Source organism: Lichenostomus cassidix, chromosome 2 (assembly GCF_008360975.1).
Source record: "Lichenostomus cassidix isolate B80296 chromosome 2, HeHo_3.0, whole genome shotgun sequence".
Taxonomy (NCBI): domain Eukaryota; kingdom Metazoa; phylum Chordata; class Aves; order Passeriformes; family Meliphagidae; genus Lichenostomus; species Lichenostomus cassidix.
This window is the reverse complement of record NC_139482.1, coordinates 66,784,899-66,921,074: the sequence shown is the minus strand read 5'-3', so window position 1 is coordinate 66,921,074 and position 136,176 is coordinate 66,784,899. Positions and strand designations below refer to the sequence as shown.

The 136,176-nt window shown below is 42.1% G+C and overlaps 1 protein-coding gene and 1 long non-coding RNA gene across 2 annotated transcripts; one reads left to right on the top strand and one right to left on the bottom strand.

The window, feature by feature from the left end:
• Nucleotides 1-53,905: 53,905 nt before the first annotated feature.
• Nucleotides 53,906-128,857, bottom strand: LOC146441551 (uncharacterized). Its single transcript, XR_014849958.1, has 4 exons — nucleotides 128,684-128,857; nucleotides 115,099-115,170; nucleotides 55,068-55,206; nucleotides 53,906-54,077 (listed from the first exon to the last, which is right to left on the bottom strand). It is a non-coding gene; the product is annotated as an uncharacterized LOC146441551 (long non-coding RNA).
• On the top strand, nucleotides 87,759-113,990 carry LY86 (lymphocyte antigen 86). Its single transcript, XM_085051965.1, has 5 exons — nucleotides 87,759-88,041; nucleotides 101,660-101,746; nucleotides 103,174-103,302; nucleotides 110,289-110,341; nucleotides 113,248-113,990. The coding sequence occupies exons 1-5, from the start codon at nucleotides 87,921-87,923 to the stop codon at nucleotides 113,341-113,343; spliced, it is 486 nt and encodes a 161-aa protein (XP_084908091.1). The 5' UTR covers nucleotides 87,759-87,920; the 3' UTR covers nucleotides 113,344-113,990.
• Nucleotides 128,858-136,176: the final 7,319 nt, after the last annotated feature.

Sequence of the window (136,176 nt, the reverse complement as noted above, 5' to 3'; positions counted from 1 at the left end):
ACCAGACCACAGATCTTTTCTGTATCCAGGGGGTGGTGATACACAACCCAGGCAATCCCGGCATGCTTAGTTAACAGTTGCTTCTAATTAATTTAGTAACATATGTGGACATGCAATATTTCAATCTTAATGTCTTAAATCGTTTCAACATTACTGACACACAATGTTTCAAGTATGCTCAATTACAAGATTTCTGGAATTAAAGATTTCCTAAATCTCATTAAAAGATAAAACTTCCTGTTCCAGTCCAGAACAAAAATACATTTAAAAATGCCTGAATGTCTTGGAGAACAGCTTTTCTTCTTAATACAAACACAGATGTAGTGTGTAGGCCCATTCACAACAAAACACTTAAGCACATCTTAACTTCAGTCATGTAATTCCATCTTCAGTCATGTGCCTAGACCCTATAATGGTCTCAACCAAACCAAGGCTGCAAAATATCTGCTTGTACAGAAACACTTAAGTTGCACTTCTGCAACATGAAGCTGCAGTTTAACGCATTTCTAGTGCAATTTCCTCTTGACCATTTCAAAGATGACCATTTCAAAGAGAGGGTTCTTGATTCATTTTTTGGTCCCAACACTGACTTTATCTCTGTGCAAATGAGCTGAGTAATTGTTTAAGGAAATGTGCAATCTTTTGAGAAATAGGTTCAAATGTGGATTGTAAAATGGGGCAACTGGTTGGTTTGTTAATGGCGGATGTTCTGGAGGGAAAAGGGAAATCCAAAGGATGAATCATTATCCAGATGAAGTTCAAAAGCAATTCAAAGCTCATTTCATAATCACAGATGTGTGCCAAATAAACCCATCCAGCAAAAGCTGTAGGCTTTGATTGTTGTGAAATCTGCAAGTTCTTTCCTTTGCTATTCCCACTATAACCTTTGCAGAGTGGCTAAAAAGAAAAAAAAGGAAAAGGTGAGAAGAAATGATTGCCTTCTAAATGCTCCATATACCTATCTCTTTCTACAGTGTTGTTTCTACAGTGTTGTTTCTACAGTGTTCTACATGAATAGTATTTCTCTTACATGTCCAGACTCTCTGAAAACCCTGTCAGGGCTGTACAAAATCCAAGGTATTATCCACGATCAACACGGTGCTCTCTCCATTTGAGGCTTATCCACCTCTGGAGGCTTATCTCACACAATTCCACCTCTGGGTGTGTGCCCCTAACGGATCAACCCTACAAAATTTTAATTGTGCTATTTAGTTTGTGAGCCTGCAAGAAGACAGGTTAGGACAAAACTCTGCAGGCAGATATCTTGTCCTTAATCCCTTGGTCTCTCTCTGTCTCTGTCCCATCTCTCTTTCTCAGCTGTAATCTTCACAAACTTTTGCAGCTACTATAAGAGTGGTATGATCTTTCACTCTTTTCCTTTCAAGCCCTTTTCTTCAACAGTCTTACACTGCTTTTGATTTGCTTTAAAAACATCAATGATTGGTTGCCAGGAGAGCATTTACTGCTTCACTAATAGATTGGAAACCCATCCAGAAAGCAGCCCTGCAAACAAAACAGGAATTGATCTATCTTTTACATTAAGTGATCATTTTTTTCAGAAAGGCCCTTAAATTCTTAATCTTCAGATTAAGAATGTAAAATATTATAGTTTGTTCAACTCATACAAAAAGAAAGGGCTCACTGGCTGTGGTTGAGATGTCTTGGCACAAGTGTATTGTTTGCCTGGGATTCCTCCTGAGACTCTGTAGTTCCTGTAACCAATACAAGTAATTCCTTGGAGATGTGCATGAAACAAGGTATAAACAGCATGTTAGGAAACTAAAAAAAAAAAAAAAAAGTGGTGGCAAAGTTAGTTTGAAGAAGTAGCCAATGGATTTTCCAGTAAGAGCGTAAACATACTTCAAAGGCATCCATTGGAATACACAGGTGGAAATGGGTTCTTTTAAAGTCCTGTCCCTTAAAACGGTCATGCCACCATCTTGCAGTCTGATTTCCCTCCTCTCCCTTGCAATTTAGACAGATAATCAATGAACAGAAAGAATATTATAACACCATAGGAGTTTCTAGTTAAGGATAATGAGAATCAAGTAACCTGGAAAAATGGCTTCAGAATGACCAATAAGCTGAATTTCCTTGCATTATACTACAGTAAATTGTAACCAAGAACATGCATTCACTAAAAGCAAAGTTGATTTGTGGACCTCTGAAGGAAAAAGTTGGGGCAAGTAAGCAATTGGAATGACCTACTTGTTCAACTTTTCCCATTGGTAGGGACAATGTCTTGCTAATACTTCTGTATCTGCTGACAGTCAGCATTCAAATGTTGAGTCTCTAGCTCACTGACACTACTGTCACCAACATTTTCTGTCGCATTCAATGGCAAATATAATTTTTGTGCCTATTACTTGAAAAACTGATTGCACCTCTTTAAGAACTGTGGCTCAAAATAAAATACTTGATTTGTGGATATAAAAATTATGAAAACCCTTAGAATATGTAGAGAGGCCAGTGTTGCAAGTATTATCTAATGAACATGACTTTAAGGTTGTGTTTATTCTCACAAATACGACAGCTTTTCACAAAGGCAACTGAAATATGCATGCAAAGCTTCAGGACTAACGCAAATTATATCTAAACTCACTGTAGCCATGATATCTTTTAGAATGAACTCCTATCAGAGCTCCTCATCTTCACAGCTCTGAAGACTGAAAATATTACACCTTTTCAAGACTTTAACCATACCAAAAAAAGAAGTGCCATCTCACTGTAATAATGCTGTCTTAATTATGTACAATACTTAGCACTAGTTTTACACCAGATGAGTCATAGTAGAAGCTTGTACTTTACTGTTTGACTAAATCCCACAGCACTCAGAACTCCCTGCAGTGAGCGCTTACCAGCTTGTGTTCAGCTCTTTTCTCAGACCATATCTGCTGGAACCTTTGGAGAAGGTTGGTTTGAAAGGTGCTGCAATAGGGTGAGCAGACGCTGTGTCTGGAAATAAGGTCTCAGAGTCAGTAAGAACATGCCAGAGAAATGTCTTGAAAGCTGCTCAGGTGTCTATGCTTCTCCAGTCATGTCCATTTTAATTAACTGGGATTTTAGAAATCATAAAGCTGGGTTTCACTCCTTTCTTTTTTAAAGACAGTTTATCTTCTGAGTACAAAGGTGTTCATTTTTTGTCATCTTGTGCTGTTTGTTGTAACAACTAAGATGATGCCAAACAGGTAACTGAAACACTTGCAGTTATCTACAGAATCCCTCTTCCCTTGCCTTACGCAATCTACTCTTTTACTGCTCAAAAGAACCCCACAGAAGCAGATACTTATTTTATGAAAAATTTTTACCACTGGGGTTTTCAACAAGATAGCATGGTGTGCAGGGCACTTCTTCATTTGTACAGATTTTTTCTCCTTCCTGTGTTTTGGGTCTTGATGAGATCAGTGAAATTTCCTGGTAAGCACAGGATTTTTTCCCAGGTCCTTCTAAATGATGATGCCTTGGAGAATACTGTCTATTCTCAAGTCAGTTGTTACTTTGACAGTTCAGCTTTCTTCATCTGAATCATATAAATAATACCCCTTTTTAGCCTTCATAAATGGTACTGGAAACTTCAAAGGAAAAACACTCTTAGAATGATTTTTTAAATAAAATTTTGTAAAGTTATAGAGCAGATGGACTTGTAGCAGAGTATACTGCAGTCTTCATTCACAGTCAGCAGGAGAGGTAGGTTCCAGCCTCTTTGAATCTCTGTCTGGAAGACCACATGGGAAATTTAATGTTAGACATTGAGAAAAATTGGTCCCATCTGCCTCTCCTCCCTCACGCAATAGATACACAAAGCCACAAAGTGCCTAAGTACCTGGCTATCACAGATCACCAGGATCACTGCTGAAGCCTCTCTCTATGCAAATGACAAATATTCTACTCATTAAACATCCCTGTAATGAATGCCCTGCTATGGCAACTTCCAAGAGACTCTTGATTAATTGAAAGAAACAAAACACTTCATGTTGAAGTAACAGCTGGTTATGGTACTTACCAGTATCAGCTGATGGTCTAAAGACATACACTTCACCAGGAAGCTTTCACTCCTACATATTATTTAAATAGAAGTTGTTTTTTTGCAAACTTGGTACCTCTAAACTGAAGCCTATTACATTTGGCTAGTAGGGTCCTTCTAGTAAACAGACAATGTTTTTTCAAAGTCTTACCAAAAACTTTACCCAGACGGAGTGGTGTGCACACTGCACTATTGAGTGATGCAAAAAGGATGCATCCAAGTGAAAGGACAAACAAATCTTTCTGCTCATGAAAACATTTCATTTTCATTTTAGCCAGGAATGCACTAAATAATGCATCATTCCTCTGCTACTCAAAAGGTCACCTTTTGGTCTATGAGCAACTGCAGCAGCTGTGTTCCCTTGAGACCCTGCTCTGAGCACAGAACAAAGCGTGAGAGCTGTCAACAAGCTTGGGGGAGGCAGGTATAGGACAGGCTTCTGGGGGCCTCCCAGCAGCTACAGTTGAAAGCCACTGCCAAATTCTCTTTCTCTCATTTTTTAATTCAATCTCAAATAACCTCATTCCTTCCCCTCCCTTCCTAAGTAAATTAGTCATATGTAAAATATGAGAGAATTAACAGCCAACTCAGATTTTGACACCATGCAGAGACAAGTATCCATGGAGATTAGGGACCTCCTGTTCATCACTGATTTCCCATCAAATTTGACAGGAAGGTACAACAAACAGAATAAACTAGTCCCCCAGAAAGGCTCTCTGTGAGGCCGAGTTCAACTTAGAGGCTGCCAAGTCTGTTATTCCCAAACTATAATGGAGCAAGCCAATTCCCAAATGATAATGCAGGCAAGACCCACAGCTGCTTTAAATATATCCCTCATATTTGAGGCTTTCATCCAGTAAATATGGATGAAAGGAATTGGTGGCATCTCACATATTTTCTCATTATCAGGAACTCAGATATGAGTTTTGCAACTGGGAATCACTTCAGCTTTCTAGACTAGGGTGTTGGTTATAATACACAGACATTAGTTTGGAGAGAATGATTTTGAAGGGGAAAGAAAATTGGTGGCCATTATCATCCAGTTCAGAATCTCTCCTCCTAACAGGTAGGTCAGGGTGGCACATAAGAGATATCCTGATGAGACCTGACTTTGACAGGATGGTGGGGGAAGCAACATTTTCTTGCAGGATTTTCACAGTTATATTTTCCACAGATCTAATCCAGTTCCATTTCCTGAAGGCTAGATGAAAACTGCCTACGACCAGAATAGTTTTTGTTTCAAATTAAATTAAACAAGCAAGGAGAGAAATAACAGCTACATGGGAAACAAACAAGAGTGTAACTCACAGTGAGGGCTATCTTGCATTGATGCATAGCATTCACTTCTAGATTTCAGCCTGGCGAGCACTTTATTTTTGAAGGGCCCACACACAATAACAGAATCATACCAGACATACATCTAACCATATGTACCACTCATCTTTCCTTACTCAAAAAACCAAGCAAATCTTAAAAAGAAATGGGGGGAAAAAAACCCAAAACAAAACAAACCAATTAATGCACAAGCACTGAATTAAGTATTAGAATTCCAGTGCTTATGTATTCCTTAGCCCATCCAGATGTGCTTTCATCTCCTCCACTCACTCACACATCAAGATTACAGCAGAGGTCCATGAAAACCCTCTGAGCTCTGGGATTCCTGTCCTTGATCCTGGGTGATGTAGGATTCATTGACTCCAGCTGCCGCTGTTAGCTTTTCCCCACTGCAAGGGCTCAGTGTCACCACCAACCAGCACAAAATTCATGCCATGTGCCAAGGCTCTGTAGTTAAGCAGGTTGCCAGCCTTGGAGGCACAGTGGGTACAGCAAGGTGGCAGCTATCAAAAGACAGAAAAGAGAGCAAGGTGGATGGGCCCATAGGGCTCTTCAAACGAGTTGGCAAGAAAATTATAAAATTTGTACTTTAGAAATCAAAAAAGCAGAACACTGCAGAGCAACCGAAATTGCCATAAACTGCTCTTTGCAAGCTGGAAGTAACAGCAGGAGTTTTCAGCCAGCCTGATCAAACTGAAACCTCCTGCTTGTCCATGTGCCTCTCCGGCACTGGCACACGAGGATCCTGAACAGCATAGACTGCAAGTCAGGAGAGAGCCCCATATGCTTCTGACAGCAGCCATCACAACCATTTTCCAGCCATGTTACCATCAGGTAGGGGTCATTACTGGAATTTAGTCTGCATCAACAGACAATACATATACAATACATACTGGACCCATAGATACTTCAAATAGGGCCAGGATACCACTGGCATCACTTACATCATCTGGCCAAGCCCAAGCCTTCACTGGCCTGCATTAAAAAAAAAAAAAAAAGAAAAGCACTGTTATTAGTAGGTTTAAATTTGTTCAGCAGGAGCACACATCTCCTTTGCAAAACATCTGTGAATCTGGAAAGTAGAAAAGGCTAAAGACACAGACCAGTCAAGCACCATTTATTTAAAATGTGTGATCCCAAAAATAACTGAGGATCCTTTCTAGCTAGAAATCCAAGCCAGAAAGCAAAAGCAGTCCCCTGTTCAGACAACAACCTAGGGCTTAATCCTGGACCTACAAACAAGTGTTCATCCTTATGGCAAGAGAATGGGAATACACAGCCTTTTGCACTCTGTGCCTTGCTTTCCAGTGCTCAAAAGCCATCTGCTTCAGGTTTCCATAATATGATTTTAGGGTCTTTAATGCATTATGAATTCACCAAAGAGCTTGACATTATTGCAACTATTCTAAGTCACGTCCTTGGGCCGCCTCTGAAAAAGCCATCCTGTCTTCACTGACAGTGTGGGCAGCCTGGTAAGAGGAGGTTTCCAGCTCAGACTCCTGAATAATGTGCTTCAAGTCAAGCAGTGACAATATTGCTCCTGCCCCCTCACCCTTCCACCCCTGCCCTTCCTGCCCCTGGCTAATGAGATGATTCCCTTTGGCAGAGCAAACTACACCAAATATGTACAAACAACTATGAGACTGGAGTGCATCTGTGTGAGCAAAGCAGCCATTTCTCAGTTTCAACGCTGGCGCAAAACCAAGTTAGCATCAGTGTCCTTCATCTCATCTCCAGGCCACCATGAGCAGGAGAGCTCAGCCCAGCAGCTGGACTGGAGTCCCCCACTGTTGCAGTAAGCACTACCCTTCACATGGTGTCTGCTGGCCAATTAAGGCACAACCACAGTAATCTTTTGTCTCTTGAGCATATTTTCAGAGTTGTCCCCTCTAACTTAAGTATTTAATGGGTTGCAACCCAGTTAGCACCTTTGCACACACTCCCAGACACACACACAGAGTTGCTTACATATGGCACTCCCTACAGTTCTGATAATCTGGCTAATTTATTCAGGTTGGCAAAGTTTGGGTGTTTTTCCATTTCTTCTGCAGAAGGGGAGCAATGTGATTGTTGCTGTGGTGATCCTTCCCTTAATATTTTTAGCCATAATCTGACTTAAAGTCATGACTGGCAGTGGAAAGTGTCATTTTTTTAAGGCACAATACCAAAACATTGATGAACAGCCTTTTATTTTTCACACTGAATATTGTATATATGTATATATATATATATATGTGTGTCTGTGTATATATATATATATATATTCCTTGAAATTCACATTGACAAATGTAAACATGTAGATGTTCCTTAATCATAAACAGGCCTAAGTCTGGCCATTCTTTTGTAAGCCCTGTTCTCCTCCATCCACTTAGGCTAAAGCTGCAGTCATAATATCTGCTCACCTGGGTTATGTTTTCAGGAGGGGACTAACTTACTCAGACATATCAATGCTGACACTAAGAGCAGTTGCATGTGTAATTCCCCAGGCATGGGTTTTAAAAAGCTACCCCCTTCCCTGTTAGTGAGGTTAATGACTTTGCTGCAGAAGGTGAGCAAAGAGATTTCACTTTTTTCCTTCATTCAGGAGGCTGCAGAGCCAGCATTCCTCTCTGTGCTGAGAGGACAGCAAATGTCAGCACCCCACCTTCATTTATGCCTTGATCAATGAAACTGTTGGCAGAGAAAACTGTTACACACAGTGAAGGAGCACAAACCTGATGGAAACAGTGATGCTATTCCCATTTGTAGCCTGAACTGCAGGCATATCCCTGCAGGGCTCCACAAAAGCAAGTGTGGTAGCACCAACCCACCAAACCTAGAGCTCTGCTTTGCATGGCAGTGGTGCAGAGCACACGAGGAGGTGAGGTGGAGGTCCAGCCCTCACGTGTTGTATGTGTTGTATGCTTGTCTCCTTCCCTTCATTCCAAATAGGAAACCCGAGAGGCCTGGGAATGGATGTATTCTTAATGTTGCAAAACTACTTTCATTAGACTGCTTTTCCATGGCCTGTTTCATGGTGAGCAAACTACTTAACATTGAGTTATCCCATGGGACTGACCATGGAAAAGGATGCCATGAAGTACAGATGAAAATAAACTCAACTGGGGCAATGGAAAGCTGTCCTCCCATTTAGTCGCGGCTTCCTGAAAATTATCATTTGAGATGAAAATTCGTCATTTAAATCCAGGGTTAATCATTTGGGAAGGCTGACAATTCTGTTTCTCCATTTTGCACCTCCTGTGAGTGTTTTCCAGCATTTAAAACAATTTCCAGATTATTATTTTTATGAGGAGGGGAAAAAGAAGGGGCTGTTTATTTTCCACTCAGGCAAATAAAGAGTGACATTCCAAAAGATTGTATAATTTTCATCATTGCAACTAAATGTGTTCGGTGTATCTGAATAAACCAGATTCAGATATTTCTTCCTGAAATGGACCAACAGAAACTACCACAACACTTTTCTTCTACAATGGGATTGTAAATATAGATGATATGAAACCACATATTGTCTTAATTGTAATATGAAGAACTCCTAGAATCATAAGTAAACTATTTAATAAACAGATGAATATGTACTTATTTACACACACACACACACGCACGCACATTAACTATGAGCTGCATTAAAGACGATGACAGAATACCACAGCATGAATATGCCCTCGTCTTTTGTTGCTCCTGCTCAATCAATTTTGAGATTTTCAGGATTTCATCTGCACGTTTTCAGTAAGTGCTAGAGACTTGTGCCTTCCAAAAGAGCAATTCAATCCTCTGTGATCTTAACACTCCCTGGATAGACTCTGGTAGATTCACCAGCCTGTTGATGCAGCAGATTACATCAGAGGTGCAAAAAACAACCAGTGCCACACTGGTGGAATTAGGACACAGCTTTCTACCAGTCCTTCAGTATTCCCCCACTATCACCAGCCTGCTGAAAGCACTTGGATTCTGCCTTCCCACTGATCTCCCAAGGCAATGCATAGGACACAAGTAACATGCATGTGGCCAGGCTGCACCCTGCACGATATTTTGGGGACACCTTGATCCTCTGCAGTGGCTGAACAGTGATGATGTGCTTGTGCTCATCCAGGTGATGCCAGCAGACCTTCCATAGCTGCAGGCAGCATGACACTGCTCCTCAAAATTCCCTCATCAGGGAAGGATATGCTACACCTTGGGATATTAATCATGTGCTGGCAAGGGAAGGGCAGGAATTGAGAGCCGATTTGCCTTCACCTTGGCCCATTTAATGCCCTGTCCTACACTGTGATGTCACCAGCACCAGAGTAATCTGAAGGCATGCACATTGTGTACGTGTGTGTTCTTGCCAATGCTATGCCTTAGGAATGAAAAAATTCTGCAAAGAAAGGAAGGGACAGTTCTGGGAGCTGGCAATAAGCATGCAGGGTCAGCTGAACAGCTTTTCTAGCTAATTTTAAGATATTTCACTACAGAGACCCACTGCAATTTAAACCCAGTCCCACTGTAAGAGAAAAAAAATCACAAAGTAAAGCAGAGTGTTGGATGGAGCTCAGCCTGCTTAGAACTACTTTGAAACGTTTCATTAGCCATAAATGCCAGGTCTTGCTTTCCATACTGATCCAAAGGTGCTAGGTCTTGGCTCACTTCCCTTTAGTGTGCACCAAGCCTGACCTAACTGCAGCTTTGTGGGACCAGACTGAACCTCTAAAGTCCTGCTCAGCCACACTCAGCTTCATTTCCAGGCAAAGTCTTGGAATTAAGGCAACTTTCCACCACATCCTCCAAGCAATTAGAAGATTTCCAACCTGCTGTAAGGCAGCCTTGTTGTGAGTGTATACCACAACATAGCTTTTTACGTGTTATTCCACACTAGGATTGCTGCCTTTGTTTCCGGGGGCTGAGCTGCAGCCCCTGCAGAAGCGCTGAACGGTGCTTTTGCAAGCAGAATGTAGGTTTCTTTGCTATTTCTGAAGCTCTGCAATTCACTTCCTGCCGTGCACATGGACCAGCATTTTGCTTAGATGCAAAGCTGAGACTGAGCTGTCAGTCACAATATACTTCTCCTTTTCCCATTTTAGAGAATGGATTCATATCCCTAAAGGATGCACTCAGCTCAAAACACTGCAGCCTTAACTATGTTGGCTCTGGAGCAAAGTATCAAAGAGAGATGAAGGTATGTGCCAGAATCAAGTCTGTGCTATAAAACAAGCCCAACTAATGTCTAAGTTCCAGCCTTGCTAAAGTACAAACAGCACTCTCCTTTGCTGTGCAGGTAAAACCAAGCTAACTTTTTAACAGTGTATTTCCTAGCAATTTCAATGATTCTTGCTGACAGTTTAGTTTTAAGGACCAAATTCACAGACAATAACTCATGACCTAATTCTGAAGTCAAGACTACAGTTCACAGACAATTTTCCCTGTACATCCCTCAGCAATTTTTGAGAGAAAGGAATCTAAAAGAAGGCCACAGTAAGCACAAAAGAGACAAAAGCAGTTATCCAGACATTTAAACCAGATAAACTCAAGTTAGTACTAAATACAGATTTTCAGCAGCAGTTTTTGCAAAGCCCTAAAGGGGGACTTAGCAGCTCCAAAGTCAAGGCAGGTAAGAAGTTGGAAAGTCTTAACTGGTTACTGCCTTGCCACCCACCACCTGCTCACTGACACCCCATATGAAATGAAGGCAGAAAGTAATTCTCAATTAAAACCAATGTGTTCCTCCCTCCTCCTCCCTACCAAAAGATATTAAGGTATTTATGTACCTTTAGTCAAATCTGCATTATAAAAGACAGAGAAAGCACTCAATTTTTAAATAAAGGAAAAAAATTAAAACAAACTGGGAAAGGTAGCTAGACCAGGATATTTACTGTCTCACCTGTCTTCAGAGCTTAATTTTGAATTAACTTTGTGGCTTGGCTACTTAACCTACACACTCAGATTTTGAAATGATGATTGATTTTTCCAACTCCTTAGAATATAAGCTTAATTCTAGCAATCACAGCTGCTCATTGTTATAGCTTGCTAAATCTTACTTAATTTTCGAGGCAACAACTTCAAGCCTCCATCCCTGGGTATCTTAAAGGAGAAGTTAGACACACATCTGTTAGGGATGATGTTGATAAAGTTGCACTTGCATTCAGAAGAAAATATGGTTTAATGATCTCTTAAGGTCATCTTTGGAGCTAATTTTCCATGACAAAATCTGATCATAACACAACCTAATTGAACTAATTCAAGAGAAGGTTAACCCATCACAATGGCTCTCAGCTTCTCCCTCCAATTTCTCTTCTGTTTTTATTTTAATAAATCTTTTCTCTGAAGTGTAGTTAGGTCATAAGAAAAGTAGGAAGTATATTATCTGGGCCAGATAGACAACTATCTGATGACAGATAGAGAAGCATCAGCTTTGTCTTTCTATTGTACCATCAGTTGTATGTGACATAAAAACTAGGAAATTCAATAGTGTGAGGAGAGAGGTAAGAGTCTCTCACCACAGTTTCACTGTCAGACTCTGGGTTTCTCCACCAGCAGACTGCTTGGCAGGACAAGTTTGATCTGGGCAGAAGACTTCATTTCCATCAAGTTAGTTGCAGTGCCTGAGATAAAGGCAAGATTTGCTACAGCAAAAAATTTGTCATTGCTGTTTCCAACCTCAGAGAGTCTCCGGGCCTATGGACATCTGAGCCATTCCTGGAGACATGTGAGTCATATATCTATGTTGTCGATATCTGTGATATTAGTGCTCCACAAGCTGTGCCCATGTGTCTACAAAAGGCTCCTGAGGACCTTCCTGTTGGGTTTGCTCTGCTGGCAGAGCCTAGCATAAATGAATGAGAGCCTTGGCTCCCTGACATTTCTGACAGACTTTTTGGGGCAGATACCATAAAAATTACGGAGCAGTTCGCACCCCACATGTGCATATTTTTGAAGGCTAAAATGTTCCAGACATTCCTGGTGTATTCTCCACAATTTCTACCTTCTATCCTGTTTTCCTCCTTTTTTTTCATATTTCCATTCACTCACCCCTTCAATAAAGATCAAAAGTCAGTATATTGTTCTGTTGTATGGATCAAATCCCTCTAGACTAATCTCTGCAATGTCATACAGATCTGCAGATGCATTTTTGTGGAAAAAGTTAAAAAGCATTTGAATATTGTTCAGTATATTATAATATTTTGTCTGTTCATTTTTAATTGCCTCTAGAGTGAAGCTTTATGGTTTTCATTTGAACACAAAGATTTCTTTTATGCCTGAGATTTAAATTAGCAGTGGGCAAAGCAATTCCATAAAGAGGAAAGGAGAGGGGATCAACATTTCACCTTCCATCAGAAAATAATACACCCAAAGTGAGCTACAGAGGGTGTATGCCCTGAACTGGGACCCCCCCCATCTTCCCACCACTCACTCCTGTGATTTGGTGCAGACCCAAATACACCCACCCCACATAAAACTCCTGTTCAACTGCTGCCAGAGAGACTTTGGAGACCAGCACGGAAGCTTTAAACCTCCCACGCTCAAACTGAGTCCTCCTCTTTGCTTCTTTGCCAAAAAACATCTGAGAGGACTTCAGCAGCACTCTTTTACAGGTCCTGTTTCCTAAACAGGGCTGTGCAGTGTGGCAAGCCAAGGCAGCCGCTAACTGATGCCCTTCAAGTGCCAGTGTTTGTCCCCAGAAAGGAGTACAGGCATGAGAGGGGGCGGAGAGCACCTGGCCTGAGTGGAGCTACCAGAGCTTCAACAAACACAGGCTGGAGAGGAGACACTTGGTTTGTAGCCTCTTGGCCAGTAGTGGGAGAAGGAACAGAAGAGTAATTCTCAGCTACAGCAGAAGAAGACCATTGGGTTATCAAAACCATGTGGATATCTGGGAACCACCTAGACATCTTTCTGTGTTTTGCAGCTGATCTTCCAAATACTTCGTGGAATGCTGCTTCCTGTGGTTTGCTGATCCTTACAGGGGAAAATGTAACTCACAATTACAAGTACACTTCATAATATTGTCTTATTTACAAACACGCTGACTTGAAAAGGATGAAAGTTGGTGCTGGTTTTAAGTGGTTTTGGTTTATATTTTAGTTCTCTAAAATTAATTATGGTAAACCTGACTGCTTCTGATGGTGAGATACAACAGATTCAAAACCTCAATGTCTGCCTCCAAAATAAAACAAAACAAAAGTAGTAATCTGATTTCAGTTCCCTTCTTTAAAATCCTTCAGTTGCCTTAGACTTCTTAGAAAAAATGAAGGGTTTGATCCCCTCCCCTTTGCCTGTACACAGTCCAAGGGACAGTACTGAGGACTATGGCATTTCTCCAAATGCATATGACCAGCAACAAAATTTGATCAGGTGGCTTCAGAAAGAGCTTTTCTAGTGGTACGTGTGTGCTGTAACTTGCTGGGGGAACGGCCAATCCCTCTGCACTCTTCTGGTGCAGCACATCCATTACACAGCCAGACACATGTGATAGCACAGTGCCAAAACGATGAACTACAGACAAGGTGTCAGAGATGGAAGAGAGGTAACAGAGAGTAACAACTTCCACTGTCTGATCCTCTAGAAGATATACTGTCAACACTGAGCTTTCTTTAGCCAAGAGGGCATCGACCAACAATACATTGCTTCCCTTCTACACACCTGTCCTTTGGTGCAGAGGAGCATGGTGGGAGCCAGCCCATGCCCAACGCTTCTGCCACTCTCCTGCCAGCATAGTCTTTAAAACTTGTACAGTCTTACTGTGCTTTGTGCCCAGTCTCCCTTGCAAAGGCTCATTGCTGTTTAAAAGAATAATTTGATCAAGGATTTGTCCACCTATACTGAGAAAACAAATGCTACAATCCCTCAAGGCATTCATTTTGATCAGATGAGATATACCAATGATACTGCACTAATTTACAGTCCTCACAGACTATTGTCAGACCCTTGGTGTTGCCAACACCATTGCCTGGTCTACACTAAGCCAACAATCTCTTCATTCAGTTCTTAGGTACCACATAATTTCTCTGTTTGAAAATATTCTGTGATTTGTCTGGGTAGGCTTTTTTATGCCCTTTTCTATTGGTTTTGTTCCAGCATATGGTGTTAGTTTTTCCTAGCATAGCATTGGTCACACTACAAAATAACCTCACATATCCCATCCTAAGGGCTGCAGTATTTTCATGCTTTTTGAAGTCATTGTGTCTGTAATGCCATCCCTCCAAGGATCTGCTAATGGGTACTAGCTTATGCATAATTTTCTAAACTGTACACCACAGTTAGGAAAAAACCCAGACACTACACGTGAAGTGTCATTGTTGTGAATTGGATTTATAATACCTAAAGAACCAACAAGTGGACAGGCAATGTGATGTACTTGGATTCAGATGCTAACCTCTCATGAGAATACTTTCATTGGGTGCTGAAAGCTGAACCTGTTCACAGAAGAGCTCCTAATTGTATTCCAGTCTGACCAAATATAAATGTTTTCCAAACAAGGGGTTACTGGATTTGTCAAAGATATAAAGAAAGCCTGTATTATCCTAGAACCTGCAACAAGGAGCCTAATGGAGTGTTTCAGCCTAACACCTAATGGAGAATCTGGCCTCTGGTATAAAGACAAGAGAAGGCTATAGCCCCACAGCAGAGCCTGCCATTTAACAATACAGTTCTGGGAATTGCAGTCACATTCCCTGCCTTGGCATGCCCAAGTAGATTGGCTTCTGACTCCCCCTAAGTATTAAAAAAACCTGGGGGATCTCAATTACAACTGTCTACAATACAATGAAAAAAAAAAAAAAGAAAGAAAAAGGTACATCAAGTACATTTGGCCTGAGACGAAATTTGTTTTGATAGGGAACACAGTATAGTATGGTTCAGCTGCAAATAAAACCTAACTGCTCTTAACAGCATCCTGCAAAGTTGCTAAGGACCTATACACAGACAGCAGGATCAATATAAGCTAAACTTGCATTTCATAGCTGAAATCAGAGCCACTTCACAGTGACAAAATAATAAAACAGCACAAGAACAATGAGACACTCTGGCACATGTGTACATTTTCTAAAACCACACATAATGAAGCTTTAGCAATGCAGAACTCAACCTCCTAGCTCAAAGTTTTATTGGCCATTATCTCACTGGATTTGGAACAGCAGCTCTGAATGCAGTAAAAGACATTCATTTTTCACAATGTTTCCCCACATAACTGACAAATTTATTATTGTTATAAAAAAGGACACTATTTTGAAATCCTCAGGGTGCTTGACTTGTAATGGTGCCAAACATGTTTCTCTTTTCATTTGCATTCAGGGAACACTGAATATGCCCAAACCAACCTCATCTACTTTTCCCACTCACGTCGATGCAGCTGATGTATCTCCAGCCATCTCAGTTCTGGTCCAAGGTAATAGCTTAGGACTGGAGTGATCAGATATACTGAGAGGCTGTTTCCAAATTACACTGGAGACTGCTAGGCATCCCCAGCATATGGGGCCTATTTTAATATGGTTTGAACTCTGAAAATCTTGTGGCTACCTCACCTCACAGAATGGGTAATGTTAGAAGAGACCACAGTGGGCCGCCTGGTTCAAAGCTCTCCTGGACTGAGAAATACAGACACTTGTCTCAGTTTGTAGGATGGTTACAAAAGTAGATATATTCAGAAATACAGCTGATAAAAAAACCTCACAGGTGTTATGCAAACCTCTGGAATACATTAATCTGGAATGAACAGGCTTGGCACATCTTCCACCTCCACAGGAAAAAAGTGAATAAAATGGCAACACAACATGTTTTAGGTGTTGTCTGAAGAGATCACAGGCAAAAAAAGGACAGAAATTAATTTAGCATCAAGATACTTGCTTAGCCAAATTTTGCAAAAACCTCCTTTCATATTTCAACGTTTGTGAAGAAAGCAGGAACTCAAAGCCCGGTGACCTCCTGCTTTCTACCAAGACTGTTCAGCTCTTTGGTCCTCAGCCTAATGACCCAGGTTATTTTGTCCGCAAAACGACCACAATCATTCTGAAAGTAACTTTGATACCTTGTCTCTCTCATTCATGCAGTCACTTTGGGGACCTTATATAACATAAAATTTGCTCCCCTCAACTGGACATGCCTAAATTTCCCTACTGGAAGAAGGCTTCTTCAGAAAGGCTGGACTCTTTGTTCCATGCCTTCGTCACTCTGCCGTCTGTCCATCCTCCTGGTCAGCACAGACCTCTGTCTCCTCTTTGCCCACAACTCTCCTTTCTCTCAGAAACCCATCCTGGAGCTCACTACATCCAATGATACCAGGGTGGTGGCCTTTCACATAATCCCCTGCTAGCCCTTTGCACCATTTGGATCTCTGTCCTCTAGGATAGCAAGGCTTCAGCAGTCCATGGTATCACAGTAATGGTAACCCAGTCACACCCACAGATCACATTTTACAGTTCAGAGCCTGAAGTAAGGATTTGTCATCTTGTTTTCCACTTGGCTTCTTCTCACCCACCTTCACTGTAGTCCTCAGTCTGGTTTTGCTTTCTTTGGCATATTCAGACCTATCTCCAGTAAGCTCAGGTTGGATTCTTCTCCTCTCACCATTGATAGTCAGGAGTTTGATACAGCCTAAATGAACTCAGTTGTTTGTGCTTTCTCTGCAGTAAATGGACAGAGACAGCTCCAGAGGGCTTTTCATCCCACTGTATCCAGGTACATCAGAGGGGTGGGGAATGCATCACCTTACACAGAGAAGGAGATCAGACAGCAAGCTCAACATTCACATGGCTACAGTTCAGCATGGTAAACCTTAGAGCACAAACAATAGAAACCTGAAAACCACAGACTGACTGATTGAGAGCGTCACTCCCATGGAGGCCCAGATGTCCCCTCTGTCCCATTATCACTTCCAAGTTGAGGGGTGGGAATGGTGATTTCTGGTATTCCCAGGAAGTTGTGAAGATCTTAAGGGCATAATCAACACTGTTCCGTGGGGCTGACATCAGTTCTCTGCAACACCATGCTCAGTGTTAGATTATCATTTGGGTCAACAGCCACAAATGTTTCTTTCAAATGTCTTTTCAGACTCTGCATCAAGGATAAGCCCAGTTCTCCAGGATCCACATCAACCTCCATTTAAGGCAAGGAAAACAAAGGAAACTGCTCCTTTGAAACTACTAATGATTGAAGCCTTTTAATTCTTTTCCTGTTTGCCATTAATTTCTGCCCCTGTGAGTCTCAGAGCTTGCTGCTTTATCTTCTAAGCCTTAGAAGCCTTGTTTTCCTCAAGGACACATTGGATTTATGAACATTTCTTTCTTTGTTCACCATGCCCTTCCTATTTTTTTCAGAATCAGGAACTCATTACAGCACCAGCTCATTCTCTCTCCTTGCCAAGTGAACCTTGAGTATGAAAATTAAGTGTTTTCTCTATGCAGGGAATCCTTTCTTGATAATTTTCCAAGTAATACAGAATGCCTATTGTAAGAAAGAAATCTCTGCATTTTCTTAGAAAAACATACCACTGATAAAAAGAGATAACTCTAGACTGATCCTCAATTTCTGTATCTCAATCTTCAAAACAACTAAAGAAAATTATATAGTATCTTCATTCGGTCAAAAGATTCTCTCCTTTGTAAATCAACAAATTCATTTTTTCTCAAGTCTGCTTCTCCTTAGCAGTCTCATATATTTCCCTCCTAGTCTTGATTTTTCTCTCTGTGTTTATTATTAGGAGTCCTATTCTTACCAGGCATGAACTAGAAATATTGAAGTCTTTACTGGCCACATCTCTGGTCTCATTTTTCCTTTATGACCTTCCTTCTGAGTCCAACATAAGCAACACACAGTCAAATCAGAGGCTGTGTATTGTTACTGACAGTGAATTCTACTTACAAACACAAAATAATTCAATCTTGTCTCTAGTTTCATGAGTCTATCAGAATGGACAGTTGCTCATTCTAGGTTATATCCTCATAACAGACTTAAAAGTTATTTCAGGTCTCTTAATTCCCTTTGCCAATTTACACAGGCAAACATCATCCAAAATACTTTTAAAATAATAATCCCCCAAACAAATGAACAAATGCCATCCCACTGGGCAAACATGAAAAAGAGTCTGTATGTCAGACCACCAAAATGTGTTGTCAAACCATCCATGCTGTCAGGGAAAGTACTGAAATAATGAACCGATGCCAGGCTGAGTTACTATACGTGTTTGTCACCAAAATCACGTCTAAAGTGAACAACAGAAAGGCACCTTGTGCACCTCACTGATGTGCTGTGGAAGGCAACAGCAAAGAAAAGGGCAGAGCCTGGCCACATGGATGGGAATGATGGGATCCCACTTGACTGGGAAGACTGAGGTATTTCCTGCTGGAGTGCTGTCTGTGATCCACTGGGAGGGAAAGACAGGGAAGAGGATTTCCAGTCAGCAACCCCTGTGTTTACTAGAAGACACCAAGGAGTCTTCTAGTAAAGGAACAGCCCTTAGTGAGTTCCTAATGTTCCCAGAGGTGGGAGGCAGAGCCAATCCGTGGAGAGGAAAAAAAAAAAAAAGAGAAACTAAGAAATCGATACATTTGCAATTTATCCCTCAATCATAAGCTTAAACCTGTTTCAAGGTGAGTCAGTGACAATCAAGGATCAGGGTCCATTACAGTTTATATCTTTTCAAGGGATATTTGAAACATCAGCAAATATGTAAGTTTCCAATTCCTTTTAGATCACAAATTCTTGTGCTCTTTTATAATATAAATATTTTAGAACTGTTGACTCCTGCATCTTGCCCTTATATTTATGGTCCTCAGAAGCTGTGATATGACAATTGTAACCCATACATAGTTCTTTTATTTTAAATCTCTTCATCTTGTCTGTACAACACAGGTTCTCATATGGATGAAGCCACAGACATTCTCTGGGCATATGTGGGCTGCTCCTCAGAGCTGGAAGGAGAGCAAGGCACAACACGAGCCGCAGCCTACATCTGATAGCTGTCTTTGTCTTCCTGCTACACCAAGGTGCAGCAAAGCACATAATTTATGTGAAAGATCCTCGTATGACAAAGCCAGAAAAAAACCATAAAAATCAGAAAGAGAAGTAGAGTTCAAAATTTTCTTACTCTGTTTCCCTGTTTGCGTCTCCTCCTCCGGAGTAATCTCGGACATGATGAGGAGGTGCAGGGAGGTTACAGCTTTCCTGACAAGCTGGACTCAAGCCTGAGTCCACATAATTCACAAGAGCTGGTATGGTCCAAAAAATGCTGCAGAATGAACAAAGTTTGGACACCTCATCTTGCCCCCTCTTCTTGGAAGGAGCTCTCCTTCCAAGTCACAACATCAATATTAAATCAAAAGGTGTGAGAGAAAAGTTTACGTGAGTTTAAAAGACCTGTACACAGAAAAGTTGTGGAGGAAGTTATCAACCCTGGAAAAGAGGCAGCCTATATGAAATTAAATTTAAAAAAGAGAGCACAAAGTATTGATCTGATCTTTGCCAGAATAAAATATTAATCATAAGACCCTTCCCTTACACCAACCACAACCATTATAATGATAAAATACTCAGGAAAATACTCAGGAAGATAAAAAGTCATGTCACAAAAGAAGAAAGAAAATAACCCAGGGAAATATAGAACACCATTAGTCCCAAACATGTTTTCTTAAAATATTCTAGCACAAATAAAAGCCTTAAGAGAGCTTTATTTTTTTTTCCACTTACTGAAGTTTTAGTTCATTTTCTTGGGCAAATGTTTGTAAATCAGAGACAAAAATGGCCAGTAACACTTCCTTGCAGATTTGCAGGAACCTTTTTGTTGCATATTGCAGGACCCTAGCTACTATGTGAAAGTGAGGTCCGTTGGGATGGCTGGGATCACGACACAATAAATCACAGAGAATTTTACCAAATGAATCTCTCCTGCATGTTCCCCTGTCCTCTGTCTAGGCATTTGTCTCTCTGCGATTTACAGGATAACACATCCCAATTCTACTGGTAACTCCAATTAGCAGCAGGTCATGAATCAACCTCTTCTTGTTGCTCTGAATTGCCTGCTCTACAACCCAGGAGTCATGACCTTTTCATAGTTTCTTCATCTTCTGCAAACATTGAAATAAGAGCTCTCAGTAAAAGGATATGGGGAATTTTCAGTTTTTCTGGGAAGCAGAAAGAACTTAGTCAAAGCCCTGGAAAGTCATGAGGCTCCCATTTAGAGTCATGAGGTTATTTAAATTTTTCTAGGATTTTGTGGTTGCTTTATAATTCTAAGTGTTAGAACTTCTAACTAAAGCATTTGTCTTTTTGAGCAAATGAAAACAGCTCCAACATATTTTCCAGATCTGTCTAAAATAGTTCTCAATGACTACTACTCTAATTCTGCTAAAGTAAAATGAGCTCAATGAGTTCTGCTCTAGTAAAATCCACATAGCTTGTAAATGGTATAAGTGGTACAGCCCAAAAAATGTGTATAATCCTACTGCAAGCACAGCCCATGCAGTCCCTGAGTGACCGTGCCTGTTTGCTTGCACACATGGCCACACGACAAAAGTACTCCAGCATCAATACTCTTCCTGTAAGGATGACATAAAAAAGCACAGCTGGTCACTAAAACTCAGTGGCCACATGCTGGTTTCTCTTTCAAGAACTCTCCTGAGAAATACCCATGTGGCAGTGCTCAGGGTGCCTTAACAGCCCAGGGAATTTGGAGTGGAGCACCCAAACAGAAGCAGACACTTTCTTATCCTGATGGACGTCACCTATTTCACAAGTCCATTCTGCACATGTGAAAAAAACAGCTGTCGCATACCTTAATTGGAGCCATGGAGGAAAAAATAGAGGACTCAAAAGTTACAAGGTCATGGAGAGACACTTTTCAGTGGCTTCTCACACGGCTGGCCCTTCAATAGGACTGTAATGCCCAGGAGAGACCTACAAATACAGCATCCGAAAGAGGATGGAAATGCTGCAGAGTATTCAGTGAGACACAAGGTCAGTAATGTCAGCAGTTTTGAAGTAAAGCGCATTGAATGGGAGAACTTTCACCTTATTACTCAGCCTATGATGGAATTCAGGGTAGGATGGCAGAGCTTAAACAGCTAATATTAAAAAAAACCCTCAACACTTGCTGTTCGGAGAAACCAGTGGTAGCACAGGCATGGGACAACTGAGAGATGCAGTTTTCTATAGCTCTTAAAGTAGATCAAATATTTTGGCTTATATTTTTCCCGAGTCTTCACTTATACAAGTTATCAGAAGCATTTCTGTGACTTTTTTTCTCCCAAAAGAAAGCTGAGTAAGAATTTGGACTAGGTGAATTTGCAATAAAAGAAACCACAGAAGGAGAGACTGCTTTTGGAAGGATTGTCAAGGACCATCGACACTGTTGCCAAGGTAAGAAAGATCATTCAAATATACTTGATGAAAATCAAATACATTTCCAGCTGTTGCTGTTTCAGTGTGATGTCGTCCAGTACTCCCAGAAGAGAAAAATCCATGTGTATTCATCCAGATCTGCTTATCATGCTCCAAGGCTGGGAGCTGGGCCAAATGTGTCTCATAAGCAACACACCTTCTCTGACAATCTCTGAGCTAGAAACACAAATTGCTTTATATTTAAAAGAAGTTTAATAAATATGAGCCTGCCTTTAACTCAAACTAGATGTTAACTATTTGTCAGACAGATAGATCTTGTTTATATAGGGCTAAGGGAAACTTTATGATAAAAGGGCATTTTCCTTACTGCCAAATTATTTAGGAGTTCTTGCTGCTTTTCCCTGGGTCCTTTGAGACACCATGACAGCCCTAATATGTCAGGGGCAGGCAGAGGTTAGCACCAGAGCTCAATTCTTTCTTCTGGAAAGAGCTGAGTCATTTTGCTCAGAGCAATTACATTGCTTCACTAACACCAGACCATTATCAATAACAAGAATATTGAAATATCTTCATTTGGATCACTAGTTTTTAAGGGATGACTTTTGCCTCTGAGTTACAGGACTGCTTCTATAGGAAAATTTTGCCAGATGTTGTATCCTTCTGATGTGAAGAAATCTGTGACTCTCTGACCATGCAAATTGCTTGGTGCCATCAAATATGATGGAAGAAATCAGGGAGTAGTCTGTTTGAAAGATCAGGTTCTCCGTAGCTGAACTTGCCTCAAATGAAACTTTGTAGGTGGAAATTCCATTAGAAACCTGCTTTCTGCTTCTTTCTACTGCAAGATTTATTGCTCAAGGGATCAACAAAATCCAGTCAGCAGACCCACTCCAAACCAGGTTAGCCACAGCAGTAACTATTACAAAGTAGCTGAAATTTTCAGTGGAAATTTCTATCTAATTTCCAAAATTTGTAGAAGAAGCTACTGGCACATATTTACAATGTTGCCTTCAAATGATCCAGTTTCAGCTTTGAGAATTTTCTGCTTATGTCTTCAGATCCGGAATTCTCACCGATCACCTTTGTTAAAGGTAGCCAGCCTGCCAGAACCAGAATTGAGAGCAGGCTTCAACAATGACACAACACAACTGAATCTTGACCTCAGGGCACGAAATTTTTATGGTACAGCTGAAGATCTGTGAAATGAGCAATTATGCAAGAGCTCTCAGAAGTCAGGGGAGGTTGAAGGAAAAAAACCCAAAAATTATCAATCCTCTACCCTTGTTGGGATGCAGAACAAGAATTTTGACATCAGATAACATCTCCTTATACGGCAATTTCTTCACCACCCATTGAGGACATTCTCGTTTAGGATTTGGGGGAAGGAAATTGCAGCTATGTGTGAGTGTGCATTTCTGATGAAAGTAATGAAAAGACAAAGGGAATAATAGCCAAGAAATATCCAAGAAAGTGAAAGAAACTTTTTTTTTTTACTCACACTTAATTTTCTCTTCCAATAGCTACAATTCTCTCTGCTTGTTTTTATGATCAGAAGAGCTCTGAAATATCACCATTCTCTGAATATCATCATTCTCTTCAGAATGAAGAGGTGATGGTGAACATATAGCTCGTGATTTCAGTTCACCCTTTTGAATGCTTGTTATTCCAATCTCCATTATCCATTTAGTTTTGAATATGTCTGCTTCCTGCATCTCCTCCTCACTGATTTTATAAATGTGTGCAAAAGAAGTATTCACATCTGTGTCTGAGATATGTCAAGAAAGCAATGTATAAAGCATAGGAGGTTTTCTCAGGTTTTCGGGTAGCTAAATGTTGACTAAGAATAATAACAAAATTGGAAGTCACCTTCAAGTCACCAAGCAGTTTAGACTGATGACGTTATGTCTCTGTCATGACACTCCATCACTGACAGGATGAAGAGTCCAACTCTATTTAGCTGCTGCTTTCATACCTTTGAACATCTTGGTCTCCCTCTCCATAATTTTTCTATCCCTCCCCAAGGACTCCCTCCATGAACTCTATAATTTGTTGCATGAATGTTTCTCTCATCAGTTCCAGTGGGTTTTTTAGGGTAGTTTTCTGAGTCCTACATCAGTGCCTAGCAAGCTCTAGCAGCTGCCATTCAGGAAAGGATACCTTTGAAGACTGTATCCCTTCAATTACACTATTTCAGAGCAGACAGAGACAGTGCCTGATCATAAATCCCCCACATGCAACGTGGTAGATTGACTGACCTGAGCTGGTCTTTTTCCTGACTTCTAGTCAAACTCTGGCTCTTCTCATTTCAACTCTCTTTTGAGCTGCAACCACCTCAAAGGATGTCTTTCTGGCAGCAAAGTTCTCTCCGGTTTACACCTGAAGTCTGGTTCTCTGTTTTCCATCACAGTCTGAGGGCCTTTGAATCACTGTGTCTCCTCTGGAGGGTTGCAGACAGGCCTGTGATTTTCCAACCGCAGGATGTTCTGAACCGAGAAACTTCAAAAGACACATGGAAATAAGAAAGAGCTGATTCACAGGTACTCTATGGCAGAAACAGTGGGCGTATTTCTTCAGCATACTACTGAAAAGACTCTCTTTTACTTCAGAATGAACATGTAATTTTAAATACCATGCTATGAGTCCATGTTTAGGTCATAAATTCCTTACTGACTGTGGCTATCTGATCGCCACCCTGCTACAAGCCACAGATTTTTCCCTGATGTCATTAGTCTGTGGAAGATCCTTTTTCCGTCCCTGATTCCTGTGAGATCAAGTCCCAAACCAGGTTGTTTCAATAGACTCTCATCCTGAAAAGAAGTGCACTGGGGAAGTGGGCACACAGTTTCCATTTTAAAGAGCCTAATTCAGGACATTCCATTACCATACATCTAATGTTATTGATATCTTGCTCTAATTTTGAAGTAAATGCATACAGAATGAATAAAAGCACTGTAAAAAAATGTGTGTTTGGCACTATCATACGTAAACACCTCCATTCCCTTTACTTGAAAAGCAGTTTTTGTTTTTACAATAAATAAAAAATATTTGGTTTCTCTTTTGAAATTCAAACAAATGTATTAGACAGAATGGAATTCCCTGTTGGATTGATGTTTCAGTTCCTAAGAAACCTGAGGTTAAAGTTTTAGTTTTCTGTTTTGCTTTGTTTTCTAATAAGATCAGGTACTATATAGATAAGATTTGGGATAATAAGTAACTTTTTCCAAAATAAATAGTTACAACAACAAGAGTTGAGCAATTTATAATGATTGTGAAGTCTTCTGAAGGCAACTGAATTTTGTATATTAATCTCTTAAGCAAAGTAACAGTAAAAATCCAAAGATAACATAAATCCATTTTTATCCCTTCCACTGTTCAATTTCCCAGAAATATTGCCAAATTAGTGCTTCCCAGCTCTTTAGAACTAGTAAAAACAAGCTTTCACAAAAATCTCAAGTTTATAAAAATACTTCCTTTCACATTCTCACAAGCAGAACTTGAATTAATAAAGTGAAATAGTCCTTTTTAACAGCTCCTATTTTAATAAAGATCCTTTCAATGGGCATCATTCCTTTCAATTGAAAAACAAATGGTTCAAGCTTATTTTTCCATTTCTCATTTTCATACATATATCTCTGTATGAAGATAAGTGAGCAGGGAAAAAAAGCAAGGGAAAATGGTGTTTAAAAGAGTTGTTTTGTTTTAAGGGAGAGGCAATTTTTGAACTGATTCTGCATACAAATACCTGAGGATATAGAAAGGATAAAAGCTATAATCCAACACATTGCACAAAAGAGCATGAAATATTTTCACTTCACCCTGTCAAATGCTTTTTTAAATTCTCTGTAAGATTCCCAAGGTAGGCCATTACTGGAAATGGCTCTTTAATGTAAGGTGGGCTATGCCAAGCAAAAATTCTACCCTGTATAAGCAAGAATATCAAAGGCTATGGCACACACACTGCTCAGCTTCAACTGCAGGAGAGAGGTAAAGAAGGCTCTGGCATGTGGCACTTCAGAGCTGAGAGTATGGATTGACATGAGGCAAAAGCGTACTTTTTGGTGTTTCCAAATGACCCTGTATATGCTATTTTATCATTTAAAATTCTGTATGGCTGCAAAATAAATTTTTTCAATGCATTGAGGATTTAAATTGGAAATTTAATTTTCAAATATGTAAATACTTTTCTTCTTTTGATTTCACATTTGTTCCACATTATCTTCCACATTTTTTCCTGCAGCTTATTCTGATTCTAAAAATTGCCATGAGTTCACAGCTTGCTATCAAACAGCCCCCTACAACAGTTCCCATGACACTTCTGAGGAAATATTTCTCCCGATACAAAGGAAAATAATTTCTGAACTTTGTGAGTGACCACTAATTAAATCAACTTACCATCATGTAAAAATGCAGAGAGGAGGTCTACAGAATTTTACATTTTCAGGTAAAAATCTCCCTTGCTTTAAAAGCACAATAGGAATTTTTATATTTAACAGTATTTACTGCTTACATGCAGAAAGTATGGTAAGGGTTTAATGATGAAGTTTCTTGATTGTAAAAGTGCTTCCAAGTATTGAATGTGAAAGTCATGCCAATAGCAAAAGGAGAGTTGGTCTACTCAAAAGTGCATATTTGACATTTCAAATAGCTTTAGAACACTTTATAGCTGTGGATAGATCAAGATGTTTTTAATTTTGTATCATAAACCATTGTAACGTCCCTTGTTGCACAGTAACATAGGAAAGTGATACAGTGCATTCTTTAATTGCCCCCATAACCTTCATCCAGCCACCTACAACAGATGAATAAATCACTCAAGGATGTGCCTTAGTCTTTATAAATATCTTCCAAATGAGAGACTAAGGCTGGATGTTTGATTTTCAAGAACTGAAGTTGAATGAGATGAACATAAAATCTTTTCCTTCTTTAAGTGGCCACAGTAAAAGAGAGAGATTCCATAATTTTCCATTTCTTCAAAACAAAAGGAGCCTAAAGGAGACTTGGGTAAAACTGAGTTGCCAGAAAAATTGAGTTGCCTTGATTTATAGTAAGCGATTAGGTGTCCTGGGAAGTTGTCACCAAATTACAGGATATTTAAGGATTCTTACTGAGTGTGATTGTATATTGTAATAATTATAAAACTTTATATCCAAAATCCAGATATTTAGGTGTTTGTATATAAATGAGTTCATACATAAACTAGTTATGTTTATGTTAGTGTCTTAGTTACTCATCCTCCTTTGATAAAATTATTAAAAATACATTTTTGCTTCAACACTAATTTGTTTTCAGAAAATATTTCCATTACCAGCTTTTCACTAAAGGCATTAAGTGTGAAAGTCAGAAATCTCAATGTCATATCAATCCAAAAGAGATTTTTCTTTTCTGAGATTTGTTCTTAAAACCTTCGTTCCAAACGCTGGAGCCACATGAAAAAAGGTCTCATTTATGCTGTGTGTTTTGAAGGAGCCTATAAAAGAGTCCCAATATATGATCAGTTCACTTAAAGTGCTTTGTTATTAAAAGAGAAGTCCAAACCCCAAAGAGGTGCTACTTACAACTGTTGAGCTGAATGTACATAAAAACATCAGCAGTATTTTCTTGGACTAACTAGTTATTTCAGTTCTAAAAAGGCCATTGTTTCCATATGTTGTATTAGATTAGTCACTATGTATCAAGACATACAATTTGAAAAGATCCCTTTCTAAACAAAGTATATCAATTATGCTTATTTTTTTTTCTTTTTTTGCATAAAAGCAATGACTTCTTTAGTCAGTTGTGTTTCTCTGAAAACTCTGTTCAAAGTGAATGGCACTGATGTACCCGAAAAGTCTCATTCCTCTCATGTGTATTTAGCTAAGGTTAATTCTAAGGTTATTATGCCTACATAAATGAGATTTAGTCAATGGACAGGTTTTGTAGAATATTGGAACATTATGCATTAGTTTGAAAACAAACCAGTGGGAGATCACAAGTCAAGATTAAAATTAATAGGAAAAATTAAAAATAAGTGAAATAATACAAGGAAAAGCCCTGACAAAGTCAGATACAACCTGACACCCTGTTAGGGTGGTAGTAGCAGTCCAGCTGAAGTAGTCCAGTTGAAGCGGTGATCCTGTGAAGGTCTAGTCTCCAGCTGAAGATCCAGTGGTAGCTCTTGACCTCTGGGAACCCAGCAGACAGGGCTAGCTCAGGCAGTTCCAAGGCCAAGTTAGATCCAGGTGGGAATGCTTGGCTCCTCCCTCCTGAGCAGAGCATCCCACAATGGGATGAGATAAGTCTATGAGTCATGCAGTGGGTCCTTCTTGGCCCATTGTCTGTTATCCGGAGTGGGTCATTAGCAGGTGATAACAGCTAATGGCCCACAGCTGGTGGTAATAGAATACTTAAATGCATCTATATTGTAACCTAGGACAACACTATATTAAGAAAAGCATTTCAGGATAATGCCTGGAATATGCCAAAACTGAAGAGTATAATTTAAGAAAACAGAAGCACTGGGAAATATAGCTGGTCAGGAGCCAGGTAGTGTGAGAGGTTAAGAGGAGGGATGTGAAAAGGCATGAGAGTTTTCCCCTGTGCTAGCTCCAGAAGCTCTCACACCTGACCTGGCTGAGATCAACCTCCAAGATAAGATTTGCATTTGCTCTTGTCAGTAGAGTGACTTCTGGGAAAAAGAGCAATGCACCTCTTGAACTGCATGGTGTTAAGGGTAACAGGAAGCCTCTCGAGGCTGCAGCTGTAGTTGGTGTTGCATAGTCACCACTCAAAACAGATCTGAAGAGTGCAAAGGTGCCTTTGCTTTGGAAGGGCACAACACCACCACTAGTACATTTATTGAGCCAGTAATGGGGTGCTGCCCAAGGACACTTGACAATTGCTGCTTAAAAATTAGCACTTGAGATATAAGTGTTTCCAAAGAATTCCAGAAAATCTAAGCCTCCACATTTCAAACACCGATTTATTTTCTTTCAGCTTTTAGAGTCAAACAACTTTTCTGCCTATCTGAAATTTTATGAAAATAACTGTTGATCAGAAGAGGTTGGTAAAAGTCTAGGTGGCTTTGTTTTTTTACAATATTCCAGCTAACCATCACACTAATTTTCTCCAGCTGTGGAACATTGCAATATTAAGCAATGCATTCTCGCACATTGTGATGGTCGAATTTTTTGCCTCATCTTTGAAGCCTCTTATTTTCTTCACATTGCATCCAAAAGACGCAATTTCTTTAATGACAAATGTTTCCATTAACACAATATCACTTGGTCAGCCAGAGACCTAGCCCTGCAAAGCTCGCTTTAACAAGCATCACTTGTATAAATAATCTGTAGTCTCTTACTAACACATCACAATAAGGAATTTACCCAATGACTATTGCTCTAATGTGTATTTACAAGAGATACGTGAAAGAGAACTCCAATTTTTCTTTTTACATGAACTTATTTTCCTCACGTGGACCTCCAAGTATCATTGTTTTTGCCATTACAGCCGGCACTGTTCAAAAGAGATGTTTGAAGAAGCACTTCAGTGGTCAGCACTGGGATTTCAGGCTGTTTTTATCAGACTAAGAATTGACCTATTGGTGCTTTCTAACCTAGCTACAACTTTCTGGAAAAATAATAAATACTTGATACAAGAAGTGGAAATTGAATGGGATATGCTCAGACATTTCTGATGTAAAATTGAAAAACTGCAATACTTGTGTTTTTATATTTGTCTCCTTAGAGAAAATATCTCTACTTCAAATCTGCTGCTCTCAAAATGATTTATAACCTTCATCTTCAATGATACCAAGATCTTTAAAAGATTTGAAAACTGGTGAATCATGGCTATTCCATGGGGTGATGCAGCATGATACTGCTTGAAAATACACCCAGTCTTTCCATGGTTTGCATTACTTGGAGGTATGTTGTCATGGTGGAACAGGAGTTTGAGGACAGTAATTGCTCTTTTGCTTCAGCAGTGAGAAAATGCTAGGATTGTGAAGTTATGCTCTGAAATGAGTACAGGCCAACTGCTTCTAACTCCTTCCAAAAGCATTGCAATCCATCCTTGCACCTGTCATCCCCTGGAACTGTACCTTGCATTCCAGTTATGGACAGGATTCTTTACACATGTTATTCATATGAGAGATTACCAAGAAGTTTCTCATCACAAATTCCATTGACCAAATTGATCAACAGAAACTATTTCAAAGAAAAATGCCAATTCTGATAAAAATCATCATCCAGGTTTCTCACATAAAACTTCCTGACTTCTAGAGGAGCACTTATTTGATGATTTCCCTAGATCTCATCCAAGACACAAAAGAAAAGCAGAACAGGAACTTTATCATGTGTCTCCCTCATGAGTAGTTTAGTCCAACAAGCCATTCTTTACCTGGAGGGCATAAGGGATTCTGGTTTCTCCTTTGCCACCAGGAGCAGTATCAACATTGCAAGTGAACTGAAAAGTAGCACCAGAATGAAAAACGTTTTTTGTCCAGCCATAACATATTTAAATATTCAGCCAGTTTAATTACAGATATGACTCAAAGACTGCCAATGCAATCAGTTTCTTGCATAAGGTTAATGCAAAGACCTTAGAATACCTCGCACAGGCTTTAGGTTTCAATAAAGTTTCAGACAGAGGAAATTTATATCTCTGACTCCTAGTAATTAGACACCTTGAGAATGAGACCTGGGTTAGTGACTGGCGTGAACCAAAGGAGACCTGGAAACAATAGAAGGAGACCCTGATACACTGAAGGACAGAAATTCCTCTTTTCATGACCTCTGTAATTTAGGCTTCATTTTAGTAGGCTCTTCTTAAGCCTGTAAACTGTTGGCTGAATTTCACTCTAACTCGTGGATGAGGCTGAAATTTAGCCTTGAAAGTTTTGACTCCACTAACTAGGAATCCTCACATTATTACTGTACTAATAGTGTCCTCCATTACGACAGCTATAAAATAATTTGTCTCCACTTAGCATTGTACCGTTTTGGGAAAGAAGGCTAGGTAACCAAAATGGGAATTTGAACAGGACTTGATGCTTACCATAACAGGGAGAATTAGAAGACAGTATATGTTTCATAAGGGAAAATCTCTCTCTTTATAGGTCAAGCATATAAACATATACCTCAGCAAAACTAAAGATTTGCATCAAGACCCAAACCACATATTTGTTTAGAAAGACAGGCAGTATGCCTTTTTTTTTTTTTTTTAATTCACCATTTTACTTGCAAAAATAGTGTGAAGTGTTTCTTTACAGAGAGACTGTATTGCAGAGAGACTGCAATAGTCTCACTGCTGAAAACCCCAGCACAGCAGATTAAAAGGAAAGCCGTGCAGAGGCAGCAATGTGTTGTACCACCCAGGGAGAATTTGGGTACACATCAAATGAGCCCTACCTTCAGCGTGTGGGTGTGCTGAGATTTTAGAGAGGTTCCCAGTCAAGGAGAAAGAGGAGTCTCCATTCAAGCTAAGTGCCATTTTCCACATGCGTTAAGCACGGTGAATTTCCAGATTCCAGGGAGCCTGCCTAAGATGCAGTTAAGGTATTCCAAGAAATAAAATCCTCTCTCCATGCTGCATTAAAACACAACTAGCTGAGAGACTGACCTTTGCTCTGCCCATTGTTCTTGAGATCAGTAGAATGCAGGACAGCAGGGAGACTACAAGGTGGAAAACAAAAGCAGTACAGGAAACCAAGCACTACTTTTTCATAGGATCGCTGGAACAACAGTGCTGAAAGTAATTTATTATATAGAATCATTGAATATCAACCTTTTATGGTAAAAGCATGGTCTAGATAAGACAGCCCAGCACCCTGTCCAGCTGAATCTTAAGAGCATCTAACACTTGGGAATGCACCACTTGCCTATGTGGGATTATTCCAAGGGCTGTTTGTTCTCATCGGGAAAAATTTCCCTCCTTTGTCCAAACAGAATCTTCCTGAGAGTGACTTGTGCCCCTTGTCTTTTCCATGTGAATTCTTGCAAACAGGAATATCCATCTTCTTTGTGACCACACTTGAAATGCTAGAACATGGTTTTGAGGTCTCCCTAAGCCTCTTTTCCCAACGCGGAACAAACTCACTTCTCTCAGCCTTTCCTCACATGTCAGGCTGCCCAGGCCTTTGATCATCTTTGTGGCACTTCTCTGAACCCTGCTCAGCCTGTCCACAGCTTTCTTTGCATCATGGGGACCAAAACTGAACTCAGTATTCCAGGTGCAGCCTGACAAGAGCTGATTAGAGTGGGACAGAGATGACTTCTCCATCTCTGCTGGTGATGTCCTTGTTGATGCAGCCCAGCATCCTCTTGGCTTTCTTTGCTGCAGGAGCAGCACATTGCTCACTCAGATTGAGCTGCTTGCCCACCAGGATTCCCAGGTCCCTTTCCAAGAGCTGCTCCCCAGGTCTTATTCATTTATTAGCCTCAGGTCTAAACCGTGGTGCTCTGAGAAGTTTGACTTTTTGGCATACAGCCAAAGCCATGCCCACTTTCCTCCATGGCCTCACAGAGAGCCCCCACATCCACCCACTGTGCAGCAGTTTGGACACAGTTCCTATGCATGCACTAATGAATGCACAGGTGGAGAAAGAAGGTGTACATCCTCAGACCTGGCCTGCTGCCCTATGATAACATGCTGCTCTGCCAGCTGAGACACCACACTGCTGCAAGACTGGGAAAATCACACTGCATGCATCCACCCAGACCAAGAGAAACGGCCCTCCCCTCCCTGGGGAGACAAATGCCAAAGCATGGACCTCAGCCTACTCATTTTTACACTTGCAGTGGCTTTAGAGCATTATGTTGCAGCAAAAAAGTAGGAACATTACTGATCTTAGATCTGAGAGCAAGGAAGATGCTTGATGGAAATCTTCCCTTATCTCAGGACCATGTGAAAGATAAGAGGTGTAAGTGCTTCCAAGCCTTCACTGGCGTACAAGTAGGGATGTAACAAGCCTATCCATTCGTCAATATTACCAGCTTTTTCTTTGTAAAACCAAATACCTTCCAAGGGTAAAACAAAAGCTGTCTACTTCAGGAAGTTTAGCCATGCTTCAGGGTACAGCACAGAGCTGTACTTGTGAGACTTTAAAACAAAGCTGTGGGTCTGAGGTGACAGAGACTCATGGTCTTTTCCTCTAAGTACACATACAACTTACTAAACAATGTTTTCCAATTCTCATTCACGATGAGCCAATGCACCTGAACAAGAATACCAGTGAGAAAATATTTGTGGCCAAAAATTATCTGACACCCAAACATGCCACTTGACAGACATTACAGGTCTGTTCAATGTCAGAGTTTTTGCACGAATCTGCCTTTGATCTCACTTTGTCACACAGACTGCGATTAGCCATCGGTCCTTCTCTAACCTGTGCCAGTACACCTGCAACTTCTGGGTTTCTCTTCACCTCAAAATCAAAGGCTATAGTAGGTAGGTGATTTTTTGGCAGGAAGATGTAGCTTTTCACAGGCAGTATTTAGGTAGGAATCACACTTATGCTCAGCAACTTCATCATTCAGTCTTCCTCCCAGTCCCCATGGGGACAGCAGGTTGATGAGGTCTTGCAAATACAGAAGAAAGTGAAGGGAAAGTCCTATTCCCCCACTCCTGTATCAGCTCCACTGACTCCTCCATTTCTCTGAGGGATTTTCCCCTCCAGCACTGCACTCTGGTACCTTTATTTCCATGTGAATTGAGGTCCCTCCCTATCTACCTCAGAGATGATTGCTGTGCTAGCAAAAGGCTGGGTACTATTCTCTGAAACTGCAAGCTGAGCATGGGTCAGCACCTGAAAACATCACCTCCTCCACCTGCTGCTCCACCAGGTGATTGACATTGGGACACACCAGTGTATCGTAACTTTCGCAAGCATGTGCAGAAAAACTACCCGTAGCGGAAAACCTTGAACTTGGGGCACATGAAATAATTGTACTTTTACATGCTAATAACAATGTAGAAAAATCTTCTGATCTGAGGCACCTCAATGAACAGTGAATTGCTGTATTTTAACAGCTGTAAAAAAAGAAAGGCTATTAAAAGCTTTGGTCTAAGTAGTTTTTAAGAGATGTAAAAAATACAACACACAAAAACCCCCAATTCAAAATTATATTTCTTGCTTTATATCTTCATTTAACACTTACTTGGAAGCTTCCAAAAGTTTAGATTGTAATATGAATTTAAGCACCACTTAATGACTTGGCTCCAGCTGAATACATCTTCATTAGGCAAATGTGTCTTAGTTTGTTCTGAATAAGTCATTGTTCTTTGCCACTGTTATTTGAAACAACTCCTAGAATGGTCCCCAGTAAAGCAGTCATCCCAGCTAAACATATTCCCCTCAGACTGAACCCAGAAGTTCAGACAGGGTCCTTCTTTAATGTCCACTAAGTGTTTAATCTGATTCTATGATTGTTTATAAAAAATCCCATGCTGCCTGTGATAACATCTCACACCCAAAACAATGGCCACAGATAAAGCAAAAGGAACATCTCAAAACCTTTGACATTGTTCTCAGAAAAGACAATAGGGTAGATCTTTCCAAGCCTGAGGAGCAATTAATCCTCATAAATCCTATTAAAACCAGTAGGCAAATCCATAGGGGGAGTTTGGAAATTTCAGCCCTGACTTGTTATGTTGTTGCTCTCACACAGGACAAGCCACAGACCATGGGGGATAGCTCACTGTCACCAACAGGCATTCTCACCACCCAGGAGAACACTGTTACTTGACACAATGATATTACTCAACATGCAAATTAAATATGGGTAATGTGCCACGGGATGAAGGCCCTGTAATAAACTGTCCAAGGAAGGAAACACCTCCTGCTGTGTTTCCTGAGTACCATGTAATTTACAGTCACTGCTGTGAGTTCTCCATAAGAATATTAATGACTACATTTCTCAGACAGAAATATTAAAATCATTATTACCATCTGAGACAGTAGACTACAGGCTGGAAAGAGGGGGTTCACAGGAAAGGACATTATTTCCTAGTTAGGAGCTAGGAAAAAGAAATTAAGATCTTAATACTGAATCTGCTTTTCTAGCATACCCTAAAAGTAGGAACAGAAACAGCTGCAGTAAATCAGCTAAACATGAGTTGAGTCCTAGGACTATGTTTTTTTCTTCTTTTCGATAAGGTAACACTTTCAGATTCCCATTGGCTTCTGGGAACCTTGGGCAACTTTATCAACCAATACAATGTGAGTTTGTGTTTCTGTTCAGACAACTCTCTCAGTAAGCAGAATACTACCTCACAATTCAGACCATCTTTACATGATCAGCTAGTGTGACAACGGCAACAAATTTGAGAGTGCTCTCAACAATAATGTTCTGTGCCTCCTCAGTGTCACTGTTGTGAAAGGTGACAATAAAATGTGCCTTCTGTGTGTCATGCAGCAACTCCATGCTGCTGATTAACTTGGCCACATACTCCAGCTAAATGAAGAAGGATATTTTACTTTAACATCTTAATTTCAGCTATGACCACACAGTCATAAAATGGGAGAGATAATCAGCCAAGCACAGCAGCAGACCTCCACTCTGAAAAAAACTTTGCTATCTTGTTAACTCAGCCACCAGCTATACCATCAGAATTTGACATTCCCAACTATTTTAAAAAGAAAGGTGTTTTAATGAGGTCCCTGTATTTTATTATGGATGCTGACATACTTGTGGTGAGCGAGGAACCCAATAGTTAAAAGGAATTTTAAGGTGATCCAAACAAACACAATACAATAAAAAAAACCCAGAAATAAATATCACAAGTTAGAACTGAAACAGGGAAGTTTTATAAACATTTTCAACTGATATTTCTACAAAAATACACATCAGCCATACAAAATTGAAATGTGGAGACAATCCCAAACCCAAAGCTGTTTTACATCAGTGTGTTAATTTCTGTATTCTATCAGCAATGGACCAGACTGAGCCAAAAAATGCAGGTCTCTCATATGACAAGATGCTAAAAACTAATCAGAAAATTCTGACCCCAAAGTAATCAGACACGAAAACAGGCATTTCTAGGAAAAGCTAGAAGTACAGAGTGAGCCTGGAGTTTTTTTTGACCAAAGCGATAAGCTGTTCTTCCGAGGAAAAAACTGGTGGAAGCAGATAGCTGAGCAAAGCTCAGTGAACTGCCAAGTGCATGCATGACCCAAGACATTTTGTACAGTTTGTACAGGGTGAATCAACGTGTCTTACCCAAATTGTGATGGTCAATACATGAAGATGACACTGGGATTTTCCAGAATTATAAGAAGCTACCACTAGCAACTGAAGACATATATTCTGGATATCTAAAATCTTTACTGAAGAATGAGTCACTTAGAGTGGCTGACAGCAAGGGACGCCCAAGCCACAAGGGTAACTGGGAAAAGTTGAAGGGTACATGTACACAGACTGCCAAAGAATAAACTTTTCACTGCCCGTGCTCCATGTTGGCTGTGCTTGGAGCAGTGGGCAATTTACATAACTCCCAGAGTGTGGGTAGAGAAGGTGAGGCTGTCAGCCCTAATTTATATAGGTGTGCCCTCAGATACCCTGCTTCATTCAACATTTTGCTTTCTGACTGCAAAAGAAAATGCATTAGGAAAACAGGGAATGCTATGGTCATCTGTCCTTTAACAAAATATATGTTCATAAATCATTCAGCACTTGGAGATACTTGGTTCCTGATTCTTATGCATGTCAAAACCCATTGTAGCATTCTTACAAGGGCAAAGGACCTTTTTCTGTTGCTGATGACACAACAAGCACAGAAAAAAAAAGTGGTCTGAGTACAAATAAGAACTGAGTCCACAGTTTTTAAGGTCATTCTTTGTTCCTGACCAGTGGTGAAGCAGTAATTTTTACTGTAGCAGTTGAAATATGAGAAAAAAAATTTATAACAGGTGATGGTGGTTATTCACAGCCATCCACTCAGAAGCTTGAGCAGAGGGTAAAGCTTCCTCAGGCAGAACTATGGGGCATATATTAGGAGTCTGTCACTTCCAGGAGGCAGGGAAGCACCCAGGAAGAGCTGTGAGCTGGGGATCTGCAGTGGGTCTGCACATCTGCAGGAGATGCACATCGGATGTCTGTGTGGCCTACAGAGTTGTTGAAACTATTCTAGCTCTGTTTGTTGCTGCAATTGCTTTTGCTCCAACCAGAAATCCTTGAAAAATCTGAAGTGCTCAAATTCTTGGCAGAGGCAGAAGAACAGACACAACTGAAGAACCTGCATGTAGGGCTCCATCAGCCACCGAGTACATCCAAGCATTAGTCTAAAAAACTAACAGCCCAGACTGGGGGAGGGCAGGGGAGGAGATTTTTTTTTTCTTTAAACTAAATAACAGAGTAGAAATCCTCAGTGTCTTGCAGAAAGCCCATCTGCTTCAATGGTAAAATCGAGATTCTCACCACTTATAGTGGCTGAGGGCAGGAATGAGACATAATGAGCAAGAAATGAGAAAGTCTTTGAGAATTTTTACCTCAAGTTGGCAGCATTTTGTGTTGCTGTTTGGAGGAGTCCTTTGTTGTTCTCATACGGCATAAGGTACTAAACATCAAAAATGTGTAAAAGGACTAAAATTCAGAAGAGCTCTACAACTAAGGTTTCCTACCCTTAATATTCCTCTTTAAAGTGTCCCTGCAGTGCAGAAGGTGACTTTGTAAACACAGAATTTTTGTGCGACATTCATTTTCCCTTTCATGTCAGCATTTCACACAGCTACACTTCTAGGTAACCCTCAGCATAGCCATACCAGCATGGCTTACAGAATCCAACACAGAAATTTTTCGTTTCCTCAGAAGTATTTTTACTTTCCTTAGAGACCATTTTGATAGCCCAAGATAATTCTTAATTGTACATCTAACATTTCAACTTATTTATGCACAAAGGAGTAAGGATAGACTACAGTCAGCCAAGCAGAGCAGAAGGCTAAAGAAACACATCTGGAATAAATGCTTCAGGAAAAAGAAACCTCCCTTGGCAATGACATTAACCTGAACAGCTAAAGGGACATTTTGCCTAAGCCTCAGGCTCTGAAATTTCATTTAGTTTCCACTCGCCACTCTCATCACCTGTTTTCAAAGCTGTGTGTTTGAAGCGAGTTACCTAACTCCACATTTGGGCTCACAAATAACTGGGATGAATGACAGAAGCACTTAACCCTGCCACATTTACAAAAGAACTTGGAGAGTTAGAGACAATAAAAGCTGTAACGATAGAGTCTCAGCTGAAAAATTAAAAAATGAATTGAGGTACTTAATGACCACCTTTATTTTCTGTAAGCGCAGAGCATTTGCCTTAAGTAAAGCAGGGTCTTCTGAGAGCATTAGCTGAGCAACTGATATTGCAGATGGTTTTTAACATGTTGGTCCATAGCGTGAAAAATGCAGTTTATATTTTTAAGACAAGGCCATATCTAATGAACTTGTTTAAATATTAGGCAGTATGGCAAACATTAGATGGAAGTCACAGAAGAGAATGTGACAGGATGCAAACATAGGAGCCCATTGTTAAAATGTACTGTGAACAAACTCACAGATTTTAGGACAAAAGTTAGTATTGCCCCAAACCAGAGTTTTCATTTAACCCAATAAAAAGATGTACAAAGCTACAAACTTACATGGTAGATCTAAAGCTGTGAGAAGGCATGAACTTGCATCAGATTTAGGTGGTAAAAGAATTTAGTTTTCAGTCCTTGTCTGTCACAGATATACGTACAGTAAATACATATGCACTGTTACATATTCACTTTTCACAGCTTTACCTTAAAGTTGGAGGATGCCTTAAAAAATGCATTAAACTTGACAGCTGGAAAAAATTTAGTAATAATAAGGCTGATCTAACATTCAGAGTACAGAAGATTTTATATCAACTTTAGAGAGATATTAAACTTGCACCATGGAAGATCAAGAGTGTCAGTGCCAATAAATAAAAAAGCTGGTAGACATAAGCAGAGTGTTTTTGCAATGTTGCTAGAGTATTAAAATGTTAGCTGTAGTTGACCCACATGCAAGGCAAAAATCTAGAATTACCAGTTGTGTTGCAAGAACAGCATACTTTGTTTCAAACAGGACTCGGTGTTACAGCCTGCTCTGTGGACTGGTAAATTAGTCACACTGCTCCAGTATGAAACAGTTTGACAAAAAAAACAAATGTTCTTGCAAAACTGAGGTTTTTTGTCTTGTCACTTAAGAAATCAGAAGCTTGCTCTCCCACCACTGTGAACTATGCCAGCCACATCACTCCTCATGCTTCCATGGAGTCTTACCCTCAAGGTCACAGCGGTTTTTGCTCCTACTGTGGGGCAATGCAGACAGGTTTTGCTGCTGCACAGTTAAGGCCAGAACACAGAAACGTGCTGTGGCAGCACATCACAAAAAAATTACTTTTTCCCTGGGGCAAGTACCTAAAGGTCTTTATCTCAGGAGTTAGGTCTACTAGGACCAAACACTGGCAAGCAGGTTATTGCCTTACTCCCCTGTAAAGCAGAGAATACAATCAGTAGATTTGTCCCATCGCTCATCTGCTTGTCACAAAAGCTAAGCACAAGCTAGTACCCTTCAAATATTCTGATGTTCAGGCTGGAGATAAGAGGATCAGAAGCATGGCAGTCCAAATTCAGAGAGACAGAGCCTGAAAATGCACACACACAGCCTTTACCTTAGGTGCACTCATTTCCAAAGCAAAATTTCAATACTGCAGACACCAAACTCAAAACACACTTTGAAAACAATTCTAAATAGAAACATTACATCACTGCAGCTATTCCTGTGCTGTGAGATGCAAAAAAAGAAGAGTCAGAAATATCACTATCAAACCTATTCATTAAAATGCCCTTTTCTTACCTCACCATGTTGTCCCACTTGGAACTCATAAAAACAGTGAGGTTGACAGGATTAGGACACTTCCTTGGAACAAGACTACTCTGTTTGAGCAAACACCGTGCAGTGTTCCCTTTACCTCATGCACAGTTTCTTGGCATGTGTCTGAAGTACAAGTCAGCTGCTCTTCACATTAATATAGAGCAGGGGTAAAAGCACTGAAATGCAGTCATCCCATTTTCAAATTTCTAATCCATATAAGACTCTCAAGACACAAGCTTTATGTTTCTACTGAGGCTTGCTGATTTCATGTGCTAATGCAGCTGCATGTCACCCACAGATGCTCTGAAGCCATCAGCTCATGTAAAAGGAAGTGAGTTGCTCCTGTTTGCCTTCAGACAGTTTCAATATCAAAGGAAATCACAGCTATATGCTAAAGGTATCCCACCTGACTCCTCACAAGGGTATACAAAACAGCACAAGTGACCAAGTCCACTAGTGGGTTTTCAGGATTTTTATCAGACTTGGGGCAGGTGGTATGACTAGTTACTGAAGTTCCATGGGGGACAGCAAATTGCCACTATGTGAAATTTCTCTTCAGTCATTTAATTACACCCTGACACGGTGTGAAGAAGCAGTGCTGACTCCTGGGAATGGCCAAAGCTCAGAGACTTTGCTCCTGTTACCATAGGCAATGCTGTGGGTGTGCTTTTGGGGAGCAGCATTCAGGGATGGTGTCAGCATTCCCTAAGCCACTGATTCACCACACACTACCAGACTCGATGGAGTCTGAATGGGTAAGGAAGCCACACCATTCACCAGAGAGCTGTGTCCAATTGGAAAATAAGGTCTTACCTGTGCATGACTAGTAATCTAGACATTTTCCCTAGAAACCACCTTCTGGTGGGAAGAAGACACCTTGTTGCAGTCATCTGCATGAACTGATTTAAAATAGTGCATTGGTTCCTTCCAGTGTCACTGTGATACTTGGTCCCAGATTTTTAACAGGTCTTCAAGACACGACTTCTCTGCACGTCTGTAACACGCACACTGCAGTTCCACATATCTGTTTTCTTTCAGTTGCCATCAAACAGCCCTTCTCCACACCTCCAAAAAAATAAAAATAACAAAGCCAACCCCGCTCATCTTAAATGGCAACTTCATGCAAGGTTTCAACCCAAGGTTATTTTTTTCTACCAGTTGTTTCTTTGAGAACAGATGGCGTTTGCAATGGTTGAGGATATATCCTATTTTTAAGTGTCATATGTTTTTACTCTTCTGCAGTGGACTTAGCAATCAGAGTAAAATGCCACAAAAGTTGGGCTTTTTACATGATATACAAACCACACTGTCCCATGCCACTCAGGAAAATATCTCCTATTGCAAGTGCCCAGCAGCCGGGGTGCCTGTATCCACCCTTCTGGTGTAACATTTCCTGCCAGTAATGGATAAGGAACAACCTGCATCCGGCAGTGCCAGCTCAACAGAGCACCCAAACATTAACACAACAAAACTGGCACTGAGAAAGTTTAAAATTACATACCATACCATGACCTTTAGTGCATGGTGTCCCATGAAAGAGTCCCATCTTCCACCACAAAATTCAGTATGATAAGAATGTCTCATTTGTTGCTTGATTTTCTTTTTGGTATTTTTTCCTGCACACATCATATTTTGACAAGGTAGCAGCTCCCCCAGAACAGGAAAAGCAATGAAAAATGGAGCCAGGATCTGACATGCTATTTAGGTTTGTTGTTTCTTAGACTGCAAATTCGTAGGATAAAGTCAGCCTGACTTTGCAAGTAACTGCAAGCTCAGTCTCCCTCTATTTTGATCCATCTGCATGAGAACCCAGTCTTATAATGGAAAGCCACCAAAAAAATCTGATCTTAAGCTTTCAAACCCTGCCAGAGAGATTAGACCAAGTTTTGGACTTTGCTAACATGGCTGAACAGCTGCAGGGTCAAACCTGACTTCTACCCAGCAGAGGAGAGTTCATATCGATTTGCAAAAGCCTGGGTGTATTTGAAGTTAGTATTTGAAAGTAGCCACATGAATAGGGAAAAAATGTTGTTGTGAATACTTAAAAAGCATTTTAAGGATTTAAGCACAGCCACAGTGACTCATGCACTAAGGAAACATGAAAGTTGACATCTATAAACCTCTGCCAAAGGCCTCTGGGATGCCACTGGAACCAGAAGCACCTCCACTTTGGTTCATGCACCTGAATAATTTCCATTTTGTTTCTCTGTCAGGCTGAGTGCTGAAGCAGCAGCAGCTCAAAGGCAGTGCTGCCTAAGGCAGCTCTGGCTGCCTCCCTCACTGCCACCTCCTCAGGGCTCAGCAAGCCCTGCAAGGAACTGCAAGGCAAAGGCTGGTGTCAGCGGCTTGAGGAAGTGATAGTCGATAGCACTGGGATGGATCCCACCTCAAAAAGACTGAAATTCAGGAGAAAGGAAAATTAAATCAATCTGAAATCAGACTTCTTGTGTGAATCCAAGCAGAAGGAAAATGAGGAAAGGGAACTTTCCACCTGCGTACTTCACACCAAGTCAGTGGGAGTCGGGGGTAGAAAGTCTCTTGCTGTTTTCCACTAGTTCCAGGTATTCAACTAGGACACTGGAGACCAGGGCTCTCCTTTCTGATGAAACAGGAGCAGGATTTGATCTTAGGAGAATTTCTCACCCACCAAATTATTTTGAAGCCAGAAGCTAGAGGACTTTTGAGTCTCTCCTTGTTCCCCTTCTACTGTTCCCTGGCTGCTGTGATACCAAGTTCTCGTTCTCTTTGGCCCCATGAATATGCATTCTTTGCCAAAACCCCAAACTTATTTTCTGCTCTGTTTTCCTGTCACATGGAACAATGAGAGAATTTTAGATGCCTACAACATTTGGAAAAACAGAATGGAAACATTTCTGAGAAATTTACTGTTTGCTTACTTCTGCATAGTTTTAAATCAACAACTTCTTATAACAGAGAAGTCTCAGAAGGAAACAAAATAAGATGTATTCCTAGAAAACTGAGGCCGCTTCACCATAAATACCATAGACAAAAATAATAAAACCTCTTGGGTACCCTTCCAGCCGACTTACAGATTCCATTCCCTTAATGCCAAATTTTAATGTCTCTGCTATTAGGCTGGGTCCTCAGAGTATGTCACAGTAAGTTTGAGTGAGCACGTATGAGACTTGCTAGCAGGATAAATGTCCTTCTGGTCTCACATACACTTATTTACTTGCTATTTTTCTACAGCACATAAAAAGCCCGTCTAGCTAGGTATGGATCTCCATACCACTGTTATTTTGTAGCACATTGCTTTGAACTTATGAGGCTACCTGTCATGGAAGGTGCTCAATAAAGTCAGTCTTCAGAAATCACATAACTGCAGAGAGCAAAATCTGAACAAAACTTACCATTTTCAGGCAACCTGCAGAAGCTAGTTCCCTTCCTTCAGAAACGCCAAGAGCATGGTCCATAACCCTCAGCTCAAAGAAATAAAGTGTTGCAAATTCTAGCCCCCAAGAGTCAGGAGATGCCTGCGAAAACCCTAATTCTTCCCCATGGATTGCATACTCCAGGATCTGATGTTTATTCACAGTGTTTTCCCACAGTTTCCAGCCTCCTTCAGTATATAGGATGAAGTCAGCTTTGGACATGAAAGGGACATGCTAAAACACACTCTGATTTGATAGGGCTTACAATCACAGAAGTTGGGAGATGTGTGGTGCTTCCCTTCAGTGATAAACCTGGAGATAAGGTACCTATTCAAATGAAAAGTGTCTTGGACAGCTTTCCTACATACTCACACTGGACCTGGAAGCTTCATAGGATAAAGCGAGAGGCCCTCTTCTTTCCCTAAATCCCATCCTGCTAGGTCATTAGGAGAGTGTGGCAGCAGAAAGGAAAAACCACCTGTGTGCCAAGTCCTGTATGTGGGAACCTCTGGAGCTGTGAAAGAAGTCCACAGGGAAGTTATGGAAATGCTTCTGGTTTTGCAGAGAAACTTCTCTTGTTCAGGCCCAGAGGTTCTCACCCTAAAACTGAACAGTGGAGAGAGGAACTGACAGTCAAAAGTGACCATGGTCAACACCGAAGAGGGGTACAGCCAAAACACCTGACTCAGAGAAGAGCTGTAATTCCAACAATAAGTTTGACAGAGAGATGGAGCAGTTTCCCAAATTGCCCTGAAAGGGTAAGTTTGTACTAGTGGCAATTCTATGCCACTCTGAAAAAAAATATTTTAGCCATCTCTGAGCCCAGCTTTTCTGCATCACAGAGTTGCCCAAAACTTTTTCTAATCCAGCATCCTCAATGTACTCAAGTTTCATTTTCCAGGTGTCTGTTTTGGGACATTTGGTACATGGATAACACATAAGAATTCCCACCTCCCACTGAAGGTCGTGTGAGCTGTGCTTTAAATGCAAATGCAAGAAGAGAAAAAAATTATAAGAACCTTGGTCCCCCATATCCCAAATACAGAATCAAAGATTAGTGGGCACATCAGGCAGTAGCAGCTGTAACATCTGTATTTCTGTGGCTCATATACAAGGACAACTCGCCTGAGTGGAGAGCTAGCTGTGGGCAGAAATCCACTTGTGTTCATGAACAGCTTAAAAACTATGATCAGAGCACTTCCAGTCTGAGGAAGGCCTGTATTCAGTGAAGGGTTCAGAGGATGTGTATGAAGTAATGTGAAGGAGAATAAAAGGAAATGCAAAAGCACCATCCATCTGGACCAAGGTGAGAAGTACAAAGTATATACAGTGTGACCACCTACATGAAGACTAGTTTAATGCAAACACACACATACACAGCAAAGGAAAAGGATGGGGGGACAACTCAGGGGTTTGGACAACTGAATTTAAATCAGACACATCTGAACATTTAGGTTTTGGTCTAAGAAGACATAAACATATGCATACCTATACTGAAAATTGATTCAGATGACTCCTACCACCATCAGATAAAAATATGCATTTATAGGTTAGCAAATTTTCAGCCAGGGCTACTCTAACCTAAGCCCCTTTCCTCGGTGGACATAACTCATACATGGTATACTTTTAAACAGCCCTAGGCAGTGAATTAAAAATACTGTTTTATTTACAATTCTGTAGCAAATGATTCACTGTAGATATACATCAACCTTTCCATTAAATATTCATCATTCAGTGGTTTGCTCCTGCTGCCATAAGGCAATGCTATGGCTGTACCAGGGCTTAGATAACAGTGCCAACTACCTTAGAATTACTTAGAGTACCCATCTCTGTCTTAATGCAACCTATTTAGTAAGAACTTATATTTTGAAAATCATTTGATTTTCCTTTTAAGCCGCATTTTGACCTAAAGTTCATTATCAGGTATTGAAACCTCTTTGATGCTACAGTCATCTGGTTCACTCCTAGGATTGCTACAGTTCAGTGGGTGGATGGCAAAGGTCCGTTGTATGAGGTTCAACAAGGTGAAGTGCCCATGCAATGCTACAGGCTTGGGGAACAATGGCTGGAAAGCTGCCCAATGGAAAAGGACCTGGGGGTGCTGGTCAACAGCATCTGAACATGAGCCAGTGTGTGCCCAGGTGGCCAAGAAGGTCAATGGCATTCTGACTTGTATCAGGAATAGTGCAGCCAGCAGGACCAAGGCAGGGATTGTCCCCCTGTACTCAGCACTAGTGAGGCCACACCTCAAATCCTGTGTCCACTTCTGGGCCCCTTACTACAAGAAGGACATAGAGATGCTGGAGCAAGTCCAGAGAAGGGCAATGGAGATGGTGAAGGGTCTCGAACACAACACCTGTGAGAAGGGGCTGAGGGAGCTGGGGGTGTCTAGGCTGGAGTAAAGGAAGCTCAAGGGGCACCTCATCACTCTGTACAGCTGCTTGAGTGGAGGATGTAGGCACATGGGAGGTGGTGTCTTCTCCCATGTAACTGAGAGAAAATGGTCCCAAGTCGTGCCAGGGGAGTTTAGATTAGATACTAGGAAAATTTTCTTCACTGAAAAGGTGGTCAGTTATTGGAATAGATTGGCCAGGGAAGTGGTGGAATCACCACCCCTGCAAGTGTTCAAAAAGTGCATTGATGTGGCACTTGGGGACATGGTTTAGCAGTGAACATGGCAGTGCTGACCTAACTGTTGGATTAATTGATCTTAGAACAGTAGAAAAATAGAATTTATTTGGTTGGAATAAACCTCCAAGTTTTAATCTGCAGCAATCCAAAGGGTTTGCAGGCCCTGTGTGCATACATCAGAGGTATACAGGCTGTTTCAGAAGTGGCATCCCCCTCCTTGAGGAGACAGCTTGAGCCAGATACTCTACCATAAAATAGTTGCATACTTAAAAGTAAGTATGAACACACCTTGCATACCATAATGCCAAATGCTGGAGAGATCAAATATGCTCTTTTCGATGTAAAAACTGAAATGTTTGTAGACAAAAATATATACTGCCTCACTCACTACTGAAGTACCAGAAAATGCATACACATTTCATACAGTTTCAATGGGAGACACTGCTTCTGTGCTGGACATGGAGCTAATCATGTAGCTGGAAAGCCTGAGTACATTTCTACCAAGTTTCAGATATTCTAAATAGATATATTTTCCAAAGAGTCTCACTCCGCCCCCTCCCCCCCCCCCACTGATCTTGCTCAGTCATACACAAAAGTAAGGTATTTTATTTCAGCTGAAAACTGAACAAGATCTTACTTAGGCGCTTAAATACAAGTGACTGGAAGCAGTTACTTCTGAAATCTCACCACAAACAACCACAGAGCTCCACTGACCTGGATTTTTTTCTTATGTCATACCACATACAGGGGTCATTACACAGAAGAAAACCAGTTTACACTAATGTGTCTCCCTTAGCAGCTGGGACAGGTTACCAGAAGGCACACGTTCAGCAGCCACACATCAGCTGACTGATGAGAGCTCGCTGGGTCAGCCACATTAAACTAGCAATTTCTAACTGTACAGAAATATCTGTTAAAACTGATGCCTAAGATGGATAAGGTTGATACTGGCTTCAATGCTGGCTTTTAGAACAGGAAAGGAGGAATTTTTGTCTTTTATAGCTACTAGAAGAAATTCACTTATAACTCTGTATTTGACAGTCTCTGGTATCCTGCCACCACTTTTTGGCAGTGTTAGATGACTCTTATGACATTAGTTAATGAAATCCAAATTTAAAATGGTCAACATATTCCCCCATACAAACATTGCTATGAATATGTAAAAAAAAAAGGGAATTAAGTGCTTAGAAAGATCTCTACCTAAGTGAGCATTGCTTGAGATGTTTGTTCCAAGCCAGTCACACTGCCCTGTGACGCTAGTTTCAGAAATAATGATATCCATCCTACAGCCAACTGAAAAATTATTTCTGGCTTTCGAACTCTCAAAGGAAATGCTTTCCATTCTGTTCCTGAAACCAATCAATACTACAGTATCCCCAACTGCTTCTAATACAACTTCATGAAGAGCATGTGTAGGCACTGGGTGAGGGTTACCAGAAAATGACACCTTTCCACCTGGAATATAGCATTTTCTGCCCAGAAGAACTGTTCAGTTCTCTGCTTCAGGCTCCAAGTACACTGCTGGGAGAGTATTTCTGTTTCAGTAAGAATCCTTAGTGAAGAAAGAAGTCATGAAATGAAACAGTGAAAGTTGAACACTTCCTTTAGAAAGCCACTCTGAACTGATGTTTACGTTGTGCAGAGGGTTCTGTATCGAGAGATTTCCCTAACTTTAGTATGCTGCGCAGTTCCAGCCCTGTGGAATATCATGGAAGACACAATCATTTTGTAAAGGGGAGTCAAATAGCCCATAATCAAGATTTATCTGCATGGACAATGAGGGTCAAAGCAAAAAGAAACCTGTCAGCCACAAGAGACACTGAGCCCAGAATATCAGGCTCATGCCTCTGGGGTCCTGAACTTTTAATGCAGTTTTTTTCCACTACATAAATTCTATGCCCTGTAATCAAATTTACTTTACTTTTACATTGAAATGTACTAAAAAATGTTCAAACAACATCCTCTTCTGGAAAATATAACCACCCTGTGCTCACTGCAGAGCTGTCAGAGCTCCAAACTCCATCATCACTTGCCATCATGGGAACACCAGGCACCCAATCAAAATCCAGCTGAGAGAACAGAGCAGGATGGGAAGCCAGGCTGCGCCACAGACTGGTAGCAGGGACATAGCAGAGACTACCCACACTCACAGAGGAAACAAAGCTTCAGGATTTTTTAAGGCCACCACAAAACACCACACAGTTTTGTTTTAAAAGCCACCACAGCTGGTGTATGTTCCAGGGAAACAGGGAAAAGCATGCCCTTAAACCATGATCCCACATAGCCCATGACAGGCAGCTCCTGCTGTCAGAAGGTGACTCGTCAGGCAGGAGCAGTGACCACTGAAAGCAGCTGGCCCCAGTCTGCACACACACCCCTGATCCCTGCCCTGGCACCGCCAGCAAACCTGATTTCCCCAGGTGCTGGCAGAGGCAGAGCAAGCGATGAAGACATGACCATTTTGCTGTGCCTTTGGCAGGTTGCTGCTGCCCAAGGCAACAGCCCACATCACCTATGCTCCCAGCTGGCCCTGTTTTGCAGTCAGTTCTCTGTTACGTCTTCAAATGACTCTATTAACACCTCAAAATAACTCATTTGGGCCCCACCTAAGATTTGGAGAGATTTTAACAGTTGCCTTGACTCATGGATCTGCAGACTAAACGCAAGTATCATCCAGGAACATTAAATCCCACACACAATTGTGACAACTCTGATATTATTGCTTAGAACAGTGCCCACTTGAGTCATGCTTTAATTCAGTCATTAGTATTTTCATGGAAAAAGGCATATTTCTCCCAACCCTGTTTCACAGAGTGGAAAGCACACAGGAAGGATTCATCCCACATAAAAATAAATTGTTATTTGCATGTCACAAAATGGCTGTGGAAAACAGAAATACTTCAATTATTCAGAGCAGCAAATAAACAAAAAGGAATTTTTTCCAATTTTTAAAAATAAATAGGTTATCTGCAAGTGATGGCTCCCTTTCCCCCCTCACAAAACAATTGCCATATCCTTTTCTGTATGGAGTATAACTATCAAGTCTGACACATTGGTTTGATTACTCTGAGAATATGCAAAACAATGCGTTTCTACAGTCAAAGAGTCTTGAATTCAAACAGAAGCCAATTCAACCTGTAGAGAGATATTCCATTGTCTTTGAAAACTTGCCCAAAAATAAAATTAAAGAAAAGGAGCAAAATAGTTTTTCACACTTGATTTTGAGAGAAAAGATGTTTTCCCCTTTTAATCGGTGACCTGAAGATTTCAGCTCCTCTCTTACACGTTATCGTGCCATCAGAACACAATTTCAGGGCAATTATCCTGGTAATTGTGACTAAATGCAACATAAGACACCACAGTGAGAAAGAAGCCCATAAATCTCACTGTTAAATTATTTACATAGCTGTTGCAGCCAGACGTGCCTGCTAGGCGGGGATGAGATTGCTGCTGTGCTGCCTGTGTGCTCAGTGTGGGAATGTGGGTCAGTGTCTTGGCCTCTCTGTCTTCTCCACCACTTTTCCCCAGTAGGCTGAACAGTCCATCCTGCAGCCACCAATGTTCAAGTGCAGTTTTTTCCCCCCTTGCTCAGATAGGGTCCAGCCTTGACTTGACCACCACTGGGACAAGAAACAGCCTCCCCCACTTCCCAGACAGAATGAGCTCATTGTGGATTTAACTTATTTTTTCTTATTCTGGCAGATTTTAACGAGGATGGAAAAAAACAGCGAACACAGATTATGAAAATGGTGTTTTGTGCAGAAAGTTAGTTCAGTACTAGTTTGAAGGAGGGATAAAACAGCTGATTCTGGATAGTGGGGTTTTCTGCTTCATCATCTATTTTTTTTAAGATGGCAAACAGTTAGCCAAGTACTCATTAATGAATAGTGACAAGTAGCTTCCTGTGCTCTTAAAACAAAACATCAGTTACAGGGAGTGTTTTTAGTTCTAGAGGCCAAAAACCATTCAACACCATTCAGCTGGCTGCATGTTTTTCAGGTGATGAGAAAACAAAGATGTGGAAGAAAAGCCAGAAAAAAAAAAAAACCAGAAAAAGAGAAACTATTGTGCTTTCTCCACTCCAGTGAGCTGCAAAACAGTCTAGACATTCAGTGTCCATGTAAAACAAATGGCAGTTCGAAGATCTGTAGTCTGATCTTCATCTGACCTGATCATCTTTGTTTGGCAGGCCAGTAAAGGCTCAGGTCCGATAAAGAAAGGGCAGAGCAGCAAGAAGACCAGGGTGTAGCTTTAACGGATACTGCCAAGAAGGTTCATTCTTATAACCTTTTCTTTCCATTTGAACCCTTCTGCATTGACAGGTCAAGGAATAGGAGCCTTCAAACCAGTTACCAAAAAAAAATCACTTCTGAAAGGCAGGAATTTTCCCTCCACTAGAGTGGCAGAGAACACCCCATACTCCTAAACCAGTCTATTTTGCCTTCACTTCAAATGATCCTAGTCAAAAAGCAGAAACTGTGCTGCCAAGTGTTAAAAGACTGCTGTCTCACTGTAATAGACAGAAAGAGGAACTGGTTGCACCACTGGAACATGCAAAATAACAGCAACCTAAAGCTGTATCCCAAACCAAAACATGGGACATTAGGGTCTATTCATCTGAAGAAAACCAAGAAGTCTTCCTAGATGCCCTTGCAGAAAGTTTATAGGGATTCAGGAAAAGCAAGAGTTACAGTATTTAAAATGGTGAGAGAAACATGCTGCTGATCTGTGGGCACACAGTGGGCACCCACAGTCTGGGTGTTCAAGTACATCTACACCTTTTACTCAGTAGATGCAAGGTTTGGAAAACGTGGCTGTAAAAAGCACAAAGTCATACCCAAGCAAGCCCTGCTATTACAAGCTCCATGAAGCATTTCCAGTGGAAGAACTAGTTCTGATTTGCTTTTTAGAAGCAGATTGCAGCATGTTATAGAGATGGTCTGAGTTAGGAATTAGCTACTGTCCCACAACACAGCTGGTTTTGTGGATCTATCCTGTAGCCAGTGTTAGAGCACCCATGACTCAGAGCTCTATAGCTCAATATGGGACTAGGACTTTTTTAAAAGTTTCATGGGGGTTGGATCCAAAAGTTCAGTTTAGGACCAACCTCTAGTCCGCCATCCCCTCCTTCACCAATAGAGACACACCTTTATAACTGGGGAGCAGTACAATTGCATCTAAACTAACATAAAGAGGATCCAACACACACAAGAAAGCCCCGGCATAAGCAAGAAAGCTTTTTCTGGACAAGTGTAATGCAGATGTATCCTTTTTAAACATGCTATATCCACTCCAGCAGGACAAGAGCTACGAGCCCCTTGCACCCACTGAGGTGCTCAGAGACAAAAGTCCTGCCCTTGTCACCCACAGCCAAGCACCTCACAGCAGTGACGGGCCATTGTGCTGGCACAAAACAGGAAGTGCTCACACAGCCACAGCTGCTGGGGTGAATTGTGTACAAGGTAGCTCATCATTCATGAAAGCTATCTCTGGCTTCATAATGCAACAGCAGGGTCTGATTTTGTCTTTGCATGTGTACATTTGTTATACTTACAGAGAATGTGAAAACGAGAAACACAGCAAAAGGCAGCTTTCTCTAAGTGGAAAGCTCTCTCCAGAAACCTGACTTGTCATGACAACAGAGGTGATTGTTTGCTTGTGCTGCCATATTCCCATTGCATCCTCACATGATGCCACCCCCCCGCCCCAGCTGTGTGGTCATGCCATGACCGATAAAATAAGGCCTGTCAAGCCATTTAGAGTATCCTTATAATTCACCCCTGCGGATATTGTGTCTTTTAGATAGACGGGTGGTTTCACAGGAACTGCATGGGTTATCTTGCTATAGTGTAACCACAGCACCAACCACAAAGAAAATATTTCCGCCCACATGAATATTTAATAAAAGCATTTTCTTCATGTAGAAGGAAGGAGAGCAGAGACCCCTGTGAGACTCTCCTGAACCACACCAGCTACAGCAGTACCACTTAACCTCAGTAAACATTGTCCATACCTGATATCTCTCAGATGCAAGACTTATCAATGTAAGTTTTATAACCTCATTCAGGGTGAGTTTACTGAAGTCAGAAGACATACAAGGACTCCTATTAGCGTGACCTCTCCATATCTTGTGTCAGATATCAGTGGAAAAAAAAAATGCCCTCCCTTTTCAGTCATAAATTATGTGCTTAATTATCCAAATGTCAAACTGTGCTTGCAAATAACTAGGAAGGTCAGATCAGAGTGAGACAGACCTTTAAAAGCCAGTTTCAGGAGCCAGTCCTTTCCAGAGCAGACATGTGAGTACATTACAGTTAGAACTCACTGACGCTTCTTGCAAGTTGCTTCTACAAGGACCATGAGCAAGGAATGAAGTCTTCTTCCCATCTGCAATCATTAAGGAGCCTGTGATACCAGGGTCTGTTCTATGCACTTGCACGTAGACAGAATTTCAATTACAGCAGCCTCCTATGTGAACATGTAACATATGGAGCAGGAGGTAATCAACTGTCTCTCATTATGGAGAATTGTTCAGACTCCTCATGACTAACTACCTTTCATACTCAGGACAATCTCAACTGGAATAAACCCAACAGAGTGTGGAACAGAGGATGGGTTAAGGCCCTGGGTGTTTTCTTTGAAATATTAGTTACAGTAGGAAATTAATAAATCAATATTGGATTGCAAAGGGCTCCATGCAGGGACCATGGGCCAAATTATCCTGGCTGTAAGAGACACACTGAATGAAATTCTTAATGGGAGTAAGTATTAAAGTTCAAGGGAGACTCACCCTAAAATTTGCTCTTTGTTGTGTCTTTTGTTTTACTATAAAGAGGCCTGGTCCGCCTTGTCAGACTCAAAAGAATGTTATAGCCTCCAGGATGATTTGGATGAAGGCCAAGGTGCTTATAGAAGACATAGACCTTCTACAAGCAAACACATCCATTTCCTGACTTCTTCTCCTATTGGCATAATGTACCTGGAAGCAACTCAGATGGAAACCACTGGCCAGATGCATTGGCTTTGGCAGCAGGCAGACAGCCATGGTCACCACCCTGATACAAGCCTGGGGAATCAGGACTGCTCCATGCACAGACCCCCTGCACAGCTGAACTGAGGAGCAGCTGGACAACCACTGGGGCAGAGATCAGACGCACTGTCTAGCAAGGCTGCCAAAAAGCCCCAGATCTTCCACACACAGATTGCACATTAGTTTTGCCAGGTATGCCAGACCTAGGCAAACTCTATGAAGCCCATCAGGTTAGTGAGAGGAAGGCTACAACATAAAGCTTCCCAACCCTGATGTTACCAGAAGATACCAGCTTCCTCACCTGGGTAAAATCAAGCCAACAGGTCTTGCAGCAAACTGCTTTGCATCTCGAGAAAATACAGGCACAATTGCTTGTCCACCCAATGCTGTTCTTACTCTCTTTTCTCATCATGGAGAGGCAGCACTCCTGGTTATTATTCCACCTGCACTAGTTTCTTCTGCTCTCTCCCAAAGTAGGTCACTGCATAATGTTCTCTACACCTCTTATCATCTACTAATTTTCTGTATAACTCTCCTATTCTCTCCAGGCTGTTTTTGCCCCACTGAACTCAAAACCCACCCTTTCTGATTGCAAGAGTAGCAGCATGTCGCTGTTGAGCAGCTAGCAGAGTAAGGAAGTCAGTTCTCAGTGGCAAGAAGGAAAAAGCCTTTATTGTTTTGATTTCATCATATATATAGAGTTTTCAAAAGTCACCCAGATTGGTCAGTCAAAAACCTCCCCCTAGGCCTGATTGGCCAGGTCTGCACCGTCCAAGTCTTGGGACACTGTTTTTAATAACATCCAAACCTTATCTTTATTTATAAAACACAAAAGGATTTCTCATGCGAAAGACCTGTGCTAGCCACAGCAGCAGGCCCCAGATGTGCCAGCCCCTTGGCGTTCATAAAGAAGTAACCCTTGAGCTCTGCTTGCCACACAGAGGTGCAGAGGTTGCCTCTGCAGAGTAGAATTGGCACCTGAACAGGACTGTGTCTGAGACATTTCTCCTCCAGCATCAGCTGTACTTACCCCAACACGGAAAGAGCAAATGAGGTCTCAGTGAACCCAAATCAAACATCCTGTTTCCCAGGTGCTTTGAGGGGCCATATGATTGACTGAAGGTATTTCATTGTGGCTGAAAGTAAGAGTAACATCCCCTCACCAAGAAAAAGGCACTACACCTTCAACCACTTCATGTGTTAATACTTGCTGCCTGTGCTTTCACTAAACCTCCAAGCTCATTAGAGCTTAAATGCTAACTCCAGAGAAAAGCCCAGAACACAGAAACATGGCAGGGAGACATCACAGCTTTAATCCTTCATAGGATTAGGTTGTTTAAATTTGATGAGATAGAAGGAAAAATAAAGGATACACATGAAAAGACACGTGGTTATATCACCTCAGCAGTTCCATGAGTGTCTTTTCTTGTACTCTTTTCTTCCTTTTCTTTTTTTAACATTTCTAGAGGTCTCAAGTGAGTCAAAATGTCCTTTACTCTCATGCAGAAGAGGAGCTGCAAAACATGTCACGGAAGTCACATCTTTGAAGAGCCAGGCACAAAAACCAGATTCTGCTGTGGCATTAAACATAAATTACACAGCACAGACCCTGAGCTTTCCTGTAGTGCTGGCACCTTGCTTTTCTTGTGTCCAAACAGGCAAGCAATGCCTGGATGTGTGTTGTGCAACCCATTGTCCATTCTCCAGGGGAAGGAAAAAAAAACCCTGGGGCAGAAAAGTTCATTTAATAATTGAACAACAGAGAGAAGGAGCTGGGTGAGAATCACTGGCATAAGACATGGGAAAATAAGAAGCCGAAAGGGAAGTATTTTGCAAAGTGCTTTGAGTGCCTGGGAGTGGTCAAAGAAAGTTGTGCAAGACTAAAAAGCAGGAAGAAACATGTAGTCTCTACATGGGTGTGTATTGGGAGAGGAAACAGATGATAGCAAAAGACACAAACATTTGTCAAATAGAACAACTTGAACTCCATAATTTTATCTATATACATAACTTTTAATTTCCCCTCCCCACCATGAGTTTGACTGGATCACTCAGTCCAAAATCAGACCTGAGTGCTTATATCTCACATTTATGTAAGTGACCCTTTACTCATAGATGTTGGGCATACAACCTTCCCTCTTGATAGGCAGTAGATATTCACTATTTGTATTCATTGTTTTTCCAATTAAACTGAATGTAAGTGTTCATCTGTAAAAATCTAACCTAGAGGTTTTCATTCCACTCCGCACCAATAAAATGGATGCAAGGAGGAGGTTCTTCAGGGATGAGTGCAACAGTGAGCTAAAAAATAGCTGGATTTATCACATCCTTCTTCTCTTTTTAATTAGGGAAAAATTAGAGGAAAGACACTGGAAGCAAAATCAATTTGCTGCACTTGATTTGGCTTTTTGTTTAGTGACAATTTGACTCCTAGGACCCAATTATCTCTGGGGAAATAATTTCTCTTACTTCAAGGCAATTTCTCCAATAGAGAACATACCTACCTTTCTTTCTTGGGTGTGTGAGCGTCCCTGCTTTGTTGTCTGAAATATCTTTAATTTCAGGGCATTATTCCATTGGCCTTCAAACAAGATCTTCAAAGTGAGGAGCATTTTCTCTATACAACTAAGCTTCTCTCCATACCTATAAAAAGATTTAAAGCAAATTAGAAATTACTTTATCAGCAAAACACCAAAGAAAAGACGTTTGGATTATACAGCATTCCGATTAGAAGAAAGAGCAAAGAAGACACAGTGACTGATTTGAAGTCTATGTGACAGAAGAAGAATGATCTTTCATCAGACCCATAATTCATTAATATAACTCCCCACCTCCCATCTGGAAGCCAGTCATATTACTAGGGATCATGTATATCAGCACAACTATTCAAATATTCTTAACCCAAATTGTGATAGAAAAACATAATTCATTTCTGCTTTTTTTCCTTTACCCCACAAGAGCTTTAATGTTATCTGAAACTTACATCAAAATAAATTTTGAGGACCCTGATTGCAGGTTTAGTTGAATCTAAGCTGTTTGGAATTTTGTTGGGCTTCTCGTTTTCATCCCATGTATTCCTCTTTAAGATTTCCCTCTGGAAACTAACCCAAAAACCATTTCTGTTTTTTGGGGGGTGTTCTTTTTGAGGATCTTAAAAGTCATGTAAGAAAGATGAAATGACCATCAATAGTTCCCAAGGGGAAGACTGGAAATAGATCTTAATGCATCAGCTTTTCCCACACATTCAAAACCCACATGAAAAGGGGAAGCCCACGCAGTAAAAGCCCTTATGAGCTTGTGCACCACTTAAAAATTTAAACAGTCCTCTAATGGAAAAAGATAACCTATTAAAGGCAAGAGTGCCCACCTAACACGGTGTTCACACTGCTACACTGTTGCACCTCTCTATTTTCCTATTAAAGTCCTTTCTGCTTTTTTTATTTGTGTAGTACCAACTGTGAAGCCAAACAAAGGTGGTGTTTCCCAGGATATGCCTCAGTTTCCTTGCTTGCCTGTGCCGAGGGAACTGGGAGACACACATATGTGACTGCTAGGCAATGGGAATGAAATGCTGACAGCCTGCCAAGAGCAATGGGAGCTGATCCACAGGCACTGTCTTTCAGAACTCTTCAGTCTTTTGTAATTTGTATATGCTAATCCAGCTTTCCTCTTCCAATGTGGGCAGCCCTCTCCTTCAAATTTTTTTCTGATTAGCATCACTTGACCCTAACCACGGACCAACCACGATGAAGAAACTTCTGGAAGGACAAAATCCACACCTCTCTTTACCCCGATAATCCCCTGAAGGAGTATAATCCATAGCAAGGGAATACACAGCTACTAAAGAGTAGTTGCTGTAACTGCAGCCCTCATTCTGGTGAAATGTGGCCTGGAAGACAGCGGGAACACTCATCTCAACTGAACAATCAAGAGAGGATTTCCATGTGAGCACATCCACCTTTCATTCTGGAGGCAGGCTGAGAGCTCACATGCAGGGAGTTACTGTGGCACAAGTGATGAGTGACTCCATCTTGGTGGAAAACCAGCACAGGACAACTGAGCCCATCCAACATTTTGCTGCCACTGTTGAAACATGGAAGTCCCACAGTCCCTATGTCACTCCTAAACACACGGTCTTGCTTACCTACCACTAGTTCTGATGCTTGCTGGGTGCTTCTGGGAATCAACATAATCCAGAAATCCAGCAGCAAGTTATCTCAGAAAAAAGCAATATTGGTTTCTTCCAGGATAGAGACACAGTTGCTTCAGTAAAAAGTTTTAGGAGCTGCAGACTTAGCATGAGACTGCACAGCCAAAAACATGAGCCGGAGTAGGGAAAACAAGAAGGAAGAGGATCTCTCCCACTCAATAGATATAAATTGTTTGTAAGACTCACACAAGACACAGAGCTTTGGAATCACATAGATATTGTCTCCCATAACTACAAAGGCATCCAAGCAGAGTGGTGATGAAGGAAGAGTAAAAATTCTTTGGAGTACTCTGAAAGAAAAAGAGAAATGTGTATGAATAGAGTCAGAAATGTGTATGAATAGAGTTGTCCAAACATTTTTGTGGAAGAAAAATGCAGGGTGAGTATTTTAGTAAAGAGGTGATTTTAATCCCTTTTTTTGTCTTTTTTTTTTTTAAATCTGTTTACCATTAATCACAAACAAACATTTGGCACAAAGTATTGCCTTGTTAGTGATTCAGTGCCTTGATTCTTCCAGTGATGGGAAGCACTGAAATTCAGTGTTTACAGTCTGGATAACAAGCTGTCAAACAATAACTAGGAAAACTCCTAACCTTTCTAGGGAGGAATAGAAAAAGGAAAGGGAAGGGGAGAGGGAAAAGGAAGAGAAAGAAATAGATCATTATACAGCACAAAAATAGATCACAAACTTAATTCATTTTTGTCCTTTGCAGGTTCCTTTTCAAGTAAAAGATGTGACTTTTAAAAAGCCTGAAAGAGCACAGCTTTGCACTTCTCATAAAGACTTCTAAAAGACATTAACTTCCATGTGGCCCACAGCCTTTTCCTATGGGGGAGACATGAAATGATTGTGCTGCCAGTGAACACTGCTCTCACAGCCAAAAATCTCCCCCTGTAAGCAGGCACAGCTGGGTTTTCCCAGGAGCAGCGCACACAGGCCTCCTCTTACCAGTGCCACTGGTGAGGCATCGAGAACAAACAGCTGCTACCACCACACCAATGAAGTGGTCAGCCCTCCAGTCAGGGAAGCAGAGCTATGGGGGTAGAAATTGCATCATCCAACAGGATGTGCCTCCCCATACTCAGGAAAAACATCACAATAGCAGGCCAGAAACCGAGATGGATAGCCAGAAGTTTCTTTCTGTGTGCCTACTACATGGATTTATATCATTGTATGATTTCCTCCTCTCTTGGACCAAAGATGAGCTATGCAGCAGCACTCAGAGTGCCCACGGTGGCCTGCAAGTATTTATTATTTACTGCAGTCTCAGGAGGTCCGCACTAAAAGCAGCCCAGGGAAGCAGGCTATGTTTTATCCACATGGCCCACTTTCCAGCAGCTCTGTCAAGCACTTCTGTCACCAGCGACAGAGCTGACTAATGTTCAGTGAAGTAGGTGATGAGTTCCGTGGAACTAGCTTCCACAGGAAATTAATTTCCACAGAGAGGCTCTGGCTACTTGAACTTTGTTTCAAAAAGACTGTGTTTTATTGCAGTCTAAGTTAATGAAGAAAGGTAGCTGTCAGGTTGCTGCACTGTCTGCGTTATTTCCCAGCCATCTTTCTTACAGCGGCAGAAGCAGTGGAATGTGAACAACCACTGAAATGAGCTTCCATTTTCACTCATTTTGATGTTTCTCTTCCTACTGCCACATCTACTGCCCTACTATTACCATGGGAAATAATCAAACCTACTTTTAATACAATGCTGTACATATGGCACCTCTGCCAAAACCATTCTTGAGCAGAGGAACAGATTGCAAAAAGTACCACATGCTCAGCCTTCTGCCTGGGAACTTAGGTAGGAGATAACATCTATATAACATTCAGCACTCGATAGAAGCACCCAATCTCAAAAAAACCTTATTTTCTCCTGCTTTTATTCTTCCAGACTTGCTACAGTGAATCTCCCTTCAGGGTTTCCATCTCTCTGCTCCACGCTTAACCTAGTTGTTGCATGCTGGAAGATTTTGGAGGCCCTCAATTGAAACCTTAGTCCAGAGAGAAGGATAAAGATATTATTAAGTGCATCAATCTGAAGAATGTGTTCTCCATATTACATTTATACTACAAAATGTATCCTAAAATTTAGGATAAGCTGTTTCGTGTGCACCTGTGTACAGCAAGCCCTACATTCACACCCAGGTAGGTTACTGTTTCTAATAGCACTTACCTCAAACATCTCAGTTACAGCAGCTATTGGCTCTCAACATGTTCAAAAGCATGACTTTCTACATTTCAGTCATGTGGGATAATGTGGGAAAAATGCAAAAAGAATTTTTTACTGTGGAGTGGCTGCTATTCCACACTGTTAATCTTAGCACAGAAAATCAGGCGCACACAGCTCTGTTCGGGATCCTTTGCATGAACATTGCTGGAAAACACACTTTGGTGTGATCAGATCCTTCACAGTAGTCCTTCACCAAAGGAGTTTAAAACCAGCACAAGTTAAAGCAGACTTTACAAGATGGGATTTTCTTGTGTTTTTTATATTGCTGTTTCAAAGATAAAATGATGAAAAACATAAAGAAATTGAAGGTGCTTTAGTTTACATTAGTTTACATTTAGTTTACATCTCTTTGAGGCCTCATATGTTTGCAAAGAATCAGGTAAAGGCATGTACAAACTGTAAGGAATGCTCAAAAATACCAGAAACTGAGACACATTTAGGCATATGCCTAGTCATAGGCCAGAACAAAAGGACAAAACTCTCCGTCCTCTATTTTAGCTGGTCCAGGAAAGGTAGATACAAGACTAACAACTTCTCAGGCTTTATCTACATTTACTGCACTCTTTCATACACTATTTGACATGTTCGGCTAGATACCATAAAGATTTCCCATGCACTTCATTACCTGAAAAGCTTCTCAATAGTGCAATGGCAGGAATTTCTACAGTAAGACCCAAATGTGCAACTGCTCTCCTTAACATTTCAAGATCTTCTGATCAGTATTAAACTCAGCCATGGCTGATTCATTGAAGTGCATATCCAGCCTTTTCACCAGTGCTCCCCAGCTATTAACATTCAAAATTAATGCCTCAGTTTCTCATCCGACTGCTGTAGAAATAAAACAGGTTTTTTAACAATTATGAATTCTAAGGATATTTATTTGTTTTCAGATTTTTGATGTGGATGATTTTTGCTTCTCTAACTCTTCTACATGATCACCAACATCGTAATGTTACTTTTTAAAAACAGACACATGAAGGTCATGTGAAACAACATGATTCCAGAAGTCCATGTGATATAATCAAAATAAATTTATTTGTTAGCTTCACAAACTTGATATACAGTCTAGAGCAAAGAGTCAGGACTAGGCAAAGGCAGTCCTTGTTTTTTGGAGGAAGAAGGGGCAGCAGTGGGGTCAGAGATCCTTGCCCTCAGGAGTAGGGAAAACAGCAGGTATGAGCAGAACTGTGACTTCACATGAGCACCCCATGGTGGTGCAGGGGATGAGCTGCAACTTTTGCAGCAGTGGCGTGAGGTAAATAAGCAATACACGTGGTTCCTAAATTTCAATTGCAATGAAACTAGAAGCAAGAGCAGGAAGCCTCTAAGTGAGGGACAAAATATTGATTGTTTTCTTTGAGTCTAAGAAGTGGAAATGTGCATACAGACCTAAGTCTTGATGTCCCAAAAAACACACCAGATGCACACATAGTAAAACCCTGCTACACAAAACTAACTTCAGACCTGGGAAAGCTTCAGGGTACTATTATTCCAAGAATATATTTATGCCAAATAATTTATTCCTGCCCTAAACCATTTTAGCTGCAGAAAGCCGAAGGGTAGGGGACAGCAAAACTTGTTTTATAAAACAAAAAGAAGTTTTTCTTTTCCACTTCTAACTAGAAACATTTGACCAGTGTTGCTCAAAATAGGCTGTATTTACTTCCAAGAAAAAGATCAAGTTAGATTTTCACTGGCAGCATAAATGGTCCCAGAAAAAATATGTGAGTGACAAAAACAAAGTAAAGACCTGAAACGACACAGAGGACTAGTATCAAAATGCTTATATCACTTCAGCCTTCAAAGCTTTTGCTTTCTTTCTGCGGGTACATCTCATTTTCTCAGCATTTCACTGCAATTGCCATGAAGGTGGGATCTGTTCTGTGGGAGAATGGTGTCATGGCAAAAACAATTCCTAAGACTCTTACATCTGATGGGACAAGAGGTGCAATTCTCTAGGTGTAATATGCACCAGGCTGTAGTCCTGCTGCCTGCCTTGCTCTTCTACAGAACAGTGGTGGCAAGACAGTTCCCAAATATGATGTGATTCCAGCTGGCCACTGTAACCATGAAGGATGGTATAACATAACAGGATGCTATAACACAAACCTAGAGTAGAGGAGGGAATGAAAGCTGTGCTATTACCCTGGGTGGATCAGGGGTCCTTTTGTGTCAGAAGGAGGTGGAAGCATTGTGCATAATCAAAAATTAACACATGTCCCAGAAATTAATCCCCCATCATAACTGAAACAAAGCAGAAGTTCTCGTGTGTGTCAGTGTGTGTTTATTTCCATAATCTTACCCACATTCCTGTGCGGTGCATCAACTCTGGTCTGCACAGTGGGGGCAGGTCACACAAATAAAATCCCTGACATTTTGCAGGTCCTTTTAAAAGTCTGCATCCGCACAGGGACTGTGACAGCTGCTGGACCGACAACCCTGAAGCAGCACGTTGCTGCAGGTTGGAGCAGCTGTGGCACAGTGGGCAGTGCTGTGTGTCCCCTCTGCACCAGCCTGATGCAAAGGGACCACAGCAGGGGGGAGTCAGACTTAGAGCCAGTGCTTTAGCTCCTTTGCTGAAAGATGCCAAGTTTACAGTCATCAATTAATTTCATTCAGGGTCTCCCACCCGGGGAGGGGCAGGAGTCACAACCTCATGTCACCAGCTGGTGAGCAGGCACCACAAATTTGTACCAACAGTCAAGAAGTGCAAAGGCAGATTCTGCTCTCCGCTGCGTGAGTAGAGGACAGCTCTGATCTGCAAAGCAGCCTCTGCCTGTCCCTCCAATTGAAGTAGTTCAGAGCCTTTTTTCCAAGGAGACAAATGTTTCATTTGCATTTCCCTTTCCCACATTGGGCACTAGGAACAAACTGCTGACGGCAATCACACAGACTGTACATCACACAGTACTTCTGAAATCTCCTTTTGTGTGTTTCGCAATAAAAATACTATGAAAATCCACAGTAGCACAGGTCGTCCTCCAAGTCACAGTATTTGCTAAGTGAAGAGAAACACGCAAGGCCTAACATTGTGTCATCTGACTTCATGTTGGAAGCTTCCTCAGCACAGTAATTGGTAACACTTGAGTTCTTTTACAAAGAGTTGAAACTGCAGCTTAAGTGAAACACATCTGCTAGCAAAAATGTAAGCCATTTTTGAAAACAGAGTATATATTACAGATCTTGAATATACCATCATTGTACCCCTGTCCTTCTTTGAAAGATGGGTAAAGGAAAGGTTCAGACTTCCAGATCTAGATAAATGAAGATTTCACCATATAGCATGTACCAGTCTCCTATTGCTTCACCTGCCTCCCTCAGCCAGGACCTCATCCTCAAATTCCCCCTTGTCAGAAAGCCTGGATCCATTTCAGAAACTCTCTGCATCCAAGGGCCTGGAGGACCCCAGCCCTACCACAGCTCTTACCCAAGCTGCTGCCTGCCCCTCTGAAAGCAGACGGTAGCCACACTTTACTCTCTCACACAGAAGACATCTCCTGAGCTGGGCAGAAGAGCTACATTTCAATGATTTGAATTCCCAGGAAGCCCAGAAGTAGCTTCTTGTCCACCTGGGGGTTGGATGGCATTAAAAATAGTCACAGTCCATCTTTTCTTCATAAATGCATGGGTTTGAATCTTGCCATCTTTTCATTTGCTTCCAGCTCAAAAATTATCCCATCACTTTGAAAGCTAATGGAGAAATTGAAAGAATGCACACATCATACAACCCCTAATATCACCTGTGAGCAGTCATTTGGAAAGGAATATAAGAGAGCTTCTGGGAATCTGTGTCCAAGCAAGCTATGTCCCAAAGGGCTATTCGCATGCAAGTTTGAAAGGATGGGGCTGAAAATCAGCATAGGCAAAGGAATCTTTTCTTCAGAATAGTGCTTCTGTTGTGGAGGACTAAGGATACACTTTCAGGACTAATTTTGTAACATAATTTTCCTAAATATCATTTCACAGGAGACCAAGCACCCTGCATTTTTTAAGGAGATTTTATAGACTGTTGATCTTAATATAATCTCCCACAAAGGTTTATGGGGAGAGTTTTATTTAATACAGTCTGTGATCTGTATAAACATCACCATGGTTTTAGGCTTACCAAACTCTGAGCTGATCTGGAAATCGTGTGGGAGCTTTATTTGGTGTACTAAAGTAGCACAGTTCAAAGTATGATTTTATTTGCAGTAGACTGCAGGAATTAGGGATTAGTCATATGGGGATTTTAACAGTTGTGTAGTTATGAGAGGTGGACTCAATGGCTTTTGTCTTGTAAAATGTCACCAAACTGTCTTGTTACTTCAAATTACAAGATTAAGTAGTTAAACACTTAAATCCCCAAAGAAAGACTTGTATTTTTGTGATGGGGATGGCAGGAGAAAAGTCAAAAAGTATCTGCAAACACAATTCCACACTATTCACTATTCTTACAAGTAACTAGAAAAATGTCACTAAAGCTTCCAAATTTAATTTGCTCTCCATGACCCTGTGTCAGATTCATTCAGTTTACAAGTCAATTTCCTATTATTAATTGTCAGCCTTGAAAACTCCACTCGGGATCCACAAATCAAGTTGCGTCTTCTCATGCCTCCTATATCACCAGTAATGAAGATTCTGCCCTTTGTAATTTACCTGTCTGTGCTTTGGAGATTCAGAGCCAAATCCATCTTACTCCTGCAATGCCTGCGTATGCTGGCTCTGGATCTTTTCTAAGGAAGCACTTTTGTTTCAACAAGGAGGAGACTAGGACAGACATTTCCCAGATTGCCTCACTTTTTTCCCCTCCCCTCTCTGCAAACAACCTCAATGGGTTTTATACGTGTTTCTGGGGTGCTGAGAATATTTGCAATAGATAAGTCTTAAAATATTGGAAAAGATAAACTAAGTGAAGGGGGATGTGTAATTATCTGTTGTGTTGCCTTGATGTATTTATTGGCTACATCAGTAGAAGAGCAGGCAGGAGAGGAAAATAAAAAAGGATGGGGACAATGTGACCACTCCATATTGAAACTACACCAGAGTTTCAATATACCCTGCCCTCACTAGGTTTTATTTCGTGTGCACACAGGAACACAAGTTTTAGTGACATCAAACTCGACATTTTGCCACCAGTATCAACATGGAGCACTTGTCCTATTAGAAATCCATCCTTCTTCACTTTCTAGGCTTGGTATTGATTTAATTTGCCCAATCATGCAGTTTATTTAAGCTTGTACTTTTAGGAAAGTGATAGTGCTTTAGATTAGGAAGTGTCACTTGCTAGATTCACATATGGCAATTGCATGGTGAGTTGAAAAAGAAGCAATCAAGGGCTGTATGTGGGAGTATCTGATTTGTGCCTTGGAATTATTGCCTCTCTGCCAGGTATAAACGCAGAGACAGAACAAACTCTTCTAGCAAAAATATCACTATTTTTGACTTATCTCACATAACCAAGATCAGATGCCAATCATGATATCTCAGCCAACTCTAGACCCAGCATATTTAGACCTGTGTTATTCTGCCTGCAGTCCAGTTTCTGGTAATCCTGCTGACCCAGAATGAACCTCCAGGTGGGCAGAGGTAATCTCAACCCAGAAACTTTGTATTTACTCCCCCAAACATCAAAACGACTTCAAAGTCCATATAAGCTTACATTTTTGTCTCATATCACTTTGGAGAATGGAAAAATGCTAATGGTCCATGATTTCATTCCATTCATTCATTAGATTCTTGGGATGGTGGAGCCAGAAAGAAGAAAATCACCATGCAGACATTAAACAAATGCCACAGAGAGCTACAACCTGTTAAGAAAAGTCAGCTATGTAAGATTTCAGCACATATTAAATGTAGTTTATTCTCTACTGAACCAAGACTCTCCCTGCAAAACCACCTTTTCCTTAGTATGAAAGTGAACCTTATACAGGATATTTAAACAGTTGCAGTACTGAGGCCTCATATATGTTCTTACAATGTTTGCCACATCTCATTTTCCCCCTGCCCTTATTTGCAATTTACAGGGCTCTAAAATAGTCACTGTACTTCATTAAGTAGAGCAACACTTGTGTAACTTTAATTTCAGGGAACCCAAAAGCACCTGTCTTAAAGAATGCAGGAGAAGTGTGTCAGGGTAGGCACCAACCTCTGACACACCATGGCAGTTTTCATTTTCTCAGTCTTTTCAAACAGGTAGAGCTATGATGATACTCGTCCTCTGTGAGAAAATACAATTCAGCCAATAGTGTTTGGGACTTTCTCCCTTATCAGAAGGAGAAAACTTATCTTAAGAATTTACACTGTGAAGAATGGTAGATTTGCAGTCACAGGTAGAGACACCTTAGTACCTCTTATAAACTAGCAGGTTATTCAGTGATGCCACAACAATTTCTAGAAGTACAAAGGATAATAATCTGTTATTCTTGCTTCGAGAGGCATAACCCAGCCTTACCTTCCCGATTTCCAGCTACTAAACCCCTTAATCAGTGATGAGCTACCATCAAAGTAATCTATGTCATTATTTTAACTCCTTTCACATGTTTGGACTTGCCCATACACTGTGGCAGTGAGTTCCACTGATTACCAATCACTGAGAGAAGACTTCCTCCTTGAAGACCTCCAAACCTGTTCCCTCAGAGAATTTCACCAGATATTCTAACTTTGTAACAGCCCATAGCAGTTCCTTACTTACCTTTTCCATGATGTGCAGAGCAGACCTCCATGCCAGCCCTCCACTATCTCCCCACAGTCACATTCTCCACAGACTGGAGAATGTGACTTACTCTCACTCTACATAAGCAAAAACATCTATCATCCTTGCCCTTTCCTGAGCATTTTCCAGTCCTACTGCATCCTATTTGAGATAGTGTGATCAGAACTGCGTAGATTTATGTAGGGACATAATAATGTTAGATCTCTATTGCTTTTCTGATCATGTCTAGCCTTCTATCACGAGGTCATGAGGGAACTGAAATGATACTTTTTATAATACAGAGGCAGTATTTTCTGTGCCCCAGCTGAAACAGCTTTTGGTTACAGGGGATCCAGGCTCAGATGAATGAGAGGATGCCACCAATAAAAGCAAAAAAATAAAATGAAATAAAATGAGGCAGTCAGGTTAGAATTTATTTTAAAAGAGAAGATAGTGAGATAATAAAAAAGAAAAATGTATGCAAGCTTTCCTAGCACAGTGTTTCGGCGGGTTGGAAAAAAATCATATTTTATTTTCAAGCCATGATTTGAAAAAGCATCACTGAGGAAACCATACCAGAAATTCAGGATATGTCTATGCTGCACAATGCTAATTTACCAAGCTGAGCTCTGTGCTAATGCAGCTATATTGCTTACCGTACTTATAGCTAACTAGTTTAGGGCTCTCTCTGAAATCTCTTCACCAAATTGCACTGTGCAATAGAGAAATACTTTTTTTTAGTCTTCAGTACTGCAGGGCACCTTGAAAAGCCAGGTGTCACACTACTGTCTCCTTTACACCAGTAGAACAGTTGTTGTACTACCCTTGCAGACATAGCATATTAAACATACCTTGCAGGAAGACTCCAGCCAGGACAAGCTATGTAGCTTAAATGTGTCTAGATGAAGATGCCTACAAAATTCAACAGAAGTGCTCTCAGGCACAAGTTATATCCAGGCATATGGGCCTTGTGTAGCAGTAGGGCCCAAGGCCTATAACCCCCACCTTACTCAATGAAAATCACCCCTTCAGCAGAGCCTGTAGAAGACACTGTGCTATTGAGATGACATTGCCACACACTAATGGGTGTTGTACCTTAGATACAGCACCTTCCACACACTTGAATGCACCTTACTTGACACAGGCTCAAAACAGAACAGCTGGATTGTGCCTTGCCCAGTCAAAAATGCCCCTGGAACAGGGAGACTTACTACTTTGACCTAAAGCTCTTTCTGCCCATAACACAGCAACACCAAGTTGGGCACCGAGGTTTGTACTCACTGAGGGCCAAAGCTTTCTCCAGAGAGAAGTCCCGTGCTGTTACAGCCTCGTTGGTGCTTTTATCTACAGCCCTTAGCCACACACAAGCCCATAGGAGCAGCCCCACTGCCTTGTGTACAGTTGTCTGGTGTGTCCCCAAATCCATAGGGAAGAAAAAATCCTCAGGCTGCCAAGCCGCCTCTGACAGCATGCAGTGACACTCAGCACTAAGTGGTGCTTGGAGAGGACAGACCCAAATATTTCCAAGTAGCTCTTCACTGAAACAGGCACCAAAGAATCACAGCTCCTGGACACCAGACTAGCTATCTCCAAAGGCTGATCTGTGAGAAATGCAGTACTAAATTAGCAGCTGCCCATGAAACATGCAACTGACATGATGGCTGATGTATTTTTGGCCTGATTCCTGTCTGCCAGTTCCCTTCAGTGAATTTTCTCCTTAGCTAATTTTAACCAAATTTGAAAGAAGGGCTGGAGTATCATAGATAATTATATTTTTATAAGTTTCAGGGATCTGACAGCTGGAGAGAGAATAAAGACCAAAATTAGTGCTTTCTATTAAGGGAAAGCAGGCAGAATTCAGCCACTATATTCTAGCAAGCCTGAGACAGCCAACAAACCCATACACGTTTGGTGGCAGAGTAATATTGCTGGCATTTGCTCTTGCCAGAGCTGATAGTTTTGCAGTAGTGTATGGATCAGGAAACAAACTCTTAAGTGTCCATGTTTAATTATCTCTGATGTTGTCATAACAGTTTCTAAAATTTTGTGGAGGTATTTGTAATAGCAGAGCAGCAACTGAAATGAGGATTGTTTGTGAAGGAGCAGTCAAAAATATCTATTTTATTGTTGAAAAAATCCAATTATAACACCTCAGAAATTACTTTTATTCATCTGTTTTTCAACTTTAATCTTGCAGTTACTAGACGGTAAGATTGAACAGTGAAATCTGCATTTATTAGAAAAGGTATTCAAAGCATCTCAGGCCAATCTTCTGTTATGTTAAATGAAGGGAAATTGTGTTTTGCCTCCAAATTAAAAAGAAAAACAATTCTTGAGGAATAAAAATGTCATTGTTCAAGGAAGAGTAATAAAGTATGAATGCCTTTCCTTCAGCTGACTGTCTTTGTAAATGAGCAAGAACACAGAGGTCAATAAATTGTCATTACCCAAGCTTCATAAATCCTCAGTGGCTGGATTTTACCACATAGTTCAAGTTACAAGACCTTAGAAGAGGCCAAGAGTCATTTGGAGTATTTATAGGCAGAGATGAAGTCTCCAAACTTTTTCAATTGTTACTTGCAGGGTCACCAGGGGAAAAAAGCTGCTCCTGATGGAAACTGCTGGTTCTAAAACACAGCTCTCTGCACGTGAAACCATTAATAGAGGCCTTTGGTTACTCCGTATAATTAAAAGGTTTACCTGTTCATTATCAAGCACAGCTTTGCTAGCAGATCTGTTGCAAAACACAACCTAATTTTCTATTGCTTTTTTGGTTAGAAGTAGGGCCAGCACAGATACAAATAGCAAATATCCCTGAAACTTGAAGCACAACACAGAAAGGAAAAAAGCAGAAGAGCTGATTAGAACAGGAGGTAAAATATGACCATGTCTGCACTAAGTTGCATGAATCTTACAGGGACCTATCCAAGTACTACAGATGCATTCCTCCCAGAAGAATTCAGTCCCTACACTGCTGAACCATAAAGGATATATAGCAGCACAGTTTGAAAGGGGAAAAGCAGAATAAGAAAAAGAAAAAAAAAAAAAAGAACAACAGAATGTCTAGTATACACTGCAAAATTAAAAGACTGCTGAAAAGCACATTGTGCTTTGTGGAAAACAAGTCTCAACTTATCTGAATTGTCCTGTGACTAGAGCGTGAAGAAAATGTGTATGTTTGTGTGTATAATATGTACAGCATCTTGAAAAAATCTGGAAGTCTAGATTTAATTAACTGGCAGTGAAATTTGAGCTTCTGGGTGTCCTAACATCCTTAAGTTGGAAGCTTGTGTCACTTGCACACTTCAGATGATATTTAGTCCTTCACTCCCTTTGAGTAAAGTAAGCTCAGCTGGTGTCAGGCACTGTCTTACATGTTTCTCTCTGCAATGATCCCAAAATACAAGCAATAGCTTGCTATCCTTCTCTAGAAGGACAAAGAAAGAGGCCTCTCTGGCAATGTACAAATGTGAGAAAGCCACCATGACTGAGCTTTGAGCCAGACCAGAGGGGGACAAGGGACCATAGGAAAGCTGTTAATTAAGCACTGCTTCTACTATTAATAGGCTGATGGAGGGCATCATTATCAAAAGGAAACATGCATCACTTCAAACAAGCTGTTTCTTGTCCTTGCTTGGTTAACAAGGAAACCATTTGAGTATGTCAGGTGAAGATTATTATTACACACTGTCTTGGGATGTCCTTGAAAGCAGCCTATGAACTTAACAGACAGCATGTGATAGCATTCAGAGCATAGCTTTTACTGCTCCCATGCCTTTGTGCAGCTCTTGGTGACCTTGGATATTCTGAGCAGGGACACAGGAAGACCATATTAAGAAGAAATTATTAAATATTGATTTATTTTTTTTCCTGGCATTGGGTATCAAGATAAATGCCAGAAATTCATCTGTCCTGTTGAAACTGACCCAGAAAAGGTGCTTCATCAAGTTCAAGTCCATGGAAAAGGAGACAGGGACAATGAAGCAAGAAACTTTTCCATCTCACTCATCATAGATCACTCATGAAAACTCATGAAAGTGGCCCGAATATTGACACCACAACATTTCGCAGAGGGGACTTTGCAAGTGCTCAGGAACTTTGCTGATCCTACGTCTTGCAGTTGTCTGTCTTTCCACAGAGCTCTGGCCATAATATCTTAACCAGGAATTCTTAGGTCATGCTCAGTAACCTGCGCCATCTTTCTGCTCAGCTGGCCTATACTGCCATTTATCCGGCTTGCAGCAGCTTCTTCAAAGACAGCTCAAAATTAACATATCTTTGCATCAGATCTCAATCAGAAATCCTGAACTGTCTTACTTCACTAACAGCTAATAAAGGGGTACCCTTCAGCCATTTTCTTCCTCATTCACATCAAAATAACAAAAAAACCCCATGTTTCTTCCAGAGTTCACCACTGGATTTTAAGGCCAGTGACTTTGCCAAAAACTGGATGAGCTCCAGAGCTGAAGGCAAGGCGGGTGCCAGCACTTGTGATGGCATTGAAGCTCAGCTGCAGCTCAAACTAGGATACAGTCTTTCTGGCACCTCCAGTGCTACCGGATCCACTTTACTAAGGGAAGGCTGGAGGACATTTTAATGACTTATTCAGGCTGTAGTCAGGTTGTTCTCGGCTGACAATGCAACATAGTCCTTTGAACTAGGGCTTCAGCTTACCTATGTTTTTTCCAGAAAATTTGGAACAACTGACCCCTTTGGAAGAGTCATAGCCCAAGGGGGTTGTGAAGTTTTAGTCCTTGATTATTTAAGGACCTGACTGAGTAAAATCCTGAGTAGCCTGGTCTAACCTCACTGCCTATCCTACTTTCAGCAAGAAGTGGGACTACAGACTTCCCAAGATCAGTTTCAACCTGAATTGTCCTATAATCCTTTGAAAACATGGGAAACTTGTGAATAAAAAGCCTTCTGTGATTTTTCCCCACACAGAGTAAGAGAGAAAATTTTTTTCATAACTTAAAGAAAAATTCCTGTTTGCCCTGTGTCTTACTCCGAATTACTGGTATGGACTAAACAGCAGTCTGTTTAGACCTGGTGGACTGAAACTTTAGGATGGAAAGAGGAGAGAGCTCTTCAGTGACAGCAATTGGTGAAAAGAGAAGAACCCTCTTTGACAAATCCTGCTTAGTAATACTTGCCAGAGGAAGATTTCCATGGAAATCTGTTGAGGAGCACAGGGAGATACCTGGAAAGCACTGGGCTGAAGTAAGCTTAATTTTCTTGTGTGTTTTCATGTACATTTCAGTTTCTTCATTAAAGCAGATGTTTTCAGCTGGAAATGGGTCTAAAAGTCATTTTCACATACAAGAAAATAAAGGCAAAACTGAAGCTCATTGCACATGGGGAGAGGAGCAGCAGCTTGTAAATTTGTGGAAACTTAATTGCGGTATGGAGACTCTTGAGGGAGTTTTGTTTCTGAAAGTAGTAAAAAGACACTTGCTTGGGAGTCTTTATGGTGCATTACAGAGGCAGTATGGATTGTGTAAGACACTTCCTCAAACTCTTGCACAAAATCATGGAACTATGGAATAACTGAAGTACAAAAGAACCTCTGGAGGTAATCTAGTCCCACTTCCAAAGATGAGATACCACAGTGTTTCTGAGCAACTTCTTCCAGTGTTTGACCACCTTGCCTGTGAAAATTTTCTTCCTTACATCCAGCTGTAATTTCTCACGCTGCAGCTTGTGCCCATTGCCTCTTGTCTTTCCTCTGCTTCTCCTTGTCCATCGTATGCCCCCTACATGTCTCAGGAGACTCACTCCAACTTGCCAACATACCTCCTGTGCCAGGGACTCTGAGTTCAGCACAGTACACCAGACACGGCCCAACAGAAGCCACACAAAGGAAGATAAGCACCTCCCTTGACCTGATGGATAAGATCCTGCTAACACAGCTCTGTCTACAGCTGGTCTCCTGCACCACTCAGTGCAGGGCTGCCAGAGATGGAAGTAGCCAAGCAATTCTTCATTGCCTGGTAACAGAAATGTATCCACCCCATTCCATGTCCCTTTGGAGCCCCTACTGGCACCCTGGAAACATTGGAGAACAGTGGAAGGGGTCAGATCAGTTTACACTGAAATCTAAACCACATTTGATGGTTCTCACAGTCCAGGCTTCCTTAAGAGATGGACAAGCAAAGACATCAGCTGGCAGAACATACAGTAACCATGTCTGGTGACAAAAGTGACTAATGGGTGACACAGAGGGGTGCAGGATCTACTTTTTCAGTAAAAAAGTGAAATCTGCTATATTTACTCTTTCTTGCAGTCTGAACTCACTTAACTCATGGCTGAAGTACTGTAAAAACATAGTGTGAAATACTGGGAAATGTCATCTATGCTGCTGAGAAAACCTACCCTGAACCAAAATTTAGACACTGCCTTAAATAGCAGCTCCCATTGTAATTGCCCTCCCTTCACCGAGTTGTTCTAGAATGGCAATCATTCTTCTTTGTTCTCCTAGATCTTAATACAAGTTCATTAATTTGCTCTCCACTTTGAAAACTAACCAAGTGTTACTAAAAATGACCATTCAGGTACATTTTCTGTCATTTGCATTTGTAGCAAGTCATGTTTTGCCCTATGACTAGTTCTGTTTATTTCTGGGTTGACAGAAGTGGCAAATTCTGGCCAATAATATCTGTGTGCATCAAAAATAGAGAATGGAAGAGAGACAGTGAGAAGAGATTAGAGTACCATATATGCTCAGTAGCCACCCACATATGCCTGCACCCCCACAGAAAAGAAGCCTCACTCTACAAAAAGTTATTAAGTGTATTTTAAAGATCGACAGGTTAATTGCACTGTTTTGGAAAAACTTACTACAGAATCAGTTTCATTCTGTCATTACATTTTGTCAAATTAAAAATACGAGTATATTTTTTAAAAATCTGCTAGGAAGCCCAATAAAGACTATGATGGAGTCTAGGACACCCTCACATTCTTTTCCACACTGCCTGCTTTCATTGCACATCATGAATATTGGCATCAAGTTCCCATACATTCTAACTTCCAGACATTATCCTTCTTTTACAAGCTGGCTTTCACTGAGCACTTTGTATTGTAGGGTATGAGCCTGAAAAAACATGAAGATATCAGTCAAGTTTAAAGAGAATACAACATAAACAAAAACATTCCAAAACACACTCATAAAAAGTAGAGATAAAGCACAGAGGGTTTTAAAGAAGTCCAAAAGATTTATTTTCCCATACGTAGTTCTGAAGCATCTGGCAGAATGGTGATTAAAGTTTGCAGTCACAAAAAGTACATCCCACCTAACCCTATTTGTTCAGCAAATGTTTTCTCTGTGTTTGGGGCCTTTTGAGAGGACACTAGCCCCAAGAACTGAAGGACAGTTATGACAATGTACTTAAGAGAACCAGACTTCTCTGGGGGTTCTTCCAGAAACTAAGTCAAAACGTGCAATAAGAGAAAGCATACCATACGTCTATACATACACAAGCAAATATGAATAGCACAATGGTGGGCTATCCATGCTCTACAGACTTCCAGTCTCTATATACTTCACAAAATATTAACAAGGAAACAAAATAAAAAACAAATCAAACAAACAAACAAATAAACAGAAAACAAACCTATGGCAAAAACCCTAGAGATCATTAAAATTAAAGCTTGTTCCAGGTAGTTTGGTGCTGTGGGCTAGTTCATGTACTAAGAGTACTTAGCAGACCCCTTTAAATAGCAGAGCCTAGACAGTGTCACCAGCACAAAACCCACTCAGTCTCAAAAACTTCCCAGTCTCCAGATCCCACCTCTGTTCTGCACAGTGTATGGCAAGAGCTTCACACAAAGCAGAGCATTTGCAGGACCTGGTTGCTGCAGTGCAGCATCGGATGGCCTGTTGCATAGGCACACGCTGTGCCAGGCAAACCGCAAGGTTAACATATCAACATCAATATTGGCATATTAAGGTAGACAAGCTGAGATCAAAAAATGAAAAGATGAGGAGTTTATATCATTTTTCACTCAGAAGGATTGTGGAGCCTGGTTCTGAACTACCAACTTTTCTCCTCTGCATATGTCAAAATGACCCCCTACTTCCCACACAGCTACCAAATGTGGTCTATTCACAACTTCACTCCTTCACTCTAGCTCAGAAACAGCAGAAAACCAACCAGCATTAAATGAAGAGCAGGCTCATTTTGCAGCCCATGCCTGGGATCTGGGCACCAGAGAGTATACAGGGATGGAGATGGCTTTCAGGTACACATGGCCTCCTTTCCCTCTGCTGTATCTGACACAGTCACAATCATTTTTGTTCTTGCAGGGTAACAGGATTGCCACCAACACCACCAAGGGAGAGGGCTGAAGAAGCTGGGATGGTTACAGGACCTCATTGTATTATTTTCTCACTAGTGAAACACAGCACTCCACAGCAGTAGTTATGAGTGTGAGACTCCTATCACCATGAAAGCCACACAGTCCAGAAAATCCAGGAGTGCAATACTAACTGTTTTACAGTGGTGTAAACACCACCATTACAGCAGATGCCTTCCCACTGGCCTTTTCTCAGTCAGCAGGTGAGGAGGGAGGCATTGCCACCAGCACATCTGCATCATGCAGCTGGGACATTCTGCTGCCACTCCTCCATCAACAGAGCAACATCCTTTCTCTCAGCTGCAGGGTAAACTACCTTTATAGACCCCGTTGTCAACCTTGGTACTCTATCCCAGACTCTGATTTTTTCAGTTGGTTCAGCAATAAAACACCTAATGATGCTGATGCCTGAATCATCATTGGACTCTGAGATAAATAGCTTGGGTCTCCCTCTGCAGAGCAATTGCTCCAGGCTCTTTGCAGTCTCAAGCAGGCATTAACACAGGCATGTGTCCCCTTCACACTATGCCCTGCTGCCATTAGAATGTTTTGCAGCAAGATAAATTGGTCTCACCACCTACTCTGCTGCAAGTGCTTATTCTAAAGAGGGAGTCTCTGATTCCAGCAGATCCTCCCTCCTGGAGGTGTGGCACTGCGGGAAGGAAAGGAAGACTGGGTATTGCACTTACAGTGAATGGGAAGAGATGGCTGCTCTTGCTATTTCATCAAAAGAGCCCCTTCCCCAAGCAACACTGATTCCACGGACATTTAAGTAGAATCAAGGTGAGATAAAGAGTGTTATTGTATTAATACATATATGCATTCCTCCCTCTTCGAGCGTCAGCAGTTAGCATGCCTGATGAGAGATGCTGCGAGGAAACGATTTCAGGTTGAGTGCATCACATACTGATTCACTGCCATGAAGCTCTAGACTTCAACAGAGTTCCTGGTGAACGATGATGAAATATTCATCAGTTCATATTTGTAAATGGCCCGGCAACATACTGAGTAAATGACCTCCGACGAAGTGCCTCGCATTAAAATGGAGCAGCAACCAACTGAAATGAGGGAACTACAAACTACGCATGTGTTTTGTCAGCACAAACAAGCAGCAAACACAAACAGAAAGAAATCTAGTTGGACTCATCATCCTGACAGTGAGAAACAAATGAGAAGCCAGCCTGTTCACTTCAGCTAGACCCACTGCTGGTGCTGCCTGTGGCAGGAGTGAGTGGGGTAACCTGGGCTAAGTACTACTTCCTGCCCTCTGTCACAAGCAGAAAGTGAACCAGCCAAGGCAGGAGGTTGAGCTGCTTGAACTGCCCTCATGCTGGCTATGATTGTTCATCACCTCTATCCCTGCACCTACACTACAAAGTACTGCTAGTCCTTAACTGCAGGTCTTGGTCCCTAAAATGGAAAACACAACCCTGTACCCTCCAGAGGAATTGGGGACCCTGCCCCCCCAACAGATACGTGATGCTGGGCGGGAGCATCCCCACAGTTAGCATTTCTTGCCTTGCCCACATGCTTTGATGGGAGCCCCTGCAGAGAGCAAGCCAGGTTTGCAAGGGGGGCAGGCTGTGGGAATGGGGGTGTCACCCAGTACTGCTCTTTGTCTGGGGTGCTGTTAGCCAGTGCTGATTTAAGGAGCAGAAGGGTGGATTTTCTGTCCTGCTTTCAGCACTCATCATTATTCAGGATGCGTAATTTCCAGGGAGGTTGCCAGAGCTGCACTGCACCGCTTGTGATGGTTAATCCTTGTACGGGAAAGCTCCACAATGGAAACTGTGAGGAGAATGCAAAATAATTTAGGAAAACCTAGCAAGCTATCGTCAGCCTCCGCAAAACGCAAAGGCACCCAGGCCAGGCCTCCCCCAGACCTTTTCCAAGGTGCTTTCTTGAAATTGAGCTTAAAAACCCATCTGTTGTTGCCCCAGGGCCTCACAGAGAGGTGAGCGCCTACCACCAGAGCCAGGTGGGCGATGCAGCCCTTTTTTTTATCATTTATTTATTAATTAAACACCCTGTGATAAGGCAGATCTACATGCAGGTCCACACTCAGCTCTGCGGGCTCGGCGGGGCCTCTGCAGCTGGGAACTTGAACAAACAGCACCATCAGGTGGCTCTCCGGGAAATAGATGTGTGGAAGCACTCAGGACATCTCCAGGTGGACCTGGCCATACCTCTGCTCTCCTCTTCCAACCCTCCCAGCACGGAGGGTCCACAGCCCCTCCTGGCAAAATCTACGTCCAAAAAAATTGTTAGAAAAAGCTTCAATGGCATCCAGACACATCCAGGAAAAATGTTAAGGGAAAACTTTCAATCTGCTTCCTTCCCCCCAGCATGCAGGTCCTTTACATTCTGTCTGTTCCATTGCTGAGAGCTCTGTGTATCCCAGCTCTAACTACATGGTTTAATTGACTCCTTAACAGCCCCCCGGCGTCCAGAGCACCCATCTGAGCAGAGTACAAGGCTTGATTCCCTCCCTCAGCCTCTTCAATTTTTGAGGGCACTAGTAAATCAATGTTTTCACCTTGATCCCAGTGTACAAACCCCCTCTGGGGCACTGCTGGCATCCGCCTACCCCTGCCTACATAGGGAAGGAGGAGGATGCCTCATTCAGCCTCAGGCAGGTGCCCTTTCAAAGACTGCTTTTGAAATAACTTGGCTCCTTCAGTCTGTTTGCTGCCTTCTCTTGCTGCTCACATATTTGGTCAGTGCAAAGTGAGAGCAGAAGCCTTTCCCACTAACTAACCAGAGCAGCTTCGATCCCCTGAGAGTCACAGGGCAGATACAAACCCAACACACATAAAGATAACAGATGAGAATTCAGCTTCTAGAATCCAGACCTCAGCGATTGCACAAGCACTGCTCTCAGGCTCCTGCTTGTCACCTTTACCTATCCCCCTAAAGAGAGGAGAGCAGTGGATAAGACAATCTGAAGGACAGTGAAATGCTGTTGCACTCACAGTGCTGCAGTGACTGCAGCCATACCCATGCTATTTCCATGATTACCAGGGGAAGGACCTATGCCATCAGTCTCAGTTGCTTTTCTCATACCTGGATTTTAAAAGATTTTTCTTCAGGTCATGCTCCACTTCAGTGAATAACTAGGTATTTCTAATTGTCTCCTAGCAGAACTAAGGTAATTTAAATATAAATGCATATAAAGAATATTTTTAGTTGTTTGTATACTTATTTGCTTATACATATATGTCTTCTATAAGTAAATACATGTATGCCTTACATTTCTTTCAGATACAGAAATCAATAGACACATAAACACATTCACAGTCACATTCACAAACTTAAAGGAAAACTATTCAAAAGTGTGGCTACTCAGTTCATCTAGGAAGCACCTCAGTTCACAGTTTCAGCATGGAGTGCCCACAATTAGATTTTACAGCAACAACTCTGGAAATCAGGACCTTCCATTGTTATGTTTGTGCTTATGAATACAGAAAGATTGATTTACATATCTCATTCCAGGCCTCTAATTTTCAAAAATTCGTGGCCTGAACAGACAATCCAGTGTTTCCAGTTTTACTGCCCCCAGGGGCACTTCTGTACAAAGCACATCATCCAGTCACCTTGAAGGGATGTCAAAGCATTGCAAGTTGTTGACAGCCCATATCAAAAATCTCTGCCTTCTGTAATAAAGAGACCTCCCAATTCCCAAATATGCTCAATGCAATAAAATTTTTGAACATCCCATATAAAGTTGATAATAGAGCACCTAACACAAAAGACAAAAAAAGAAGAGGAAATGAGATTATATTTCCCATCATGGCATCTGCATTAAACTCAATAGCTGCTTATTTCTACTATAATTGTGCCAAAGTCATTTTGAATTTCATTTTCTTTATGCACCTTACTCTGAAGCTGAGATATTTTGGGAAAAACAATGCACAAGACAGCACTTAAATGCAGCAGCAACATCTCACCAGTTGCTACTAATGATGTCAGAGGAGGTCAGGTGGGCATAGAAGTATGAATTGTCCATACATTTGTGCACTTTTTGAGTGGCTAAATAGCACCCAGGAGAACTGAGGTCTTCCTAGGACAGTAGGAACATAGAACACTAAGATGAAGGAATGTCTTCTTTCCTGCCACCTTAATTCTCTTTGCTTTCAAGTTCCTCCTCAGCCCTTGCCTTTTATTTTTCTGTAAAAGGAGAATGCAGTGCTAGGGGAAGTCAGCTTGCAGCAGCATTGGATCATGGGAGAGCCTCCACAAGCCACCTCCAGGCACTTCTATAAGTACCTCTTTTCTACAGTGGGCTGTCAGTTGTGCTGCACTATTCTAAGTGTAGAGCCATGGAGCAAGATGCTTGGGGTGGATTTGTTGGCAGATCAGTAGGGAATCATAATATTCCTGCCAAATTCATTTTCTCATGTGACCTGAGCTTGACTTAGAACATGGATTTCCTACGGAGACAAGTCTGAGCAGTGCCAGGAATTCGAAAGCCAGGTGGTCTGCAAAGCTTCTCCCCAGGCTCTGAGATCCTATTTCCACACGTCATTCCTTCCAGACAGCATGGAGTGCAGGCTGGGGTGCTCACAGCAAACTGGGTCCTCAAAACCAATGCAATTGCTCCTTCCCACCACCACAATCCTCTGGAAGAGACTGTGATAGAAGTGGGAGGAAAGATGAGCACGTTTTCTGCTAGGAAACAGATTCAGACAGGCTTTGACCAAGAATTCTAGAGAAACTTTTCTTTGCCAGAGGAAACTCTAAAAAAAAAAAAAAATCCCACTTTTTCATCTCAGCAGCATCCAAATCTGGCTTAGCTAGTCCAAACTGTCATGTCCTTGCTAACTCAGAAAGTCTATATTTGCCTATTTGGGAGGGAAAGATATCATGCAAAGGAAGATAGATAAGCTTTTCTGAAGAAAGCTATCCATAGCTTCACTGATCTCTTGGGACAAGAAGGTCCATATATTAATTTTAGATCTCTGGCAATCTGCATACTAGAAATACCTTATGGCTCTGATCCATACTGACTTCTATTAAGGAAACAAAAGCTAGAATGAGCTGGAAACTCTCCCAGATGATGCTCTCAGCATATCCATTGAGAAAAAGCAGCCTACCCTAATATATTACTTGCCCCATCCCTAAGAAACTCTCATTAAAGAAAATAAATTTGGCTCCCTGAAGAAGCACAATAGCAGTGTTAGCATTGTAATGGGATATCAGACCAGGACCTGGACCAAATGTCACAGAGTAACAGAATGGCTAAGGCTGGAAGGCATTGCTGGAAGTCATCTAGACCAACCTACCTGGTCAAGCAGGGCTCCCTACAGCACATTACCAAGATTCTGTCCAGATGGCTTTTGAGTGTCTCCAGAGAAACTGACTCCTCAACTTCTCTGGGCAATCTGTTCTAGTGTTCAGTCACTCAAAATGTAAAGAAGTTCTTACTCATGTTCAGGTGAAACTTCCTGTACATCAGTTTTTGCCCATTGCCGCTCTTCTACTGCTTGGCATCACCGCGAGAAGCTGCTTTTCTCACTGTTTTGTCTCAGCTGGAACCAGGGTTAATGCACAGATTACAGCTGTCTGCTTCTGGACTTCTTAATCATCTTTTGCAGCTACAGAAGGATCCCTGACACAGAGCAAGGAGTAGCAGCCCCATCCTAAAATGGCTCCTGTCATTCTCTTTAGAAACATTAGAGAAGTGGCAATGGTCCATCACATATATAATCCCATATCTATAATTGCAGCCTTGTTGGCAAATTCCCGTCACAGATTGCACTCAGTTCTATCCCACCCTCACATCAGATGCAATCACACCAACCTGTGCCTGCTGGAGCGCCTGGCTGAAGTAGCAGGATGGAGAATAACTCACTGCACTGGCACTCTTGGAAGACAGAACTCAGACTTTGGCAAGCCTGAATCCTGAACCTCAGCTGAAGCCATCCCTGTATCACCTCTGTTTCCTGAGAGCCTGAGGAAGGGATGAATGTAGTATGTCCTTCTCCTCCCCTCTCTCCCACACCCCTGCTCCTTTCTGTCCACCTTAGATGCAGTCACAGCAGCCAGCCTCTCCCTGCACAATTACAAAAATGCTCAACGCAGAGGGAGTGATGTCTTCCAGTGAAGCAGCATTTTCAACAGCACAAGTCACTGAGAAATCAACCTCCCTGTGTTGTTCTTGTTGGCATCATGCTGATGGCTAGAAACCCTGTATTTCCACAGCCAGAGAACAGCACGATAAACTCAGGAATAGCTTCACCAACGGCAACTGCAAACTCCCTTAGCACAATTCTGGAAGAATGTAGCTAGGAGAGCATCCACAGAAGCTATGAAATTCATTTGCATCAGACTCACAACTTTCTGGCAGTAGGCTGACCAGTCTGAAATTCACTCCTTAAATCCATGAGAATCCAGTTTAAACTTAGTATTTCTTCAGCTATAGTTCCTCTGCCTTCTTTTTTAGCATGCATCCAAACAAATCCAACCTCACCACCCATCAGTAAGACAGGAGAGGAGAGCGCAGGTTAGGAAACATTCAGGCACCAAAAGGGAAAAAAATGGCATAGTAGGTCAATGAAATCCCAAATCATTGCCTAATTTAAGCCCTGCTTTCTTGCCTGGAAGGGCTGAGCTGGTTGTTCACAATGTTTGTTGCTGGTAAGAGACTTCCAGTTTCAATTGCTCTCCTTTTTACAGTTCTTTCTCTGAACAGACACTTCTTTACATATCTGCCAGCACATGATTACGAGACCATTTTTAAACATTTCACATCTGGCCTCTGTGGAAATCAATTAGATCATTTTAGAGAAGGAAGGCTATCAGTGCCAGGTGATCCAGAAGCACAAGGACAGCTATTTTGAGATTTATCCCTGCTTGCAGATGATTGTTCAATCCAAAACCCCACTGATTTGCCAAGTTCCCCAACACAATACTTGTGTGACTACAGAATTTCACACCACTGCACTGTGTGCATTTGGCTGCAGATACTTGCTCTCTACCGATATCACTTCCTGCCCTGTTGAGTCACCTGTAAACGGAACTCATCTGCAGAGCCAGAAACTCTGTTCCTTAGGTCAAACATTAACCACTCCTTGGCTGAGTCTGCTCTGTCACAAGATCCCAGGGCATATTATGAAAGGAGTGCCTGGACACTGCTGAGCATTTCCCAGGCAGGAAACTGAGCTTATTCTACAGGGTCACTTCCCCATGAACACAAAGGAAACTGCATTAGCCAGAATGGAGAAACACTTCCACCAGGAATGGAGAAACATTTCCACCAGAGTTGCAAAAATGGACGGACACCACGTGACTCAGTTCAACTGTCCTGGTGTGCTGTTCCTTACTGCCTAGAGTGCACTGATCCCCATTGATCCAAAATTACACTCCAGCACCTCAGTGTTGGCAAACAAATTCAGTCTGTACAGGAGGGCCACTGGGTTTTGACAGAGGCCATTGATCTACTGTGATCCTGATTCAACACTAATTTAAACATATTGCCTGGCTGAAGTCCTGCTCACGAGCATAGCCATGAGGTAATACAGGAAAGATTGACTTCTGACATAATGAGACCTGCCAAGTTCCTGCTAAAGCAAAGGCTGTTTCCATATCTAATTGAAGGTGCCTCACCAAAGCCATGCACTGAGAGGCAGTCCACTGAAGGGAGAATATAGCAGTGTGAAACACCACTCCTCACTCCTTTGAAGCTGAAGTTTCAAAGCTTCTCCCATTCTGAGCTTGATATGAACAGGAGGCCACCCCCAAGGCAGGTCAGAGCTCTTAGCCCAGGAGAAGTCTCCATACTTTGAGCTCTAGCTCTGAAGAAGTAAAAAAGGCCCTTAACCTATACAGGCTATTCTGGAAGTGGAGCTTTCTTCTAATTGCAGTGCTTGGTCCTAGCACTGAGAAAATTCCTCTACTGGTAATGCTCATTTCCACAACATTTTACCAGCACTTTCATAAGAAGCTTTGGATTCAGTGAAGTGGTATTTTCTAAGGAGAACAGCATTCACTAGAAAATTCCCACCCACCTCAAAACCCAACTGCTGCAGCAATAATTATGCACAGCTACTGAGATTGGTTGATGGAATTGAGGAGAGGAGAGGCAGAAGTAAAAGAATACTTTTTTTCATTGCACCAAAGCTGGTGTTGCCTCTTCTAGCCTGACTATGATTTTGGAGGCCACATGACTCCAAGGCCAGAATTCCTTTTCAGCCTTAGGCCAGATACATTTGCATCATGAACATGCAATGCAAGCCCCATATAAATGTATGCACATGTCATTGTCTCTGCTCTGAGTGTTGCCAAGTCTGCTTTCCTCCTTCCCATTCCCTTATACAAAGGTGCACACTGAGGACGAGCTGACAAACACAACAACAACTAGTCCAAAAATAACATCCCAGACTCTCAGTCACTCACTCTGTTCATGGACATATGTCACCTTAGGCACATCACAAGTATGACTGTCTTTTTCAGAGAACACCAGAACAACCTCATCCTACATTTTCCCTTTGCATACAAACAAATAGAGAGGCAGAGGGATAGGATATAAAACTCATCTTCCTGCTCTAGAATCAGAGAATGGTTTGGGGAAACTTTAAAGGTCATCTAGCCCAACCCTTTGCAATAAGCTGGTACATTTTCAACAGGATCAGGTTGCTCAGAGCCAGATCTAACCTGGCCTTGAATATTTCCAGGCTCTTTGGGTAACCTATTCCTTTGTTTCACCATCCTCATCATAAAAAATTTCTTCCTTATACTTTACCTAAACTTACTCTCATAGTTTCAAAGCAATACCCCTCATCTTGTTACTACAGACATAATTAAAACTCTGCCCCCGTATTTCTTGTAAGCCCTCTTTAACTATTGAAAGGCTGCAATAAGATGTCCCTGGAGGCTTTTCTTCTCCAGGCTGAACAATCCCAACTCTGTCAGCCTTTCCTCACAGAAGAGGTGTTCCATCCCTCTTATCATTTCTGTGGCACTCCCCTGAACATGAGGAACATAGATGCTTCGTGACAGCAGTCTAATTTCACCATTTTTCCATGACTGCCCACTAGTTTACTCCAGAAAAGACTAGTTTTTAATGAGAGGGAAAGGCTTTACACTGTACACATCTATTACAGCTGCACAGCTTAAGGTGTGTATGTTGGTGCAAATGCACACCTTCTCATTTGGCAACAGATGAGCCAGGAAACATTAGTCTGTCACACAGGCTGTAGGCTTCCAGATGGAGTCCTGAAAAGTTGAAACAACACACAAACTTAGTTTTCTGAACATTTAATAAAAATGAGAAAGAAGAAAGTTCTTTCCTTTTCTCCATACCACTGACTACACACTTTTCCTTAAAGCTTTAATTTTGAAATGAGCAATTAAAATTAACAAGATAGCTAACAGAGTAGTCTGCTACTATATAAGGTGTCAACGTGAAATTGAAACCTGACCTGTATAAAACCACATAGACTTCTCATGCTATATATTCCAAACAGTACCAGTGTTCCATGAAGAGCAGATAGTTCTGAGCAGCAGTTCAACCTCAAGCAGCCTCTAAGGGTTTGTGCTGCGACCATGCCAAGACTCAGCAAAGCTCAGCTTTACAGTTCTTACAAAAAGCATGGAACATCAGCCCCATCTGCAAGTCCTGCTCCCATCAAAATTCTTAACTTTGCAACAGTCTCAGAACCCCTTGGTTCAGTCTTGGAGCACTTGAAGAAACAAGGGATGATTGAAGTAGATGGGTGCTCACCCCAGGTGCTGGGTTGGCAGCTAACAGGGCTAGTGAATCCCAGAAACTTTCATGCCCCATGGAAGGAAGAAGCCTTGGGGGCCTCAGGCTCCACTGGTCTCTCTTCTTGGCAGGGAGCATAAGCCCAATCAGGCATGCTGCTGGGGGAATAGCACCTCAAACATCCCCAGCACTGGAACTCTCAGAAAACAAAACTCACCCTCTCTCAGGTACAGCTGGAAGGGGGGTGAGGGGGTGGCACATTAGCTTGTATTGCATTTCAGGGCCCTGTTCTTTTTGAACAAAAATATTAAATATGCTATTACAAGCACAGTAGGAAAATTTTACTTTTACAGAGGGAAAAGCTATCACCTCTGGAAAGTCTTGTCTGTTTGCTGAGAAATTTTCACTCATTGTCTTTGACTAGCAGAAGATCCATGCTAAGAAATATGAAGCAGAAAGCTTTTGTTCAGAGTGAATTGCAAGAAAAAGGAAGATTAATCAGTGAAGCTTTTAATAGGAAGATTTCCCTCTGGCAACATTTCACTGTAGTATACAGGCATACAAAGATGCCAAAGGCAAGAAAAAATATTTTGGTTTGAAAGAAAGAACTTAAACTTTGGTTAGGACTCACCTGATACTGGACTTGCTCACTAGTAAAAAATTCAATAGAGAAAAAAAATTATTATATAAAACAAACTCTCAAGAGGAAACCCCATTGCTGAGATGAAACACTATCCAGGTCTTCATTTAAAAAAGTTTTGCAAACGTAAGTACTTGGCTGGGGGGATAGAAAAAACAACATGCTCATAACTATTATATATGTTATATTATATTATATAACTCATAACTTCAGGCAAAAGTCACAGTGTAGGTACAGCTGGATGAGTGTAAACAAGAGGCCACTCTGGACCAGCAAGCCCCATGACTAGCTAAGCCTCTGCAGGGAACCCAGAGAGCAATTAAAACAATTCAAGGGCAAGGATGGTGTGTGAGCACCAACCAGCCATTTACGGTGTGGGGGGGAGGCAATTTGGTATATCAGCAATCTTGCTTCAGACAACCCAAGTAGTAACAGACATTAAAGTAGCATTATCTGCTTACCAGTCTCCCTTATATCTCTTCACTCTTCCCAATTACATTTCAGATAAAATAATCTTGATGAGGAACAAGATTTTTTCACTCTTTATTATGGCAGAAACATCCAAACAAGGCAAAGATATATGAAGCCACTGCCACTATGTAAATAACTTTCTTTACAGACATTTTTGAGCTGTTTACCTCCATGGTCAAAGCCTTCAATCAGGCAGATGAAGAAACATGCTTGTTGGCCAGCTAAGCAATGTGCCAAAACAGAATTCCCACTGCCAACACCAATACCACTTGATTTTGATGTAGTTTCTCATCCCACAAGCTTCGGCTGTTTGAAGGGAAAGTAGTTCTCAGAACATATGGCATTGGTAATAAGGCTCTTTCTAGGAGATACAAGGATTACACAGGGAATGATATGGCAAAACAGTGTCTGCAGTACATGCTGTAAAACTTGAACCACTCCAAGCAAAATACCCTTCCCACTGAGGATGAACAACATGGTGGGACAAAGTGGAAGTGACAGCGTGGCTTTCCAAAACATTAGCTATATCATGGCTGTTTCCCCTCAGAACACTGGCTACCCAAAACCTGCTTGAGACACACGTTCCAACCTTGCACTCACAAAAAATCTTGTGACTTGTCATTTAGAGTCAGTGTCAGGAGCACTGCCAAAAAAAATGGATGAAAGAGCTGTCTTAAAAGAGCAAGAGAGAGTCTATGCACCAGACAGGGAAATAGTGCCTGTATATATCAGAGCTCCCAAGCTCAGCTACAAGCCATATTTGGTTTCCGCTAGATCTACCCCAGACATCCTACTTCCAGTGAAGCAGTAAGACTTGTATCCTACAAGTCCAGTCTTGTTCCATGTTCCCAGACTGTCTACTTGTTCTTAGATCAAAATCTCAGCAAGGCAAGGGAAAGACACTTCAGTATCTGCAGAGAAGCTACCTTCTGCCAAGAAGGCAGACTTTGAAAGCCACAACCAATGGCAACACTGTTCCAACAGGATGGGGTGGGCAGAGGGAAGGGTGGTAAAGATAAAGCCCATTGTCCAGGCAAACCATTCTAGTCCAGATCAAAGTTCCATTTAACCCGGTAACCTGTTCCCAGCAGTGTGGACAAGCAGGCATGCAGAGAAGACTAAAAGCAAGCCAAGCACGTTAGCTTTCTCCCATGTATTTTTGCAACTTTCAATGATTTTTATCTCGGAAGAGATCCTGATTTTGTTTGTTTACTGAATGATCCCCAGTGGGTCTCTCTTTGAAGCATCTATCCTATCTTTTCATTGGCTTTTTTCATTGCTATTGAGCACTAGCCTAACATTTTAAGTGAGGGTCCATGATGATATCTTTCCTTAAAAAAAATTCCTGAGATTATGTTCTCAAGGTCCTGATAAGAAGTTCTTTGTGTTTTGTAATGTATTGCTATATCCAATTTTCACTGCCTTTGTAGACCTTTGTGGGAAGAGATTTTTATTTTATGTTATTTTAGTTTAAATGTATTACAGTAATCCTAGACATTGTCTCTCTTTACTATTCCCTTTTCAATTGTTCTTGCATTTGTCAATTATCTGCAGCATGCAACTCAAGTCCAATCAAACCAGATCTGTAATTCAGATCTCATTATGTGACTCATATATGTTCCATGCCTAAGGACAGTTGCCTGGATTTTCACTCTGGCCCTGGACATAAAATTTACCATTATCATAGTATCCAAAAATATGAAGCAAGCCTGAGCCTCATTATTTAATGCAAGAGCTCTTGGATTGCACTGAATTGGCTTTTAAATTTAATACATCGTGGTTGAAATCTTGGCTGCCTCTTTAATCTGTGGGATTACTTTTATTACCTTCATTGAGGCCAGGATTTTGCCTGAAGAATAGCTCTACCATTTAGCATGATTTCATAATTATCTTGTTAGGTGTTTTCCTGTTTACTAAACAACATAATTTTTCCCCTGTTCAGCTTTACTCAGTGGCAGAGCAAATGATACTTGCAGCCTTCAGAGCAAGAAAGACTGAGATGGCCAAAGTCATCTTTTACCCAACTCTGCTATGCTACAGAGCCAATTTTTCCTTGTCTCCAGCTCAGAAAAGACTGTTGCAGACATTTGCTTTAGGGTTGAATTTAGCTTGTAGCGTTTTTCCAGTTGGTGCTCTGTCCAGAAAAGACCTTTTTGGCAACTGCAGTTTGAAATTCTATTCCAGCCCTGAATCTTAAACTGAATCAGAGAATTTTACTGGAGATGAAGGAACTCTCCCTCCATTCCTTACTGATCATTCCCTGCCATCTGCACCAGCCACTAATTTCTGCATGAAGTACAGCTTTAAAAGAGTTAGTGCAAATAACAAATGCACATTTTCACTTGAGGGCCATTAAATAACCAGGAAGACAGGAGGGAAAACAATTAAGTCTAGGTTTACCTGATTTGGTATGCTGCTAAATATACCAAAACATTCCCAAAAACCACTGAACAAAATCAACATAAATGAAGGATTTAACATAGTCAAGCAGAAAGAATTCATTCCCAAAAGTTTCAAGACTTGCTTATATGGTGTCAGCTTCATCAGACACACCTCCCTTCCCTCCAGACGACAGATTTGTTACTAGGAAAAACACAGAGACCAAACTGTTCATCTTCCAAAATTTGGGCTGACTTTGTGTGATTAAGATGGGGCAATTTGGATTGCAACTTCTTTTCAGACAGAAGGCTGCAAAATAAGCCTGCCTGAAGTCTTGTCCCAAATGCTTTGACTTCAAGAGAAGAAACTGGCAGCAAGAGGAGAAATAAACAGTTTGCTGCATTGTTCCAGCAGGCACCAAGGCAGGACTGTGCTGGGCAGTGAGTAGGTGTGATTAGCTCATTTGTCATTAGTTTAACAGCAAGCAGAAAGGAGAAGTCTAAGTACACGGAAATAACCCCCTCCAATTCTGATTAGCCTCTTGTTTATCCCACATTGTGGGAAGCTGAGGCTGCACTGACTCACTTAACCCTTTTGCAGGCACAAATGTTGTAACTTCTGTGTCCCTTGGAGAAAGGAAGGAACACCTCCCTCCAGAGCATTAGCAAGAGACAGAAGCAATCCTGCAAACTACCACCACGACCATGAAGACATCAAATGTTCTTCTTCTCATCTCAGTCCTGCTTTATATTGATGCCAGCACAGAATGGCCTACGCACACAGTCTGCAAAGAGGACAACTTGGAAATATATTACAAGAGCTGTGGTGAGATTTTTTTACATTTCTGTTTTCCTTTTAGCTGCTCAACAGAGCTGTTCTTAAGCAGTGAGTGATGCTTGTAAGTCAGGCAGTGAATGGAAGTGTTACACTCCCAAACCTGCACTGGGTTTCACATTTAAATGTTTTTCATCTTTCAAGTAGAGCTGGTTTTGGTTCACATACACGCACACACAAAAATCTAACTGTATTTAGAAGATAATAATGAGGATATAATATAACTCATTTGAGAATAATAAACCACTGTGAAAAACCCTGTTTGGCATGAAAGATGACTATGATTTTTATCTTGAAGTTACGTTAAAAAAATAGGCAGACCCTAGATCTTTATCTTTTTTACCCCTGGGATGAAACAGGCTCTTCAATGCACTGATCCTGCTGCTTTCCCAGTGTGTGATGAAGCTGTGGTGATGTGCTTTCTGTCCTCCCACTTGGAGTGACAAGGGACCCAGTGTGACACTGGGAAGGATTCATGCTCTTTGCCATTGACACTGTGCTTAGCAAGACTTCAGCAGCAGCCCTTACCAGAGGCATTTCCCAGGGATCAGAGGGTTTTGTTTGTCCTTTAAATCTGTAGAGAAGAAAAGGAGCAAGCGACACTGGAATTGACTGAAAATGAATTCACTGAATGGTGCCTGGTTTCCACCTCTTGCTTTGCTGGCCGTGTGCCTCTCCTATTGTGCTGATCTACTTTACAACTGGGACAAAGGGAATTAGATTCACAGACGCCTCATTCATTTTCCGCACGTGATTTGAAAAGCGATTCATGGCAAATGAGCACCCTAGAGTTTGTTTTTCCAATTCATCCAGTTACAAAGGATTTTCCCGGGGGCTTTTCCTCGCCTGTAGCTTTCATGCGTTTTTGCACACCCATTAAAATAAAGCCAGTGAGGGACAAGAGAAGTAAATAAATATTTGCAATGCTATTCTTTACTGGCCTGCTCCCAGGGGACTAAAGTCAGGCTTCACATTCTATAAATGGGTATAACACATTAAGAAAATATTTCATTAGATACTGAATACAAACTTTGGTATCACCTCCATTTTAGTAAAAATTTATTGCATAAGTGAATTCTGTTCCCTCAACAGGTCTCAGTCAGCATGAGATGAATTGACACAGAGGCACAGGCTACAGTTTGAGTCAGTTCAAAGTATGATGAATTTGTCTGCTGGCATGTGCCAGTTAAATGTTGCTTCTTACTGTGCACACCACTGGCCTAGCTAACAATATGCATTTGTTTAGAGTCATTTGTTTCTGTCACTTCTTTTGGTTTGCCACAAACAGAAAGATAAGAGGTATATTCATTCAGGGGGAATTCACAGCTTGAGAAGCACGAGCCAGAGATCATAAAGGTCAGGTCCCACCACTTAGAGTGGTCTCCTGTTCTCCTACGCACAGCTGTAGGAGATGAAAAGATTACACAAATGTAGAAAAAAATGCAAGAATTAAATAAGATTCCTTGTTTGAAGTCAGGTTCCTTGCTCCCTTACTGCTCTGTCAGATGAAAGTTGATGCAATTCACCATTTCCACCACAATATCCTGCCTTGCCTTTGTCCAGGGGCTACCACACATGTAGCATCAGCCCAGGATACACCATCTGCATTGCTGCTGATACAGTCCATAAACTGATAGTTTGCATAAAGGAGAAGAATATAAAGTGTTTGGGGTCAAGCCCAAAAATCTGCAGGTGGGGAGGATAAATCCAAACACACTAGTCTACATCTGCTTCTGAGAAGACACCAGCCTTACTGAGCTCACCGGCAAGATCACAATGGTGCCCAAGGTGCTGATCACCCTTTCAGGAGGGGGGGAGCTTTGTTCCTACTCCATTTCACTGTAAACCAAAACTAGATGGACAGAACAGAACTCCATTTTTCATCTGTGTCCTGCCAATTGCTCTCACCAGGAGCATACAAACTTGTTAGTGTTTGACAAGACCCTTTCCCAGCAAACCTCCTTATGACAAATGTATATAATGTCAGCAAGCACAGAGTTAATATTAGGCAACTGCCCACAGTCTAGCTATTTCAGAGGAATACTGCCCCATATATCCCTCCAGCCTGAGAAATCCCCTTGGTATTTCCTGCTCCACTGGAAATGTCAGAGGACGACCCATTTTTGGTATACAGGAGCCACAGTGAGGTAACTAGTACAAAATCTTGGGTAAATGATTCCCTGTTGACTTTAAGAGGGTGAGGATTTCACCTCTAATGTTGTTATTATAGACTCTAGGATGTTTTCAGTGAATTAGGATTGAATCAAGTAAAATATAAGGAAGTTGAGAGAATTTTAACCAAGTACTTCACAACTTTGTTTCTGGAGCTGAACATCCTTTTATCAACAAATTAATAGAGTTCAATCTGAGCATTTAAAAAGGAGCCAAGTACCCATTTTTCTTTACTGTTTATCAGATCCTCTCCTATACTGCAGTAAAAATCTGACTGAAGCCAAAAATATGGGCTAACATAACTATGATTAATGCAGCAGAGAAGTTTGGGTTGAAGACAGAGAGAGAATATGTAGCAATCTCCCGTACCCAGGAGTAAGTCCCAATTACTGGTCACAAGCAATTGTTCTAGATGCATTCTGCTCCTGTAGCACATAAGATACAGGCATGCATCAGGCCCCCAGCCTCAGCCCATGCTCTGGATCCTATAAAAAGCATCCCCACTCAGCCACATCAGACTAAATGTTCTGTAACCAGGACCCCAAGTCATGCATCAAAAGAAAGAGCTAGACAAGATCCTAGAGATCAATATAATGCAGCTGTAAAAAAGTAATCTAAAAGAAACCAGACAAAAATTCTCAGTAGAAAGTCCATGGTAAGAAAATCAACCTGAGAGACAGGTGGTCTAAAAGTAAAATAAATAGACAGTGTGCTGCCTCCTCTATGTAACCGCAGGAGACATAACACCGAGACAGTCTATAAATAGCAAGACATTTCCTATTACGGCCACTCTTCCTCCCAGGAACAAGTGACAAAAATGAAGGAAGATCTCAAATGACCACAAATCACTTTAGAAACCTGGGCAGAGATCCCAAGATAAAAGCAGCTCAAATTAACATCTCTGACTGAGAAAAGAGAACCATAATTGGCAAGTCTATGCACAGACATGAAAAGAACATGCTACACAAATGGCCAATTTATATCCCTTTTAATTTCACAGTAATAATGCTTTTGATCTTTCCAGCTACATTTTAAAAGGCAATTGTCTGGGAAGGGAAGGGCAGGTAGGCAACGGTAAAAAACTGCCCTGGGCAGATTCCAGTGTTGTTTGAGTAATAGGCATCCACTTGGAAGTGCAAAGTGCAATGCAGTTGGAGGCTACAGAATATAACTCCTAAACACATATACCAGCACCTGCTTCTACATCATTCATGTAAAGCCTAATTGTCTTAATTAGCCATGAAAATATTCTCAATATGTAGTGTTAAAATAGGATCCCCTTCCTCAGGGAGAGCAGGTGATTGCTCCTGCAGACACATGAAAAATATTTCCCAATTTTTTCTTACAGCTCTTTCCTGAAATGTTAGGTGGGCCTGCATCAACACTTTAGTGCTTCAGAATGCCTGGTTTTGTTTTGACCAGCAAACCCAGACCAGCATGCTTGGTGATTATTTAAGTTTGTGTTTAAATTAGGACCTGGGACATTTCAGAGCTGCCCACTACCTGAAACTGTAGGTTTGTTTACAATGCAGAAAAGAACACTGAAAAGGTAGATAAGTTTAATGAAGGGTCTGAACACCATCAAATCATTAAGGACTTTGTTTTCTGTGCACTGGAGTAAATAATGGGGAATTTCAGGGAGATCTTCAGAAGAGGCAACGTAGTAGCATTCAAACATGACATCTTCAGAAATACTCCCAAGGCTTTATAAAACACTGTTCAGACCACATGAGATTTTTTAAATATCACAGACAAACACATTTGCCCAATTCATATCTGGTTTTGTTTGCTTTTTTCTTCTCTTTTTCATCTGAAGCAAAGTTAATAGCCATTAAAGTTTCAGGAGAAGGAGAAAAAAAATCATTATTCATTTCAACCTCCAGAACCTAAATATGAAATTGGCTACAGCCTTTTTAAGTTTTATATCTGCATATCTACAGATTTTAAAATAATAAAACATATGTAGGGATATGAGTAAGAATTTGCTTTAATTAATGTCTTCTGCTAGACAAAGAAGCTGGGGCATCTAGTCATCTAGAGAATTATTTTTACATGACAATGCCTCTCCCAAAACAGAGGAAAGTCAGGCTGAACTTCTGTCCAATGAGCTCCATGTTTGCTTGCATAGTTCTGTATCACACTTGAAGCAGTGTCATTTCTATAGATCTTTTTCCTGGCGTCCAGTGGTACAGTAGGAGAGAGCAGCACTGCCCACTTCAGTACACACTTGCACTGGATTGCATTTATAGAGAAACTCTCATTTGTATGGCTTGTCTTTGGATGTGTGAGCTCAGATTTGGATCTCTGTTCAAAATGGCCCCTTGAACTCAACAGGTTATGTAGGACCTGCTCTGGTCAGATAGCACAGAATAGACATGCTCCTGTTAAACTCTGTATTGAGAGAGCTTTTCAGTGTTTAAAATAAAACAAGAGGAGACAGACTAATTAGCTCACAATTTCTTGATGATTTATCTGTCCTTTCTGAATAGTTTCAGGCTTACTGGGGTCCCACTCACACACGCATATACTTTCTCCTACATACTGAGAGATCAAATATACTATTTTTCTTAAATTACATTTGTTCCTTTCTTTAAAATATACCTGTGACACCCAGCCCTGCTCAATTAGCAATATCAACTTTTAAACAGTACTGTTAAATTGACACCACTGCAGCACTAATTTTACAGCATATCACTTTCTGTTCTCTATGTCAACCACTATAACTAGTCCTTTTCCCTCCCTGAGCATACACTGACATTCTTTACTTATAGGATATAACTTATCTGATAGATTCAGCTGGGAAAGGATGGTCTGCAAAAAAATTCTCACTCATGCCTCTTCAGGGCAAAACTTCTTCTAGACACCTGGTAAAAAGAGGTTCTTTTTCCGTTATTCTTTGGGGTTTTGGCAGACAGATTGAACCAGATGCTTCTCTTGGACTTATTTATTTATTTCCCTCAAACCATCTCCAGCAATTGCTTCTGCTTCTAAATTATTTAAAGCCACATGACACCAACTCCCCTCTGATCTTTTGTTGCATAGACTGCTAATGGGCAAACAATCAAAGAATTTAAGAATTCCACTTGAAAACAAATTTTTTTGTTGTTTACTCCATCCAAGCCATCTTACTGTCATAGCTTTGCTGTTATACTCATCTGGTATAACTTACTTATTCCAAGCAGAAGACCAGATGTGTACATGTACATTTCTGGCACCAGATCCTAACAAACTGAAACTATCATCAGAATCAAGGTAGCATAGTTAGGAGTGCACATGCAAATCTTCTTTTAAAATTTTGGTCCCTCCACGAATTAAAACTATCTAATCTATTTCATTCTCCACATCTCGTTAGAGGATTTAAACTTCCTTTTCCTCTGTGAACTCTTGAGGTGGTTCAGAACATCATTCTACCCTTCTTTTAGAGCAGGGAGAGTACTTAGTAAGTTTTAAAATGTAAATGGCAAAGAGGAGCAGGAGACAATTTTATACCTCCAAGGTACTCTGGCAAAAACATTAGATTCGGTACCTAGGCTTTAAATCTTCTAGTAAAATCAATATTAATGCTTTCAGTGAGACTAGTAGTGGAGAGAATTAACCTCAGCTGAACTTCTCCCACCAGGCTTTAAATTTTCCCATCTAATTTAGTTCTCAGTGGTTTCCTCACAGTGCCAAATTCTTCACCAAATAAATTAAGGTCCTGCACCATGGACTGCAAAAGAGGGTTGTTTATGTGTGACAGCCTCTCCTGCTTATCTCCAGCTGATAAATCTAAACTGGTTAGCATGTTTTTCACCTATTGACTTTTGCCACATCTTTGCTTGCTTTAGCCACTGAGTCACTAAGGTAAATGTAAGTATGTGTGATAACAGTGTGGAAGGCAAGCCATAGAAAACTACCTTCTCCCCTTTGGAAACATATAGGAGAGACATACCTAAAAAATGGTATATGACATTACAGTCAAGAAATACCGTGGGCAAGGCAATACTGCCATTTGCTGCTGGATACTGAATGTGAGTCTTCATGGAGGGAGCACTCTAATACACTAAACAGGTGAGTCATAGCCATTTAAACAGTTTGATAAAAATTTGAGATTAACTCCTGTATTACATAAAGCAGAAATTATCAAAAGGCACTGCATAAAGTGAGGAGCAAGAACAAACCACAGTTGATAAGTGTTCCTATGTAAAGATTTCTCTGTAACCCTCTAAGCAATAAAGAACTGCTTACTTGACATTGCCACATCATCTCATCTAGAGCTGTCATCAAGGCCTCAAAATATCTCTGGACCCTACTACGCTTACAAAGTAAGCATAGTAGCAAAGAAAGTTTTAGCAAAGAAAATAGAGGCAGGAGATCAGGTGCTCACAGCAGTTTAATATCCTTTGGGAAAAATATTCTAAGAAAAATTAACACCTCAAAAATGAAAAAACTACTTCAGCATTATTGTGTGTTGGTGTCACTGTACCAGCTTTAAGGAGGCAACCTAAAACTAGGGAGAAAGAGCGAGCATCATGGACAAGATGTCCAAATGTCCTTTACAGATACACCATGTACCAAATCAAAACCCTTTGATCTGTTCCAGATGCTGCTTTCAGACTCAGGAGAGCTTCTAGTTGCCAAAAGCTACCATTTTTAAAACTACCACAAATTAACTTAATGCTTCAGTTTCCTCTTCACCTGAAGATGGATGGGTCCTGTCAAATGATCCAGCAGTGATCAGGCAGGTGGGAAGCCAGCTAGTCTCCTCAGCAGAGGGAGCATGCCATTCCAACTGTAGCTTACTGCCATGCTCCTGCAGTGGATTTAAACCCATCCTGGGAAAATGGGAACATTTAGCCCATTTATATGCTGCTGATTACTGTTCTGTATAATCAGCGGTATAGCTGCTATCCCAGAGCATGGCATGTGTCTGACAGCAGGGCAGTTTCTAGCAACGTTTGGTTCTATTTCTGACACAAGTCTGAAAGTCTATTGTGAATCCCCAGTCACTCTGGCAAGCACTGATGTCCAGAGATCTCAGTCTCAAGTAGGGCAGTATAAAAAAATTATTAAAAAAAAAAACACATGAAGAGGGAAGAGACAGCTCTGATTAGGAATACAGGCATTTACTGTAAGCATCTTATTCACACAGTGCGTGGTATTTTCTTACCAACAGTAGAACAAAGACTTCCCCTCTGTAATACAGTCCCTGCTGGGCCCAAATTAATGCAGTATTTTCTTGTTACACGGCTGTAGTTGAAGCCCGCCGTGTCTGCCTTTCTCAAGCTAACTAGGACAAATCAGGATTATCAAGTACAGATCTATATATGCTATCTCTCAAAGCCTGCATCTTTCAGTTTTGTCCTCTTAAACAGGCTTGGATAACGATTTGTCATACCACACAAAGCACAGAAACCTCCCTTTCCAAACTACCTCTGGCAAAAGCAAGGAAAGACTCCCAAAATTTCAGACACTGAGCCTTCCCTCAAGCTTCAGCCAACAGCTCTAAGAAGGCTGCTCTCAGGAAAGCAGGTTCAGGCAGGAAAAGGCAGGGAGACTCAGGGCCTGTCTTTGACAGGGCTGCTTTATGCATGCTAGCGACACCGCCATCCCCAAACACAGCCCTGAAGCTGCAGAGAGCCCCTCAGACATTCTGTCTTCGCAGGGGCTTCCCTCCACCTCATCACATCAGCCTGGGGCTAGCAAATATCTTTCTCTCTTTTCTACCTGACATTTGGAGAAGCCTTCTGAGTTACTGTTCCTGAATATTTGGACGTCAGTTGTACCCAGCAGTGAGTTTCATTTGGAATAGCAAGAGACAAGATCTTTGTTTTTTATTTAAACTAATTTTGTAAGACACTGAAATCACCTTGCACCAAAACTAAGGCTAGTTTTAAGAGCCAGCCAATAATGCTTGTGCCGTAATCTAACCAAGAAATATGTAACTGCTCTGTGCATTACCAGTGTTCAGTATTCTTGAGAGAGGACTGGAATCTATGTAAATTGCATAAACACTATTTTAAGCCATATTTTAAGTTTCTTTTGCCAGTGGCCTAGGCTTTTTTTTGCTTATTGATTACACTGAAACCAAATCTTCAAGCTTCCCTCTACAGCCATGTAAGTTTTATCAGAAAGGAAGCAGAGTTATTCACTCCATTAGACATCTCCAAAGGCTTTGGAGGTTTGTGTTTTAAGCAAACCTCAGAGACCATAAGTTGATAGCACTGTTTGCAAAGGGGAACTCCCACAGTCTGTGACCTCGGGACATTAAGGATACACAAACTCCAATCTTCCCTAGTCCTTCTCCTCTATGTTGCCTAAGCAAGCCAGAAAAGTTGAGGTGATAAAACATACAGTGACTTCTGCAAATGAGGCCAGAGTGACTGTCTGAAGTAGGCAAAAGCCTGGAGCTGGTCATGGCTAACGAAAATGTCTTGGGATGAAATATTCTCATGATAAAGTAGACACAGCCAGTGTGAGTCTCACAATTTATTCTGCTCTCCTCTGAACAGAGGGTCACTGTGCCCCTCCCAGGCACGTCTGGATGTGGCAGTGGCATGCAGTGCAGGCAGGCCCAAAGGGAAGTTCATTTAACTGAAGGTGCTCAGGGAAATGTAGATGCATAACCCGAGAGCTGCTAACTCACCTGATGCTTCTTCCGCAGTACCTTATAAGTAGATTCTAGTGTCAAATATAACCTTGAGCATTCAGGTTAATTTATTTAAATAGACATTAAAGGGAAATTGTTGAACGAATACATAAAGTCTGAAATCCCAAACAGTTCCTCATTCTTTCCCTCTCCTTCCATCACCTTGAATGTTGTAAAGACTAATGATTTAATTTTATTAAGAGCTTTGAAGGTGAGGCATTGCATAATTGCTAGATGTTTTTTCCTTGTGCTAATTTCCATCTCCTCTAGCACCAGCTTGTCCTTTCTTGACCCTAACCAAGTGCAGTTATGCCATTTCATTCAATTCTGTGGCTTATCTGCTCCTGTATTATTTTGAAACACCCAAAGCTTACCAGTTTGGAGGGTCTTCTTACCACTTCAAGGCTTACAAATGTGGACTTCTACAAGCAAAGCTCATCTGCTTGCTGTTGCTATTCACTCATACCAGTGATTTTCATGCTCATATGAAAACAACGTGATTTTAGAGCAGATTCAGAATAGAGTGCAGCCAGTAGAGGATAGTTTAAAAGACGGAGGGAGGGAGAGAGAAGAATAAAAGACAGAGGCTGTTATACATCAGTGCAGAAAAATTCCTAGAACAGGTGCTTCCCATCTGGCCATGCAGTTTCTGAAATGCCCAGTCAGTCATCTAGCAGCTCAGGCTCCAAGGGACATAGCCACAGTGTGTTAGCACATTATCATTCCCAGCTGTCTGATTCATCCTGTGCTCTGGAGATCCCCTCCTAGGAGAGTGGAAGGGCAGCACCAGCTCGCAGCCCTGTGCCTTTATGCACACCCATGTTCAGCAGGGCAGAAGCCACTAGCCCCAGAAAAGCAGTAACCTGGGCAGAAAAGGAAGTTGCCATCTGTTGTCCCTGTTACTAGGGTTACACCACTGTAAGTATGTCTAAGCAAATTTACCTATGAACCTTCTGCCAAGAACAAAAGCAGGAGGAAAAAAGCTCTAGAAAGAAAAGTTCGGGAACTCATCTGAGCTTCTAGGCTGTACTACACACACCTGCTCAGTCTTCTAAGAAAAACCCAGCCAAACACACCACTGTGAGCACCTCAAAATAGTAAATCAGGTTGAAATCTTGTAATGTGGTGCCAGTGCACATGGAAAACCACATCCCAAGTCAGTATGGCAACAAATCTCCATCAGGGTACTTGGGTAAGGGTGAAATAGGTGGTGGGATTCATGGGCTCAGCTGGCACTAAACCATGTAAGAGGTGATTGGTGGCAAGATGCCAGGTACATCCCAAATTCACCTCTCACAAAGCAGGATTATACTACAGAAAAAAACTGGACATTCAGCGCTAGATACAGCTGGGAGCTCAGCATGAACAGTATCAGGTTCAAATAACAGGTCTGAAAGATCTTAGAGCACTGATTGGTTACAAAACCAAAGACTTTTCCATTTCCCAGAGCAGTTGCCCAGAAGATTTAGAACTGTCTAGAGAGAAACTTGAGTCAAAATCCTGCTTCCAGACACCTTCATGCTAGCTGTAAATATGTTGCAGCCTAAGCCCTTCTCACTAGATACACAAAAAATGCCCTTTTCCCCCTCAGTAAGCAGATTTTCACTGATAAACCTCAATGTGTTTGCAAAATTTCCAACAACATTATGAGTGTTGGTGATATATCAAAGCTGAACTGGAACAGCAAAATTCTGCAACCAGTTAAAGAGTTTCTAGCTTTAATTATGGAAGAAGGAGCAGATTGAAGGGAGTAGGTGGAGGGAAGTCTGGGAACATACAGTACTGTGCACCATGAAACGTTGCAGGGAAGTGGAAGGCTGAAGGGCAGCCCCACGTATTTTAGAGATCTAACAGTAAATGTTATTGCTCTGCACATGTGAAAGACATAACATGTATTTTTTCAGTCTAACCAGCTCACTTCAGATTGAGGCAAACAAGGAAGAATAAGTATTAAACCTCCATAGGAGACACACTGTGACTCACAGCTGTACATCTGAGATGGACAACAAAAATCACAATTGTCTCAATTTGCCTTTGCCAGAGGAGGGACTCTTCATGATTTAAGGACAGAGGGGTACGGCACAATCCCTTAGAGCATAAAGCCCAGCTGAATTTACAGACTTCTTCATTTACTAAGTGGCTAAACCCCACTATTTTCATTAATTTCCTTATAGTAGCAACCTTTTGCCCTACATGTTTGGGAATCCAGGCTCCCTGGCACCATAGCTTTAGCAACACAGCCATCCTTTTAATTTATTTCATCAAGAGGCCCCCACATACACCACAGTACCTAAGATTTCAAAGTTGGACTGCAAAGTCTGAGCAGAAATTTCCACAGGGATGGTCAGTAAATTAATTGGGGGTTCTTTTGGCAATGGAAAATTTTACACTTCTCAGCAGGGTAACAACACAACATCCAAGTGCTCCGATTCACAAATTTTGCTGGAATTCCTCATGCAAGTTCTTCCTCACTCTCCTCTTCTCTGAGGACCAGACAACACCTCCCTGGATATGTCAGGATCCTATGCTGCATCACTAGCAGAGCAGTAAAAGACATCCACGGCTACAATGCACTATGAAATGTGTCATCTGGCAAAGGAGCTCAACCCATGGAAATAAACAGATATCCAAACTAAAATAACCCTGAGATCTGGGTCATTGTAAGAAGCCCAAGTGTTCCAGAAAAGCTTGGTTTCATGAATATACCCTTTCCACTTAGTTACTGATGAGAAATTTTAAACTAAAAGCTCAGTTTCTAACCCTAACACCATTATTTAATTTGTTCATTAAAGCACAGTCTAGCCTCTTTGAAAATAGAAGAGCATAATACATGTTCTGGTGCCATGTTTGACCATAACTCCCTCTGGAAATTGCAGAACTGACAATTTTAGCAATTTGACAACCAGCAGTATTTGTAGGCATCAATGCCCAAGTTGCTCTGATTCCGAGCAGCTGCTTCCTGAACCTTATCATTGCACCACACAAAAAACAGAAACAAGAGGGGCTCTTGCAGAAGTCCAGAGGAAAGCGGAAACCAAGCCCTGAGAAATGGTAGAAACCAGAAGGGAAGCAGGAGTAACGGTCCTGGAGAAAAGAGAAGTTTGACATGTTTTCCAACTCGAGCAGGAAACTGCTCTCCTAACTGATTCCAGCAGCTTCTGTAGCTGCAAAAACAAAGTTAGACAGGAATAAGAAAAAAGAGGAGACAACCCTCTGACTCTGGTCACAGTTGATAAACAACTCCAGGCACTAAATTTTGTCCAAAGCAGATTATGCAACTGCAGAGACTGCTTTAGTGGTGTGGAGGACAAAATCCAGCACCAGGACACAGAGCTGTGGGAAATATCACTGCCTTTTATCTCCTTCCTTTGAAGAGTTATTTTAATTTACCAGAATTTAGAGCTCGGGTACTCCTTTTACACCACATCGGCAATCTGTGGGCTCACAGATCCCAGCTTAGTTAAAGCCCTCCACATCGTCTCAACACTTTCATTCATTTTGTGAAACCCTCTAAGCAATCAGGTTTTGGTCACACAGGCTTGCTGTTTGCCAGCTGCTACAGCTGTGGGGTACTGCTGCAAAAGCAGGGTTAGACTATAGGGGTGCTGGCTCAGCCTCAGAGAGGACACTCGTGACTCAAGTTTCACCACAGCATCAAAGGAAAATCCTCCCAACCTGTTATTTTCAACTCAGCGAGAAGATTAGCTCAAGCAACAATAACTTAGAAACAGAACTCAGTTCCCAAGTCTATATTTGTCACTACCAGATCTGTGTAAACCAAGGAGCCTATGGCTGCTTCTGCCACAGCTGCTTCTCTTTTTTCCACAGAGAACGATGTTGGATGTACAGGCTGGCTGGAAAGCCATAATGAGGGACAAAACTACACCTAAAGCAAGCTTTCAGGTTCTAGGTATTTTTCCAAACTGGCCAAATCTTTCCCTTCCTGCCACAGCTTTGGAAAATACTTGCACATTCTATTGGTTGTGGCAGCTGAGCTGTCAGTGCGTGCTGCTGCCTGTCACCACAGAGTGACACATCAGCAAGCCTTCAGACAGCATCAAGTCTCATGGAGGCTAGCAAGGAAGAAGGTGAAAGTGGTAGGAAAACAATTATGTTTTTACAAGAGTTTTAGAGCTTTTTGCAGAGAAAGGGATACTGTAGGAACTGAAAAGAATCATGTTCATGGCAATTACCAGTAAAAGGGGTCCCTTTGGCCCCAGAAGTCTCCCAGAAAAGAAGAAATGTAGAATATTTCCTGGCTTAGAAATATCACAGGATGGTGGACCCAGCAAAAACCACTGCAATATCTCAGTTAACACAATTTTATTTTCAGTTTTGGACTTTCCATCCCACTCCAGAACTCAGTTTCCTAATCAGCCTTACTAAGCCATCTTCTGATACAAATTAATTGAAAAAACATCTTCATAACCAATTGCTCATCAGTGCTGAAGAAGGAATGGCAATATGCACTCTGGGAAGAGCAGTTGTGCTGAAACTTCACCACTGAATAAGTATTGGCTACCCACCACATTGGGAACTTGCTTTCTTTGAACCTGGCTCATGCTCCTAACACAGCAGATTTTAGCCTCATACAGGTTATCATCTGAGTGGGCTTCAGACTGAAGAAGCAGGAAGTACAAAGTAGCAACTGAACACAGGGTATAGGAGCTTTGAGCACTTCTCGGAGAACTTTTAAGGAATATGCAATTTGTCTTTTATAACACTTTTATATTTTGTTTTTTTCTTCCATACAGGCAGTATCTTAGTAAAGGTACAACTTGTAACCTACTGCTTTGTGTCTTCAAACAGATCCCCAGCAAGATTTTTCTCTCAGCATTGACCGTTGCTCTGATATTGCTACTCACACTTTTAACATCAAAGCTTCAATGGTCCTAAGTAAGTGAATTACTATTTTCTCACACCATACACAGGTAATTCATGTGTGAGTCCTGGTTTTTAAGAAGTAAGCAAGGGTGACAATCTCCTATAAAATATCAATGGGCTCAATTTCTTAGAAATTTCAAAACCTGTGCAGGGTTACAAAAATGTCAGTTCTGTTATCAGCTTGGCTTCAGACTACATATGTCACCCTAAACAGGTCATATCAGCCCCCAGCCCCTGTTTCTCCCCTACTCTTCATTTGTGCGCATGGAGAGCCAAGGTGGGGCTGCTCCAGAGCTTACCATCTTTATAGCTAAGTCTTCTGAGGAGACTCTTGTTGAATGAGACAGCTACAGCACCCACACTCTTGTGTCAGTACCTCACCAAATTGCCAAGGCTGTGACCCTTGCAGGTAGGGGACTGAATGGACTCACACAGAGCAGGGTGGGGACATCCTTCTGTCCCTCCTGGGCATACAGAGAAGTGTGCTGGCCTGAGGCAACAGTCGTGCCATCAGTTTACCACCTGCACTAGCTGAAATTATTTCCTTCAGCACCTGACTGATCAGCAATAAAAGGTAAAAAACTGGCTGCACAGTTGAATATAAGCCACAGCTTGCCTTGTGATTCTTTCACAGGAAAGCCATCACTTGCAAACCTGTTGGCTCAAAGCTCACCTAGATCCTCTACTACCAGAGCATACAAAGTGCTGCTGCGTGCTCTTGGAGGTTAAAATAAGTTTGTCTGCCAAGCGTCTTTTAACACCTGGGAATGCTTCCTTGCATGCAAAAGATCTCCCTTCTGTGAGACATGCTGCCCAATTGTCCTGAGCACATCAGTTTTCAGGTGGCTGCAAAGGTGAACAAGCCTGCAAAAACCACATTATAGGCATTGCAAATACTTTTCCCACAAGTTAGAATACAGGACCACTGTCTAAATCCAGTAGCCTCACTGGCTCTGCCTGTGTTAGCAAGCCAGGCACAAGCAGGCAACTCCCTAGCACTGCCAAGCTGCTGTGTTGGTTCCTGGCAGACGCGTGGCTCAGGCCAGCTAATGTTTTCCCAGCTACTATTTTCCCAGGCAGCAGTTACAGGTCACAGATTGTTCCCAGAGGCCCACTGGATATGGTCCCTCTGCTAAGAACAGAAGAAAAGAAAGTTTAGATGTAAGGACATGAGATTTGCTATGCCATTTGACCTCAGAGACAGAAAATGGTCATGGTAACAATCAAGATAACTTCTAGTATATCCCTTGTCATATACCTTGAAGGGCTTAGAGACCTGTTCCTGAAGCACAGATTTCTACATATCAGGAGTGCTCAATGAAGAGAAAACATCTAATGTCTCAAACAGCAGGGAGGAAAAAATAGAGTCTTTTTTAAAATAAAGTAATAAACCTGTTTACCCTTGCACTTTCTCTGAGCTCTCTTTCTGCCTTGTGTAGGACACAGCATCAAGGAACTCTATATCAAGCTGGCCATGATCATAAATGGGAAGACTGTCTTAACCTACTCAGAGACTCTTTGCGGGCCGGATCATTCTAAGCTTATTTTCTGTGGGAAGAAGAAAGGAGGTAATTTAGGTAGCACTCTAAGTGTTTGATGGCTACTGAATACTCCAAGCAGGATGCACCTGCTGTGCTGTTGACTGCACCACTACATTGTAATGTTCTGTTTACTTCACCAGCATGTTAATGGGTGACAGGAACACAGTAGGACAGAGACATTTTAATTTAAGGGCCTGCTTTTCCCCCGCAACCTGTTTGTTTGCTTTACTTTTAATCACAGAATATTACACGCACATGAGATTTCAAATCCATTAAAAATAACTCTGGTTATGTGACCCCCATCCAACAGGGGAGAGACTCACAAGCCCTATTTAAAGGCACATGGTTGTCATGTGAGCAAGAAGTGTGACAAAAATAAAGGCTAGTTCTGTAAAAGAAATGGCTGAGCAAACAAACAAGCATTCTGAACATGTCCTTCACTATTAAGCAAGTCACACTTCCTGTCCCTAAAGGTAATTCTTTCATCACTTTATGAGGAAATATGCTTGAATAAGGATTTTTGGAACAAGATACTATTTGCTACCATCTATGGTTTGCATCTTGTTTTTGTTCAACATGTGCCTATGCAGCAGTCGGATAAATTCAGCTCATGCCAGTCACACCACCAGCTGGTGAAGACTTGCTCCAGTTGGTTTGGAGTGCTATTACCTGTCCCCAGAAAAGAGGCATCTTTGGGCCCAGGTGAGCCTGGCAAGACCCCTTATTTCACAAGCTAAGTTAGGCAGTGCCGAGTTAGCCGTGCCATGACTGGAAGAGCTACGGTCATGCTTCTAGACTGCAACATCTACATATCCACTAATTTTAAATCCCTCTTACATCATGATCATCTCTTTAGGCCGATTTTATAAAAAAACAGGTAGAGCCACAGAGAAGTTTGTGTTGTTAGAGCACCAGAAGCTCTGCTTTCCTTCCATTCACCTGCATCTTCAAGCCGCTAACACTGCAATAACTCATGTGTAAGTGCTATGAGTTTAAAGACCATGCACAGCACTACTGCTAAGACAGCCCCAGAAAAATTACTAAGACATTTCACACTGCACAGAACTATCACAAATAATAGAGAAATGCTGCATGAGCAACCAATTATGTAAATCCTGTAAGCCAGATAGACAAAAAAATTAAATTCAGAAGTTTCTTCAATTGTGGATTGAATTACAAGAAGAAAAAACCCACCCACAGACCTACTGAAAAACTATCTTATTCTGATGAAGTTCTAAATAACATCCTTTACTGAATAGATTAAGGAGAAGTAGAGTCAGTCCTGAGCTGAACACAAACTGCTATTCACACATTAAGCCACAAAGCCAAAACCTCCTGGGGTTTCCAAGTCTCTTAATCTTAAACTGACAGCAGATTGTTTCTGCTAATTGAAGTACATTACAATATAAACCCATAGTTAGTTGTTTAAATAATACCATATATCTTCATTTAGAAGCATCCCTACTTTAGTGCAAAGACCTCTGCTATGCACTTTTTAATACACACCCTCTCGTTCAGTAGCTGGTTTTATTTACTAATTAAGTCACAGTGGGAAAGATGTGAACTTTCTCAGACAGGTTCAAACTGAAAATGTGGTATTTCTTAATTAGTTGATAGTTGAATCTAACCCATGTTTTAGGACACAGAATTGAGCTGAAGACCAATTTAAGGCAATTCAGGCATAATTTACCATATTAACACAGCTGTAAATCTGACCCAATGCCTATGCAGGAATGACAATATGTGAATGGCCAAGTATGCAGACTACTAAGACACAGGGGAGCAGAAACCCCTTTCAACTGAAGCTTTTCATGGAGAGCCTCTTTTTCCTATTGCATGGGCAACATTTCCAACATCTGGCCAGACCGGACCTGAGTTTCAATATAGTTTCACACAGAATTTGGTAGCCTTTCACACAGAGGCCAGAAATTGCCTGCTCCTCCCTCTCCCAAAATTAGACAGAGCACCATCCTTCTGCATGCTTTGTTGATCCACTCACTTCTGGGGAAAAGCAGAGCAGAAGTTACAAGAAAAAGAGACTTGTGAGAGCCAGATGTGGCAAAGTCTTGGTTGTTTGAGGAAAGTTTTCTTTTTATTTATTTTTATTTGCTCTCCTATAATGCTACAGTTTTTTCACAACTAGAAATACTCTTTGTGCTGGAAAGACTTAATATAGCTGGAGGTTTCATGTTCATCATAATCATATAGTATTTACTGTTTTTGTTAAGCAAAGGTCATGTCTGGCACTGCTCACTAGGGCTCATAAATAGGACTCCAAGATCTTTTTCTTTGAGCTATATGTCTGTTGTGAAGTAGTTAGCTCACAGTTTGTGAGGAAATTGGCCATCGTCTATTTAGGAACAATAGCAACAAGATTGCTAAATTCTTTGTGGTATAACATGAATTCAGGCCTTCCTCTTTTTTAGTAGAAAGCGCTGGTTATTCCCCATTTCCTCCAAAGAAAACAGTTACATAAGATTTAAAAGATTTTCCCAGTGCAGTCACTAAAATCAGAATAAAAGACCGACCAGGGTAATATTCAGCAATGTGCCAACCACAACTTGCAGGCTTAAACAAAACTACCTGACAAAAAGAGAGCTACATCCTCTGCAAGTTCTCTTTTGGGCTCAACTGACAGAGGCACCATCAGAGCACTTGCACAATTCCTTGTGCCTGCTCCCAAACCATTGAGAAATCCCCACCTTGCTTCAGACCTCCATGCTTTACATTATTGTCCCTTTCAGTAGTTGTTACAGTGAGCAAGTTTCTAAAGCAGTATTTGTGAATAAAAGTAGAGAACATAGCATGAATTAAAAAACTGGCTATCACATTGAGAGTTTAGGTACCTGTTTCTGAGAAAGTAGCTATACCACAAAGCTGGGTCTTTGGGCTGACACACAATGCCAACTTGCTTAGCTCCTTCATCTCACCTTTTCCTCACCAGCAAAAAGAGCAAATGTTTCTTACCTGGATATTTATTTATATATATGTTTTTCCCTCTGAACTATACATCTATAGCTGGCAGTTATTCACATCATTCCTACATCCATAAAACCCACAGAAGTTGTGTGTCAGTTGCATGGGTGCAAGATCGTGTCCTAGAAGAACTCCAACACAGAGCATTGAAGTTCTAAAAATATTTAAAGCATAGAAAAAGGAAGAGGTGGGTGCAGATGTACAGGGCCTTTATATAGTACAAGAGTGTGAGAACGCATAAAGATTTTCAGTGCAAGGAAGATTTGAGAAAGAGGAGTGAGAATTCCTTTATAGGTGTTTAGTCAGGAAGGAGAGGCATCTTCATGATAAATGATAACCAGTAATTTGATGTAATCCTCAGGAAGTTCTTACTTACACATATGAAAGCTCTGCTTCAGACTGGAAGCTACTAAAGGCCTGCTCACTAGCAATGTAAAGTTACTTTTGGTAGAAACGATGGTGAAAAGCTGCTACAAAAAATACAGTAGTATCACCTTGATTCAGTGGTACATTAGAAATCTTTTCTAGGCTGCTCTACAAAAAAAATCACCTTAAGATAAGTCTGTAAGAAAAAGGGCTAAAAGCACATCAGTGGTGACAGCATACTTGACAGGTACCATAACTTACCAGCACACACAAAAAGAAATATGGGAATTTTTAATTGGAAAAATGCACTCGTGGTTTATGGTCTTCTGAAAGCATGCTTATTTTTTCAACTACATTTAGACTTTTCTCTAGGAAGACCACAGTATTCTTTCAATGAGATAAGCTTAGTGTTTGTGACAGTTACGCTTACTGCAGCAGCTGTATTCATCCTCTTTCAATGGAGGAATGTAAAAATGTATGAGTATATGGAGAAAAATGCATATGAAAAACGTTGTGATAAACTGCAGTCCTTCAAGCCTTGGAGGATGTTTACACTTCTGGAATCATAGCAGAAATCCTCATGCAACTGGAACACTGAATGGTCTTAGAGAAGCCTGATCCACTGAGGAGGTTTCCATGGTCCAAAGTGAATATGAATGATAAAATTTAGCAGATCTATGAATCCATAGTATTTCCTGACAGGTCTAAACTAGCTGAAAATGAAAGCTGCCCTTGCTTTCCTACAAGGACATACTTTCAAAGCAGCATAGTTTTCCCTCCCCAGTGAAGCAAGAAAGGTCACAGGAATTTTCCGGAGGACTGGTTACAGAACCACAGAATTGTTGAGGTTGGAAAGGACATCTGAAAGTTATTTAATCCAGTTCCACCTACTTCAAGCAGGGCCATCTGACAGCCAGTTGCCTGGGACCATGTCCAGGGCAAGATTTTTAAATATATCCAAGTATGGATACTCTACAACCTCTCTGGGCAACCTCTGCCAGGACTCAGCCACCTTCACAGTAAAAAAAGTCTTTCCTGATGTTCAGAAGAAACCTCCTGTGTTTCAGTTTGTGCCCACTGCCTCTTGCCCTGCCACTAGGCACCAGTGGAAAGCACCTGGCTCTATCCTCTTTATAACCCCACTTCAGGAATTTGTACACATTGATGTGCTGTCCCCTAATATTTTTATGTTCTCTAGGCTGAACAGTTCCAGCTCCTTCTGTCTCTGCTGACTGAAGAGATGTTCTAGTCCCTTAATCACATCACTGGCCCTTCACTGGACTCTCTCCAGTAGCTCCATATGACTCATATCTGTGAACCACTGCAAGACCCCTGGTTAGAAAGAGCTAAACAAGGGTAAAGCAGAAGCATAAAGCAGTAAATGTGGACCTCAAACTGGACACACAGCACCTCCTGCTCTGCAGCTGAAGGGTCCCTAAAAGATGATACAGCCCATGACAGTGATTTCTTTGATAACTGAGCAAAGGCATAGCTACAACACATCAGAGCAATCAAGGAAAACTTCTCAGAGTGGGCTGAGGCAGAGCCCTGAGACTGCATTCATCTAGTTACTTTATCACAGTGAAGTGTGTGGGGAAAAATAGCTTCTACCTACACTAGATGAGAGATTAGCATTGCCATCATTTCAGAAGCAAATTTATGGCCTGATGACACCTACTTCATTTTAAAATACAGGCTTTGCAGAGCCTGAATGTTGCATCTATGTTTTTAGATTCTGGATGGCTTTCCGAGAGCCTAGGTGAGATCCCAACAAGAGACACGATCCAAGAGAAGCTTCCATGTCCCTGTGGAGAAGGACTTTGGGGAAGGGTGATTGTTCACCGCCCAGTTTCCCTCCACTCTCCTCTGCTGTCATCCAACATTTGCTAGGCTGTGAGTTGACTGAAGAAAAAGTAGCCCTACAAGGCTCTCTACTGAAAAAAAGGACACACAAAGCACGAGCCCCACCACTGCATGGCCCACACCACCCTGAGGGGGCAGCTGTCAATGTGCTTTAGCTCATATCAACACACACAGCTCAAGTCCCAGGGGAGTCACTCATCACCTAAGTTACACAGTCTGCAGTGCCTTTAATTCCCATTTAGGCTCTATTAAAGCTGTGAACAGAGAGGTGGGCTGTACTGTATTTTTAAAATTTTTGAGTCACCACTCTTTGCAGTGGAGATGTGTCAGACTCCTGGGCTCTTGCTTCGTGCACAGAAGCAAGCGGAGATGGTGACTGCTCTCTGAAAACAACAAGACTTCTTGGGGTCCACATGAATTAGCCAGGGATGCAGAGGGGAATGAGTACATTTCAATCGCTGTGGCATAGTTGAGATTGACAAGCCAAGACATACTTATTCTGTTCTCTGTTTCGAGATTAGGTTTTGCAGAACAACACTGAGCTGTTTTGCATCTTCTCCACCTTCCAGGATCATCAGGGCATTAAACAAATTTCTCATTAATGCAAATGTGTAGAACATTGGTCATATCTCAGGTTTTTCCTTTTCCTAGTTTATCTTATAGTCCTGATTCTTTCATATAATTTTGTTACAAGACTATCATTTCATATCATGTGTGGGAAGAACTTTTGTGGACTGTTTTCCAAGTCCATGCATGGTGAGATGGACCATACTACTCAAAGATGCTTTTATCCAACCTTTCACAAGAAACAGTTTAAATCAACAGCAAGACTAGACTAAAACAACTCTCTAGAAGTGACAAGCATCAAAATGCCAGCACATACTCATATAAACATGATGAAACACTTACTCCTCTGTCACTGTCAAAGTAAAGAATATTTCATGACACCTACAAAAGAGAATCCTTAAACAGTTTTTAGACTTTTACATGACTTGTGTGGGGCAAGTTGTGCAAGAAATTCTGAAATACTGAAACATCTACAAGTTTAATTTTCAGTCAAGTCTGCACCATTTGGCCCAGTAAGCTATGAAAAAGTAGGAGGAACTGCAGAACATCTTGCTAATTCTCTCCATTAATGCCAAAGTTGCCCTTTCTTCAACAGCCAAGAGCAGGCATGCCTTGCACGATTGGGGAGATGAGGATTGGAAGGTGGAACTTCCAGGCTCTATTCCAGTCACCAACACAACTTGTGATGACTTTAATACCTCATGTAACTTCTTGATGAATGCTCCCTCAGCAGAGAGACAGACATGTTCTTATTACTTTACGGTCATGTTCAGCAAGCAGTCAGAAGTCCACACCTACACAAACACTCAGCTCAGACTGGTTTTTCTTAAAGTTACCAATACAGTACAGTTCAACTACTGCAGCTGCAGGTGTTTAACACTTCATGCTAAAGGACTTGAGTCTGGCAGTCCCCCCCTTCCCCTTTCATTTGCAGGATGCGTGATGACATTGGAGCATCCACTTGATTGTGCAAAGACATGCCCCACTTTTCCATTCAGATGGGCTGCAGATGCTGCTTGAGCCCAAGCTCTGTCTTGCTTTCCCCATGAGGCAGTATATTTACATCCTGACATTTCCCTCAGGAGGGCTGTTGCAAGACGGTGTACAGAGCATTTTCCAGTTCCATAGCACTTGTCACTGGAGCCTTTGAAATGCCACTACAAAAAAAGGATCTATGGTCAGCTGCCTTTTTCTTTCATGTGCTGCATGTCTAACCACCCATCACCGTTGTTGCTTTCCAGAACGCCTCTCCTATGAGGGACCAGTCACACTGGGAATCAAAGAAATCCCTCAGGTAAGTTGGTCACAGCTGTGTTCCCAAGAAGAAGGGCTTTCTGGATGAGGTGTGGTCACAAGAGCATGTTCCAGGCTTTCCCAACTGGCTCACTGCACCTGATAGTGTTATGAATAATCCTTTCCAACATGAAATTAAGTGGCTTTGCTTATAAAGCGTTACAGAGGCACTACTATTCAAAGTTTTTTTCAGGATAAGAGAACTCCTGTTACCAGCATTAAGTCAGACAGCCATAGAGTTCTTTAGTAGGCTTCCCCTCTCTTATTCTTAAAATAGCAAGAAAAGAAGCAGTTCCAGGAGACTCCCAAGAGACAAAAGCTGCAATTTTGCTCAGTCCTTAGTGAACTGAATAATTTGGAGAAGCTCATTCCTCCTCTTTGGCTATAAAGGCAATTTAGATAGCTATTGCAATTGAATGTGTTCCACTGTACATACATGGTGTCAGGCAGAGACAGAGGTCTTCTAGGTGGCCACTGAAGGTACAAGGTATTAGACCAAGAACGCTTTTTCTGGATTTGTGGAGCCTTAAAATAAGAAGATATTGTCTTAGGAAGGTGAGAAAACAGGCAGTACTCTAGGCACTGCTCTGAATTTCCTGGTCATCCATTACAAATGCTTTTTCCTGGCAGCTTTCTCCACACACAGCTAAGTCTCCTAGAAGTTCAACCAAATCACACTGCAAAGAAAGACCTCAAAATGCTGAATGCACCAGTCTCTTAACTGGGCACAGCACGAAGATATATTTGATCAGTACATAACAAAGGATGTTTTAGAGACATACAAAGAAGAAATTGGATTGAAGGAAAGAAGGAAATGTCTTTGATTATCAAGGCATCTTGTCAAGAATGTGGCAAAGAACGGATCACAGTCACCAGTGCAAAAGCATAGAGTTCAGGTGGTCAGTCAAACACTCCTTAGATTTCTCAGAGAGGCACAGCATGAGCTCTCAGTTCTTCAGCAGTAGATATAAAACATATGTCAGAGGCTCAAAGATGAGGTCTGGGGGCTGCTCAGCACTGGATTGCTCCAGGCAGGAAAAGAAGACAGGATCAGAACAGGGCTACAGAACAAAGACATGAGTCCCAAAGAACTGGGCTTGCCAAGACCTGCAGAGGTGATAACAAGGATAGCTGGCTTCTGGGAGGATTGAGCCTCCATAAGAGCTACCATTTCATATATCTCAATCTTCCTTTGGTGACAGCAGCAACCACAAACTTCATTTTCCCAAGGCTTTCACACAGGGAGCTGGACCCCCTTTATGCAGGCTGTTATCCCACCCCAACCAGTCTGCTTCTCTAAAGGCTATACCTATAGATGATGTGTTGAGCACTGCCTTTTGATGTCTCACACAGGAGTGCCTGAGCTCACATCAATCTGCATCCTGCTCCAGGAGCAGCTTTACTAACATACTTACATAGTAAAGCCTCAAGACAAACTGAAGAATAGATCTTTAAACCAAGAAGAAGCCCTAGAAACATGCACACAGACCAGTAAAACTCCAGTTCTAAGCAAATTAGCTGAATTTTCAGCTAATTTCTGGAGCCAGAAACTCCAAGACTGATCACAATCCTCTTTTAATAACAATCTTCCACCACAAGCAAAAAAATTGTTCTGAAGGAGAAAAAAGAAAACTAATCACCAATAAGCAATGAAAATTAGTCACTATGAAGTCCCTTCCACAAATTAAACTATAAGCTTTTAGAGAATTAACATGCTTGGGAGAAAGGGAAGCCTCTTTCGTTAACTAATCAATCAGGCAAATAACACTATCTTCCCATAATGACTAAAAGGAATTATTCCATACAGCAATCATCTTCTGCTCATTGCAAAGAACAGCCTCATATGAGATGTTTGCACAGTCCACACCAGAATCACAAACAGGCTCTGTTCTCAAGAGCATGTTGCCATTGGGCCTCTCTCTAAATTTAGATTTTACTCTTAACTTGAACCTCTCTGTGAGGACTCAGGCCAGATAGAGCTTTAGAAATCCCATTGTAAAAAGCAAATGCCAAGAAACTTGACTCATTCTAGCCATGCTTCCTTCTATTCCACAAGCAGAGGGGCTTTAAGCAGGGCAAGATCATTTTGTAGTTCAAAGCCAGGACGTCACTGCTGCCAAGCTCTCCTACCCCACACTTTGCTCCCCTCCACGCTCCAGAAAGAAAAGAAAAATCAGAAATAATTACTGCCGTGCCAGCAATATGCAGTGAATAAAATCTAGTTCACTTCTTCTTCCAAATCTGTTCAGTGACCCTTGTCACCTCCTCTCACCAGTACTTCTCTTTCTCCAAGTGTCTGAAGAGAGCCATTTTGACCAATACAAAATAGCCACATCTCCTTTAAGGTTCAGATTTTTTTCCACTTTAATGGTGTAAGTTCTCCCCAAAGCCTGAGTTCATAATTTCAAGTAGACGATTTGAAGTTAGACTACTTCTTGTTTTATTACATAGAAATTGATCATAGATTGAGTCATCTATACACACACATCCCCCAAGGTGCTCTGTTATAAAAATTCATATCAATAACACAAAACAACAAGATCCATGGAAGAGAACTGAGCACCTCTTTTTCCAGTTACTAAACAGCACAGGCCATATTGTGCTTGCTCATAAGAAACATGAGAAATAACACACATTTGAAGGGATTTTTTTATGCTGCAAAACATTTCATTCTCCTTGCACTGTTTTAATTTTCAATTTGTGCTGTCAGCATTGATATCCCTGAGGAGAGTATTTTGGCAGAAAATATGGGCACGTCCTTTACCACCTCTGAAACATTTGGACCAGAAAGATTTTGGAGGAACTTGATGGGAAAAGCATTATTCTGTTTCTAGAAAGAGGAGTCAAACTTAAGCAGTTATATACTACTGATGGGCTAATCCCTTGCTTTGCATTTGTCTTATACAGGGAGATTACACTCTTTCAGCAAAGCTGACTAATGAAGATCAAGTCACTGTCGCTTGTGCCGATTTTACTGTGAAAAATTATTTAGACTATTATTAGCAACAAACCAATTTCATCAAAGCTACAACCACCAAAACTATTCAAGCCAAGTAGGCTGCTTGCATGCTGCAATGATTCTGAAGAAAATAATCCTCACATGGTGATTCTGATGCTGTTTCTCTTTATAATTTGCTATTTTCAAGAAGTTACTAGATCCTCTAGTGGTAATTTTATCTCAATGCACACTGTAGCCTACTTTTTCCTTCTAATATATACAGCTGTAAGAAGAAAGTATCCAATACCAACATTCTCATCTTAGGATGAAAATAGCATGAGGCAGAGCAGGCGAGAGCCTAAACACTTTTTTGCAGTAAGTTATGGAGGTATCCATTTCTAACACAGGCTAAAAGATGACTTTCACATATATCACATACTATGCAGTTACAGAATTCAACATCTTAAATCTTCCCTGGAGCCCGTCTGGAGATTCCACTAGCACAGCTTTTGTTATAACCACAGAACAAAAGCAAATAGGATGAACATGCCTTTTTTCCAGTGATCGATGTCCTGTCACTGGATTCATATCACCCTAGTCTTCTGGAGTCTACCTGGAATTTTTTGTCCCGTAATGTCTTTTAAGTGAGGTGTGAATCATTCTGTACCTAAGCTACGTGCTTTTCTTGCTTCTCAATAAATTCATAATGAAAGGCTGTTTTTTATCTTTTTTTTTCTCATTTTTTGTCGTGATTCTAGGATGTTTACAAAGTTTAAGAGGGAAAGAGGAAGGGGATGATGAGGGAAACAAGTTCAAAGAGCACATTTTAAATATGAATTATAAGTCACGTTTACACACATTTTACAATCACAGGGGACAAACTGTTCCTTGCTTAGAAGCCCCAGGAGATGTAACACAGATTATATTCCAAGTGCAGCACATCCTGAAACCATCTCATTCCAGGAGCCTTTGTAGCTGGCATAGCTGATAGGTAGATAGATAACCAAGCATGGGGGAGCATATGGGATTAGGATCTTGGGTTGGAGAGTGTAGAGACCTGTTTGGGATCCTGCCCTAGAGCAGGGTTGAGCTGTGATTTGGAAAGGTATGGGCAGGAATCACAGACACAGGAGGCTCCTGGAGCTGAGCACAAGCTCACAAAGGCTGGTCACGAGCACTGGGCTGCATGCCTTATGTTGGAGAGGTTCAGCATGTACAGCTAGGGCAGCTGTGGCTCACATCTGGCCACCCAGGAGCTCTGACACATGACCTGCATCCTACACACCCACATTCTGCAGCTCAAACAAATTCCTGAGCAGCCAATAAATCCCTGCTGCACAGATGACCAACACCTCAGAGCAGCCAAGAGCTAGCAGCAAGGAAGAGTCTCTTGTTTTCTTGTGCAGCAAAACTCTCACCTGCTATCCCAGCAAAGGAGAGCAAGTCTGAGCCCTGCTCAGGGAGGCTTACCATGGCTGAACATGAACCAGCAAGCACCCAGTGTGGGATAAAATACATTTAACACACTGCATTTTCAGCCCATTTCTATTGTACCCTGGTTTGAAAATGTAAAAAAAGAGAAAAGAAATAAAGCCAAGGTGTTCATCACAGCTTTGACCACCACTGCCCAAACCACGGTTCAAATTATGCTGTTTTGAAAACAATTCATCCAAGACACCATCACTGCTGCATTTTATTATAAATAATAAAATAGTACCACTATACAGACACAAGCACTTTTTTTTTCTCCTCATGTCAGCAGCTTTTCAGATTCATCTATCTCCTCCCATTATTCCCGTGAGATATCAGAAGAGCCATACCTTGAGGAGAAGCTAGCAAAACTCCAGACAACGGCAGCACTCCACTGAGTCCACTTGCTCAGCTCTGTTTCACTGCAATCACACAAAAAAAGCATGACTAAAACCCAAATTCCTGCCACCAAACTTCTTGGTCTGTTATCTGATGAAAGATTCAGAAGATTAAAAACAGACACACTGCTAGTTCAAGCACTTGTACTTGAAACAGATCCCATAATAGCCAAGATCCTCTCAGCCAAATTCCCCAGGCTCCTTCAAGCCTTGGGAACATCTGAAGGAGCCCCCAGGCCCACCACAGCAAACAAGCCAGCATTTTCCTCCACATGGTGCAGAGGCTCCCCTAGAGCAGCTATAGCAGAATCTGCTCTAAGAGATCTCAGCTGACCAAAAAGTAGGAATTCAATCTCTAAAGCATTAGACTTCTGGCCCTTGAGATCTTCCATCACTGACCCTTCACTGTCCAGATCACACACAAACATTGCAGAGCCTCACTCCCAGCACCAGCTGAACAGCACTTGGCTTCCTATCACAAAATCTGCTTGCCCTTTTTCTATGGGAATCAAACTCATAAACCAAGACTACGTCTGAAACACAAATTCCACTACTTAAGCTGGAGCTTTCTCCATAGCAGGAGAAAGATATGCTTGTTATACCACAGCGACAGGGAGATTTGTGGTCTAAAAATCATTCAGGGGTTGGCAGCTCAAGATCTCTTCTGTCCTCTATATTAAAAAGGGCTTTACTCCGTCAGCCTAAGAATTGCCTTGGTTTCTTCCTTGAATTCCTGTTTCTAATCAGACACCATCGTGGCATGACCAAGCAACAAAACCAGAATTCTTCACTGATCCCAGCACAGCAAAAGAATCCCTTGCTGTCCCAGAAGTTCTGTGGTGTATTCACAGTATCACACTTGAATTCAAGTACATTTGGCAGTTACTGCAATTACCTTTCTGAAGTAGCCTCTTACTGAGGGCTCTGTAGCAACAACCAGGCTCTAAACACAGCTCAGTTATGCACAAGTGAGAGCAATATCCTCCACGGATTTGCAGCCTGAGCAAGAAGGTGGTGGGATTTTGCTAAAACAAAGATCTGCACATTTCTGCACAGTTCTCCTTGAAATGAGGGGTATGAGGCACAAGTGAACCCCATGGCCAGATTCTGGGCTAGATCCTCAGCCCTTGCTCACAGGGTTGCCTGAATTGGAAGTGTCTTTATGCTGTTACTTCTGTTATGTTGAAAGATGCTACTCTCTCAATAAAGACCCATTGCTTAAATTTCTCATACACCATCTCCTACACTCTCCAGTGTAGCCCTAAAATTAATCCCAGTGTGGCTCCATTTTGTTATTTTGATAGTGTTCTACAGCACGAGAAAACAGAGTAGGGGGAGCAGGGACATCTAAATAGTGCTATTCCAACTGAAATCCAGTTTTTGTCCCACAAGACACAGCAAAGGTAAAGCATGAACTTATCTTTACCCTCTGCTCTCATGTAATGGACCATGATGAAGAATCCACCTAGAGCACAAACTCCAATCTCTTTAATGGATCATTCTGAAGTAACCTTCCCAGGACTGACAAATGCTTCAGTGAGACAGATGGGATGGGAGCCTGCTCTCCAGGAGCTCCCACAGGGCTCAGGCAAACACAATGATTAGTGTGCAACAAATACACTCACTGATCAGCTAAAACTGAGATAAAACAGCTACTACAATGTTTCTACCAAGTCATGCACACCCTAGTCACAGACTTCTGTGTCCCAGCAGGCAAAGTCCCAGACTGCCAGACATGAACAGATCTCCCACCACTCCTTCACACCAGCACATCCCTGGTTCAGTGTGAAGGTCCACTGACAAACCCAGCTTTCACCCAGCCTCTTTACAGGGCTGTAACTGCTGAGACCCTCATTTCTGTGCAGCAGTAGAATGGGGTACACATTACAGGGATCAACCAGCCGAGAACAGGAAAGCCTTCCCAGATCTCACATACAGATGCATGCTGACTGTGGCAGATATGAGGGCAGAAAGTCACACATTTTACCCTGGGAGAGCAAGGGGGAAGTCTTGCTTGAATTGCTGTCAGCCTTACAGATTACTTCCATTTCCCTTCAACACCCACACCTCCAGGAGAAAACAAGTACTCTGGCCTAGCATTGGCTGGATAACATGGAGCTATTTAAAAATTAGAATTGTTAAAAAATGTATTATGAAGCAATCCTTTGCAGACTAACACCCATGGGGTTAACTTCCTGCTGCCTGCTCTCTTCCCTTGCTGCTCAGCCCAGTCTCCGCTTGGAGAGAGGGACTCTCTCTGGTGCTTCAGCACTGCCCTGACCCAGGAAGGAAAGCCATTCATATCATGAGAGCTAAATTCAAGGCCAGCTTCCTTCTTGCCTCTCTAGTGCAAACACATTATTAGTTGGCCTTACAGTGAATCTGAACTCAAGCATGCAGGTGCCTACAACAATCTCCCCAACAGAGTACAAAATAAATAAAAGAAATACAGAATGGACAAAAAAGGTAAGGGGGAAAAAAAACATGGGAAGAAAGCCAGAAGTAAGCTGCATTTGTTCTGCCCTTAATATATAAAGTGAGATGCAAATTGTTTGCACAGAAAGATCCCATTTCTGAGAACTTGGAAACCTTCTCATCCCTCTGTCTGTGTCTCATGAGACTACTCTGTTCCTCACCCGTGTACCTCCTCCCAGAATCTCTTTATGTATTTCCTCAGCCAGGGAGACTGAGCAAGAACATCACATTTACCAAGTGAGCCCCCCCACCCCCCAACACCAATTATGGAGCCTGAAAGGATCAGAGAGAAGAGGTTTGTTTCAGCCAAGAGACTCATTGCCAAGAGGGATTCAAGCAGCTTTTGTTGGGGGAGAAAGGGGGAACCCTGAACAAAGAGATCAGTCAGAGAAGAGGCTCCGGAAGGGAAGAGCCTGGGGCTCAAGGTGATTTCTGCCAGAGGGCTGTTTTGTTGATAAGGGTTACAGAGCTACTCAGTCTGCCAGGCATGAGCCTGCAAATGGTGAAGCATTCCCTGTTGGCCCTGTGATAATGCCTATACCATCTAGTTATACAATAAGCCTTAGGTTGTTTTCCTAAACCAGGCAGTTGCTGGAAAAGCTAAAATAAGCTACTGTTGTCTCACACTGCAGTAAAGAAGTCTCACACAATTTCCTTCTCCCTCCTGATACTTTCCCTCTTCCACGCAGCTGCACAGACCATACTGATGCCATCAATGCAAGATCAGGGCACTCCCAGTCCAGGCAGGGAACAACTTAAAAGAGGTTCAAACTCCAACCGCTTTGATCAGGGGAGTGGCTCCACCACAGCCAAAATAAATGTTTGCTGATAATCCTGTGCCCTCTGTTTGCTTGTGTGGCTCCCATTTTATTAGCCTTCCTATGGTAAATTTTACAGCTGGGGTTAGCGGAGTGATAAAATGCATAGATTATATTCTTCACTGCTGCTGGTTTGCTTTCCCCCAATTTAACGCAGCTTTACCTTGAAAAAATAAATACTTTGATCCAGGATGCTCTCTTGCCCCTTGCAAACCTTCATCTCCTTCTACCACTTGACAGTCATCAGTTCAGAGAACAGCCTGCTCCAGGGCGGGAAGAGGGCAAGTAAAAATCAGATTTCCCTACTGGATGCTTGAGATGCTCTTTATAAGAGCACTCAATTCAGAGATCCTCCTCAATCACTGCACCACTGACAACTTTTAACCCCTCCCTCCCCTCAATGGTCTGCCTCAGCTCCAACAGGATCCCTCAGGTGTTGAAATACAAGTAAGTGCAGGATCCAGACCACGGAAACTTATTGGCATCCTATGATTTGATTTCTCACACTGTCATCACTGAAGCAAAAACTTCAACGTCTATGCAATAGGTTTTGATTCAGCCCCAAACACAATTCCATAATTTTCATCTGCTCCTTCTCCTTGATTTATTCAACTTATGCCCCAACTATTTCTCATTCTGAAAGCCAAGAGAGAAGTCAGCAGAAGAAAAGTGCTTGTGTTGCCTTTATTTTTCCAAGTTCAAACTCCTCGGATTGAAAACTACACTAATCCACATCACTTAGCTGGAGACACCTTTGTTCTATCTACATAAAAATCAAAGATGAGCCTATTTATTAACTGTGGCACAACAAAAGCTGAAGAAGCTGTCAGTAGCACTCTAGTCCCAACACGGAATTCCTATTGCTTTGCAGCAGGCTAAGAAATTACTGTTCAGTCTTTAATGCTGAATATTATGAATGGAAAATAGTTTTGCCCCACAGCTTGTATTTATTATTCATAGCTTGGTTTGCTCCCTAAAAACAGGAAAGCAACATCAAATTCAAGGTCTCCCTGGATTCATAGGGAACTACAGACCCAGATCAGGAACACTCAATACTTTTCCATTCCTAACTCTTTGTCAGCATCTCCAAGGGTAAACATATAACAAGAAGCATGAGAGTTCAGAAAAATGTTGGGACCTTGTGGATGAGTACAAACAAACAGGCCTAGAGCCACTACTACAATGAGCTTTGGTACTGCAATTGCAGAAGGTGGGAAGCAAATAAAACTGCAGGATTCTTTCACGTCCAAGTTGCCACTGCTTGCTCAGACAGTCCTCTTCTACAGTATTTTCTGCAATAGCAAACTGCTCCCAGTGGCCAACAAAAAAGAGCAATATGAGCACAAACCCCAAGTTCAGCCAACCTAAGAAACAGACTCCAGCAGACTCTTGGGTATCTCTGGGTTTAACCACATCAGAGTATTCTGTAGGGGGGTGGGGAAATAAATCTTAGTCCAAACTGTGATAATGATTTGGGGAAGTTTTTCTATGTGGGCTTGACTGAAATAAACTCTCTGTGCAGATCTTCATATAACTGATATCAGCCTCAGTATCGAGAGGTATTTTCTCCATGTTTCTGGGGTTTACCTTCCCCTTAGGATGAAGCCCCAAACACAGGTGAGACAGAGCTAACAGACAAATATTAAATTTTGAACACCTTCTGCTTGAAGTCAGAGGATGCAACCAGATCAAGCAAAGCAGTTTTATCTGGAAAGAGCACTGGCTAAAGGACAAATTAAATGGAGGAACCTTCCAGACACTGGCTAGGAGCACACAGCAGAGAGGACTGGTAAGACAAAGACTCATCACGAGCTTTTTGAAAGAAAGTCCAAAACTATTAAGTTGTACCTTGACAATATGGGGACTTCAGCAGAATTGGCTGAAGGAATTCCTGGTCGTGTCACGATACTGGACTTGTGCTGTAGCTTTGTTTACTTATTTTAGGCTCAGAAAATTCTCAGGCCTGGCTCATACCACAAAACCTTCAGCTAGGCTGAAGGATCAAGATTTCAGGGTGCAGCATGGCTCACATCAAAAGCACTGCTAATGTTTCTGGATTGCCCCACCACAGTGCTGCTCAGGAGGCACTCCCACACCACCACTTTTTCCACCACAGTGATTTCAAGATGTTTCTGCCTCCTCTCCTTCAATAGTAACTACACCCACAGGAAACACCGTAAAATGAGATGCAAGAGAGGAGGATGGGGAACACCATGAAATACAGATATAAATCCAAAGAATTTGCCGAAGTGGTACAGCAGAGGGAAGATTAAAGAGCCAGTCTGCCATATTGCATAAGTGATTACATTTTGTATGATCTAGAGAAAATAAAACCCAATACCCATGCTGTTACTGGAATGTCTGCAAAGATAAATTGTTTCCTTAGAGAGGGAAACACTACTCTTACCTATAAGGTTCTGCACATCTCTAAGTGCTCTTGAGAGCCTGTTGAAGCAGCTGATGTGCCTCAGGGAAGTGCACCCTGCTAATAAAGGCCTGCCCCAGCTGCTCTGGGAGCCCTCATAAACACAGTATCCACAGCAGAGCAGAGCACTGAGGCCCCTGGAGCTGTGCTCATATCCATGCCACCTCAGCTGTGCATCCCCCTTCCCTCCCTCCTTCACACCCACACAAGGTTCATTCTGCTCTGCTGCACACCTCCTCGCAAACCACACCAGCAGAAAGCTGCTCGCCTCTGCCCAGGGCTTTCTTCTTGGACTGGCTCTGCAGGGGTCATAGGAGCACCACAGCCAGAAGTGGGGAAACAAGGTGGTAGGTTAGGAGATGCCTAAACTGCTGTGGGACTGGCGCTCACATGCAGGGCAGTCCTGGATCCTTCTCAGCTTCATGGAAACTCAAGTGCAACAGCAAAAGTAATTTTGTGAACCTAGTCCTCTAGGGAAACCAAGGTTCCCCGCAAAGCTGAGACCCTATTCTACTGGCATCCCTAAGGATACCTTTTTCTGCAGTACCCCAAGCTACAGTTCCTCAGGCCCAGACAAGTCCTAGCTCTCCAGCTGATCCCCCTCCCCATCCTGAGGAGCCCAGCCATGCCATCCTCACATCACCCTGGCTCAGGAGGTACTTGCAGCAGCACCCAGTGCAGTCACAGCAGGGCTGCCTGCCTACATCCATGCTGCATTGTGCAGCAGCCCAGGTTCTGTGCTAATTGGTGCTAATAAATCAGAGGCCAAGACGATGGGACAATGGCTTCCCTCTCACACCAGGAAATCCTGAAAGCCTTGCAACAGTGCTAAAGGAAGGGGAATTTCTAAGTGCCTTTTTAATTTTTTGCCTTTAATTAACATTTTAGAATATTTAAAAAACAGCATTTAGTCAATTGAGCTGACCTTACAGAAGAGGATCTGTCCTGTCCTCCCCACCCTGCCATGAATCAAAACATTTTATGTTCTGAGCCCCCCATCCCTCGGGGAGGAGGTGAGATCAGGACTTCTTTTAATCCAAGGTAACAAAAAAACCAAAAAAACAAATAAATGAAAAAAAATCCTGTTTGGGCCAGCTTTTGCATACCAAAGACCAAACCTGGCTGCTGCCGTGACCAACCCTAAAGCTGCAGCTGCTTTTCCCCTTTGAAGCCCCCCGCTTGGCGAGAAACCTGTGTGTGGGACTGCAGGGCTGCTGCTGGTAGCTCCGAGGCGTGGGACACGTCAGTGCGAAGCTGGGACACCCCTGCCTGCCAGGGTCAGCCAGGAGGTGGCACTGTTAAACTGCTGAGCCTTCCCGCCACACTGGATTTTTGTTGGGTTTTTTTCTCCCGCTCCTTCCTCCCCCCCCCTCCCCCCTCGGTAATCTTTTTCCTGCCTTGGCGACGGCGATACACCATAGCAAAAACTCGGCAGAAACAAAAAAATAAGAGCTGTTTGAGCAGCCGATGGCTTTATGATTGCACGAGTGTTTCGCGTAAAGGGCTGCCTGGCTGAGAGGAACAGGTTTACTCGGTGTAAGGTGATGGTATACAACTTTCTCCCTCTAGCAAGTGCCGGAGCTGTTCTGGTTTAACCCTCTGACACCTGACCCAGCCCATTCAAAGTCCCTTTTTAATTTCTTTTAAACGGCCTACACCCTCAACGCACGGCAATGCAGAGCACCTACCGAGCTCTGACCCAGCAGGCAAACAACAAAAGCGCTTTATCTCGAGGGACAACTTATCGCCCGACTCCCTCTCCCTGAGCAAACATCAGCGGTGGCCGGGGACAGCCAGGCTCCTCTGCCCAGTGCCCGGGCTGCTGGACACTGAAACAGCACTGACCTACCCTGCTCAGCAGTTTGTACCGCGATTTGCTGAGCTGAGGGGACAGTCTTTCCTCATAGGATTCAACAAGTCCCTGATCCCCAGGGAGGAGGCAGCGATGCCGCAAGGTTTTCCAGAATGCATCTGTCGGCACTTTCATGTCCCAGCAAGGCCCCACGGGAGCATGGCTTGTTCACTGAAGGGAGGTGACTGAACAAGCTGCTGCAGTTCACAGCAGTGCTTTGACTCTCTGTGAATCTGTAATAAAGTTCCAAGTGGGAAAAACATTGTCAAAGCATCCTAAAATTATCTCTGCTCACACTTTGATAAGGCAGACACCAGCTTTCTTCATAGACATCCCCCCCATCAGCAACACTTGCTACAGCACAAAGCCCCATCATCCCAGAATTATTGATATTCCTGCAACTATTTCATCATCTGTTTTTAAGAGAAAGATGACAATGAGAACATATTTGCCAGATTCTTACTTCTCAAACTTGTTTAGCAGCAGTGGAAGCAACAGGTGGGAAGTTACTAGCCAGCTGTGACCTGCTAGCTCTCCCTAAGCTGCAGAGGCAGTGGTTGGAGGGAAATCAGTGGTCAGAGGCTCAGCATGGAAACTGCTCATCTACACCATTTCTACTTTCAGGGCTTCAGCAAGCTCATGCTTGAGTGCTGCTCCCTTGAGTAAGGAGGTCCACAACTGCTCGGCCTGCCTTTTTCAAGTAACAGCCCAAATGAGTCATAGCAAAGATTGCAGTGTCTGTGTCTTTTTTTAGTGAGTTAAAAGTTCTCATGGCCACTTTTTTCCTCCCTGAAACTTGGCCTTTCTCTACCACAACTGCAGAAACTACCAGCAAACAAGGCTTTGCAAGCTAGGTAATCTGGGACAGTGGTGCCTCAATTGCTGACTAGAAAGGCCACAGGTTCTTCTCACCACATGAGTACTACACACCTCACTTTTCCTGAACATCACAGGTCACACACAGGTAGACGAGCCAACCTGTGTACATGCAGGCAGCTCAACACCCCCCAGAAGCACTGCCTTTGTTCTAGGCACTCAGAAAAGCCTGTGCCCACTTTCCTCCAAGGCCATCAGAGGGATGATCCTGAGCTGGTGCTACCAGAGAAAATAATTTTCCAAGAGTTCTGGGATTCATTATAGAAATTACCCACATGCACTGTTTTTTTCTGGAAACCAAGCCAATTGCCAGCTTTCCTGAGGGCCTGGCAGCCTCTCCTCTCCCACTGAGGGAGCTCACACCTGGCCTCCTGATACACAAAAGATCATCATGAAACACAGATGGGGCTGCAGTGCCTCAGCTGCAAAAGCACTGGCAGGACCAGCATCTAAGAGTAGCCCACTGCCTACTTTGAAGGGCTCTCTGAACAGGCAACAAGGACCAAGCCACAGGCCTTACAAATTGCCCCACTGGGACCTTACTGGTCAGAGCAAATCCAGTGTCATACACCAACACAGTCCAAGTGCTTTGAAAATAGAAAGGTCCCAGTTAGACATTCATCTTGATTTTTATCAAAGCCACTTTTCTAGGACTTTACCACATGAGGAGATATTTATCACTGAAGTGATAATGGTTTAAGTATCATTTTTGTCCATAGTAAGAGATCATTTCAGCCTACATTGACAAGAGAAAGCTTCCTCCTCAGAACTAAAGCAACGCTAATCCCAGCACAGTACTACTGTTACCCCTTCTGACCTCAGCAGCCAGCCAAAAATGTAGGGAGTGGTAAGTTTCCATTACAAGCAGATTTCGTAGTTGAATGAGGTGTTCCCTCCATCCCTTGCAAAGAATGCACAAATTTCTTTTTGTCTCCCCCCACCATGATGAACACAACCGAGATCAAACAAGCAATGTATTTGCTCATATTCTCATGTCACCTTTTGAAATTCATTTAAACTCTGTTTAAAAGCCTCTCCAAACTTTGACAGTGGCCCTGGCTATTCCTCCTGCAGGACTCAAGGACACTGCCAGCTGTGGGCCACTGACCCTTTCTGTGCCAGAAATTACTGCCCTGCAGAGGGGACAGCTGAGCAGGGCATATATTGCTCCCAAGCCACCTCCAGTAACAGGCTGGTGTGCTAGCAAACCTGACAATACCAGGCATTAATAGATCTGCTCATCCCCTGCAGCAGAGACACAGCCCCTTCATTAACAGCTTCAGCTGTCAGCACAAGACTCAGCAGATTTTGCTTTCCTGAGAATCACCCTCAGATCACTCTTACATCCTTACAACCCCTGTCTGCAGCTGTGCTTCTCCCTCAGGCCAGCACAACCATCCCTGCCATCCCACAGCAAGCTAATCCTACTGGGGAAAAAAAAAAAAAAGGGAAAAGACAAAAAAAGCAGCAAAAAATCACTGTTGGGGGAGGTGAAGCATGTTGGGTTTGTGTCTCCTTAGACAGCTCATTTCATAATCAGGAAGGAGGAACAGAGGAAAGGGGAGAGCTGGAAAGTGTGTTCAGCAGCAGCTAGGCATTAGGACAGACTTCCTCGATCATTACAAGAACACCATAATTTTTTCCTCCTCAGTCCTTTCACACTTGAAAGGTCAATAGCCAGCTGAAGCCCCTGCTGCCCATCGTGTATAAGGGAGGGGTTCCAGTATTTCCACCTCCAGGTAGCATTAGGGGTTTTAGCTGTTTCCTACTTCTACCACAAAAGGGGAGTGGGTGGGTGAGGGTAGGAGTGTGTGCAGATTCTCCCTCCACCACCATTTTTCAGTGAGGTTTAATCTGTTTGCTGTCTGACCTCGGTCTGTTCATGTCTGCAGCAGCCCTTGCTGAAATCAATAGGAAAGATCCTGGATTAAAGTGGGAACGTAATTCCTTCTCTTTCCAAGCAGGAAAGTATTGCTTTCTGCTCTTTAACACTGCTGCATCCTTCATGCAAGGAGGCAGCTGAAATGGCCCATTTTACTTCTACTCACTTTCAAACTCAAAATGGGGGAGGATGAGTCTGATTTGAAAACTGTACTCCAGCCTGTGTTGCCCCAAATAAGGCCAAGAGATGTTTTAAAGAGGTTTAATTCTGTCTTCTTTTGTTGGGATTTTAAGGGTTCTCACAAAACCATCATTATTAAATTGAGCTTCTGGTCTTTTACAGGGCAGATGCTTGCAGCTTGAGAAATACTTGATCTTTTCCCATGAAGGGGAGAAATCAGGTGTGCTTCCTTTCAGGTATGGGATAGGATTCCCACACCCACCCCCCCAGCTCTAGGAACACAAACTAAACACAGCCTTATCTGGTTTTGCAAAGATCAAGATGTTTTCAAGGCTGAATACCATGTGCTCTTGTGGCTTCTGTGAAAAAGAAGAGTACTGAATGCTTAGGGAAGCAACTCTCCTAAACACTTGGGCAGTAAAAGTACGTACTGAATAAGTTTTTTCATCACCATGATGCCTTTCAGGCTGGTCAAAACCTCTTTTTTAAGATTTAATAAGGACTTGTTAAGTGCGTTCTAACAAAAAAGGGAACTCCCCCTTTTTTCCTATGCTATAAAACTTTTTAAAAAATCTTAATCATGCTTGCTCTCACGCTGCACTAAAAGCTGACTCAGAAGACCCTGAATTATTTTGCCTGTTGACTGGGCTCAGTAAAGGAAAAAGCAAACATTATGAAGAGTCTGTTATATACCCTGATTATTGTCATTTTAAGTGCCAGTGTTGCTAATAAAAACACAAAAGTGAGAGGCCCATGAATACTCCCTTAAGTAATGCTCAATATTCCAGAGCCTGAAATCCATGACACAGTAATTATTATCTCTGTTTTGTTTCCAGGGGAGGCTGAGGCCAGTAGCACAGCTGGGAATCTCCTACACTTCCAGCCCAGCATCCCCACTAAAAACTAACTGTCCTGTTCCTGTTTCTGACATACCTCTGGATTCTCAAGCAAGAGGCTGCCCCAAGAGAAAGCAAGGAGCCAGCCCATGACTCACCTGCTCCCAGACTAGTTGCATCCATTTCTCTCCTCCAGCAGGGAAGGAGAGGGGCTGTGCCAGCTCCCCACCCGCACGGGCTGGGGCAGTGCAAGACCTCAGAGCTTTGTGAGTGCACAGGCCTGGCTGGGCTGCAGCCAGGGTCGGCCACAGGCACGGTGTCAGGGGCTGTGCCAGCAAACACCAGTGCTTTTCCCAATCCCTGCTGAAGCGGACAGCACCAGGTGTGCTGCTGAACCAGACCGGGCGCGGCTCTCGTCCATTACAGCCAAGTCTCCGAGATCCTTCACCTTGAGTCAGCCGCTGGCAGGGCTCCCAGGGAGGCACTCTGCTTTCCATCTTCCATCCCAGGGCATCCTGGCAGTCAGGACAGGATGGGCACAAAGTGCTACACCTCTGGTCTAGGACAGTGTTACAAATCCTTTTAGCTAATGTACACATCTATAGGAGGGAATAAACAGTGCCTAGGAGCAACTGAGTCAAAACAGGGTTTGAACTGCTGGAATAAACACACACCAACCCATATGAATACACTTCTATGAGCTGACAACCGGTTTTTATCTGGTTAGCACTGCACTCATCAGTTAATTACAGACCAGCATGTCCACACCATGGTTTCTCTGTGATTTAGTCAAGTCAATTTTCCAAAACACTTTTAACTAATCCAGTCACAACCAAATATGTAGAAACATTTCTCATGATCAGGGACAGCAGAGTACAGTCAGGCCTCTCAGGCACACAGCACACATAAATGCAGCCTTTAAACCCATTACAGAAACTTGCTGGGGCTGCTTACACTACCCATGCCCATTCCAGACCTCTTGCAAGGGCTGCTGCACTCCCCAGTGATGCTGGGGGAAAGGGGTACAGGGCTAGGTCTTATTTGCTTTATGTTAGAAAGGAGTACTTTAAGTGTAAACTGCTGAGGAAGGTTTGTGTTCAGCCCTCAGCCTGCAAAAGGAAGGTAACAAACAGCTGAGGAGCAGTAGCATCTTAAACAGCTGCAGCTGTTTCCCCAGTGAACGTGATTCAGAGCCACAGTGTTCAAGAGCTGAAGCTCAGAACATAGCAACAATTCTTGCAAAATATTTTGCTTCTTGTCTTTTTTTTTTTTTTTCTTCTTCTCCCCCACACAGCTTTTTAACCTCTTGGTGCCTATGCTGAGTTCCTCCCAAAAATAGGTTTCAGGGTGGAACATACTTGCCACTTGATCCATGGCTTGCTAAATTTAGCCAAACACAGACTGCCTGTATAAGATGGTTCTCTTGAAATGTCAGTAGCCACAAGTTGCCAATGTCATCCAGGAAGTGGGACACCACGGCAGTTACATTTTTTACTTAAAATAATAATAAAAAGAAACCTTCATACTCAGTGGAGATGCAACCATAAATTTGATTCCAAAAAGTAGAGAGAGTAAAGAAAGGACAGACTTCAACAAAGCAGCACTTGAGCCAGAAGAGAACCTTTGTTTTTAACATATGTAGAAGAGATTAACTCTTTGTGTATGACTAGAGTCACTGAAAGCTGAAAAAGAGAACAACCCATCTCAACTGGCTTTTGGCATTACGAAGTTAAAACAGAAAACACACTGGTAGTCTAGAGGAAAGTAGGACTTGGAAGAAAAAGAACACACACAGTTCCACCTTCTTAAATTATTAAGTCAGCCTCTGACTTTGCAAATATGTGAGTTCTGAAAAAACATCAAATACCCAACTGGTCTTCCATTCAACAAGGCACCATGATCCATGATAACAGTTTTCCCACGAGAAATGTGGAAAACTTGGAAGGGGTGACCCCACAGGCTGCTAAAGAGCTTTTTTTTGCAGTCCCTGGGAAGCCATTTCTCCCTAGGCTCCTTGCAGCATCTCAAAGAGCCAAATTCTGACACTCAGCATCAATCTAGGTATTCCCAAAGTAGCATTAAAAATATTTATATATTTAATAAAAGGACAGTTATCTGTGAACTTAAGCCCATGTTTAAAGAATTAAAAAAAAAAAACAACATACTTCTTTAAAAGTTATCTGGCAACAGTACCTTTAGAACAAGAGAAGCTCTTGTAGATGGAGTATCAAATTAGTTTATCTCTCCATGAAGGACAAAAGCAATAATCTGAACTAGGAATAATGTTTCCAGCCTCCTCTTCTCCCACTTCCATCCTTCCTAAAGGGAAAATAAGAGCTGCTAGTCAGTCAGGGGTCAGTCCCTAAGGCACAGGAGTGCTGAACGAACTCCATTAGCCCCACTTTGCAAATTCCCCCCTCCCTCCACAGAGAAACCTGCCTAGGCTCTGTTAGGTCTTACAGCTTGAAAATTATCCCAGTTGTAAATAAGCCCCTCTCTATCAGCATGTAAGACTGATCACCTGCTATACATTTAGGCACATGAACCACTTGCTGGGAGTTCAGCTCAGCTAAGCTAAGCTAAGCTAAGCTAATGAAAAGAGGCATCTAAATATGGGTGCAATTAAGGAGTTGTTAGCATGCAAAATCGTCACCCAAAGTCTACAAAAAAGCTAAGTAAGAGCAGAGCTCAGCTTGCCTGGGGCTGCTGAGGTTCTCATCCCAGGATGTACAAACAAATGAGAGTCTAAAACCTGGAGGAATTTAGGAAGCATCTCTGAATGTGGGGCTCTGGGATGAGGCTAGGATACAGCCTCAAGAACTGTCTCACTGTGTTGGCAGAGGTGATGTCTTATATGTCAGTAAAATGTGATATTGCACTCTCCTGGCAAACAGAGACCCCAGCCTTAAAGATACTTTTACAGAATAACCTGTTGCATCTCAAATTTAGCTAACTGTCTGGGCAACAAAGAGCTATTTTCAAGATGAAGATGCCTGAACTTATCCTCCTAGAGACTGAGGCAAAGGAATGGGAGATTAACTGTGAAAAACATGAGTATGGAGAAATAAAGCTGTTATTCAATATCACGCAACATTTTCCCATTTGAAGAGCTGCCTGACTCTTCAGATAGTTAAGCTTCTGGCTGTGATGGGATGGTTGTGGGAAGGGATAACACAGAGTTTTGGACAGCTGTGGGACAAGAAAGTGTTCACTATGCAACCAGTGGTAGAGATGCTTAAGTGTTTTGTCATCAGTATTTTGCAGGACTCTCCATAAACTGTTGACCTACTTGCCCCAAGTCATGGATGATTATCTTCATATCCAATATAAATTTGTGAGATGTGGGTGTCACTGATACCGAGACAAGTGTAACTTGCCTCCTTTCTGGCATTCAGTGATCTGAAAAATTATCCTAGAGAATGATTATAGCAGGAAAAAGGGGAAGATGCATGACAAAAACCAATGGGTGGAGGCAACAGCATCAAAACTGTGCTGATTCATCTTCCCCATATTTTATATTTTAAACTTAAGCTCTTTTCCCCCTCCCCACTAGATATCTCTAGTGTCGACTGAAGACCCAACAGGTATAGAGTTTCATAGTCCTCAAGGCAGCAACATAAAAACATTCACCTTTTTTTTAGCTTGCTTAGAACTTTGGAGTCCTGATGACTGTGGCACAAATCAGAAAACTCAACCAAGTTCCTTGGAGATGTTCACCAGCATAAAAGCTGCAAGCTAAAAAAAGCTTAATTCTTAATTAATTCTTATTTAATTCAAATATCTAGCAATCAGTTGGATGAAAATCTCTCTTTGTTTAACATTCAACAGCTGCTGTTCTATTAATGCCTCCATAAGCTACTAATCTGGGTTCCCCAAGGAAGACCTCCAGCAAGAAAACTCTGAAAGAAATATCAGATCTTAAAAACTGTAGGTCTTTTTTCTGTAAGAGGAGGGAGGGAGGGATGGATTTGAGGATTCAGAAGCACTTTCCAAAGCTTTCGGAGGCTTTGCACAGTTGTACACTCTCTTTAGTTTCAGAGTTCCTCGCTGGGAGCTTCTACTTTTCACGGCCAACTGGAGCTACAAGCTGCACAGATGCATAAACCTCCCCACCAGCACGAGGAGGGAAAGGCCAGCAGGGAAATGCAGGGCATAGTCTGAGAAGATACTGTCAGATTTGTACACCTGCAAACTTCCAATCATAAGAACCAGACCTGAAGCATCATCCTGGGCCAGAGCTCCCCTGGGTGCCTGTAGTTTCAGAACCTGAGGCAGAGCCTTTGACTGCAAAGACTCTTCCTGTTTGTGGTGTAAATGTCACTGCCTGTTAAGAAGAGAGAGAACTGCCCAAGCCATGGCAGCATCACTCAGGTTACACTACTGTCTTGGCCAGCGGTGGGGTAAAACAACCATCATTAAGTCCAGTGCAAATGTTATTCTCATTAAGCTTGTGCCAAGTGATTTGCTAGTTCAGCTAATCTGAATTGGCTGTGGGTACCCGAATGCCAAATAAGCACTTTCCCCTCTTTAATTATAGTCTTTATGTTTCATGATTTAGGTTGCTCCTGTCATTGTTTGCAAGAGTGGATGGGGTTGCATAACAGTGTGTAACATGATACAGCTGCAGACGGGGCTGCTCAACCAGCACAAGCCCAAATAGAGAACAGCTTCTTCTGTTAACCAGCAGCTGAACAACAGCAGGGAAATCTCACCCATCCCTTTTCCACTGGTAGGGGAAAGGGAAGGCCTATGGGCTATTGCTTTACTCTGTTTATGTCCAGCTTGGTACAGCCTTCAGCATATCAGTGAGATTCAGCAAAATTCTCTCTGGTGACTTCATCCTCAAAGGGGAACCCAAACTGGTTCTCTGTGGAAAGTTGCTTTTGGTGAGAGTTTTGCCATCTTTATTTGAAGAAAATGGGAAAGTCACCCCAATAATTTCACTGTTCACTCCTCAAGTGTCAAACCTATTAGGTCTCCCTCAGGCAAAAATCCAACCTGTGTCAGCAGGACTGTTGGGTTTGTCTGTTTTTTGTTTTTTGTTTTTTGTTTTGTTTTGTACAGGGCCTGTAGGATCCAGTCCAGCAACTCTTCAGCCATCATGTTTGGGTCCAGGATTAGTCTGTACTTGACCAGATCCTTGTACTTCTGAGGGAAGTTCTGCGGGAAGAAGGGACAATGTTGCTTTACACTTTTCTGTGGCCTACAGGAGGATCTGAGATCAGAGCCTGGGACCAAATTTTTTTCTTGCATTCTTCAACGTAGTCCCTCTGAAGTCACTGTGACCAGATAAGCTATGGAGCATAGCACAACCTTATGTGGATGCTTGGACTGAGCAACTTATTTTTAGCTCAAAGCTGTACCTTAAGGATTGTCTGTTTTAATAATCCAGAATAGCCCTTGCTGGTACCTGAGAAAATAAATTAATTTAAAATCACACAACCACTTTAGAGTGTTACAGGCACATGTGGATGTTCAGGTTAATTTGTATGGCACCTTGCATACCCATGTTTAACAGAGGAAGCTGCACAGATGTTGCCATTTTTAAAATCAGTGCAACTTCTGAGGTAAAAACTACACTGCAACTGATTGGTTTCACTGTTCTACCCAAAATAGAAATTTTAAGTATGTTCACTGTGATTCTGGAATATGAGGTGTAGGATTTGTCAAATGAAATGAACAGCTGCACATGCTCTTTGCTGTGCAGACACAGACTGAGGAATTTAGAAGCTGATGAGTGCTACTAGATATAGAAAGACCACCTGAAAACCCCATGGGTGCCAATGCTTAGCAACAGCGACGTGACCTAGAAATCCTTTTCACACATGGCTCCTAGTTCAGTGTGTTGCACTGACCTATAATGGCAGCTTAGGAAAAGTAACAGAGCAGTTTTTTCACTTGGTGCATGCCCAAACCTGATCCAAGCACATCCCATAGCACTTTGGCTACCAAGTGCGGATTGCTATTAAACAGACTGCTGCCTACATTAGTCAGGAACATTGCTTACTAAGTATGTTCAGACTTCTGGTTGTCTTGCACCAGCCTATTATCTGATCTTAAAAAGCTACCCGGCATTCCCCTGCCAGTGAAGGCATTGCAAATGGCCATGTGTCAGAACTGCAGCCATCTGCAGATCAGGTTGGTCTGCAGCTCATCATTCGCAGTTCAGGCAGCGAGAGAGGAGATGGAGAGCACAACAAAAGCATCCAAAACACGGCCAGCTAAACATGACTTCTATGCCAGTTCAATTTCCTTGGGACTTTCCCAGCATTCTTACCCCAAATGTTTGCAGCAGTGTTAAGATTCAAGATTTCTTTTTCTGGCCCAGGCATCCTAATAGTTTTTCAGCCTGGCTGCAAAACTGTATAAACAAGGATGAAATTCTGGCCCATGCAAATCATGGCAAAACTCCCACTGATTTGAATGAATCCAGGCTTTCTCCCCGCCACCCCCCTCCACCTTCCAAAATGTATGAACCCAGATTTAAAATACATTTTATAAATAGAGTGCTAAAACTGTACTTTCCAGGCAGAAAAGAAGAGGGAACATCAAAGATTGTAGCCTTGCTGTTTTCATTACACTTTCACTGAGGCTGGTTAATTATGGTGGAACAACAGTTGTGATCCTGTGTTCTTGCTGAGATTGTTATCAAAATTAGCAAAAGTAGTTAAGTCAAAAGAGAGAGAAAGCTGCAAACAGAGTCAGGCCCCAGCCCTAGGAACTTTCTTCCAAATGTTCTCAAGAGTGCCTGTTTGTCTGCTTAACTGCAATTCATCTTTCATTCTCCCCTGTTGCTTATGGACTCCAGTCCTCAGTAGGATGCTAGATTCCTTGGCAAAGAGATGCAGGCTGTGTCGGTACCATTCTTCATACTCCACTGATCATTAACTCATCTGCAAAATTCCTTCCAGATATCTTACTGCTTCCCCTGCGCTGCTCCTATACATCAGTGTACCTCCAGACAATCTTAAAGATTTTAGTTCTGGGAAGAAAACCAGAACTACACAACACTCCATGAGCACCAGGCTTTTCAGGGAGCCTGTGTTAGTTCGGGGAATGCTCCCGAGGGAAAAACATGCTGTACCTTGCCCGCTGATAAGCAGCAACAATCCATTCAGCAGGGAACTGTATGGTCCCACTTCCCAAGAAATGTAATCCCTCTAAGTCAACAAGGCAGGCAGGGCACTGATAATTTTCTTCGAACAGAGCAGACATTATTACATGTCTGGTAGTGAGCGAGCAGAAGTTGACACTATGTGTCTTCGTTACCACAGAAAACTTTTCATAAATAGAGTTGTCTGAACTCTCTCCAAGTGTTTGGACCAGGTCTCCCGTGGTCTGCAGAAACCTGATGAAGTTCAAGGGCTACACTTTTGCTATTCTTTGTCCACCCTCTAATTTGCATCTAAAGCTGTTAGGAAAAGCAAGTACTTCCCTAACAGGAATGAAAGCAGGATGGGATGTGGCATAAGGACGGAGCAGATGATGGGGTTTGCATCGAGTGCAGGGAAGAAGCACATGAGGAGCAGTGAAGAGATCTCGCCACACTTTCTCTCCAGAGATTTGTTCCATGCTATGAAAACACTGGGAAAAGTTCTGAGCTAAGCAGATTTCTTTCACTGAATGCACAAAACCCGTGCTGTCCCAAGGCTCGCAGGAACCGACAGCCATTAGAGGGCAGCAGGTATCTAACACATGCATTGATGGATTCCTTTCGGATACAGGATGATCCGGCCTGCAGAACTCACTGGGCAAAAGAAAAGGTATTTATTTAAAAAAAAATCTCCTTAAAGAAGCACTGTCAGTCAAGCACCTACCCACAGGCAGTACAGCCACATGCCGTCCTATGCCAGGAATAAAAGTGTTGTAATGTCTCATCCTGAATGAGCCATCCACCATGATCCTACCCAGCTATTATCCTGGAGATATAAGAAAGAATTGCATTTCTGGCAAACATCCTGACTTAACAGCTGAATGGAAGTCTGGAGTGAAATATTCATCCCATGGGCTGCCTTCAGCTTCCAGCAATGAAAATAGAAAGGGGAGGAGGGGGAAAGCCCCGAAACACTTGAGCTGAGATACTTGTGACTGTGACGTTATTTGTTTTGCAAGGAGCACTAAAAGCTGACCCTGCCACATAGGTACAATCTCCATTGCTTTATGTCACCTGGTCCTCAGGTGAGTGGCCTGGCCACAGAAGGTGGGGTGTGCTCAGAGCATTGGACCAGCAGAGCATCCCGAGAGCAAGCAGCATCATCTGCCTGGGGAGGAGAGGCAGGGTTCTGCCCCTTGCTGAGCACACTTCAGCAGGAGGCACAGTTTCACTGGCAGCTCCTCTCCATCCCACTGATCCAAAGGTGAAGCCTCTCAGCAAGCATATGGCATAGAGGGGAAATAAAACCAGCCTGGCAAGCCAGAAGCCACTCAGTTCCCATCACTGAGAGCAACTCACTCATCTGCTCACTTTGCCAACATTGAGGCAGCAAGGGCTTAAGACCAAGTCAGAGAGTTGAAGCACAACATGATGCCAGTGATTTCAAGTGACAGACACACCCAGAGAGCTCCTCAGTGCTGGGCTAACTCCAGCAGCCAGACATGCACAGGCACAAAATGTCTGCAGGCCCCTGGGGACTCCCTGAGCTGCTGCAGCACCGCCCTGGGGAGCTGACTGCACTCCCAGGCCCCAGCCCCACAGCCAGCAGCCAGCCAGGGAACTGCCTCCAGCATACCCCAAGATTACCCTGGTTTTGATAGGGAAACGTATCCTCCCCTGTCCACGAAACAAAATGGGTGCCCTGTCGCAATGGCGCTTCCTTCCTCTCCAGGCAAGCAAACTGAGACTACTATGGCAGCTGTAACTTGTGGCTGGTGAGAGCCCCGTGTGGTGATCAGAAGAGCCCTGCCAGCAGGGCTAACACGGCTGGTGGGGGCTGTGCCAGCCCCAGGCATGTCCCCCAGGGCAGGGCTGTGGGGAGCTGGAGATGGGCCCTGCCGCCACACAGTTTGGGCCAGAGCTGATGGCCCTGGGGCTGACATGGGGGCCTGGCAGTGAAAGAGCCTCCATGTCAGGCAGGGCCGCGGGGTGAGCGCTGCCCTCAGGGTCCGAGCAGGTGGGAGCTTTGGATCTACTGGGCCTCCTGCCCAGCACTGCACCGAACAGGCTTGGGCAGATGTCTCTTGCGGGACCTGGCAAGCTCATGGCTGCTGTGACCAGCCTGCTTGCACAGGCAGTGACAGCCACACACCCTTCCCACGAGCTGCCCGAGCCCCCTGCCCTCAGCCTGCCAGCAGCAGTGCCTGACAGCGACCTCACTTCCCATCTTGGTTTCTGCATGCCAGGTTTATGATGGCCATTTGCTTTTGTGTCAGCATTGTCCTTTAACTGAAATAGCTCCTCTTCCTCCTTAGCATTAACCTCCAGGATGTATTTATAGAGAGCGATCATATCCCTCTCTCAGCCTTTGTGGTGCTGGACTAAATAAGCCAAGCTCTTTTAGTCTACTTTTATAACATCAGCTCTCCAACACCCTAATCCTCCCGCTGCCTTTCTTTGCACCTGTTCCAGCATGAATCAATCTTTTTGAACATGAATGACCATAACTGCCCCTCATTGTGCACATGGCATGTCACATTGCTTTCTACAACAGAATTAGTATCTCCCCCTCTTGAGCACTGGAGCTCTGCAT

What these genes read in the sequence shown, in the direction of transcription:
- LY86 (XM_085051965.1), top strand. Translation starts at nt 87,921, where the DNA reads ATGAAGACATCAAATGTTCTTCTTCTCATCTCAGTCCTGCTTTATATT. An exon ending in CAAAGCTTCAATGGTCCTAA is followed by an intron (nt 101,747 to 103,173) that starts GTAAGTGAATTA and finishes TGCCTTGTGTAG; the next exon opens with GACACAGCATCAAGGAACTC. An exon ending in CTGTGGGAAGAAGAAAGGAG is followed by an intron (nt 103,303 to 110,288) that starts GTAATTTAGGTA and finishes GTTGCTTTCCAG; the next exon opens with AACGCCTCTCCTATGAGGGA.